Source organism: Anoplolepis gracilipes, chromosome 1, assembly GCF_047496725.1.
Source record: "Anoplolepis gracilipes chromosome 1, ASM4749672v1, whole genome shotgun sequence".
In the NCBI taxonomy this organism is placed as follows: Eukaryota; Metazoa; Arthropoda; class Insecta; order Hymenoptera; family Formicidae; genus Anoplolepis; species Anoplolepis gracilipes.
The window spans coordinates 22,485,327-22,629,505 of NC_132970.1; the positions used below are offsets into that span (position 1 = coordinate 22,485,327).

A 144,179-nucleotide genomic window follows, 5' to 3' on the forward strand; every position below is an offset into this window, starting at 1 on the left:
TATTTTTTGAATAGAATATAAAGATCAGAAAGTAGAATTCTTCGATATTTCAAATTAATTGGGACATATTATATCATATATATTTTAACAAATAATAATAATAAATAATATTCATTAAATATGAAAATTTAAATATAATTATCTATTCAAAATATATAAGTTGTAAGCATAAATTTCTTCTTTTTTTCGTTAAAAATTGGGCGACTCCCTCTCCTGCTTTCTTTAGCAACTTTATATAATCGTAATTTTGGATGCGCGTAGCAAGCAGAGCTGCCCGAAGCCCGAAGGCTTCGACGCGTTCATGCTCATCCTATGCTGAGCACACATCACAAAACAGAGTCAATTTACATAACGATAATTGAAACGTACATGAAAGGACTTTGTAGTCTCGGCAATATCATGTATGAACAAACTATAAAATTTGAAAAAGCATATCGTTTTTCGTATTTGTTGCACGTACGTATTTTGGACGAGAAAAAAATGTTTTATCATTCGAAAAATGTTTGCGACATTCGAGAATTGAAATAAATCACATATATTTTTTTAAAATATATCCCTAATCTTAAGAATATTTCCGTTGTTGAACTATGTATTGTATAAATTCGCGGGACACATTTAACTTCAACTTAATTAAATCTCTTTTTTCAAACTTGTAGACCGAAGTTAAGATCCTGGCAGCACATGTTTAAAAGAAGAAATTTATAAGAGATTAAAAACTTATTTTAACATCCTTTTTTAAATAATATTTACACTAAAAAAAGTGATAATATATTATCTTTAATAAGAACTTTATTTCGTGATTTTGAATGAGGAAATATTTCAAATGAATAATGACACCCTTATATACTCATTTTAAATAAATCATTTACACACAGGAAGCCTTTCAAAATAAAAGTTGATTTTTTTATTCTATTCTTGAATAGATTATCTTTCATGTTATTGACTATAAGATTTATAAGATTATGTAGTAATAATTATATATATGTATATATATATATATATATATATATATATATATATATTTAAAGAGATAGAATTAAATAATTTTTACACAAAAAGTATTAAATTTTATATTCTATACGATTATATAAAACATCCCTAACAGCACACATTCAAAACATGTTTATAAGAGATCCATAAGATATTAAAACTATATAAAAATGTTTTGTACCGTTAGGGATGTTCATTCATGAATAAATTTTAATTTGCTGTTAAAAGTTTTAACTATATTTTACATTATCATCTTAAATATATTTACTCCAAAAATATTATATGTATATATTTAACTAAATATATTTAAAATGACATGTAAAACTTTTATAGTTAAAATAGCAAATTAAAATTATATATATATATATATTAATAAAATATGATTTTAATATCACGTTCATTGATTTACCTTCAATGATAATATTATCGACGGTAGGTTTAAAAGGTAAGGAGTTTATCAATTGTCGGTCAGCTTCGTAAATTTAAACGTGTTTACCTTCTGTATGAATCTCTATATCACCGACGAAGGCTGCGTTCCACTAAACGATCACGACATTCACGAACATTATATCTGTCTTTATTTAACTTTCGGCCTAACCAAAGGTTAAATAAAGACAGACATAATGTTTGTGAGTATCGTTATCGTTTAGTGGAACGCAGCCAAAATACCTCGTCGGTGCTCTAGCCGACATAAATTATTAAATTTAATTATTTTTAATTTTTCTAAATATATTTTATTTGTAAATCATTTGTTATTGATTGCGAATCTGTTTTCAATATTTGTGATAACTTAGTTTTTTTTTTTTTTTTTTTTTTTTTTTTTTTTTTACCAAACTCGAAAATGTCCCACACGATGGATCCCTGGATCAGTCTGTTCGTTTTACTTCCTTAAATTTTCTGCACTTGAGCAAGCGAAGATAAATATACAAAGTGTAAATAAAACGAACAAACCTACTCCTACTGCCTACTGTCAAATCAGATCAGATTGAGTTAGGTAGTAACGCTATCGTGCGTCGTGCAATGTTTGTATGTATTTTTCTAATTTGTTGTAGAAAACGGGTTTTTATATAGTTCACGCTGATTGCATGAAAGACACTGCAATTAAAATTTTTTAAGAAGCGACAGAAATAATATATATTTAAGGGCGAAAACCTTTTAACATGACAAACACCATACAAAGGAAATAAAGGAGAATATATGTGAATTTTTCAATTCTGTTACCTACATTTTTCTCTTATTCTCTCATTACTTTGTAAAAGTATATTGAAATTATGGAAACGACACTGATAGAAACTGCAGAGGAGAGTGGTGAAAAAATTCAAACCAGTCCTCTGATACAGATAGTGCGAGTTCCAGTGAAACATGCTAATTTAGGCATACGAAGTCATGCCATGTAAGTTATAGAGAAATATTTGTTTTTCTTTTAAATTATATATATTTTTATTCACAAAAATTATAAAATTTTTCTTACTTTGCAGGGATATGAGTACAATGGTAGAACTGACATCATTTAGTACACTTGGGAAGATACAGCCTTTCCTGGTGACTATCACAACTACTGCAGCCTTATTAGTGGATTTACATTGTCATTTAACAGACAAGGAAATTTGTGGCTACCTTGGCGGACACTGGGATATCAATTCACACAGTACATTTCATTATTATTAAATTTAATTATATATGAAATTCATAATTATTATATTTCACATACAGAATTAGAATATTGATTGAATGTGTTTTGTCAGATCTTTCTATAACATGTGCATTTCCATGCCGATACTCTGGCAAAGAGAAGTCAGCTGCAGCAGCTGTGGAAGCTGAAATTGCAAGAGCCATGGAATGGAAACGTGTCACTCTGGTAGGATGGTATCATTCTCACCCACGCTCTCATGCATCACCTTCATTGAGAGATGTGGACTCTCAATTGGATTATCAGATAAAAATGAAGGGGCCTAGCGATAATGGATATATACCTTGTGTGGGATTAATATGCTGTGAGTATACTAAAAACTTTTAATGTTAAAAACTTTTTTTTACACATAGAGTATATTTTATAATTATCTTTTTAATTTATAGCTCCTTACAACATAGATGGTAATTGCTACGAGTCAAATTTTAATGTCTTTTGGTCTCTACCACCACCTGAAAATAGACCTCACGAATATCCTCGCCCAATGCTTCTTAGTTACACATTATCACAGGAGCATTTTCTCTCTCAAGATACTTTGGAAGAGATTGTAAGTATTTTTTATAAATAATTTATATATTTTAGTATCATTATTGTATGTTAGTAAACAAAATATGAATTTTTGAAATAATCAGATTAATTATCATTTATTTTATACAACATTTACTTTTGTAGAGGAGATGTATAGAATATTATAAGAGCGAAGGAGGCATCGATTTTACTGCCAATTTCAACAATAATACTACATACCTCGAACGTTTAAGAGTAAGTACGGTAAAATCAACGCGTGAATAATAAGCTTGTTAATCATTTTATATCATACTAATAATCTCTGGTGTTATAGTGTTCTCTAGCATCGAAATTGCCTGGTCGAAATAGATCAAACGGTTCGTACTGGGATGTGATTCGGGAAATGATTTGTCCAGGCTCTGAAGACTGCAACGCGCCCGAGTATTTGACCATGAAATTTCCCTTGGTACCTTCCTCGGAATCACTTGGACCGCCCGTTCCATCAGCCGTAGGTCTCACTGGTAACGCGGCTGTTTTCCTCGCACCGGTCAACTTCAAACCCGATGGTGGTGCTATAATCACTCCCACGTCCAAGCCATTCGTGTTGCAGCCATCGACCTCCCGGGATGGCATTAAAAAAGACAATATGGGTTCTAACGACGCCGCGTCCATTACACAGATAAAAGACAGTAACTCCATCGTAAGCTCCAAACACATATCGCCATCAGAGATGATACCGAGTTTCCAATCGGGCGAACTCACAGTATCGGTGAAGAATACAAAGTGTGATTACGATTTCGCACCGGCGGATTTTTCAAAATTGTCGAATCCACTGGCTGGCGATAGCACCAAGAGCCGAACATCGGCGAACTCCGACTTTCCGTTAGCAGATATCACGCAGCAGATCACTAAGTTTTCAGATTTGACGAAGCTGGCGAACTTCTCCACTGCTGATTTGGCGAAGCTGTCTGGTTTCTCCATCGCGGACTTTACGCGAACCTCGTCACCTTCCCCGTATATGCGTAACATCGCGAATCTATTCGGCCCTCTCGGCAAGATCTCGCCGGCGAAGGATATGGAAAGTAACGAACGCAAAGCAGGTGATTTCGTTACCGTCGATACGATTCCATCGCCCTTTAAAACTGCCGGATCGGATGCTTGCAGAAGCTTCTCGGCAAGCGCCGAGGATTATACAAGCGATCGTAAGAAATTAGAAGCACAGGTCGATTCCTCAAAGATTGGCAGACCAGGCGAATATCAAGGAACAGAAGATCTGACAATATCGAGTGTTAAATCTGATTTTGGAAGCATGTTGGACATGACGACGTTGCATAAGAAACAACAATCGTCGCAATCAATCGATATGGGAGATTCTTTAAATCTCTCTAAAGATCGTTAAATCTGTATAATAATATACTCGATAAAAATCGTAATAACGTATGGTAAAATCTAAAAACATAACTATATCTAAGGATCTTATATTTGTACATTATTTTAGCTTCTTTTGAAATAAGGAGTAATTATACTGAAATTAGAAATTTCCATGACAGAATCCTCTCTCATCATTTTTTAAAGCTATGCATATCGCGGCAATTTTGAAGTTCATTATAACTAATACAATCATATGTAAATAATAATGACTAAGTTGCAATACACAAAATATTATATAATTATAATATGAATATTATTATGTATAATTTAGATGAATTTGATTGTGTAATACAGGTTAAATATTTTTTTGTATTAATAAGTATCTTGATAACATTGGGATTCTTATGTAAGCTTTTTTATTGCTGTCACTATTAATTGTTTGTCTGCCAAATTATCGAAGTGATAGAGTTAATGAATAATATCAATAGATCTATTTTTGATGTCGAACTAATGTTTACCGGTAATTTGCTACTGCTGTTTTCAACACATTTCATAAATTCTATCATGGTTTTCTATTCTGCAATGGATAAACAAAAACTCTTCCCTAGTTGCAAAAGTTTTTGAATTATTTATTTTATATTGATGATTGCGTCGTAAGAGTCACTATTTATTTATATGTAATTGTATCTTTTATTGTAGTTTTTATTATAGATCTTAATGTTTTCTTATAACATATATTATTATAGAAATCATGTCGATATATATCATTGAACAAAGATTTATTCAAACCAATTTGGATTGCATTGAAGTTAATAATTATAATAAATTATATATAACGCAGAGACCTTTTAACCATCTCATAAAACATTCGCTATTTTATGTTAAAGTTTTTAATACAATGTATATTCGATTCCAATCACTTGATCAACAAATATAACACATGATGCATAGCAAAATTGAATTTTAATTATCCGTTTCATGAACTCATCTATCAATTGATAAAGGATATTGAAACTTCTCGTTCGTTCAAGAATCGTTGTCAAATGAAGATAATTAGTACATAATAGCAGTTACGTTGCAGGAATAAAAGATTCTCCCAGAGATACCGCGCGAATCCGCTCGCAAATTATATGAATTATCACAGTGATTACAACGAAACTTAACAAAAGTCATTAAGTTTAATATGTTTCCTTTTCTCTCATCTTTTACGAAATTCTATTCGCGCGTTGTACGAGTGCTTTACTTTTCAGATGACACTTCTTGTTATTTTTCACAGAATAATTGTTACCTGAAATTACAAATTCAGATCTGAAGATTCTCACGTTGGTTTTTGAACGAGTTACAAGCTTTAATTAAAGGAATAGTTTTGAATCTACAATTGCGTGTCAAAATTTTGAAAAAGATTAATTTATAATCACGCATGCCAGCGCTATATTCTTATATTGCATAGACAGATTCTTATGAAATGTAAAAAGGAGGAAGTTTCCTGTATATTTTTGTCTCAAATAACACAAATAATAATGAATAAATATTCATATATGTATACCTGCATATCTCGACATACACACCAGTTTGCAAAACGAAAAGAAGACGCCGAATAACTAGAATGCTATGTCATTCTTTTTTGTCACCATTCTCTATTGTCAATCACCTTGTAATTCCATCATTCTTATTCACTAAATCAATTTTTTTATTATAACTATATAGCTATCGAAGTTTTATATTTCTATTATTTCGTTCTTTTAAAATATATATTTTATAGAAAGATAGAAAGATTATACGATAAAGATTTTCAGCTTTTAAACAGATAATAAGTATATTATCTAATAATTAGATAGAACCAGTATAAGTATAAGGTTGTTCGGAAATTAAGAAAACAAGTAAAGTTATTGAAAATAATATTGGGAAAGCTAGAAATAAAATTAATTTATATTTACTTTTAGCACCGACGACATACTATTAAAGGCCGGTGTCTGTGAAATTGGCACGACATTTTATTAATTTAAAAAAAATAATAACAGTTTCAGTAGCACTTTTCATAGTTCTATAGTTCCTGATAAACATTAAAAAAAGTTCCGCATTTTTAATATCAAAAATATCGAAAATAAAAAATGACGTGCTAACTTCACGTTCCAGCATGGCACATCCTTCTTTAAAGTACAAGAAAACATCGAAAATCAAGATGTTTATTAAGAGTTCTTGTTAGTTCTGTACCAATTCTATAATTATATGTCATTTCAAGGCAAAATTTCAACAAATTATCAAAAAAATCAAAAATAAAGAATGACGCGCTAACTTCGCGAATTTAGCACGACACTTTCCTCTCTAAAGTACTAAAACGAATTGAAAATTCTTATTTTTTACAAGAGTTCCCGATAGTTCTAATTGAGAGTCGCATATATATATAATTTCAGATCGATATTCCACCAATTAACTTTTAAACAATTTTTGTTTTAATTGCGTATTACGACACTTAGACAAAAATGTGTCGTGCTGATGATTTTCGGCAGTTCTGACGATAGTTCTCGACAGTTCTGCAAGAGTTCTATGTATTAAAATCAGTTTTAAACAAAGTTCCGATCATTATTAATGAAAGGAAGACTGAATTTCTCCCCTAATTGTAAAAAAACATTAAATGTCATGGGGTATGGATATTTTTGAAAGATTGATGAACCATTTTTCTTTTATTATTTTAAGTTTGAATGTACGTTAGAATACGTTGTAGGTTCAATATGGACATTCGTTATCCTATTTATTAGAGTATTATTAAAGGAATAATTATTAGAAGAATGGTCATAATCTAGTTGAGTTATATGATATTTGTTGGAGACATAAGAATTATGAAAACAATAATAACGAATAGGTTTGATAATGTAACTTTTACGTTGTTTAGTCAACAAAAACTCCAATTTTTTATCAAACTTCTTTTTTTTCCTTTTAAAAATAGGAGAATAACGGACGACTTTGTTTATTAAAAAAGTCATTGTAAACAAACATTGGTAAAGTTATATTTCCATGGAAAGAAGGAAGATTTTTACAAAAGTCTTTCTGATAACAAAATACGTATCTCTAAGCTCGATGCGTATTAATCTATTAAAAAATGAAATTTTCGAACGGTTGTAGTTATGTAAAGATTTACGATTGTTAAGATTAAATTTTTATGTTTTTCGAAATTACACTAATTCATAACACATGCGTAGATTTCGTTAATTGTTAATAAACTATTTTTGTCACTATATAAAATATTCTACTATATCTACAGTTCTAATTTTTCTCACCTGCCATCTAATTCCATTTATACGATATATAATTTGCTCTCTACTGCCTGTATTGTTTTTAATTTTATTTCCATAGAGAGCCTTGATATTAGTTATTTAAAAATTTCAAATTTGCTAATAATACTCAGGCTTACAAGAAATCTGTTATACGATATGTACATGCGTAACATAATTTTACGATAAAAATCTTTTAAACGACAGTGACGGCAAATAAGAACCAAAACGCGGTTATTATAAGCATTATAAGCATTATGCATTACTTAAATTTTTCACAGAATTGAAATTATATTTGGTATGTTTTTGTAATACAAGTCATACTGATTTATCTTAAAACGTATTTTTTTCATTCTCAGTAATCTTACATAAATTAAGGAATATATATACATATATACACACACACATGTACTAATGTATTCAGAATGTTTATGAAAAACTACCGGAATTTTAGAAATTAACTTACTGAATTAAATCATATTGATTCAGTTGGATAATGTTAAGGATAAAACGAGATTTATTTCTTTTCCAACAAAATAAAGTTCCACTCGAATCGTGTTTGTATAAAGCTAGAGCTTCAAATTTTTTAACTTATTTTCACATAAAGTGATCAAGGGATGTAATGTTAGGACTTTGTAGTGGCTGTTCAATCAGCCTGCTTCTCTTTCAATCTACTTGTTGAGAAATTGAATGTCCAACGCTACACGCTTACTGTAAACCGATATAATTATTTGACTTGGATAACTTTTAGGAGAAACCGATATAATTGTTTGACTTGGATAACTTTTAGGAGAAAATAAAAAATATATTGGCCAATCTACTTGAGAAAATAAAATACGAAGAAGATCCTAAGGAACGTGATTTTACAAAATGTTTAAGGCAAGAAGCCATTAAATGGTTATGTATTCTCGGTGACTGGAATTGCCATATAGAAGCTTATAAAAAAATAATGCGTATTGTATACACCTCGGATACAAATAAGTAATTTTCCTTTTTACCATTATTTGCATATTCAATTATTGAATCAAGATGTAATATTATAGCGCTAAATATGTTTAATCAAACTTTTATTTTTAAATGTTGTAGACTTTTACCGTGGTGGAAAGAGTGGATATATTGTAATGGTTTGATGTCAACAACGAGTAAGGATTTGTTGCGCAATGTGAAGAAACATTTAACGAAAAAATATAATAATTATAAATTTTTAGAATTTTTAGCTTGCGCTTCAAATAGAATTATGGAAGAATATTTAGAATCAATAATGTTCAAACATAATGAAACATATAATGAAACACAAATCAAGAGAAATATGATTAGTTTTCTTTTTATTATTGCAAAACATGCAAAGCACGATAATGTGTTTTTGAATATATTGGAAAATTTTGATAAATAAAAACCAAGGTAATATCCAGAAATATTTTTTTCTTGTACGAATACTTTTTATAAATACGAAAATTAATTACTTATAATAATTATATGTATTATTTTATAGAGGTGTCAATGGAGTTGCCATATTTATTGGCATTATTAATCATGGGTATTCTGAAAAACAATTAAAAGAGGTAAATATTATAAATCTGGTTATTTTTTTATTATTAAGCTTATTTATATCTAATGTTTATATATATATATGTTGCATGCTTTTGTCAACTTTCTTTATAAAATAATTCAGCTTTTTTATAAAACGCCGAATCTTTATAAATTAGCGTTTAAAGATTTACAAAGTGTCTAAAACATATATTCTTTAAAAGATAATTCTTTGTTGAAAAATAATAATGATATTTCATATAACCATATATCCCTCCATCGCTCTTTTAAAAGTTATACTTTTCTAAAAAGAGAAATAAAGATTAAGTTTTTACTTATTTTTCCTAAATTTTGGACCAATTAAAAAAATGAAATTTGATGGTAATTTTCCATTAACAAAAAAAATATTTTTTTATTATATTTTTTAAATTTTCCCGTATCATTAAATAAAAAAATTAAATTGTGCATGATATTGTATTTATTTATTTACTTGAAAAATTTTTACTTGAATTATTGATTTTACAGAAATAATAAAACAAATAAAAAGTTTCTAAAGAAATTAAGCTTTCTAACGTATATTTTTAAATGATGACATTCTAGGCTGTTAAAAAGTTCTAATAAAAAATTGAATATGGATTGCTTAATAATAAAAAACATAAGTTTATTCTTTTATAACAATACGAGACAATTGAGAAAATATAAGTATTTTTTTAGTAATAAAAAATATCCATTAAATTTCATTTCTTTTATCTTGTCTAATATATACGCTTATATGTATAAAAACCCCTTTTAATTTTCGACGCATTATCTCTTAAAATTTATTGCTTTCATTTAAAATTATTATCTGTATATCTATATATCTATATGTATATATATAATATTTTATTATAGGTTTATTAAAAGTAAGAAATAATGATAATTATGCATATTAAGAGCATATAAAAAGCATATTCAGAGATTTGAATAACCTTGACATATGTTGTAAGGTTCATGACTTTGAATAACATCCAAAAAATTTTTTCGTAGCTCGTTGTTCATTAAAAAGTTATAAGCAAAAGAATAAGTAATTTTAACGAATTTCATGTAATTTTCGACACTAGGTACATTTTATAAAATGTGCTTTTAGTATATATAGTAGTATTTACTACACATGAATAAATGAACCATACTTAATTTTGTCATACTTTTCACTTTCTGAATTTCCAAAATTTTTAGCGGAGCAAATTCTATTGCGACGTCACCTCTCTTTTCAGTGCAAAACTAGATTTATTACTGCACGATTCCATATGGGTTTTGAACTTTTTACGCGAAGAGAGATCAAAATTATTAACGTATATAAGTATAACAGTTATGTACAGGTTGAGTTATGTTGCATATACTTTTATATAACACACATCATATATTTAATTCTCAAATTGTACATTCTACAAGGAGTCGAAAAATGATGGTCTCATACCTGAAAAAATTTAGATTATCGAGCTTAAATTTTAGGAAAAAATTTTTTGTTAAAAATTAAGAAGGGTTTTTCATATTATGCTTTTATTATGCTTAATTACCGAAATACTACAAGTATTCCGTTACACATTCTTGTTAAATTAAAAAAATTTTGTTAAATGAAATTATTATTTATTGACAATAAATATTGATAAAGTTATTCTACATAGATCAGGAACTTCTTGGAAAATATCATTGTGATTGAAGCATTTAAAAATTATTATAAACGTATGTGCAAGAAAAATGGAACTCTCACTGAAATGGTAAACTTTATTCAAAATTAGATTTATATTAAGTTTTCTATTAGTATTTATATCCGTAATATATGTCACAAGTATTTTGTCCTTTAATTATGTGAGTCTTTTAAGATGGCACAAAATTATTACATTAATTCAAAATAATCTGATTTAGGCAACTATTGAAGCTAATTTTTACAAGTATGATAATCTTGTGAAAGAATGGACGTCGTATGCTGACAAAAAACTGGACAGACGTATACATGAAATCGAAAAAATAAAGAAATATTTTAAGATATAGTTTTTCTTTCTTTAAAATATTAAGAACTTTTCAAAAGAAATTAATCGTGAATAATCATAATTACAACAAACAAGAATATGTATATATATAATATTATTTTTGTACCATTAAATTATCATATAAACAATATTCATCCTTACATATATAAGATACATATTTATATACACATATATGTATATATCTATATATATATGTGTATACACTTACACATGTAACAATAATAACAGTTTAATATTATTAAGCATAATATTTTGTTAATATTATTCTTAATATATTATTATATGAATTACTTTTAATTATTGTCTATGTGTATATATGTGGATATAATAAATGAAATTATAAATTTGTAGCATTGACAACTGTTCAATAATATTATATATAACATATTTTATTAATATTATTTTAAATATACATATATTATCACGTAATTTATATTTAATTAATTAGTTAATAGTTATAATACGAACATAAAAATTGTTTTAGAATTAATAATATTTATTTATATTTTTAATATTATTAGTTAAATTTCTTTATATGTATCCATGTGTGCATTTTTTCATTTATAACAAATTATATAATATTATTACTTTTGTTTAAAGATTCCCATAATCCTATAATCAATTCTATTCTTATAATATCAAAATATTTCTTATAATTTTTATAATATTAATATCTCTCCTATCTAGTTTATTATTTTTACTATACAAATAGTTTATTTATTTGTTATATAAATTCGGAAAAAAATATATACTCGAATAAATATTTTACAAAATTAATTTGTTTTAAAATAATTTTCAACACAAAATTATAAAATTTTAGTATACTTATATATCATGGATATAATATGGATATTGCAATTACATACACAGCTTTCGTAATTTTAATATTTTGAAGTTATAATTTTAATATTTTCAAGTTGTTGTGACTTGCCATAATTATTTCCTTATAGGTCACAATTATTTTTTTAATAATATTTAAACTTAAATATATTTTGTTCGATGTTGCATTGTTCGATGATTTAAGTTCAAGTCAGAGTGAGAACGCAAAACAGTTAATTAAATATAATAAATAATAATAAAATAAATTATTAAGTAATAATCAAGCAATTAAAATTAAGGTAACAAAAAGTGTCATAACATATTACGTTCAGCAAATAATTAATCTATACTTTAAAATACATATTTTAATATTATAATTTTATATTTCACGTATATACATGTATGTTATAGTAGGTACTTGAAACATTTTGACAATAAATTAATAATAACGTGGTGTATTTACGATATAGGGCGCTAATGTTCTTTTTGTCAGCTCTGTTATCGTACAAAGACAGGAGATTTTAACATGATTAAAATGACTTTAAGATATTATATTATCAGAATAATTATAATATATTATTTACGTATTACATAAAAAATAAATATATGAAAGTACGTTGATATGAAAATGCTTTAATTCTTAACATGTAAAGATTAAAAATTATTATTTATAGATATAGGAAAACATAAATACTTATTTTTCTATATTGCTTATTAAATCGTATATGAAATTAACAAAATATATAATACATAGATAAATATCAAAAATTAACGTAGTCAATGAATTTTAAAATGTCATATATATAATTTTAAATTTAAATTTTGTAGGATTTGATGACCTTAAATAACTTGTAAATATGTTTGTATTTATATATATATTTATTATGATGTCTCTTACATCGACATTGCCAGTTTTCGATTACCTCTTGAAACGTTAAGATTACGATAGTACAGATTAACGGTTCACGGTGATAAAGTATCAACTTTAACTAGTTCTGAGAAGAAAAAGAATTGTATTAGAATTAACATAGCATTTTTAGTATACAAGGTGAGTCCCTAGAAACAGAATATTATATAACTTTTTCTTTAAAGATAAAACGTAATTTAAATTGTATTAAAATATGAACAAATACGATAAGAGTATATTTTTTTTAAATTATTTTCAAAATTGTTAAACTGTTGAACATTTTATTAATTTTTTATTTGTTTTTCTTTCATTTTTTATATAAACCTATACATATTCTTAAGTTTTATGTACATATATTCTATATCTGACAAAAACATAAATCTTTCTTTATTATAATATTGTTATAGAACGTCTTTGAATTAGAAATTTAAGGATTAAAAGAAATATTTTAAAAATTTTTTAAATATTTAATCCAAATATTTGTAAATGAATAATAAAAATTAGATAACTACAATGTTAATATAATATCGTACATATGTTTGTTTTATATTTTTTTGTAATATTAATAATAATTTGAGAGGTTACTAAATCGATTACTGATTCGATATATTTATTTAAGCAAATAATGAACAAACGATAAATGTTTCTCTCGTTACTAAAAAAATATGTATAATATATAAGACATATAAAAACATTCAAATTGTTATTGACCTTTTGCGCGCACACACACATACACATACACACACGCGCGAGCCCCCGCTCTCATATATGTATGTGTGTATACATGCCTGAAGAGACATACCAACAAAGTCGAAAAAAATTTAATTTTCCGTTGACTATTCCGTTGATTATTTTTATTATTAGTTTTTTGAAAATATGATCATCTACGAAACAACAAATTTTAAAAATAACATATTTATATAAGTAGATCTGTCTGTTATTCATCACGGATGAAATTACGCAAGAAAACTAATTTTAGAAAATACTTTATAAATTTATTTGCTGTAACATTTATTATTTAAATTTTATTTTATATATATTTTTCTTTCAACAGGGACAGTTGTTACAGATACCTAAAAATTAACATGGCATTTCTAAGACTGTTATTTTATAGCGGTCTTATATTTAGCACTATAATAACATTTTCAATTGGTGAAAATACGGAAAACTCATCGATTGCGTTTAATGATAACTTTGATGATATAACACCAGTACATTACGACGTCAAGTTAATACCATATTTCAAAGAAGACGAGGAGCATGAAATATATAAATATAAAGACTATAAAACAAATATAGAAGAGTATCAAACAAAGGACAACTTTGTTTTCTACGGCGAATTAAGTGCCATTATCGATATTTCGCGTTCATTTACAAAAATAGCTTTAAATTCACCGAGATTAATACACTTTTTATTTGGAGATTTGGCAAAAAATTCAATCGTATATATAAAAGGTTTACAAAAGACTATATATAATGATATTAAATATTCAGTGTCAAAAATTACACATAATGCTGCAAAGCAAATTTACTTTTTTTATTTCGACCAAATTTTATCTAGTGGACGTTACAGACTAAATATAAAATTTGTCACTGCAATTAAAAACACAAAAAACATTATTACTTCTTTGAAGACTATAGTCGAAAGAGGAAAATCATTCGAAATGTGAGTAATATTAAGAGTACAATAAATATAAATTTTTATCATTGTTGCTCTCGCATCTTTCATCTTTTTTTTATAATATTTAATTAGATAATACTATACATCACTATCTCTATTTTACTTTATATTACTCAAAAATGTCATCATAACATTTTATACTATGTTTTAATTGTTAATTAATCTTATTTATTATTAAATACGTGAAATATATAAATATAAAAAATATATCATGGAAAGTTGAATAGTTTAGATGGGAATGCAATTATTTATACTTTATCTCGTTTTATTACGTATGTGCATGAAATAAAATATAAAATTTCTTTGTACCTTTATACGCGCGAGTGCTCCACATACATATATATATGTATATATATATAACAGGGTGAATCGTAACTAAATATTTTTTATGTGAGCCATAATTTTTTAATCATGTTAGAGATAATTTTCTTTTAGCGAAAATACTGAGACATCAGTTCAATAACTTGAGTTAAAATCGATTGAATAAGAAAGGTTATTCGTAAATATTGAAGCTTGATAATCGAAAAATAAATATTTTATAGTTTATGTATAATTAAAGTAAAAAAGTTTATATTGCGAATAATCCAATAATATAAAAAAATTAAAATCGCTAAACAAATGAAAATGACTTTTATAACTCAAAAAAGTTACGAGTAAAGAAAATATTTTTATGTGCACTTTGTAGCAGACTCAAACTCATGTAAATTTTTCTCATTCAACTTTCTTCTAACTTCAATCAATTGCGACATTTGTTGTTTGGGCATTTACGAACAGACACTCTGTATATATAATGCTACTGATTATTAAAAATCATCCTTATTTAAATCAATATTATTAAAATGTCGTAGGTCGGACAGAATACATTTTCAAGCGATTGGAGCCCAACGATTGTTTCCATGCTGGGAAAAACCGACAATCAAAGCCACTTTCAACATTTCCATAAAGCATCATCGTAAATACCAAGTTTTTTCAAATATGCCGGTACAAGAAGAGAAAACATGCGAACATAAAATGCATGAAAATGAAACATATATGAAATGGACATGCTTTAATACTACTCCTCCAATGTCCACTTATATCGTGACGGTTGTAATATCGTCAACAGATGTCATTAAATTTGAGTCGAAAAAATCTAGAATCATTATATGGCGTAGACCCGACTTAGATCATATGGAATTTGCTGAAATGATAGCAACCAAAACAATGACAAAATTTGAACATGAATGGAAAGAATTGAAAATACCAAAAGTGCAATTTGTTGCAATCCATAGTTTGCTATATGACAATGAGAACTGGGGTCTTCTGTTAAATAGGTAATTCAAAAATTAGAAAAAATATCAATTTATTTAAATACAATTTATATATGAAGCAAAATTAGAAATAATTAAATTAAATTAAAAATATAAAATTAGAATTTCGAAATTCATACATTAAAATATAATTGTTTTAATTTAAAATTTTTATACATAAACATTATTATACATATATTTTTATAACTAATTATAAGTTGATTTCAATCATATATACATATATATATCACGTATATGACAATAATTTATGTCACAATTTTTTTATATTCGGTACAAAACAATATTCAATTATACCACATCGGGTATATCATCCGTTTAGAATTTTTAATTTTAAATCAGATTATACATTAAAACTATTATTATTTGCTGAAATTTATGTAACTTCTAAACTCTAGCTTTTAATTTCTATATTTTTTAGAAAAACAGATATTATTTACGATGAAAATCTGGATTCTGTTGCGCATAAAATAGAAGTAGCGCGTTTGATAGGGCGCAAAATGGCATATCAATGGTTTGCTGATATTATTAATCCATTTTGGTCATCTGAGTTATGGTTAATCGATGGTCTTACTACATTGTTTGGACTTTATGCTATCGATTCCATCAAGGTAATTTTTTTATATTTTTTTAGTAATATTCTTAATGTATCAATTATATATAATATATATATTATATATTTTTATATGTTTCTTATGTTTTATGTTAAATACAATGTTATTTTATTTATGTAAGTAGATATAATGTTTGTTATTATAAGAAAATGAAAAACTTTTACACTATTTTTAACATTAAATATGTCGTATAAAAATTGTTAAAGCTATTTATAAATTTTTGTCATATTTGGAAAGACTAAATTGTATATTGGTTCTCGATATTTTCAAATCGTTATATAATTTGCAATGTAGAGAGAAATAATATCATAATTTTCAATTATTACAAATAGTTTTGAATGATATCACTATTTCACACATTACACATTACTTTATCAAAAAATTTTACTATATTTTGTAATGTTGATAAAAAATTTTCAAATTTCTGTTTAATAAAAATATTAAATGTGTACCGTTAATATTTCATTTGGCTAAATATTCATTTCATCATATTAAATCTTTCTGCTTTAGGTTTACAAAAATTCCGAAATGATGGATTTATTTGTAGTTCAGGTTTATTATGAATCACTTCGTTTGGAGACTCACAATCAGTCTCTTATAAAGGAAGCCAATTTTTTCGAAAATAATGCCTTTTCTTCTTTTTACCATTACGTTAAAGGTAAAAAAATCAATAAATTTATTTGAATGAATCAAATCAATCAATATATTTGAATATAAATATATATATATATATATATATATATATATATATATATATATATGTATACTATATACATATATATATATATATATATATATATGTATACTATATACATATATGTACATAATAGTATACTAAAATTTTAAAAATTTATGAAAAATGTAGTTGAAAGACTTGTAAACAAATTTATATATAAATCACATTGTATCATATGAATTGTAGCACCCTTAATATTACGCATGCTGAAGTATGTAATTTCCGATGAAATGTTTCAAAGGAAGGTTTATGAATATTTAAATTTGTGAGTATATTATGAAATATATTGTATTATACATACCATTTCAACATATTATTTACTTATATATAAATTATAGAATCTAGCATATAAAATATTAAATAATGCAATTATGTAAGCTGTAAAGTGTATAAATTTAATAACACTTTCATATTTTTTGATACGTAATTTACGATCAGTACCGATTTTACTGTGTCAATAATGCCAAATTTTAACTAATATAGTGAGTTTATATCGAAGAGTCTTCTTCAAAATTTATGGCTTACCATACAGGATATTTTAAACAAATTATATTTTGAGAAAGAAATAATGCCTCCTTCAACAATAATAAATGATTGGATGAAAACTATAAATTATCCTGTGTTGAAAATAACGAGAGATTTCTCGAATAATGAAAATGTATATAATGTAACAATAGAAAATTATGAAATACTTAAACAATACGCTTTCTGGGTACTTGTAACTTATGCCTCCCAGAATAATCCAAATTTTGAGGACCTTAGAATGCCGCTTTACGACGAAAGAGTAATGGTTTTGTCGTCGTCCCGGCCAGCTTACCAAGTTTCTGTAAAAGATAATGGTTGGGTAATATTCAATTTACGACAAGTTGGTAAATATTGATTAACTAATTTATTATATTTTTACATAATTAAAGTATTAAACCATTATATAATGTTAACTATATTCTTTTTTAATAACAATACGCAATGTATGAATAAATACATAATAACATTATATAATATTTCAAAAAATATTGTATGACGCATTCTCTGCATTTTACTATCGATTAACGTGAAATAAATTCAATTTTGCATCTATAATTATTTAAGCTAAAATAAATATAAATGGATTAATAATTTCTTACATAGTTTCATTCTATGCCATATTACCACAAATACTACTCTAAGTAATGTTTTTCTTAATTATTATAATTTGTCTTTCTTTTTTTAATATTTGGAATTACTCAAACATCTAAAATGCAGATAATTTTAAATATTTTTTAATATATTTAAAAAATCATTTATTTGAAAATCTAATAATATAAAAATTATTTACTACAGGATACTATCGCGTTAATTACGATCCTGAAAATTGGCAAAAAAATTGCAAAATATTTGAACTCTACAGAATATACAAAAATACATGTTCTTAATCGTGCTAAAATCATCGACGATGCATTTTATTTTCTGATAAATGGCCAACTCAATTCTTCCGTATTCTGGAACTTGACGAGCTATCTTGGACATGAGACAAATTATATAGCATGGTATCCTATGATAAAAGCTTTTGAACACATGTCGAGCATCATTCCATTTCCAGATGAAGGAATCCAAAATATTAAGGTAAATAATAATAGTATTAAACAGTAGAAGAATTTTTAAATTATTTTATGTCATATTTTCCAAGAAAATAAAATATATGTGGCTAAAAAGATTCAAATAGTTTTTCTGTACTCTTATTTAAGATATAGTAAAATCTTTTTTATTTAAGAAAAGTTTTTATTTCAGGTTTATATTATAATTGTTAGACATACATAAGATTTTTGAGTAATTATTTTTCTCATATTTAAAGTAATTTTCTATTAAAATTTTAATTTAAAATTATATGTACGTATAGTAATCAAACGTACGTATAGTAATATAAAAAAGATCGGTAATTTTGTATGAGTATCAAATGTTGTTAACAAATTAAAGTTTACTTTGTATATTTGCATGAGCATTATAATATGTAGGTTCTCCTGTATTTCTTTTTATTTTGGATTGTAGAAAAAGATGTTAAAAACAAAAGTTGTTTGACTTGGAAGGGTATATGTATATATATTGTATATATATATATGTATATATATATATATATATATGTATATATATAATGTGTATATATAATTTGGTGATATTAGTTTGACTTTAAGTGTACAAGCCAAGGTCAAACTAATTGCATTATCTCATGTTCTCTTTGAAGCCAAACAACTTGTTTGTGAAACATTGACTCTATAAATAAAAATAAAAAAATTTTTATGGTGGAGAGAATAAATTAAAATAAAATGTATGTATATATATATATATATATATATATATATATATATATATATGTGTGTGTCTAACAAAATAGTTTTCCACTCGAATGGTGTTCATTCAAAGCTAGACATTCAAATTTTTTAACTGTTTTTTACATGAAGAGATAAAGGGATGTAATGTTAGAACTTTGCAGTGGCTGTTCAATCAGACTGCTCCTCTTTCAATCTACTTGTTGAGAAATTGAATGTCCAACGCTACACGCTTACTGTAAACCGATATAATTATTTGACTTGGATAACTTTTAGGAGAAAATAAAAAATATATTGGCCAATCTACTTGAGAAAATAAAATACGAAGAAGATCCTGAGGAAAGTGATCTTACTAAATGTTTAAGGCAAGAAGCCATTAAATGGTTATGTATCCTCGGTGACCCGAATTGCCTCATAGAAGCTTATTTAAAATTACTGCGTATTGTATACAAATCGAATACAAATAAGTAATATTCCTTGTTACAGTTTTTTACCATTATTTGCATATTCAGTTATTGAATGAAGATGCAATATTATAACGCTAAATATGTTTAATCACACTTTTATTTTTGAATGTTGTAGACTTTTACCGTGGTGGAAAGAGTGGATATATTGTAATGGTTTGATGTCAACAATGAGTAAGGATTTGCGCAATGTGAAGGAACATTTAACGAAAACATATAATAATGATAGATTTTTAGAATTTTTAGCTTGCGCTTCAAATAGAATTATGGAAGAATATTTAGAATCAATAATGTTCAAACAAAATGAAACATATAATAAAACACAAATCAAGAGAAATATGATTAGTTTTCTTTCTATTATTGCAAAACATGCAAAGCACGATAATGTGTTTTTGTATATTTTGGAAAATTTTGATAAATTAAAACCAAGGTAATAACCAGAAATATTTTTTTCTTGAACGAATACTTTTTACAATTACGAAAATTAATTACTTATAATAACTATATGTGTTGTTTTATAGAGGTGTCAATGGAGTTGTTATATTTATTGTCATTATTAATCATGTGTATGCGGAAGAACAATTAAAAAAGGTAAATTTTATAGATCCGGTTATTTTTTTATTAAACTTATTTATATCTAATGTATACATGTATGCATATATATATTGCAGGCTTTCGTAAAATCATCTTTCTTTATAAAAAACTCAGCCTGTTTATGAAACGCCGAGTCTTTATAAGTTAGCATTTAAAGATTTACAAAGTGTCTGTAACACATATACTTTAAAAGATAATTTTTTGTTGAGAAATAATGATGATCATTTCATATAACCATATATTCCTCCATCGCTCTTTTAAGAGTTATATTCTTCTAAAAGGAGAAATAAAGATTAAGTTTTTACTTATTTTTTCTAAATTTTGGATAAATTAAAAAAATGAAATTTGATGGTAATTTTCCACGACAATAAGAATATTTTTTATTATATTTCTAAAATTTTTCCGTATCATTAAATAAAAGATTGAAATTGTGTATAATATTGTATTTATTTATTTACATGAAAAATTTTTACTTAAATTATTGATTTTACAAAAATAATAAATTGAATAAGAAATTTCTATAGAAATCAAGCTTTCTAATGTATATTTTTAAATGATGACATTCTAGGTTGTTTAAAAGTCTTAATAAAAAATTGAATAAGGATTGCTTAATAAGAAAAAAACATAAGTTTATTCTTTTATAACAATACAAGAGAATTAAAAAAATATAAGTATTTTTTTTTAGTAGTAAATAATGTCCATTAAATTTCATTTCTTTTAACTTGTCTAAAATTTGAAGAAAAAAATAAGAACCTAATTTTCACTTTTCTATTTAGAGGAATGTAACTGCTCAGAGAAAAATATATGCTTATATATATAAAAACCCCTTTTAATTTTTAACGCATTATCTTCTAAAATTTATTGCTTTCATTTAGAATTATTATCTATATATCTATATATCTATATGTATATTTATAATATATACATACATAGCTAGTATGTATATATACATAATATATACATACTAGCTTTTCGGACCGCGCAAAGCGCGGTCCTTAAAACCTTTTTATTTGGACCGCGCTTCGCACAGTCCTCATGAGCTACTTACATATTTATAAACCGATTTTCACTAAATTTATATCAAAATATTATAAATTTTTTGAAGATAACTACTATGTTATTTCTTTTTTCATTTTCTGATATTTTATTTCGCGCTACCTTTATATATATAGATATATCTATATATATTATATATTTTTTAAAACATTTTTCACTTCCTTCAATAAGATGTCCTTGATTATTAAATTCATCAATCTTAATTTTTATACTTTCCTTTTTAATCGCTCTAGAAAATGCCACATAAAGTTGACCATGAGCAAATACAGGATTTGGCAAATAAATCCCAACTTTTTCTAAACTTTGTCCTTGGGATTTATTGATTGTTATAGCAAATGACACTCGAATAGGAAACTGTCTTCGTTTAAACTTAAATGGCAGTTCCAAATCACTTGTAATTAAATCTATTTTTGGAATAATAACAATCTGTCCTCGTGCAGGACCAGTTAGAACATCCGCATAAATTAAATTATTTTTCATATTAGTAACAATGAATCTTGTGCCATTACAAAATCTTTTCTTAGTATTTAAATTCCTTAATAAGATAATTATAACACCGATTTTTATTTTAAGTCGATGATTTGGCATTCCAGAAGGTGTCAAAGAGTTTACAAATTCAGTTGGAAAATTTAATTGTTCCTGTGGATCATCACTTACAATGGAGTCAATTGAGAGATACTCTTTTTCTTTTCCTTCCATTAGACGAAGGATTTCGTCATTAATTATGAAAGTATCCTCATTTTTAGGACAAAGAATCGCTCGATCTGGATTTTCTCTATTCCGCTCTATGGTGATTCTATCATCAAAAATCTCAGTAATAAGAGATTCTTTTGATATAAAATCCTGGGGGATTTCAGTTCTATCGAGATGTAGTCCATCAGTATTTGATAATTTACCATCTCCTAGTTGCATTAGCCAATTTACAGATTCTTTTTCTTCTCCAGTTCTCATATTTTGCTGTAATTTAACCTGAGTTACATTCCTCCATATAGGATTGTATTTTACAGTCGATTTAATTAAAGCTGTTTTTTGTGCTTGTGGCACTACGGGAAGATTTTGTCTGAAATCTCCTGCAAATAAAATTACTTTTCCTCCAAATGGTCTTTCATTCTTCATCAGATCCTTGAAGATTTTATCAACTGCTGTTAAGGCATGTCCAACAGTCATGCTTACTTCATCCCATATGATGAGTTTTGCAGAGATCAGTTCTCGTGCAGCTTGAGAGTTTCCTCTGATATTTGATTTAGCTCCATCATCAATTGGAATTAAAAGCTTAAACAGAGAGTGATAAGTTCTTCCTCCTTTAAGAAGTGTTGCAGCAATGCCAGTTGAAGCACATGGAATAACTATTTTGTTTCTTCCTCGAATAACACTCCAAAATGTGTTAAATAGATAAGTTTTTCCACTTCCTGCAAATCCATCAATATAAAATAACCGCTGAGGTTCATTCTCATTGTCAATCGCTCTAATGACTATATTGTACACGTGTTTTTGTTCATCATTTAGTGTTGATAATAAATATTCACTACGTCTTTTTTCTTCATCCACATTATACTCTGTGACGTAAATATTCACTGGAATTGGATTTGGCAATTGAAAGTTTTCACAGCTACTTCCATTATTTCTTAGAATTTCTTGTATATGATTTAAAGCCATATTTTCAGGGTCGACAACATTGTTGTTTATAAAGTTTTCAATCATTTGATCTTTGTATTTATTCTAAAATGTTGGTACATCTGTTGGATTTACAAATATACAAATATAGGCAAATAGCTCTCGAATTTGTGAAGGCATTTTTGATTCTGTTGCTTCCTCTAACGTTTTTGACCATAGATCGTCAGCTTCTATTAAATTCTTCGCAATTGCTGCATCTTTAAATGTTTCATAAATAACTCCGTTTACAGTTTTTAAATCTTCAAAACATTTAGCTTTAGTCACATGTAGAAGAAAAAGACGTAGATAAAATCTTTCATTATCTTTTATGCTCACTGTGTATAGCCTTGAAATTATTTTCTCATCTTTTGATGGGCAAAACTTAATAAAAAACCACATAGCAGCCTTTTTCTATAACTTTGCGAAATTTTGGTACCAATTTCGTAAAAATCGGTCCATAAATATGCGCGAGCGTAGCTGGATGCGTGGATAGAATGAAAATTAAAAAAAGACACACAGCAAACTTCTCCGAAAAATTTGCGAAATTTCGTACAAATCGGTACCATAAATGCGCGCTCGCTCGGTCCATAAATGTGTACGAGCGTAGGTGGATGCATGGGTGGGATGAAACCAATTTCGCGAAAATCGGCCCATAAATGCGCATGCGCGTGGGTGGATGCGTGGGTGAGCGAAAATTAAAAAAAAAAAATCACACAGTAGCCATCCCCAAAAAATTTGCGACATTTTGATACTTATTTCACGAAAATCGGCCCACAAATGTGGAAGGAGTTCGCGGTCATACATACAGACGGACGCTACTTATATATATAGATATGTATATACATACATATATATATATATATATATATATATATATATAATATTTTATTATAAGTATATTGAAAATGAGAAATAATGATAATTATGCATATTAAAAGCATATTAAAAGCATATTCAGAGATTTGAATAACCTTGACATATGTTGTGTGGGTCATGATCTAGAATAACATCCAAAAAGTTTTATTCGTCGCTCGTTGTTCATTAAAAAGTTATAAGCAAAAGAACAAGTAATTTTAACGAATTTCATGTAATTTTATAAAATGTGTTCTTATTATATAGTAGTATTTACTACACATGAATAAATGAACCATACTTAATTTTATCACACTTTTCACTTTCTGGATTTCCAAAATTTTTAGCGGAGCGAATTCTATTGCGACGTCACCTCTCTTTTCATTGCAAAACTAGATTTATTACTGCACGATTCCATATGGGTTTTAAACTGTTTACGCGAAGCGAGATCAAAATTATTAACGTATATAAGTATAGTTATGTACAGGTTGAGTTATGTTGCATATATTTTTATATAACACACATCATATATTTAATTCTCAAATTGTACATTCTACAAGGAGTCGGAAAATGAAGGTCTCATACCTGAAAAAATTTAGATTATCGAGCTTAAATTTTAGGAAAAAATTTTTTCTTGAAAATTAAGAAGGGTTTTTCATATTATGCTTCTATTATGCTTAATTACCGAAATACTACAAGTATTCCGTTACACATTCTTGTTAAATTAAAAAAATTTTGTTAAATGAAATTATTATTTATTGACAATAAATATTGATGAAGTTATTCTACATAGATCAAGAACTTCTTGGAAAATATCATTGTGACTGAAGCATACAAAAATTATCATAAACATATGTGCAAGAAAAATGAAACTCTCACTGAAATGGTAAATTTTATTCAAAATTAGATTTATATTAAGTTTTCTGTTAGTATTTATATCCGTAATATATGTCACAAGTATTTTGTCCTTTAATTATGTGAGTCTTTTAAGATGGCACAAAATTATTACATTAATTCAAAATAATCTGATTTAGGCAACTGTTGAAGCTAATTTTTACAAGTATGATAATCTTGTGAAAGAATGGACGTCGTATGCTGACAAAAAACTAGACAGACGTATACATGAAATCGAAAAAATAAAGAAATATTTTAAGATATAGTTTTTCTTTCTTTAAAATATTAAAAACTTTTCAAAAAAAATTAATCGTGAATAATCATAATTACAACAAACAAAAATATGTATATATATAATATTATTTTTGTACCATTAAATTATCATATAAACAATATTCATCCTTAAATATATAAGATACATATTTATATACACATATATGTATATATCTATATATATATATATATATATACACTTACACATGTAACAATAATAACAGTTTAATATTATTAAGCATAATATTTTGTTAATATTATTCTTAATATATTATTATATGAATTACTTTTAATTATTTAAATTGTTTTAGAATTTATAATATTTATTTATATTTTTAATATTATTAGTTAAATTTCTTTATATGTATCCATGTGTGCATTTTCCCATTTATAATAAATTATTTAATAGTATTACTTTTGTTTAAAGATTCCCATAATCATATAATCAATTCTATTCTTATAATATCAATATATTTCTTATAATTTTTATAATATCAATATCTCTCCTAACTAGTTTATTATTTTTACTATACAAATAGTTTATTTATTTGTTATATAAATTCGGAAATAAATATATACTCGAATAAATATTTTACAAAATTAATTTGTTTTAAAATAATTTTCAACACACAATTATAAAATTTTAGTTTACTTATATAACAATTATAATATGGATATTGCAAGTACATTTACAGCTTTCGTAATTTTAATATTTTAAAGTTATAATTTTAATATTTTCAAGTTGTTGTGACTTGCCATAATTATTTCCTTATAGGCCACAAATGCTTCCTTAATAATATTTAAACTTAAATATATTTTGTTCCACGTTGTATTGTTCGATGATTTAAGTTCAAGTCAGAGTGAGAACGCAAAACAGTTAATTAAATATAATAAATAATAATAAAATAAATTATTAAGTAATAATCAAGCAATTAAAATTAAGGTAACAAAAAGTGTCATAACATATTACGTTCAGCAAATAATTAATCTATACTTTAAAATACATATTTTAATATTATAATTTTATATTTCACGTATATACATGTATGTTATAGTAGGTACTTGAAACATTTTGACAATAAATTAATAATAACGTGGTGTATTTACGATATAGGGCGCTAATGTTCTTTTTGTCAGCTCTGTTATCGTACAAAGACAGGAGATTTTAACATGATTAAAATGACTTTAAGATATTATATTATCAGAATAATTATAATATATTATTTACGTATTACATAAAAAATAAATATATGAAAGTACGTTGATATGAAAATGCTTTAATTCTTAACATGTAAAGATTAAAAATTATTATTTATAGATATAGGAAAACATAAATACTTATTTTTCTATATTGCTTATTAAATCGTATATGAAATTAACAAAATATATAATACATAGATAAATATCAAAAATTAACGTAGTCAATGAATTTTAAAATGTCATATATATAATTTTAAATTTAAATTTTGTAGGATTTGATGACCTTAAATAACTTGTAAATATGTTTGTATTTATATATATATTTATTATGATGTCTCTTACATCGACATTGCCAGTTTTCGATTACCTCTTGAAACGTTAAGATTACGATAGTACAGATTAACGGTTCACGGTGATAAAGTATCAACTTTAACTAGTTCTGAGAAGAAAAAGAATTGTATTAGAATTAACATAGCATTTTTAGTATACAAGGTGAGTTTTTAGAAACAGAATATTATATAACTTTCTCTTTAAAGTACGTAAAAGATAAAACGTAATTCAAATTGTGAACACACACGATAAGAATATATAATTTTTTTAAATTATTTTCAAAATTGTTGAATTGTTAAACATTTTATTAATTTTTTTATTTCTTTTTTTTTCATTTTTTAAAAAAACCTATACATATTCCTAAGTTTTATGTACGTATATTCTATATCTAACAAAACATAAATCTTTTTTTATTATAATATTGTTATAGAATGTCTTTGGATTATAGAAAATATTAAAAAAAGAAAGTATTTAAAAAAATTTTTTATATTTAATCCATATATTTTTAAATGAATAATAAAAATTGGATAATACAATTACAATGTTAAAAATTACCATGTTTATATAATACCGTTCACATGTTTATTCTATATTCTTTCATAATATCAATAATAATTTGAGAAATTACTTTAAAATCGATTACTGATTCGATATATTTTTTTAAGCGAATAATGAACAAACGATAAATGTTTCTCTCGTTACTAAAAAAAAATATGTATAATATATAAGACATATAAAAACATTCAAATTGTCTTTGATCTAGTGCGCGCGCTCATATATGTATGTGTGTATACACACCTGAAGAGACGTACCAACAAAGTCGAAAAAAATTTTATTTTGTTGACTATTCCGTTCATTATTTTTATTGCTAGTTTTTGAAAACATGATCATCTACGAAACAACAAATTTTAAAAATAACATGTTTATATATGTAGATTGGTCTGTTATTTATCACGGATGAAATTTCTAATTACTTAAGAAAACTAATTTTAAAAAATACTTTGTAAATTTATTTACAGTAAAGTTTATTATCTAAATTTTATTTTATATTTGTCTTTCCTTCATCAGGGACAGTTGTTACAGATACCTAAAAATTAACATGGCATTTCTAAGAATGTTATTCTATGGCGGTCTTATATTCATCACAACAACAGCTTTTTTAATTAATGAAAGTACGGAAAATTCATCGATTACATTTAATGATCACTTTGATGATATAATACCAGTGCATTACGACGTCAAGTTAATACCATATTTCAAAGAAGACGAAGAACATGAAATATTTAAATATATATGGTATAACAAATATATAGAAGAGTCTCAAGAAAAAGGCAACTTTGTTTTCTACGGCGAATTAAGTGCCATTATCGATATTTCTCGTGAAATTACAAAAATATATTTAAATTCAACGGCATTAATAATTCTTTTATCTGGAGCGTTGACAAATGATTTATCTATGTATACTGTAGATTTACTAAATAAGACCGTAGATACCAATGTTAAATATTTATTTCTGCAATATCCAGACTGTGATAATCAAAATTGCATTTTACATTTCAATGAAACTTTATCAAGTGGACGTTACAGATTAAATACAAAATTTGTCACTGCAATTGATAACACAGAAAACATTATTACTTCTTTGAAGACTATAGTCGAAAGGGGAGAATCATTCAAAATGTGAGTAATATTAAGAGTAAATAAATATAAATTTATGTCATTGTTGTTCTCGTATCTTTTATTATTTCTTTTTATAATATTTAATTTTATAATACTTTATATCACTATTTTTATTTAATTTTATATCGCTTAACGTTTTATACTATTTTTGAATTGTTAATCAATCCTATTTATTATTAAATATATGAAATATATAAATTTAAAAAATGTATTATCATAAAAAGTTGAATAGTTTAGATGGGTATGCAATAATTTATACTTTACGTTATTTTATTACATATGTGCATGAAATAAAAAATAAAATATTTCTGTACTTTTTTACGCTTTGCTCTATATATATATATTTATAAAACAGAGTGTATCGTAACCAAATTTTATGTGAAAGCGATGATTTTTTCAATCAATTTGAAGATAATTTCGCCTTAACAAAAATATTAAGACATCAATTTAATAATTTTCAAGTTATGGGATTGAACAAGGTTTCTCGCAAATTAAACTTTGTGACGTTAAGAGATTAACAATATAATTACATTCTTCAGTTAATTTGCCAGTTAACTTTTAAAACATTTTAATTTAAAGTTTATTAAGTAAACAGATATAATGACAAGAATTAGAGGCTTTAAAATAATGATGACCTCTTTCGACATTTTCGCTGAAAAAAAAATTATCTTCAAATTGGTCAAAGAATCCGTTTATTAAAAATATATCCGGTAATTATATCTGTACATGTGCATGTGTGAGTGTGTGTGTGTATATGTTTGTGTGTACGAAACGTTATGTCTAAAATAAACTATACAGTGTGAGTCATTTAAAATTTTACAAATTTACATCTCAAAAACAAAGCATTTTAGAAAAAAATGTCTCATATAAAAATTTTGCAATTTTAAGGAGAACGTCATTCACCCTGGAAGTCGTTTCAAAATCACATAAAAATCACTTTTAATTTTAAAAAATCACCTTTCTTAAAGAAAACTCCTATTCTATATTCTTATAGCTCATCTCAAGAGCTTTTTAAAATACTATAATTGTGTTTTTTATTAAGTACTTTTCAAGTTTGTAAGGTTCAAAAGATATAGTTTTTTTACATGAAATACAAAATACTTTAAAACATTCAGTTTTCGATAATTTTACCTTAATACTTTTATGTGCAGAATAATGAGATGAATCAATTGGTGTAAAAAACGCAGTTTTGTTAAAAAAAATATATGTAACTGCAAATTTATATATTTTTTTAAGACAACTGTGCGTCTTTGTATACGAATTGATTCGTTTTATTATTATTTTGTGCATATACATATTGAAACTAGATAATCAAAAAATCAATATTGCTTTAATTGTACGGTATAATTAAAGTATAAAATTTACTTCGTAAACAATTAAATTTTTGGCCATCGTAGTCTTCTAAATTTTTTCGCAGAATATTGTAAATAATCGACATATATAAAAAAATTAAGATAATTAAAAAAAATGAAAATGACCTTTAAAACTATAAAAAAGTCACGAGTAAACAAAAATTTATTTATATGCACTATGTAACGGAATCAAAATCATGTAAACTTTTCTTAACTTTTTTCTAACTTCAATCAATTGCGACATTTGTTTGGACATTTACGGACAGACACTCTGTATATATAATGCTATTGATTAATAAAAATCATCGTTATTTATATAAATCAATATTATTAAAATTTCGTAGGTTGGACGTAATACATTTTCAGGCGACTGGAGCCCGACGATTGTTTCCATGCTGGGACAAGCCAACAAGCAAGGCCACTTTCAACATTTCCATAAAGCATCATCGTAAATACCAAGTTTTTTCAAATATGCCGGGACAAGAAGAGGAAACATGCAAACATGAAATGCATGAAACCGAAACATATATGAAATGGACATGCTTTAATACTACTCCTCCAATGTCCACTTATATCGTGACGCTTGTAATCTCGTCAATAGATTTCTTTAAATTTGAGGCGGAACATTCTAGAATCATTATATGGCGTAGACCCGAACTAGATCATATGCAATTTGCTGAAATAATAGCAACCGGAGCAATGATAATATTAAGACATAAATGGACGGAATTGAAAATACCAAAAGTGCAATTTGTTGCAATCCAAAGTTTGCTATATGACAATGAGAACTGGGGCCTTCTGTTAAATAGGTAATTCAAAAATTAGAAAAAATATCAATTTATTCAAATATAATTTATATATGAAGCAAAATTATAAAAATAATTAAATTAAAAATATAAAATTAAAAATTAAAAATATATACGTTAAAATATAATTGTTTTAATGTAGAATTTTTATACGTGTACATTATTATACACATATATTTTTAAAACTAATTATAAGTTGATTTCAAGCATATATATATCACGTATATGACAATAATTTATGTTACAAATTTTATATAATCAGTATATATATAATTATAGGTTGATTTCAATACACCATATATGTATACATATGTATATACGTATATGACAATAAATTATGTCACAATTTTTATATAATCGGTACAAAACAATATACAATTATACCATATCGGTTATATTGTCCGTTTCGAAGATATTTTTAATTTTAATTCAGAAAATATATCAAAATTATTGTTTGGCCAAGTTTTGTAATTACTAAGCTCTTGCAAATTTAATTTTTATATTTTTTAGAGAAACAGATATTATTTATGATAAAAATCTGGATTCTGTTGCGCATAAAATAAAAGTAGCGCAATTGATAGGGCGCAAAATGGCATATCAATGGTTTGTTAATGTAATTAATCCATTTTCGTCATCAGAGTTGTGGTTAATCGATGGTCTTACTACATTGTATGGAATTGATGCTATCGATTCCATCGAGGTAATTTTTTTATATTTTTTTAGTAATATTTTTAATGTATCAATTATATATAAAGTATATATTATATATTTTTATATGTTTCTTATATATTTATGTTAAATAAAATATTGTTTTATTTGTATAAGTAAATATAATCTTTATTATAAGAAAATGAGAAGGTTTTAAACGATTTTTAACATTAAATGTATTGTATAAAAATTGCTAAAGCTATTTGTACATCTTTGTCGTATCTGGAAAGACTAAATTGTATATTGGTTCTCGATATTCTAAAATTATAAAATTTGCAATACGGAAAGAAATAATATCATAATTTTTAATTATTTCAAATAGTTTTAAATGACATGACCGTTTCACAAAGTACACATTACTTTATAGAAAAATTTTACTATATTTTGTAATGTTGATAACAAATTTCCAAATTTATCTTCAATAAAAGCATTAAATGTGTACCGTTAATATTTGATTCGATCATATTAAATCTTTCTGCTTTAGGTTTACAAAAATTCCGAAATGATGGATTTATTTGTAGTTCAGGTTTATTATGAATCACTTCGTTTGGAGACTCACAATCAGTCTCTTATAAAGGAAGCCAATTTTTCCGAAAATAATGCATTTTCTTCTTTTTACCGTTACGTTAAAGGTAAAAAAATCAATAAATTTATTTGAATGAATCAAGTCAATAAATATATTTGAATATAAGTACATATATATGTGTGTATATTAGTATACTAAAATTTTAAAAATTATGAAAAATCTAGTTTAAAGACTTCTAAACAAACTTATATATAAATAGTATGATTTGAATTGTAGCACCCTTAATATTACGCATGCTGCAGTATGTAATTACCGATAAAATGCTTCGACGGAAGGTTCATGAATATTTAAATATGTGAGTATATTATGAAATATATTGTATATACCATTTTAATATATTATTTACTTATACATTATAGAATCTAGCATATAAAATATTAAATACTGCAATTATGTAAGCTATATAAAGTGTATAAATTAAATAACACTTTGATATTTTTTTATACGTAATTTACGATCAGTACCGATTTTACTGTGTCAATAATGCCAAATTTTAACAAATATAGTGAGTTTAAGTCGCAGAGTCTTCTCCAAAGTTTATGGCTCACCATAGAGGCATTTTTAAGCAAATTATATACAGAGAAAGAACTAATGCTTCCTTCAACAATAGTAAATGATTGGATGAAATCTATAAATTATCCTGTGTTGAAAATAACGCGAGATTTTTCGAATAGAGAAAATGTATATAATGTAATAATAGAAAATTATGAAATACTTAAAAAGTACGCTTTCTGGGTACCTGTAACTTATGTCTCCCAAAATAATCCTAATTTTGGAAAGCTTAGAATGCCGCTTTACGACGAAAGATTAATAGTTTTGTCGTCGTCCATGCCAACTTGCCAAGTTTCTGTAAAAGATAATGGTTGGATAATATTCAATTTACGACAATCTGGTGAATATTGATTAACAAATTTATTATATTTCTACATAATTAAATTATTAAACTATTATACAATGTTAACTATATTCTTTTTAATATCAATACGAAATATATGAATAAATACATAGCAACATTATATAATATTTCAAAAAATATTGTATGACGTATTCTCTGCATTTTATTATCGATTAAAATGAAATAAATTCAACTTTGCATATATTATCATTTAAGCTAAAATAAATATAAATAGATTTATATTTTCTTATACAGTTTCATTCTACGCAATATTACCCCAAATATCACTGAAAAATATTGTTTTTCTGTATTATTATAATTGGTTTTTATTTAATACTTGGAATTATTCAATTATTTCAAATGCAGATAATTGTAAATATTTTTTATTAAATATAATAAATCAATTAAGTAAACATCTAATAATATAAAAATTATTTACTACAGGATACTATCGCGTTAATTACGATCCTGAAAACTGGCAAAAAATTGCAAAATATTTGAACTCTGCAGAATATACAAAAATACATGTTCTTAATCGTGCTAAAATCATCGACGATGCATTTTATTTTATGATAAATGGCCAACTCAATTCTTTTCTATTCTGGAACTTGACGAGCTATCTTGGACAAGAGACAAATTATATAGCATGGTATCCCATGATAAAAACTTTTGAGTACATGTCGAGCATCTTTCCATTTGCAGATGAAAAAGTCAAAAATATCAAGGTAAATAATAATAGAATTAATTAGTTGAAAAGTTTTTAATTTATTTTATGTCATATTTTCCAAGAAAATAAAATATATATAGCTAAAAAGATGCAAATAGTTTTTCTGTATTCTTATTTAAGATATAGTAAAATCTTTTTTATTTAAGAAAAGTTTTTATTTCAGGTTTATATTATAATTGTTAAACATGCTTAATATTTTTGAGTAATTATTTTTTTCATATTTTAAAGTAATTTTCTATTAAAATTTCAATTTAAAATTATATGTACGTATAGTAATCAAACGTACGTATAGTAATATAAAAAAGATCGGTAATTTTGTATGAGTATCAAATGTTGTTAACAAATTAAAGTTTACTTTGTATATTTGCATGAGCATTATAATATGTAGGTTCTCCTGTATTTCTTTTTATTTTGGATTGTAGAAAAAGATGTTAAAAACAAAAGTTGTTTGACTTGGAAGGGTATATGTATATATATTGTATATATATATATGTATATATATATATATATATATATGTATATATATAATGTGTATATATATAATGTGTATATATAATTTGGTGACATTAGTTTGACTTTAAGTGTACAAGCCAAGGTCAAACTAATTGCATTATCTCATGTTCTCTTTGAAGCCAAACAACTTGTTTGTGAAACATTGACTCTATAAATAAAAATAAAAAAATTTTTATGGTGGAGAGAATAAATTAAAATAAAATGTATGTATATATATATATATATATATATATATATATATATATATGTGTGTGTCTAACAAAATAGTTTTCCACTCGAATGGTGTTCATTCAAAGCTAGACATTCAAATTTTTTAACTGTTTTTTACATGAAGAGATAAAGGGATGTAATGTTAGAACTTTGCAGTGGCTGTTCAATCAGACTGCTCCTCTTTCAATCTACTTGTTGAGAAATTGAATGTCCAACGCTACACGCTTACTGTAAACCGATATAATTATTTGACTTGGATAACTTTTAGGAGAAAATAAAAAATATATTGGCCAATCTACTTGAGAAAATAAAATACGAAGAAGATCCTGAGGAAAGTGATCTTACTAAATGTTTAAGGCAAGAAGCCATTAAATGGTTATGTATCCTCGGTGACCCGAATTGCCTCATAGAAGCTTATTTAAAATTACTGCGTATTGTATACAAATCGAATACAAATAAGTAATATTCCTTGTTACAGTTTTTTACCATTATTTGCATATTCAGTTATTGAATGAAGATGCAATATTATAACGCTAAATATGTTTAATCACACTTTTATTTTTGAATGTTGTAGACTTTTACCGTGGTGGAAAGAGTGGATATATTGTAATGGTTTGAAGTCAATGAGTAAGGATTTGCGCAATGTGAAGGAACATTTAACGAAAACATATAATAATGATAGATTTTTAGAATTTTTAGCTTGCGCTTCAAATAGAATTATGGAAAAATATTTAGAATCAATAATGTTCAAACAAAATGAAACATATAATAAAACACAAATCAAGAGAAATATGATTAGTTTTCTTTCTATTATTGCAAAACATGCAAAGCACGATAATGTGTTTTTGTATATTTTGGAAAATTTTGATAAATTAAAACCAAGGTAATAACCAGAAATATTTTTTTCTTGAACGAATACTTTTTACAATTACGAAAATTAATTACTTATAATAACTATATGTGTTGTTTTATAGAGGTGTCAATGGAGTTGTTATATTTATTGTCATTATTAATCATGTGTATGCGGAAGAACAATTAAAAAAGGTAAATTTTATAGATCCGGTTATTTTTTTATTAAACTTATTTATATCTAATGTATACATGTATGCATATATATATATATATATATATATATATATATATATATATATTGCAGGCTTTCGTAAAATCATCTTTCTTTATAAAAAACTCAGCCTGTTTATGAAACGCCGAGTCTTTATAAGTTAGCATTTAAAGATTTACAAAGTGTCTGTAACACATATACTTTAAAAGATAATTTTTTGTTGAGAAATAATGATGATCATTTCATATAACCATATATTCCTCCATCGCTCTTTTAAGAGTTATATTCTTTTAAAAGGAGAAATAAAGATTAAGTTTTTACTTATTTTTTCTAAATTTTGGATAAATTAAAAAAATGAAATTTGATGGTAATTTTCCACGACAATAAGAATATTTTTTATTATATTTCTAAAATTTTTCCGTATCATTAAATAAAAGATTGAAATTGTGTATAATATTGTATTTATTTATTTACATGAAAAATTTTTACTTAAATTATTGATTTTACAAAAATAATAAATTGAATAAGAAATTTCTATAGAAATCAAGCTTTCTAATGTATATTTTTAAATGATGACATTCTAGGTTGTTTAAAAGTCTTAATAAAAAATTGAATAAGGATTGCTTAATAAGAAAAAAACATAAGTTTATTCTTTTATAACAATACAAGAGAATTAAAAAAATATAAGTATTTTTTTTTAGTAGTAAATAATGTCCATTAAATTTCATTTCTTTTAACTTGTCTAAAATTTGAAGAAAAAAATAAGAACCTAATTTTCACTTTTCTATTTAGAGGAATGTAACTGCTCAGAGAAAAATATATGCTTATATATATAAAAACCCCTTTTAATTTTTAACGCATTATCTTCTAAAATTTATTGCTTTCATTTAGAATTATTATCTATATATCTATATATCTATATGTATATTTATAATATATACATACATAGCTAGTATGTATATATACATAATATATACATACTAGCTTTTCGGACCGCGCAAAGCGCGGTCCTTAAAACCTTTTTATTTGGACCGCGCTTCGCACAGTCCTCATGAGCTACTTACATATTTATAAACCGATTTTCACTAAATTTATATCAAAATATTATAAATTTTTTGAAGATAACTACTATGTTATTTCTTTTTTCATTTTCTGATATTTTATTTCGCGCTACCTTTATATATATAGATATATCTATATATATTATATATTTTTTAAAACATTTTTCACTTCCTTCAATAAAATGTCCTTGATTATTAAATTCATCAATCTTAATTTTTATACTTTCCTTTTTAATCGCTCTAGAAAATGCCACATAAAGTTGACCATGAGCAAATACAGGATTTGGCAAATAAATCCCAACTTTTTCTAAACTTTGTCCTTGGGATTTATTGATTGTTATAGCAAATGACACTCGAATAGGAAACTGTCTTCGTTTAAACTTAAATGGCAGTTCCAAATCACTTGTAATTAAATCTATTTTTGGAATAATAACAATCTGTCCTCGTGCAGGACCAGTTAGAACATCCGCATAAATTAAATTATTTTTCATATTAGTAACAATGAATCTTGTGCCATTACAAAATCTTTTCTTAGTATTTAAATTCCTTAATAAGATAATTATAACACCGATTTTTATTTTAAGTCGATGATTTGGCATTCCAGAAAGGTGTCAAAGAGTTTACAAATTCAGTTGGAAAATTTAATTGTTCCTGTGGATCATCACTTACAATGGAGTCAATTGAGAGATACTCTTTTTCTTTTCCTTCCATTAGACGAAGGATTTCGTCATTAATTATGAAAGTATCCTCATTTTTAGGACAAAGAATCGCTCGATCTGGATTTTCTCTATTCCGCTCTATGGTGATTCTATCATCAAAAATCTCAGTAATAAGAGATTCTTTTGATATAAAATCCTGGGGGATTTCAGTTCTATCGAGATGTAGTCCATCAGTATTTGATAATTTACCATCTCCTAGTTGCATTAGCCAATTTACAGATTCTTTTTCTTCTCCAGTTCTCATATTTTGCTGTAATTTAACCTGAGTTACATTCCTCCATATAGGATTGTATTTTACAGTCGATTTAATTAAAGCTGTTTTTTGTGCTTGTGGCACTACGGGAAGATTTTGTCTGAAATCTCCTGCAAATAAAATTACTTTTCCTCCAAATGGTCTTTCATTCTTCATCAGATCCTTGAAGATTTTATCAACTGCTGTTAAGGCATGTCCAACAGTCATGCTTACTTCATCCCATATGATGAGTTTTGCAGAGATCAGTTCTCGTGCAGCTTGAGAGTTTCCTCTGATATTTGATTTAGCTCCATCATCAATTGGAATTAAAAGCTTAAACAGAGAGTGATAAGTTCTTCCTCCTTTAAGAAGTGTTGCAGCAATGCCAGTTGAAGCACATGGAATAACTATTTTGTTTCTTCCTCGAATAACACTCCAAAATGTGTTAAATAAATAAGTTTTTCCACTTCCTGCAAATCCATCAATATAAAATAACCGCTGAGGTTCATTCTCATTGTCAATCGCTCTAATGACTATATTGTACACGTGTTTTTGTTCATCATTTAGTGTTGATAATAAATATTCACTACGTCTTTTTTCTTCATCCACATTATACTCTGTGACGTAAATATTCACTGGAATTGGATTTGGCAATTGAAAGTTTTCACAGCTACTTCCATTATTTCTTAGAATTTCTTGTATATGATTTAAAGCCATATTTTCAGGGTCGACAACATTGTTGTTTATAAAGTTTTCAATCATTTGATCTTTGTATTTATTCTAAAATGTTGGTACATCTGTTGAATTTACAAATATACAAATATAGGCAAATAGCTCTCGAATTTGTGCAGGCATTTTTGATTCTGTTGCTTCCTCTAACGTTTTTGACCATAGATCGTCAGCTTCTATTAAATTCTTCGCAATTACTGCATCTTTAAATGTTTCATAAATAACTCCGTTTACAGTTTTTAAATCTTCAAAACATTTAGCTCCAGTCACATGTAGAAGAAAAAGACGTAGATAAAATCTTTCATTATCTTTTATGCTCACTGTGTATAGCCTTGAAATTATTTTCTCACCTTTTGATGGGCAAAACTTAATAAAAAACCACATAGCAGCCTTTTTCTATAACTTTGCGAAATTTTGGTACCAATTTCGTAAAAATCGGTCCATAAATATGCGCGAGCGTAGCTGGATGCGTGGATAGAATGAAAATTAAAAAAAGACACACAGCAAACTTCTCCGAAAAATTTGCGAAATTTCGTACAAATCGGTACCATAAATGCGCGCTCGCTCGGTCCATAAATGTGTACGAGCGTAGGTGGATGCATGGGTGGGATGAAACCAATTTCGCGAAAATCGGCCCATAAATGCGCATGCGCGTGGGTGGATGCGTGGGTGAGCGAAAATTAAAAAAAAAAAATCACACAGTAGCCATCCCCAAAAAATTTGCGACATTTTGATACTTATTTCACGAAAATCGGCCCACAAATGTGGAAGGAGTTCGCGGTCATACATACAGACGGACGCTACTTATATATATAGATATGTATATACATACATATATATATATATATATATATATATATATATATAATATTTTATTATAAGTATATTGAAAATGAGAAATAATGATAATTATGCATATTAAAAGCATATTAAAAGCATATTCAGAGATTTGAATAACCTTGACATATGTTGTGTGGGTCATGATCTAGAATAACATCCAAAAAGTTTTATTCGTCGCTCGTTGTTCATTAAAAAGTTATAAGCAAAAGAACAAGTAATTTTAACGAATTTCATGTAATTTTATAAAATGTGTTCTTATTATATAGTAGTATTTACTACACATGAATAAATGAACCATACTTAATTTTATCACACTTTTCACTTTCTGGATTTCCAAAATTTTTAGCGGAGCGAATTCTATTGCGACGTCACCTCTCTTTTCATTGCAAAACTAGATTTATTACTGCACGATTCCATATGGGTTTTAAACTGTTTACGCGAAGCGAGATCAAAATTATTAACGTATATAAGTATAGTTATGTACAGGTTGAGTTATGTTGCATATATTTTTATATAACACACATCATATATTTAATTCTCAAATTGTACATTCTACAAGGAGTCGGAAAATGAAGGTCTCATACCTGAAAAAATTTAGATTATCGAGCTTAAATTTTAGGAAAAAATTTTTTCTTGAAAATTAAGAAGGGTTTTTCATATTATGCTTCTATTATGCTTAATTACCGAAATACTACAAGTATTCCGTTACACATTCTTGTTAAATTAAAAAAATTTTGTTAAATGAAATTATTATTTATTGACAATAAATATTGATGAAGTTATTCTACATAGATCAAGAACTTCTTGGAAAATATCATTGTGACTGAAGCATACAAAAATTATCATAAACATATGTGCAAGAAAAATGAAACTCTCACTGAAATGGTAAATTTTATTCAAAATTAGATTTATATTAAGTTTTCTGTTAGTATTTATATCCGTAATATATGTCACAAGTATTTTGTTTTTTAATTATGTGAGTCTTTTAAGATGGCACAAAATTATTACATTAATTCAAAATAATCTGATTTAGGCAACTGTTGAAGCTAATTTTTACAAGTATGATAATCTTGTGAAAGAATGGACGTCGTATGCTGACAAAAAACTGGACAGACGTATACATGAAATCGAAAAAATAAAGAAATATTTTAAGATATAGTTTTTCTTTCTTTAAAATATTAAAAACTTTTCAAAAAAAATTAATCGTGAATAATCATAATTACAACAAACAAGAATATGTATATATATAATATTATTTTTGTACCATTAAATTATCATATAAACAATATTCATCCTTAAATATATAAGATACATATTTATATACACATATATGTATATATCTATATATATATGTATACACTTACACATGTAACAATAATAACAGTTTAATATTATTAAGCATAATATTGTGTTAATATTATTCTTAATATATTATTATATGAATTACTTTTAATTATTGTCTATGTGTATATATGTGGATATAATAAATGAAATTATAAATTTGTAGCATTGACAACTGTTCAATAATATTATATATAATATATTTTATTAATATTATTTTAAATATACATATATTATCACGTAATTTATATTTAATTAATTAGTTAATAGTTATAATACAAACATAAAAATTGTTTTAGAATTTATAATATTTATTTATATTTTTAATATTATTAGTTAAATTTCTTTATATGTATCCATGTGTGCATTTTCCCATTTATAATAAATTATTTAATAATATTACTTTTGTTTAAAGATTCCCATAATCATATAATCAATTCTATTCTTATAATATCAATATATTTCTTATAATTTTTATAATATCAATATCTCTCCTAACTAGTTTATTATTTTTACTATACAAATAGTTTATTTATTTGTTATATAAATTCGGAAATAAATATATACTCGAATAAATATTTTACAAAATTAATTTGTTTTAAAATAATTTTCAACGCACAATTATAAAATTTTAGTTTACTTATATAACAATTATAATATGGATATTGCAAGTACATTTACAGCTTTCGTAATTTTAATATTTTAAAGTTATAATTTTAATATTTTCAAGTTGTTGTGACTTGCCATAATTATTTCCTTATAGGCCACAAATGCTTCCTTAATAATATTTAAACTTAAATATATTTTGTTTGATGTTGTATTGTTCGATGATTTAAATTTAAGTCAGAGAGAGAACGCAAAACAATTAAATAATAAATAATATCTACAAAAAAACCTTATAAAGGTAAAAAAAATATGCCAAAACAAAAAGATATTGAAATTAATAGAAATTATCAGATCGCAGACAATTTTCAATTTTCAATTATTTTCCTGGCGTTCTTGTTTCAATTAATCGAGCCGTGACACCAAAAGAGCAAACCAATTGCGGTTTCTTAAAAGTCGTCGTAAAAATTTTAATAACATAATCATTGTCGCGCTTACTGGATGCATTATGATCATTCGAGAGTTAAAAGACAGGCGGATCGAAAAAGAGAACTGCCATAACATGTTGAACGGCTTCGCCCAAACTGCGGTTTCTGGACCTTGCAGGCTTCTTTTCTTTCTTCTTCTTCTCTTCCACACGTTAATCAAATTATACATATAATCAGTCTGCGACCTGGTCACGCCAAAATCTGTTTTTTTATTATTTTAATTTTAATTCTTTTAGTATCAAGTTCTTTTAATAATAAAAATTAAATACGTTTTAATTTTATAAGGAGAATACTTATAATATTTCTGTAATTGTAAGATTAATTTTATGATGAGTACTATTTCAACAAATCCTCACAAACTGAATTACTTTGATGTATTTGGCGATTAGTTGACTATTGATTTCAATAGCTTTTTGTTTTGGCGTATTTCTTTACCTTTGTAAGGTTTTTTTGTGGAGATCTTAATTTCTAATAAATCTTAATCTTTATCTTAATTCCCCTTTTAAGTTATTATTTTCAAAATTGTTGATATTTTATTAATGTCTTCTATTTCTTTTGGTTTTTTTTCTTTTATAAACCTATATAATTCTCTAAATTTTCATACATACAGTATGCATCTGACCAGAACATTAATGTCATTTATTACATTATTGCATATTATTATAAAATGTCTTTGAAATAAAAATTTAAAGATTAGAGAACGGAAACTTTTTTATTACTTTTTATATTTAATTCATATATTTTTAAATAAATAACAGAAGTAAAAAATTGCAATTTTTAATATTGTGCACACATTTATTCTATATACTTTTTCGTAATGGCATATAATCAATGATTTGCAAGATTAATTCGAATATTGGTTTAATGTACCTATTCAAAACAAGTAAAGAAGAAACAATACATGTTTATTTTCTCTCGTTGTTAAAAAATGTTTGTATGATTAATGAATACTTAACTTTTATAATTAATATAGACGATAGAAAGAAATTGTGAATACTCAATGTTATTGCAAATATACATAAATGTATATACATACGACAGGATATTATCATAATAAATATACTTATTGATATTTAATCTCTTTATTGGAATATTGCATTTAATGAGTACACTAAAAATAATTCTTTGTTCATACAACCTATATACTTATGTTATGATTAATTAATATGTTTATAAATACATGAATATATCGATCTATATATTCACTTACATATATACAGATACGATAATTATTATCTTATATTATTATTAATATTATAATTATTATTTTATTATTATAATACATGTACATATATATATATATATATATATATATATATACATATACAGCATGTGCAGTCGCGACCGCCCCATAGCTCAAGGGCAGATAGAGCAGGTCAAACTGAACATAAAAGTCCTCTACCATTTTGCGATTTGCGCAATAATTATTAAACTATTAGTTAAAAACGCTCAGCGAATGATATTACATATACATATATACAAAGTGTCCTGAGGGAATGAACGGTAATCCATTGTCAGGTTGTCACGGTAAGCTCTGAGAAAATTTTTATAATTATACCACCTTACGTATTTGTTATATTTCTAGTTTCCATATATCTCATAGCTTTGTAATATTTCCTACGTGGAATTGTTTCGCGTATTCTCTTCGCTATTGCAGACCCCTGCGAATAATCCTTGCAGTCATGATGCGTATTGCATCAACACGATAGGAGGACACGTGCGTGTGTCCCAAAGATATGACTGATGATCCTTACGGTGCTGGTTGTACGGGAGTTTCAACTGACAAAAGCGAGTGTTCGTCCAACGACGATTGTGAAATTCAAACGTGTATTGCGAGCCCGATAAGCATGTCGCATGATGTAGATGCTTAATCGGTTTCACGAAGGACAAGAACAACAAATGTGTCTCACGTGAGTACAAATTTTCGAATAAAATTGCACGATTTATTGACAGTAAAATTATATCTTGTATATTTATATTAAATATATATAAGAAATTTTTTTAATTAAAAAAGATATATATTATTATGAACGATTGATATAAATTGTTTTTGTTAAAATGTGGTAGTAATTTATATTATAATTTTTATTTTTATGTGTATATTTATTTTATCAATTATCAATGTATGTATCAATATGTTATGTTATGTTATTAATTAGGTGAGAGATATCAATTGTAATTTTATCGCACATTGCAAATTTTTCTTGATACAGAATACGATGATTTTGTTTGTGGCACGGATGCACAATGTATTGTCAGTTACGATGGGCCGATCTATAAATGTATCGAAGGTTTTAAGGGTAATCCTTTCCCTGGTGGACAATGCGTGCCGGATATTTGCTCAACTGAAATCCCATGCACCGAGCAAAGCGTTTGCTCAAACGACCTTGAGTGCGAGCCCCAGGAGATTTGCTTCCAGATCGGTGAAGGCGTTCGCAAGTGCGTGGATGCCTGCAGCAAGTTGCAGTGCGGACCTAATGCAGTTTGTATTACGCAGAACCATGTGTCGACCTGCTTGTGCATCGATGATTATCAAGGCAATCCGAGTAACTTGATCGAGGGTTGTCAGCCATCCAATGGCTCCGTGATACAAATATGCAAATTCGAATTGGGCTGTCCACCAAGTTTCGAGTGCGGTTTATTACATAGCGAGTGTCCAGTGGACACTCTGACATGTCGTGACAACAGCGAATGTCCGCTGACAGAAACGTGTATTGGGCATACTTGCCAGGATCCCTGTTTAATTCGAAATCCTTGTGTAGAAAATGCTATTTGCATTAACAGAAATCATGAAGCAGACTGCGGTTGTGAAAAAGGCTATATAGGAAATGGATTTTCGTATTGTGAGTTATGCATAAGTTTTGACGATATAAAAAAATGAATATATATATATATATATATATACTACGCAAAAAAATTAAAGGGCCACTTTCTTCCACATCTGAAAAAAGGCCAATTTTCAAGTAAGGTAAACTCGGGTAGAATGGCCATAGTTTTTTAAAATGCAAAAAACATACTTTTATTTTTGTTATTTTTTAATAGTGTTTGGCATATTTATCTTCACTGAAGCTTAAATTACGTAATATTATCAAAATTAAAAAGAAAATATTTAATAGAAATTTTATATTATCAAAATAGTACAAAATAAGCATTGGTCATCTTACCAAACTTTTAAGGAAAAGATGACCATAGTGACGGAAAGACGGCCATAATATTTATAAAAAAATAGTGAAAACGAAAATGAAAATTATAGGTCATATAACAATTTACATATATTTATAATATGTCTAACGTCGATTATGATAGCTTAACTGTAATTTATTCGACGTTACAACAGTTTCTAGTGGACAAATGAAAAACTTTGCAGATAGTCAAAAGTAAAAATGTGATATAAGATTCACAATATCGTTATTTCGAATAATACATGCACATCAACTACTGTAAATATCGATTATCTTTAATAATGACTAAAAAAGCGCACTATGTAGCGATTATTGAAAAAATTATAGTCTAAGGCCATCTTTTCCGTATGGCCATCATACCTTAGTTTACTCTAATAGTTGCAACTTCCTTAAAAATAATTGGAATAAGATTAATAAAAAAGCGGTTTAAAGCTTAAAGTTTCTAGTTTTAGAATCTTTAAATGAATTTTAATTCTTTCTATTTGTTACAAAATTACATTGTAAGAAAGCGACGTCCGTCGATTAAACAAATTTTTCAAATGTTTGTCCAAGAATATTGAATTAAAAAAAATCCTAGCATGATTTTATTAATTGGATATTAAAGAGCAGAATTTTAGCTTTAATTTTTTTTTAACGAATGCTCCAAAACTAGAAACTTCAAGCTTTGAAACGCTTTTTTATTGATCTTATTCCGATTATTTTTAAGGAAGTTGCAACTATTTGAAAATTATGGCCTATTTCATATGGAATAAAGTGGCTTTTTAATTTTAGTGTATATAATTTAAAGTTATATTACATTTTCATTAATTTCTATACATATTATAAAATTATATAAGTCAGTATTATTTTCTCAGTTATTTAAAGTAGATAAAGATTGATGCAAGAATCTCTAATAAAGATAATACACATATAAATATATTATAAAATCATAGAATAATTCAATGAATGGTGAATTAATCAAATTTATATATAGGTACATTGATTCCGGCTGAATCCTGTGATTTGTGTTCTACTCCTGTAACCACGGTTGTCTACAACGCAAGTAAATGCGCCTACAGAAATCATCAGAACGAGTGCATCGCATGTGATCTAGGATATCAAGGAGATCCTCATATTGGTTGTCAGCATGTATCTGTGACCCAGAAGGATCTTTGCGATTCAAATCCTTGTGGTTTGAATGCAATTTGTGAAAATGGTAATGGATATCCCATGTGTTTCTGTCCAAAAGGCCTAACAGGAAATCCGTTTGAGCAATGCAGTATGTATACAGTTTTATGGAATATTATAACAATTTTATTTACGTGTGTTCCAGTCTATAAATATATAGATAATTTATCTTGCATAGAAATATTATTGCAAATGTAAAAATAAATATTTCTGTAATAAATCGATTCTTTAATGTGTCTATAGTTCATGAAGATGATCAATGCAACGACATTGATGTGCTAACTCATTGCGGTGCTAACTCGGGCTGCCGAATGGTTTATGGGCACATGAGATGCTTCTGTCTGCCAGGATACAAAGGAAATCCGCCACACTCTCCCTGTGTATTTCCCCCATTTACTTCCTGCGAGCCTTCCCCATGTGGTCCCTATACCCGCTGTTCCGTGTCGGAGAATGGCTTCGCGTGTACCTGTCTACCTGGATATATCGAAAACCCAAACACTCGAGGCTGCGTACCAAAAGCTGATCAATGCGAATTTAATCCATGTGGTTTTGGAGCGAAATGCAACAGCACGAGAGTACCACCTTGTTACTGTTCGGATCTCACGATTGGAAATCCATACAAGAGTTGCGAAGGTAATTATTACCAACGACTCAATTACATCGATCAAAGAGAGATTTTACATAACGAATATTGAAAATATTTAATGCAGTTTTTTAAATGTAAACAAGCTGTTAATTATTTATAAAATACAAATTCTTGAAAAGTTTCGTTATTTTATTTTTTTGCTAGATTCTCTGTTAAATTTTTCTTAAGGGGACACCCGCAGTTGCGGGTCAGAAAAAAGCTTTTTTTGGGGGAATTTTTTCTGTCGAAACTATTGTGTCGCTTATTTTAAAATTTCTACACTGTATCAAACAACTTTAAAACTATATTTCAGAATTTTTTTGTGAAAGAATATCTCATAATGTCCAAGTAACGGGCAATCTCCGAGAGACACTTCTAAAAAAAAGTTTGTTTGCGGTGACCACTCTAGCTTCGTGTAGGATTATCTGATATAAACAAATCAAAGAAATTTAGTTAGTATATTAGTTTATCTACTGCTTAATCGAAGCTTTTTTAAAAATTCATATTTTTCACAAAATGGCGGAGGTTCAAAGTCAAAGTTCTTTTGATCCCCAAAAAAAATCGTTCTATCAATGTCTATAAAATGGAGAGTTTTTTGAATATTTAAAAAACTGCGGGTGCCTCCTTAAGTATATTTTACTTTTGAATTTTTTCAAATATATAGTATTATAAAAAATTATCTGATTCTCTTAAATGATAATCAAGAATGCTAATTAATCAATAAAATGACTTATTATGTGTAGCACGGCCAGTGGAACCATATGATCCTTGTCAATTGTCACTCTGTGGCAAAAACGCCATGTGCATAGCGATCGACGGCATAGCTAAATGTACATGCATATCGCCGTTCATTGGCAATCCTTATATAGGTTGCGAAGCCGAGTGTATTGTTGATCAAGATTGCGGGAGTCACTTAACTTGCATTGATAAACATTGTGAAGATCCATGTTTAAAGCATTGTGGTAAAAATGCACACTGCGAGGTCGTCAATCACTTTCCGGTATGCTTTTGCTTTCCAGGATATATTGGCAATCCATTCATCGCCTGCGAAAAAGAGGAAGCTTGTACGTAGACATTTCTCAGTTTATATACTTTGTTATATCAGTTTCGTTTTTTATTAACTATATGTAATACTACGTCAATACGCTTTTATATGACAGAAAAAAGCGTCAGATTTATTAGTTATATGATATTTTAAACATTTTCTACATCTTTATGTTGTCACACATATTCCATTTCAAGATATACAGCCATTAACAAAATTATTAGGCACCCTTAAATATAAATTTTTCCTATTTCTTATTTTGTTAATAGTATATAAATACGAAAAAGATTAAAAAATTTAAAAAAAAACTATCGGTAGCACTTTAAAGCTGAAATTTCAAGCTTTAAAATGTTTTTTTAATTTTTCGTTTGCAATAATTTTTCGCCTAGTATCGACAATTTTTTTTGACCGAGATACATAATTTTGAAACTAAATCTATATTTTTCAGACATGTTGTCGATACTAAGCGAAAAATTATCGCAAACGAAAAATTAAAAAAACATTTTATAACTTGAAACTTCAGCTTTGAAGTGCTATCGATAGTTTTTTAAAATTTTTTAATCTTTTTAGTATTTATATACTATTAACAAAATAAGAAATAGGAAAAATTTAAGGGTGCCTAATAATTTTGATCATGGCTGTATATACGATTAAAATTATACGGTTAATTTATATTGACCGTAAGAGCAATAATAACAATATAAGAAGAAGTCTGATTTGACTGTTTTTTTTTTGCAGTAATACTAGATCTGAATCCGTGCATGCCATCACCATGTGGTCCGTATAGTATTTGTGGTATGATGAACGATCATGCAGTTTGTGTTTGCAGTCCGGGTTATGTGGGTAGTCCACCGCATTGCCGTTCAGAGTGTCTTGTCAACACGGATTGCCCAATTCATTTAGCTTGCATTAAACAAAAGTGTAATGATCCTTGTTTGGGATTGTGCGGCTTGAATGCCTATTGCCAAGTCATCAATCACAATCCTATGTGCAGTTGTGTTCATCAATACGTTGGTGATCCATTAACGAGTTGTGTTAAAGGTAATAATATGTAAATCATGTTAGCAAACTTTAATTGATCTATTAAATAAAAAAACATATGGATTTTGTTTATATATCCTGGTAATCAATAACGATATACGTTGCTAATCAGTAACGGCAAATAAGCAAGTAAAACTCAATTAAAAACTAAAAGATATTTAATTTTCAAATATATGGCGCAAGGAGAGAGGATCTCCATATTATTGTATAATTATATAAAATTTTTGTGGAATTTAATTTTTTTACAAATTAAATAAATAATATATTTATTACGTTAAATACATTTTTATGTAAAAAAAAAAAAATTTTAAACATATTTAAACGCATCATATCATTTTATGATTAAAATTACCAGGACGTAACATAAGAAAAACAATACTTTTCTGAAACAAAACATAAAGTTAGTAATTTTGTAATATAAATAAAATTTGGCTCTTTTGTAATATCGATAAGATTTAATAGCTGTCAAAACTCATTTATTTCTTCGATCTTCATTATTAAGATCATATTTCAACAGCTGTGCTTGCAATAGTTCTTGATGAAGAAAACAATACAAACTGCTGTACTGACATTTCAGTTCAATCGATCAGCCTACCTATAGGCTCTATAGATCCTTGCATTCCTTCACCATGCGGACCAAACGCGCTCTGTCAGAATGTAAATGATCAACTATCGTGTTCGTGTCTGCCTACATACATCGGCGTTCCACCATCATGTCGGCCGGAGTGTTTGATCAACTCTGACTGTCTGCCAGAAACGTCTTGTATAAATATGAAATGTAAAGCTACCTGCCCAGGATCCTGCGGAAACAACACTGAGTGCAAAGTAGTGAATCACGCAGTGATCTGTTCATGTAAGATTGGATATACTGGCGATCCGTTTGTGCAATGTGTTTTACAAGGTATGTTATTAGTTTATTCTGAATTTTATATCGTTTAAAGAAGCAAGCATTTTTTAAACGTCTTTTATCAATGCTTCACAAATTAAAATATTAATTTTTTTCTGCACAAAATTATTCTCGTATTGTTATCTTTTACTTTAAAGAATTGAATTTTATTAACACAAAACACTTCAATACATTAGAATTGTTGCATTGTTTAGAATTGTTTTATTAGCTAAAGGAACTTTATATTTTTTAATTAATATTAGCAATGCAAAATATATTAGAAAAGAAAAACAAACAATAAAAATATAAAAACATTCTTATTGTTTTCAAATTTTTATTTTTTAACATATACACAATGTAGACAATTATTCTTTTGGATAATTATTAAATTTCGGCTGTTAATACTAAATGCAAAATCATTTTTTTCATTTAAATACTTACTTGCAGAAGTACAAGATATACTTCTGGATATTAATCCATGTCATCCATCGCCCTGCGGTCCAAGTGCGTCGTGTCAAGTGAAGGATGAGAATCCCATATGCTCTTGTATCGAAAATTATGTCGGTTTGCCACCGAATTGCAGGCCGGAATGTCTTGATAGTTCTGAATGTCCGCTAACGCGAGCGTGCGTAAACAATAAGTGTATAGACCCATGTCCGGCTTTCTGCGATTTGAACCAGAAATGTGAAGTGATCAATCACTCGCCAACATGTAATATTATGCTTGGAATGCAGGCGGGAGCTTTATCCATGAGTCATATTAAGAATAAGCCTAAAACAAAGTCTCATCGAGTCCGACTCCCAGACCCTGGAATTAAATTTCTTAATGTCCGACAGACTATACTCAATTAGAATATTATTATTGCTATATTTAAATATAAAAATAAAAATAGAAAAAACTCGCTTGTATAAATATAAATATAGAGAATTACCATAGCTTATCACGAGCTGATTAGGTGAATAAACAGTTTATTACAAAATAAAAGATAACAAGATATGTAGGTCGTATGTCATAAATTGAATGCAAGAGACACGTTTCGACGCTCGAAATTTCAATATTGCTTAAAAATATTTTTCTCATTTTATGATATTATGATATTAATGTGAAATATTATTATATTTACCAGAAAGAGCGGAGCGGATATTAAATATTATATATGTGTCTTTATTTCATATTAATTTTTATACAAAAATAGATTAATTCTACATATTCAAAAATATTATATAATTATAATATGCAAGATTAATAATTATTATTATAATTAAATGCAAAATTAATAATTATATCTCAAAATAGCTCCATTTTTATTATAATGTAAAATAAATTATTAATAAATTTTTTCAATCATTTTGCTAGAACAAAATACAATTTATAATTGTTTTCATAGCTATGATTTTTTCATAAAAATGTGTATATACACATCTTTTACATTACGATTCTCATATTAATGATAAAGGAATTATTAAAAACTGTAATATTATATATTTGTAATATATACATATATATCACTACTTCACTTTCTTCCGCTAGTTTCGCTTGTGTGCTCATTTTTTTGTTGCGACAGTACGACGTACGACGTACGACGTACAGCACGAGGATAGTGCGTTGCTTGTATGCTTCCGTGAGGTTAGAACATGTGAGTTTGTGGAATGCGTGATTCGTTTTCATGAGAATAATTTCAGACAACTGTGAGGATGTTCCGATCGACGAGGTGTTTCTTATCCGCGTTAAATCGCGTGAAAAATCGTCGTTGTCTGCACACGTGTGGTCAGCACTTGTCAGACGTCGTCGAGTATGAATGTAAGTATCATTGAAGTACTAAAAATCAACAGAATATTAATTTAATCCTAAATACATCTCAAGTGTAAAATTTAATTAATGATTTTTTTTTATACATTATAGCTCCTATCACGGACGAATATAAAAAGGGCCCAACAGAGGGTAGAGCTCTTTATTTGGACGCCCAAGCTACTACCCCACTGGTAAGTTCAAAACATGATGCAATGTCATGCAATTTATATACGTGTAAAAAACTAAGATGTCACACTATTATGCAGGACCCTCGGGTGTTGGATAAAATGATGCCGTATCTGACAGTGTACCATGGCAATCCACATTCCAGAACTCACATGTATGGTTGGGAATCGGAAGCAGCAGTTGAGCATGCTCGCCAAGTTAGTATCCTAACTTGCAAAATTTGTTTTTATATTTTTTGATATATATATATATATATATATATAATTTATAATATATAAAAATTATTTGTGTATTTTTTCTATTTTTAACAGCAAATTGCAGATCTCATAGGAGCAGACAAGAAGGAAGTAATATTTACATCTGGCGCAACAGAATGTAATAATATAGCTGTGAAAGGTGTAGCAAGGTTCTATAAATCGAGGAAAAATCATGTTGTGACGACCCAAACAGTAAGAAAGTTGCATCTTTATAATAGGTCCTGTCATTTAATAGATATAATGAACTTGTTTCACTTATCTAGGAGCACAAATGTGTATTGGATTCGTGTAGAGCCTTGGAAGCAGAAGGATTTGATGTAACGTACATCTCTGTTAATTCAAATGGTCTTATTGATCTCAACGAATTAGAAGCAGTCATTAGACCATCTACATCAATCGTTTCTGTAATGATGGTAAATAATGAGATTGGTGTTAAACAGCCTATTGCAGAAATTGGTGCCATTTGTAGGTGAGTATTATGACTTCAATACATAATGATTATTTTGTTACAATTCTCTCTTAATTCTACTTATTTTTCTAAATGTTACAGAAAGAAGAAAGTTTTTTTTCACACAGATGCTGCGCAAGCTATTGGCAAACTACCTATCGATGTTAACACCATGAATATTGATCTAATGTCTATTAGCGGTCATAAGTTATATGGTCCTAAAGGTAATTATGTAATTATTGTAATTTATTATTATAAAAAGAACTTTCTTGCAAATATGAGAATACATTAGAGAGGTATATAATTTTTTTTAACTGTATATTGGTTTTTAATAGTAAACTTTTTATTAAAAAAAGAAAGAATATAGTTTCCATTTATGATAAATGTAAAAAAGAGTTAGTTACATCTTTATCTTAATCCATTTTATTAATTACTTATTAAGGGATCGGAGCCCTATACGTTAGAAGAAGGCCACGAGTGCGTGTGGAACCATTACAGAGTGGAGGTGGACAAGAAAGAGGAATGAGAAGCGGCACTGTACCTGCACCCTTAGCTGTAGGACTAGGTGCCGCTTGTGAGCTAGCGAAGACCGAGATGGAAGTAAGTAAAACGAAAAAGTTATTACGATGCGTTTTAAAATATTAAAGTCCACACTGTGTATATTTTCCAGTACGATCACAAATATATCAATACGCTGTCGAATTACCTCATTAAGAAAATAATGTCAAACTTACCGCACGTTGTGCGAAACGGCGATCCCGTGGCTTGGTATCCTGGCTGTGTGAATCTATCGTTTGCGTGTGTCGAAGGTGAATCGTTATTGATGGCTCTAAAGGATGTAGCGCTTAGCAGCGGTTCGGCTTGCACCAGCGCGAGCTTGGAACCCAGTTATGTGCTGAGAGCGATTGGTGCTTCAGAAGATCTAGCGCATTCCAGTATTAGGTAAAATCTACATTGTATATGTTTCAAAATAAAGGAAATTTTGCTAAGTTATCTGGTTAGTAGCTTTATACATTATGAATGTAACTTTGCGATTTTGTTAATTAGGTTTGGCATTGGACGATTTACAACATTCGAAGAAGTAGATTTCACCGCGGAAAATACGATAAAGCAAGTGAATCGACTTCGGGCCATGAGGTAACGCATTCATTAATTACCATATAAACGTTTATTTATTTTTTTTTTTTTCAAGTATAAGTGGTGAAGGGTTTATAATTTAGACTTATATGTTACTTTAACAATTTAACGCGTTTGTAATCTCGTTGCACGGAGGGAACAACTTTATTGTTGGACGTTTCCTGAAATGTGATTATTTCTATCTCTAAGTATATCTATTAGCTGTGACAACGTTATACCAAGAACAAGTGTCAAAAAACTTTAATCTTCATTTACTTGTTCTTTTACAGCCCATTATGGGAAATGATGGAAGATGGTATCGACTTGAAAACTATCAATTGGACTCAGCACTAGTGCCTCGTTATCGTGTAGTCCTTACAATCTTAAGTATATATAGTATGTATATTGATTAAATATATAATAATATCGATCGTTTTTAAATTACATTAATAGATTAAATCTTTAGTTAATTAAGAAATATAATTTCTCATACCGTAAGTGATAATTTTTTATTTAAGTCATTATCATCAAGTATGTTAAACTCGATCTGTGATCGCGATACGTCATTTATATATGTGCATTACATTCGTACATTCTTCCCATCCTCTCTTTTCGCGACCTTCCCTCATAGAAAAGTCGCATGTGATAGATGTTTGATATAAAAGATTTCTCTTGTAATATTATAATCCGTATTAATTGAACCTTAAAAGTTCTTAAAGATTACACATGTTATGTTTGTGATCACAGATTAACATAAACATGACGGGTCAGCTGCTTCGTCGATGTAGGAAATTTTAAATCGATCCTTATCCATCTCATGAAGTTCCATTCGCGATCGATTAGCTTCCACTAGATGTTGCGCTATATCTTCAAACATCTCATTTATTCCCTCGCCAGTTTTACACGATGTTTTGTATATTCCCGAAATCAAATTATGGCATTGTTCACTGAAAAAGATTTATTTTTCTTGCAATTCATATAAAAAATTAATTTGAGCCAATTGCCAAAGAAAACTATTAAAAATTATTACCAAAATTGTTCCATCTCTGCATCTGTGACTTGTGGTGCAATGCTCTCCAAGTCACTTTTGTTCCCGCAAAGGAATATCTTTGCATTTTCTGCATATGTAACTATATCGAGCAAGTGTTGGGACAATAGATGAAACGATGTTGAGTTATCCAGGGCAAATACCAGAATAGCAGCTTCTGCAAACTTGTAATAACTCGAGGTAACGGATGCTACTCTTTCCATACCACCAGTGTCCCATAGTTGTAGCTAAAAAAATATGAAGACAGAAATAATCATTGACCTAAATTTCAAGGAATAACTGCAAAATATATTGTACTACTTAAGTGTATGTCTTTTGGCTACATACAAATATCAATATACTTATGCAACATATAAAAAACCTATACAAAACATTGCAATATGTATATTAATTCAATTTGTTACATATTCCATGTACATAATTTAATTTAATTTAGCAGAACAAAAGCTAATATAAAAATAAATTCTACATGATGACAAAATTCACGCAGAGGCAACTTGACACAATCAATAAGAAAAGGAGAGAGAGAAACTGAAAATTTTTTTCAAAGTATAATTGCCTATTATAATTGAATGTTTTGAATTTTACAAAACAAAAACTGAACACTCACGCGGATTCGCCTGTCCTCAACAACGTATTCCTTATCGATATTGTCGAGGCCCAAGGTCGACTTACGATCGCTACTGGCAACGAACGTATTGTTAGCAAAGCGTCGGAATATAGACGTCTTGCCGACGCCGTATTCGCCGCACAGTATAACCTTCTGCTCCGTTACTTTGACAGTCGCCATGTCGTCGTCGTCGTCGTCGACGTCAACGTCGCGCGCACAAATCGCGCGGCACCGGCTGCGATCACTATTGACAGTGCATCGTCGTACACGTGCACGTCTCTCATTTAGCAAGTTAATCAAAGTCGACGAAGAGTCACCGTACGATGTGACACAAACCGATATTTCTCAAATGCAATAATTATTATTCATCCCTGCTCGTCCCTCCCAGTTCTGACAGTCGTGACAATACGACGCTCAACGAAACCCACGCGTTCTATAGGGTGTATCAAAGAAGCGGGGAAAATAGACAACTCAGTGTACTCAAAATTGATCTTTTTATTATGTGAGATATATAATAAAATATTAGGTTGTTATAAAATATAATAAAATTATATTTTAAAATATATAATAAAGTTATATTAAGATATAATAAGATATATAGGATATGTAGAGTATTTTTTATGGTTCAATAATTTTAATTCCAAAGACTGATTTTTAATGATTATTTCTCTTTAAAGGTATTAATTTTTCATCGTATAATATACCCAAGAAAAAAAGGCCGTGATTGAAACTACGTAATATACAATTTTTGTAAATATAAATAATATATATTATTATATTTTTTTAACTTAAAATATAAATTCCAAAATTTCGCGCCTTTATACAGTTCTCCTATTTCTCATCTTCTTCTAATTTGAGAGACACTGTTGTCATTTTATATTAGATTTATTTTTTCTTCCTGAACTAGCTGCACTTTTTGCATGACTTTTGTTTCTCCTCTCTTTCTGTCTAACTTCTAAAGTATATATTTATCTCATTTTTAGTGCAATTTAATACAGAAAGGTAAAGAACAAAAAACCAACCTGTTTTTAAAAAGGAGTGAAAGAAAGCATTATATTTTTACGTATTTCATTAAGAAATGTTTTGATTATTGGCAATACATAATCTCATTCAAAAAATACATCGATTATACAACTGTTGAGTTGCCTCTGATTGGTGTATATTTTTAATTCTACCAATCACAATCTACCATTTTCTCGAAAAGATTCTGTTTTCTGAACGTAACCAATCTAACGTCAAACGTCAATCGCGCGTGTAGTGGCAAGTTGACATCTTTGACACTTCAAAGCAAAGTACAAGAATATAAATATGTAATATAAATATATTATATTACTATGGAATTTGCTTCCGTTTTGTCTTGTTTGATTTTATTGCGAACGCATTAAGGAGTTTATGACGTGCCGAATACAATGCGAATACAAATTTTAAAAAATTACGTGCATTATTTAAAAACAAGTGGTACTTGTGTTGTGATACTGGGGTAAGTTGGAAGAAAGAATTTATCGAATTGAAAATTATAATTGTATTAAAGAACGTATCCACATTTAAAGAAAAATTGCTTATATTATGTAGAAGTTGCTGGTTCCTCTATCAACTGCGACAAATATCACAGATCGTACGGTCCACTGTCAACATAAATGTTCTAAACTTAGAACAAACACATGCACAATATATTTATATCGATGATCCTCGATTTAAAGGTAATTTTGCAATATGATTATGTTTTTGATAAATACATAAATAATATACAAATATTACTTAATTTTCTGGCCTCTGTTTTCAGATGTATTTATGTTCAAAAAAGATGAGGACCTACGTAGATCTTCATTGGAGAAGCCACAAAGTTTTAGTGATATATTTAAAAACTGGTGGAAGATAAAAAATCATAAAATAGCATATAAATTATTGTATATGGCACAACATGGGAATAAAACTGAACGATTCAAAGCGGTGACTGCTCTTAGTTCCCTATCAAATTTGAAAGGTAAGTTTATTGATTGTTATATATTCTAATATCAATTATAGTTTTTTTTTTAATGTAGCAAGATAACTTTTCTTACACAGATATTAGAGATTTATATGTATGTAATATAGAATACCTAACTTTTAGATTGGCAATATCGTCATTTGGCACAGATGTTGGATGCTAGAACAGCAGTAGCCCTCGCAAGAATGTCAAATGTTAATTTACAGTTCTTTCTGCAACCACCATATTATCATGTAAAATATAACTTACATGTATGTAACATACTCATTTAAAATTTTTAAACATTTTATGAAAGATATGTATATATATTATACATATTTGACAATTATATTAATAAGTAAAATCATTTTTGCAGGATGTATTAGAACAAGTACACTCACTGCTATTACATTTAAATACTTTATGTGATAATGCACATCTCTGTCTTACACAATTCCTTGGTAAAAAGTTCAAAGATTCACATCGAGTAAGTATATGAACATATATTAAAGTATTAATTATAATTATATTAAAGTACAAATATAGTATTATAATTATAGTAATATAATTAAAGTATTAATCATAAAATATGATAAAAGAAGTTAAAAATATATATAAGTATGTAATTAATTGCATGGTATTAGAAGAGACAGACAGTTATAAATATTTACAAAAATTAATTATTATTCAGTAAATATATTGCAAGAGAAAATGACTTTTTTCTAACATGTACAATGTTACAGTATTGTGATTATAACTTAATAATATCATTGTATAACCATATATTCAATTTGATGTACAGTATCTTGTAGAATGGTTTGATCATGATTTGACAAGCGTAGGCCTTTTGACGGACTCAACAATTGTCTGGGATGAGGAATTGCTTAAAAATTGTGTTCAAGCAATCTGCCACCATTCATCTGTGGAACAGTACAGTAAACGTGAGATATAAAAAATATCATACGTTATATATTAATTTAATTTTACAAATTGGTTACTCTATGTATCTTATTTTTTGGATTTTAGATTTGATCAATGCCGGAGCCTTGCCGATATTAACAGCGATACAGAAAATTTGCAACGATGACATTGAAGTTTGCATACTACTCGCAAAAATATTATCTAATCTATCTCTTCACTCCGAGTATTTAAACAGTATTTATGAATCCGGTAAGATAGATTTATCGAGCTTTCTGTGATGTTATTGCGTTTGTATACATGACATGAATTGCCTTTGATAAGGGTGGATTGGCATATTGTCACGTTGGTCCCGCAGCGACGATATTCGTCTGTCGGCACAGGCGATCAGTGCATTAGCGAATTTAGATACAGATGGAAATGAGGGAGCGAAATACTCGCAACGTGTTTATCTTCTTCATCCCCTGCACAGAGTTCACGCGGCCACGAAGATGGATGTTGTATTTCTACATGGATTGCTTGGTGGAGTCTTCGTTACTTGGAGACAACGCGATATAGATACCTCTGCACTTGAAGTTGCAGGTTCGTCAATATCTATGACCATATAATTCTTTGAATTTTATTATTTTATGTGTCAAAATAAAGATTATCTCTATATTTTTTAACAAATTGCACATTTAATTGTAGATACCAATACATTAAATGAGACTACGGATTATTTATCTACTATGATCGACGATGATCGTCCTCAGGAATTTTTTAAAGATTTAGCCCGCGACCTGCAGTTACGTGAATGGAGAAAAATAGGCGAAAACTTTGAAGTGGTACTGGACGATTGTCCGCAAAACACAAATGCTGACGCATGTGGACCTTACTTTTGCAAAGGGTAAATTTTTACATATCTATAGAATGATACAAGTGAATTAAAAATCTTAATGTGAATTTTCACACATATTTTCAGAGATAATCCCTGCATGAATGAGTGCTATTCTACATCTAGATCACTATGTTGGCCCAAAGACTGGTTGCCCATAGATATACCTTCCTTACGACTCATAGGTATTAATTATGGCACGAGTTTGTCTATGTGGACTCCTTTTTGCCCAATAGAAAGTGAGAAGTGAGTGTTATATACATTTCATTGTCGCGCGGAAATATTAATTTCAACCAGATTTTTTTTATAAAAATAAATAATAAATATATCGATAATATTATACTTTATACATTATATATATATTTGATTAGGAATACTATTAAAGAGAGGAGCGAAGAATTTGTTAGCAAATTAACAATGGCAAATGTGGGACAGCGGCCACTTATATGGGTCGGTCATTCAATGGGTGGATTATTAGTTAAAAAGATGCTTGTAGAAGGTAAGTCATATATTTTTTACATGTTTTAACGTATATATCAAGAAGCTATTATTATATTGCTATCGTTATATTGTTAAAACTATTACAAGTCGTTATTACATATTGCTTATAGAGTGGAAAACTGGAGATAAGCATGGTATTTGCAAGAATACCAAAGCTATTCTATTTTATGGTACTCCTCACCGAGGTTCTCATGTGGCAGCTCTGAAGCAAATGACGCAAATGTTGGTATGGCCAACAATCGAGGTTCAAGAACTACGCGAAGGTAATCTTCTTGATTTATCTAGTTTTCTAATTAATAAATAACTAATGTATTCTAACGTTTCAGAATCGCCACAATTGCTAAGATTGCATGAGGAATTCTTAGAAATGTTGAAAGAATATCACATAGAGATTGTGAGTTTTGCCGAGACCAAACCTACACTTGTAACCACGCTAAAGTTTCCCTTCCAATTCGTCAGTCTTAATTCGGCAGGTAATGGATTAAGATGGATTAAGATCGTGTATTAGATTTTTCATACTTAATTTACATATGATTAAATTTCAATCTAATTTAATGGCGGTAAAGCTAAATTCTCTTCATCACAAGATAATATGCTATACTACAATTCGTATTACATGTCTTCAGATCCTGGCATAGGGGAATTCTTCGAGATTCCACAGGATCATTTATCGATATGCAAGCCAGCTAGCAGGTAATTCAGCGCGTTTAAAAACATTATTAGTAGAATAGATAAAGATATGCCAAGTCCTCTTGAATTATATTTTAAAAATAGAAAATTTGGCACGCGCCTCATTTTTATTTAATTGTCAATAATGTTTCAAAACTATCTAATTAATTCTGTCAAATATATGTGGTTATATCCACATATTTTAACGGAATTAATTACAACACAAAAGAAAAAATAGTAATGTCATACTATTTCATATTTTTTGTGGATAGGCAATCGTTCTTATACCAAAAACTTCTGAGTGTGCTCAAAAACCATGTTAATCATCAGGAAGAAACGACCATCTCATCGATTGGGAACTTATTTTCACTGGATAAATTATTTTAGGTCTGTATATAAGAGTTTTATATTTTTTATATAGATTTGAATATGTGAAGACAATGTATATATGAATAATTGTACAAAAAGATCTGTACAACACGTTACATGATTTGGTCTTAATATCTCGTTATTTATAAATTCATTGTCAATATAATCTTTCTTACTTTCTTATCGCCTAATTTTTTATGCCCACAATTTTAAATACATCACGATAACATATATTGGCGTCATCTATCGCTGGGTGGAGTGCGACCAATTATAAAAGTATTATCGATTATTTATTATTCTGACTAGATTAAATAAATTCATTAAAGTGAATAAAAGATAAAGAACAAATGAATGAATTCTCGATGACAATTTTCGCGAAGTGTATGAACACAAAGTATTAATATACATATGTATGAGAATACAAAATAACAGATTGATATGATTTAAAATGTTTTACACGAAGATGTAGTGTTGAATTTTGTATCAAGATATAGCGATATACACATTATTAGAATAGAATAGGTATATATATTTCAGGATCTCGTAACTACTTACTTGAGACGCCGAATAAATTAAACGAAATCTGTATTGATAGAAAAAAATAACAATTTTTATTGCTGTTAAATTTAAAAGTTCGTGTCATAATCGGGATGGTGACGGCTCGATAAGTTCGTGGTACTATCATAACCATATTTGCTACTCGTATGTGAGGGATTATAATAATAACCGTTCCATTCGGATCGCCAACTGTCGTATAGATTGTACTTTTTGTTATCCTGGAAAGATTTATCAACTAGGATCTGAAAAGTAACAGGCTCTCGGTAATAAACATATTACACGGCTGTATACAAAATTAATCTATAACGTGTATCTAAATGCATGTTTACCTTGTTAGAAGTTGACTCGAAAGACTTATCGTTCCAAGAGACGTCAGGATCGGTCCATATCGTGTGTACCGGTTTCGAGTAATCACTCCTGTGACTCGACGTGTGTTTAATTATCTCTTCATCGTAAATAGTGGACATGGTCGGTTTCAACTTGGATCCGTTTTGTCTATTGACGAGCTGGAAATCATTTTCGTTCATTAGTTTTATTTCTGATTTACATATAAAGCTTTAAACAATTTTAATCAACTTACCACAGATACACCAAATACGATAATGAATAATAAACCTCCGACGCCTATCACTATCACCGCGATGGCCCACTGAGGTATCAATTTATCGTCCTTCTCCATATATTGTGGTGTAATCGCCTTGGGTATCACTGAGGAAATATAATAATGCATGTGTAAGAAAAACATTCGGGAAACGAGAATATTAAAAAAAAAAACTTTTGCACATGATGCGTACCTACAAAATCGGTGTACCTAGGATCGATAGTAAACATGCCCATTCTTAATGAACCCTTCGTACTTGTTTCATTCCATCGATTGGCGTTATATGTCCTGAGCGAGTCGTGAAAAATCACTTTCAACTCCTGCGTGTTCACTTTTTGATGTACATCGGCTAGTTCGACAAAATAGTCTACCAGAATGCTACCTTGACTGAAAACGATCATTATATATTTTTATGCCTCATATGATATTGTTTCATTTATAACAATAATGCTCAAGATGTAATACGTCAAAAGTTTTAATACAAAAACCCCACTAGTTATGTAATCAAAATATTATATACATATTAGATTTATTTTAATCATTTTTTTATCTATTTCAACACTTCAAACTACATCTACAAAAATTAATTACCTGAAGGAATCGATTCTTATACTTTTATACCAGTTCATTAAAACACTGGACTTTGAGAATATAAAATCCACCTGAAAACAAAATGTGATTTAATAAATTAAAAACTTAACGAATATTTCATGAGATTAATAGAAAAAGCTTAAAGATACCTCTCGTTCCACCTGATTCGCAAGCTCCTGCCACTCACGAGTGTTCCTATCGAACAATTCTGGCACCCACGTTGCGTTTCCGATGATGCGTATCGTGCCGGCGACCTCGCATTCATCGTCGCATACACCGGGAGTTGTTGGTCTCGGGGTCGTCGTCGTCGTTGTCGACGTCGACGATGTGCTCGAGATCTCGTTTGTACTGGGAATAAGCGACATATTCACCGACGCTACCGTAGCTGTGCGCGCAGCTTCCAGCAGCTTTTCGATGGAGATCGGTGTAGTAGACGGAGTTGGCCATCCAGTAAACTCCGTAGTTGCTCTGAAATTTATCAACAATGATTATATGATTTTATGATTATCCAAGATGTTAACAATATATGCAATATACGCATTGGATGTGTCATTTTATAATAATTTTCTATATTTTATTTGAATTATTTTAATATGTTGAATTATTAATTAATTTTAATTTATTTTATTATTTAATTATTAAAAATTTTAATTTATTATTTAATATTTTGATATGAATTATTATAAAAAAGAATATAGAACGTAAATGAAATTATAGCTTGCAATAAATAGACAAGTAAAAAATTAAGATCACTTTGAGAATAGTTTAATGTACTGAACATAACAGAGATAATTATTTTACCTAGTCGGCCATCCCTTTTGTATTTTTGGCGTCACCGCGCCTGGACCATCTCCACGTGGAGTGTGTGGAGTAGTTATTTTATGGATAGGCTTGCGACCGCCTGGTCTGCTAGGGAACACAATCTTTAAACTGTCAGCTTTCTTCGTAGTAGACGACTCAGAATTGGTTCGTTCTGTGACCGTTGCATTCTGTTTGCTATTTGCGACGGTTTCGCTAACTGGCATAAGCTTCTTTTGTTCATAATCTTTAGGTAATAAGGCCGAAATGTCAACCTTGGAAGACGCGAAGAGATCTTGAATAGAAGAAGCGATCTTTTCCGAGGGAATGTTTGTATTCTTCACTGTTGTCGACGACGTTGTTGTCGTTATCGTAGTACTCTTGGATTCTTCTTCGATCTTCTTCTTATTATAATCACGTGGTAAGAGAGATGAAATGTCAACCATGGATTTAGCGAGAATGTCACTTAAAAGCGATCTTTCTGTAACAGCTGTGTCTTCTTTTTTCAATTTGTATCCTGATGGTAAGAATGCGCTAATATCTTGAACGACAACACTAGTTTTAGGTTTTATTCGTGGTGTGATCGACGCGGCCTTCGTTTCTATCACTTCCGTAGACGTTGCCGATTTTGAGGAAGGCCACCTGAAAGAAAAGCACAATTACCATCGATAAAACTTTCAATTATAAGCTTGTGATTCATTAATATAATCTATTGATATACTTTCTCTTTCTCGTGTGTAATTAATATAATTTATATAAATTTATGTTTCAGAAAACTTATTGTCAACTGTCTAGCTATTTAATATGTCTGATAAAAATGAATGCAACATGTCCAACCTGAAATTGATCTTGGAAAGCCCTATACTCGGTGTAGTTCCTCTCAACACGTAATTCCGAGGTAGCAAACCTTCCAGATTATCGATCGCTGTCTCAATTCGCGGTTTCGTCGTGCTGGTAGCGCCAACGTCTAATCTTCTATCATTATAACGTCGAGGTACGAACTTGCTAATAACTGGTGTTTTGATTGTAGTGGTAAAACTCCTGCGAGTCGTCGTGCGATCCCTTTCGGCCAGCACATCCAGTTGTAACGTATTGCCGGCGTTCCGGAAACCACCGGTGCCAAGTATGGCGGCCGGCAAGAGATCACTCGACAGCTTAGACTGCGCCCAGTCGAGTTTGTCGATGATGCTCTCCGTAGACTCGGACGAAGGCTGAGACGTCTTCTTGCTCTCGAGCGATCCGCCGTGGGTCTCTACCTGCTCCACGCGATCTATCACCGGAAATGGCAAGAAGCGCGCACCCGATATGCTTCGGCTGGTCTGCACGGAGGCGAGAATCCTCGAGGAATCCTCCGTAGTTATCTCTACGTATTGTTCCGTTGTTTCGGTCAATGAAGAGGTCGATGGCGGCGGCGCGACTTGCTCCGTGGTGGTCGGTGAAACCGTCGTCGGCACTGATATCGTACCGTTCACCACACTTTTTGTGGTCACCACGGATACCACGGAGCCGCCTATCAGGATGGAACTCGGCTCGACGGAGACGCTGTCATCAGACTTTTCTTCAGACGCGTCAAGAACGGCGAACGTTTTATCGCTGCCTTCCATGGACGAGCCTTGTTCCGCATCCATTAGCGATACCGTATCGTTGACTTCTTTCTCGTTCGATGATGAGTTGTAGGTGATTGTAGATGATTCGTGCGAGAAATCTTCGTCTTTCTTCTCTAGTGCTGATTCTGACTGATTCTCTGGCGTGATATCTTCTTCTTCGGAATTCGTGTCTGGATAATCGAGGTTTTCTCCGTCTAAAGAGAAGAAATAAATAAAAATAGAGTTACATTACGTTTTAAAATATAAAGAGCTTATCATATATATATAGGGTGAGTCAAAGGACAAAAATAATTTAAAAGTTGTATTTGTGAAAATGGTTTTTGCATAAAAAATATTTCTATTTTGCAGGGTAAATATAACTATTACAATTATTATTATTACTATTATAATTACTACTATAATTATTACAAGAAAAATAAATAATTTTCCATCTTATAAAAAAATAATAAAAAAAGGATTTTTATTTTTTTTTTTTTTTTACTATGTTGCACTAACTCGAAAAAAATATGAAAAAATTTAAGAGTATTGAGACATAAAAAGAATATTCTCTAAAAGTGTGATGATTGAATCTCGAAAGGAACATGTTAAAAGAGCCATTTCTTAATTTTAGTCTTTTTTAAACAATCAAGTTTTTATTCGAAATTAATAAAAAAATATTTTTTGTGTCTTTCGTTAATAAGTATTCAGAAAAAAATCGATATGGGATTATCTCAAATATTTACAGAAAAGAAAAATAAAAACTGAAGATGAAATTTTTCTCGATAACTCAGGAAATAATAAAATTAAGGAGTTGAAATTTTGAGGAAAATTTTTTTACACTGAGGAAATGACAGGCCAAGTATTATTTGAAAACTTGTCGGGGGCACTTTTTGTATGCTCATCTGGCTATAGCCTTAAAAAAATGAATAAAGTAAAGTAATATACTTAAATGGCATTTTATATCCTATTGTTGTCTGATAAGAAATAAATTTTTAAGTTATACTTCATTTTTTTATTTCGTTTTAAAAATAGTCAAGTTGCTTTAACTCACCCTATATAATAAATTAAATATATATATTTCAATTTAAAAGATGTCAAATTTGTCTACAGCAAGAAAAGAGTTATTGGAATTTTTTTCTATTAATATTTTAATAGAACTAGTCAATTTTTCTCTTTTTTGTTAGTTATTTAAACTCACCTGTGGATTCGTAATGATGAGAATGATTTCCGTTTTCGTATTCATCATAGTAATAATATGTATTGTCGTACTGATTCATGGGGGGATCTTCGATGTAATCTTCATCCCTGGAATTGTCCTTTGTTTCAATATTCGACACGTTGGTTTCCGCCGGAGATCTCTCCTTTTTCGTTGCGTTATTGTCGATATCAGAGGAATCTTTTTCCTCCTCGACCTCTTCCTCTTCGTGCTTTTCATTTTCATCTTCGTATTCTTCATACGCTAGTTTAGGTTCCTTCTCCTCCTCTTCCTCCTCTACGTGATCGCCTTCCCCCTTCAATTTCGACGTGTCCATCACGTTGTTGTTTAGCGAATGTGCCAATGATACATCGGCCTCATTCCTGGACGGCGATGCATTTCGATCTTGCTTCTCATAGACCGAATTTGTTGGTATCAACTGTGAGAGTTTATCCCATGATCGAACCGTTTCTGAAAATCAACAATAATTGAATCACGTAAATAATATTGTTACCAGTAAGAGATATATGATTTTTTTACATACATATATTTTTCTACTCAAGTTTCTGTAATATTTTCTGATATAACAAGATATTTTTACAGATTTAAGATATCACAAACTGATATACTTATATGCGTACGTAATTTTCCATAAAATCAAGCTATAAGTAATATCGAAAATCTTGAAGCAAGCGAAATTATTGTTTGCCACTCCTTAAAAGTATCCGAAAAAAAATGAGATTTATTTTAATTTCTTCTTCTCTTAGATATTTCTTTATGACTAACAATAAAATGTTAATAAATAATTTATTCAGGCATTGCTCGAACCGCTTGTATACTGCGATATAAATCTTACTCCTATCATGGTATATAAAAGCTTTATTGTCTATTTAATTACATATTATATAATTTTATATTCTTCCAGCTCGCAAGTATTTTTCTAGTGATATAAAAACGCTGCATAATGCTGCGACTTTTACTCGCTCTTCATTAATCGCGGGAAGTCTTGACGGTTTTCAGCGACCGATTTTCGATGGTTGTTTCCGTATAATTGTGGCCCAAGGTATGGCAGTTATCCCAACCGAGTACAATGCATCAGAACAGAATGCATTATCGTAGCAAGGTGAAAGGCGAAATATCATGCATTTCGCCGCAGTACCGTGCATTTAAACGAGTCGCACAGGCATAATTTATTAGCGGGGTTTGCGCAATATAAATCGGATAATAATCTCCGGGATGAATATAACTGTGGTGCACGAGTCGGAGGAGGCAGCTCTCGGATACGCCTAGATGAGATAGAGAGCAACGAGGAATACCGTAACGAGTACCTGCGATGTTATGTGCGCTATAATAAAGCCACGTGAGATATACATCAATTTACGACGTGTGAGAGAAAGGAAAACGAGGTAAATTGCATAATATATTTGTTTAGGAAAATAATTAAACAAAGACAATGATGTTTTTCATAATTGCATCTTGAGCAAAAGTTTCTCTCTTTTCCTTTTCTAATCTTATTTTAATTTTTTACTTATTCATATAATTTGCAATTAATATTATATGACGTATAAATAATTTTTATTGATAATGAAAGCACAAAAAATCTAGACCGAGATATCACATATTTTTATTGCAAATAAAATATAATTTTGATATGTAATATAAATTCACGATTACTATATAATGGATAATTATAAAGAAAATATAAAATATCATTAAATATAAAATATATAATATAAAATATGGATATTTTAAGCGTTCCAAAAAACGTTAAAAAATTTCATTTTAACAGGAAACTTTAATATCCAATTTACTTTTTCTATTACTGCAATTATTTTCCGTCATTATTACATAATTTCTGATCAATTATAGACCTTTGCGCAGCGGTTGAGATAAAATCACTCTCTCTTTCTCTTGTCTATCTGTTACTGAGCACTGAAATTCTGAGCAGAGCCTCAGGATATGCAATTTAATCCGAAAGTCTCTTTGTTGTCCACACGGTAATGTTCGCCGTTATGTCGTACTTGTATTTCAGTGTCGTAACTAGAATAGTTCCGTAGGCGTGAACGGCGATCAGATCGACGACGAGACCTCGAAAACTCAACGCGAATATAAATTAAGGCGGGGTTATATGTATATGCTACTCTCTCGACCGCGCGAGATGTTAATCTCGCGAGGTGTTTCAACTCGCTCGACCGCATGTCGTCGTATTTCTTTAATGCGCGATTTTGTTGGAAATTTATCTCTCGCCTATTTTATTTGTAAACCTATTGAAAAAAAATTTAGAAATCTTGATTAATTAATATAATACAAAATAAACATAAAAAGGCAATGAAGAGCCGACGAGGGTGTAGGGCGTGAAAAGAAATTTCTTTCTCAAATAGTATTCGATTCATTGCCTTTTTATGTTTATTTTATATTATTTATCAATATTAAGAGCCTTAAAATTGTTAAACTTGATTAATTAAATACTGTTAAAATTTCTATCAATTATTCTGAAGGTAGAAAAAAAAAAAGATTTACAAAGTAAAAATTAGAGAACAGGAATCATTTTTCTTCGTGCTAATTATGTGCGTAAAGAAACTCGACGGAGGAAGGAATCGACGCTGTTTTAGCGAATTTCTATTTCCTCTAATTTTAAAACTCGCAGAGAAAATCACGCGATTTCTACTACTCGCCCGCGGCTTTCTCTCGCGAATACAGCCACCGTATAATCCGCAGTAAAATTGAAAAAAAAACGTGTTATAAACCAATGCCTCCGTTTTATCGCACTCGTGTGTGCATTAATCACGGCAGTGACGCCTCACATGTAAAAAGGACGACCACCAGAATGATGTACGAGCGTCGCGTCGTCCGCGGAACGATCGCGCCGCGTTTTTACCGCGCCTCCCCGTGAGTTATGCGGCTGCAAATAGCCAGGATAATTATAATTACGCGTTCCGCGCGCGCCGTCGACCGGCCGATCGCATTCACTACGCTTTTACAATCGGCCGGGATTAATAGATCGGCATTGGAATGGTTATAAATTAAGGCGAGGTACGACGGCGCTACTCTCTCGCAGCGTTGATCTTACAAGGTGTTTAAGCACATCTCTCGCCTCTCGCTTCGTTGATACATCGTCATGAGACCGACCCAAGGCTCCGCTTAAGATATATAAATATGCACATCAAGAAGAAAACTATTATTCTATATTTTATTTTTTTTTTTTTATTGTATATCTGATGCTTGTTACAGTTATTATCCTATTGGATTATTATCTTGCATTTTAGTAAATAGTTCAATTATTAAGTTATTGATATACGATAAAATAGTAATAGTAAAAGATGATATTCTCTCACAAAAAAAAAAACGAATGATTAAAAGATTGTTAATTGAACTATTTACTAAGCTATTAAATTAGATTAGTAGTTCCATATCCATCAGAATATAAGGCGACACAACGAAATAAAAAAATATAAAATGCAACATTACTAAGATAGTAATTATATACACTAAGATAGTAATTATAACAAGCATCAGATTTGACTATAAAAATAAAAGATAAAATAAATAGCTTTACGAATAAGATGAAATATTGAAGAAATCTTTTTGCTGCAAAAACTGCAAGTGTCCTAGTTTTGTTGCCTATTCTTAATGTCTTATTCTTTCACTACATCGTAGGCTTTAAGGTCACGACGTGAAGATGCCTTGGCTGAAGAAAAATCCACCTCTGTAAAACGCCAATTACATATTTGCAACGATGATTGCTACCTCGCGCGCACGGTTAATTGACAATCGTCGATGATTGCTATCGAACCGATCCGATCAACGCTGCGAAATTTCTGTGTGAATACAATAAAAGCAACACACGGACTAACAAGCCAGTGTAGATTAAACCGCGTTCGTGTTTTATTCTTTTTAATCAGCTGTTGGCGCAATAATTTATTCGCCAATTTAATCGTATATATGTACTTTAATTATTGGTCGCACTGTATGAGAAAAAGGTTTTTCTTACATCGAGACGTCCCTCTAAGGGACGTTTGCACACATCTTTGCAATCATGACAACGACCAGGATCAGCTCATGCGAGCTGAGCTTCCAGGGACTCGAAGCCGGCTATATTTTATACTTAACGGCAGATATTATCGGCTACTACGGACGATACGCGCGAATAATGAAATCGCGGTAATAGATAATCAGTTCGCATTACTCGGGAATGGGATTAATGACTTGGCGTGGTAAAGATCCTTGTTCAACTTACTTTCAGCGACTAAACGGAGCACGACCATATAAACATTTGTGCATTCATTTTGCGTAAAAAAGATATAGTAATTAAGAATGGAAATATTTTTTTTATCATATTTTTTTTTAATTTATCAGTTTTACTTTTTTTTTAAATAAAAATTAAATGAAAATTTAATAGTGTATATTAATTTACCTTTTCCAATCAGTTTTTTTTATATTACTAGAACATTTTAAGCGCGCGCTATTTATCTTATGTATGTTTTATATTGTGTTGTACGGTTATTATTGTGTATGTTAAAGTTTCTTTTTCGCAATGCTAATTGATTGTGGAATATTTAATTTTAATATTTACGGTTGGCTTTAAGAAACCATTCTTTTTTCTTTTTCTTTCTTTCTCTCTCTTTCTCTTTCTTTATTTAATAGTATATCTCTTCTCCTTTTTTCTTTCATCTCTTCTTTTTTCTATTTAATTACACAAATATAAATTAGATATTAAATATACATATAAAATCATGGGAAAAGTTTATACATAGGTTCATCATATACAATACATGCATATATAATATATGTATTTTTTTGTCTCTTTTTCTCTTCTTCGTTTTCTTTAATATTTTTTTTAACTTTTCTTTAATTTAATTTTTTGACAAGTTGTCACATAAACTGTCAAAATTTGACAGCTACAGACGACACGCGCGAAGCAAGTCGCAATAACTTGACAACTTGAAAAAAGGCAACAATATGTAAATAACATGCCTTTTTCAGAAGAGGAATTATTATATCTCTTAATATAAAATATATCTTTCTATCAAATTGCTAAACAAGCTTGAAGAATACATTAGTATCACAATTTGAAAATTACTAAGATTCTTTTATTAATAATACATAAATATCGAAAAGAGAACAGGACATTTTGAAATAAATTTAATTTTCTGCACTGATAACGATGCTAGAGACAATACTATGAGAGTGTTACGAGATTATTATGCATATCTTATGTAATTCCGCTAACTTCTCAAAATGTCTCGCGCAATTCCGCGCATTGTGAGCAGACCGTAAAAGAGAGACGGGGTTTGATTTTTTAGCGCGTGTTGGAGATAATTTTAATCTCGCGGCTATAAAGAGAAAACGTAAGATTCGCAGCGTGTTAGCACGATTATTCAAGCGGATCCTTTGCTTTTTACCAGGTTAGTTCGCAAATATTTTTTATTCCATGTCGAACATTAAATATATGTATCGTTGGTGTAATTCGAAAACTCTTACATGGTCAGTTTAGCGCATACTTCCCGTACCCGAGCGTTACTTTCACGATCGGGACACGGTAAGGAAGTGTTTATTCGACCGAAGTGTAACGCGCGGAAAAGGCACAAGAAGCTTAGGCAACGAAATTGCAGCCGTTCTCCTTTCGATCGTCCTTCGATTCGAGCTCCTGCTCATGGTTACCTACTTGTGTGACTTCTTTGGTAGGTACGATTGTAACTATTCGCAATGATTGCTAAATATTATTTTATTTTAAATTTAAATATACAGTATGCATTTTATATCTTATTTTTATATAAAAAGTAAAAATAAAAAAAACAACCTTCATATAATATTTATTAATCTTATTATAAACACTTTCTATATTTTTAAAGTCTTTTTCTTTCGATACATTGCTCAATCAAATAGTCGAAAAAAGTGCCCATACACGATAAAATCTCGATAAAATAAATTGAATAGCTTTCACTTTTATGAATCTTTTAAACTTTAATTATATACATTCTTATATTAATACGAGAAAGTAAATCTACTAATATAATTTAACACATGATATATCTCTGATAATACAAGTGTTTTATAGTTCGTTAAAGTATCAAAAAATTAGCGAAAAGATGATGAGATATCAGTTAAATAACACGACAAGGGAATGATTTCGCACGTTCTATATATATCATACCCGAACGATGAATGATTCTTATCGATACGACGCGCTTTGATTACTTCAGGTATATGTTAATAACAACGCAAAGTGCCGCGCGTAAAACTCGTTCTCAGAAAAGAGGACATTGCACAACTATGAAATCATAGACACTTCCCACTGATATATAAAAGATACATACAACAACCCAGATCCGCTTAAACTTTGTCACTGACATTTGCGCGAGGTCACGTGTACCCTGTTAACGTGCAAACTTATCGCATGCCTCTCGTCGAGAAATCTCGCCCCATTTCGCCGCCGGAAAACGAACAATGAAGAAATGAATAGTAATGAGTGTGCATTACGGCAATACTTTGAAAACTTTGATTCGTGCGTTTATTTTACCGTGAAGAGTCTTTTATCTAACCCATTCGTGACGCACGCGAGCACGAATAAGAGTTGTATAGCAGAGATGCGTGTTTTGCCTACGCACATCGCCGACCTGCTCTACAATCCTAGTGAAAACGGAACCTAAATACGGTAACACGTGTATGTCATACGAAACGCTTGCACGAGGTGCACGCACGAAGAGGTATGTACTTTCTAACACGGTCGCAGCGAAGAGTGTTTCGTTGTTTGAATGAAAAACAACTTTTTAGCGACTGATTTTATCGACGATTACAACTCGCGTACAGTACTTGGTGAAAATAATATATATATATATATGAATAAAATATTACTATGTGGGAAAGAGAGAGAAACAAATATTAATCTCCTTGAACCGAAATATCATTTTAAAAATCTAATAAAAGATATGTAATATCTATAAGAGTATATTTTTCATATTTTTTTTAGAGTTTTAGGAAATATGCGTTTCATCATTTTTTCTTATACAATGTGTTCGCTAAGAATTAATGCAGAAAAGAAACGTAATAAAATTTGCATTCAAATAATAAATAAATATAAATATTAATTAACATTGCGTTATTTGCTTCATTCCATATTAATTACTCTATTAACAATTACAAAGGTTTGTGAGAGAGTTATTGCACAAGCAGTATTCAAAGGGAAAATATATTTATATGTATATATATATATATATATATATATAAGAAAGCATATTATACATCTACATCCATACTCGCTCATTAAGTTAATGCAATCTGAAAATTTAAGCAGCAGCAAAGAAGTAAGTGAAATAGAGTGTAACGGATAGACAGGTAGTAAATAAGTATCTAGTTGTAGCGAGTATAAACGAGCAATAAGTATAGATATATAATAAACGTATTTCTTTTACATTTTATTCCTAGTTAGTTATGTACTTGTATGATTTTATAAACTTTCTCTAAAATGAAGATCTCTTTGAAGGCTACCGTTACTCTCGAGAAAAGGTCGAATTGTTGCTATTACGTAGTGAAATTTACTATGCACGTATTATTATTACACTTTCTCAAAAAAAAAAAAAAAATCGCAATTTCATTTCCGCGAAACTATATGTTAACATATAATCTTAAAAAAAATTAAGCTTACAACGACATACAACTGTATATTGCGATTAAATGAGTATAAATAGAAATAGTCAACATTCTAATTCAAATTAACTAATTGTTTTCAAAGGAGAATATTTTCATAACACGTGACTTTGAACAAACTACTGCTATACGAATAATTTTCTTGTAAATTTGATCCTAAAAAAACCTAAAAAATGTGTCTGAACAATAATATAAACATGAGATTATTTGTTAATAAATCTCTATTAGCTTAATTTTAATTCATTAAATATTATCAAATATTTAAAATAAAGTATGCCATTTAAAAGAAATAGTTGTAATTTAAAAAAATAAATTCTAGGTTCTTAGGAATATTTCTTTTAACATTAATTAGTTCAGTAATATATAATTCGTGGTGATTTCGCGCCATACAAGTACAAATATGTGTGCAAGGGATTCTAACTATATAATAACGCATGTACATTATTGTTTAGCAATCAGCGTTTCCTTCAGGGAGCACAAGCTAATACATTCTTGGCCTCTGAATGATGTGTTAGACTTTCCCAATCTCGCAATTTCGCTCGCGATGTTGCGAGATGTTTCTGATGACTACCATCCGTGGAGGATCATAAGAGCAGGGCGTCGTGAATCAGATTGCATTGAGAAAAGGCGTCACTTCTCTGGGAAATAAGCCGCGCGGGGAAGGTCATTATAGTGTTCTGAGTGCATGTAATTTCTCAACTCAACATCGATGCTCCGAATTCCTTGATCACTGTTCCGTATCGCATGCACGAGAAACGAAAGAAAAAAAAGGTACTAGTATATACGTTATACCGTTAGACATAAAGCGCGTGAAATGGAAAGCGCGGAGGATCTGATATTTCTTTCGAAACAGATCGGTTGTGGATTAATATCTGATATAAATCATGTATAATATATCTTGAACTATTACAAAAGTATGTATCGTGGACAGATTAGTATTTATTTTTCCCGTTCATAGACTATAGCTTTCTATTTAAGAAATATTTCTATATCTCTTTTTTCTTTCTCTCTTGAAAAATTTATTATTTATTATTTTTTAGATTATATTTCTTCTGAAATTTTTTAATAATTGAGTCGTAGTTTATTTTATCGTGATTTATATTTATAATTAACACATTTATTTATTTTTTTTATTTCTTTTTATGTTCAATTTTTATTACAGTCCTCTTTTACAACGTACATTGGTTGTGTATTATATGTGTCATATTGCATTTGGCATTTCAAGGTATGTGAGAATTATTTCTTCATTTAGTTATGAAAAGGCAACAGCACATAGTTCATGAAATATTATTGCGATATTTCACCAAGTGAAAAAAATCATAAAAGATCAAATGAGACGCCAAATGCGTTTGACATTTTTATGTCGTCCAGTGATTCATCCAACTCGAATCACAAATTCCTCCCGGTTCATGTATCTATCTGCCGTTTTATGAGTTAACTCATTAAAACGATCTAAACGCGTGGAAGGTCGTTCGTTGCTACCAAGGCAAGGTAAAAGGTTGCTCTTAAAATCGTCCAAATTTCTCTGTAACATTTAATGTCATTCGAAATGCACTCGAGATAAGCAAAGACACGAGGAAAAAGGTCCAACTATATTTCACCGGACAACATTCACTCCCATGACGTAGGAACTATTTTTGGGATTGCAGGTTCTCGAATAACAGCGGATTAGGAAGAAGACTGTTTCACTTTCTACCGTATTGGAATTTTTGTGCGAGTCTTCGAACAAGCAAAAGAGTTGTTTCGACCTTTTCGAGAAGCCTCGCGCGTCGCCACGCGCGCGAGATTTCATTAGAGTCACGTGCGATTGCAAGAAACTTTCACGAATTGATATTTCATTGCAGCTACTAATTTTCAATTCTGATTCAATTCTATAAAAAAAATTGCAATACCTGGTTTTATTCGTGGATATAATTATATAATTTTTTTCGTCCTTTCACCATAAAGAGATATCATTTTCTATTCACTGAAAAAAATGATCTTGCAACTTCAATAAAAATTTTCTAGGTGCAAAAAATTAACTGAAACAGATAAATTATTAGTAAATACTGTGATACTGCATATATTTTGCACTTAATCAATTTAAATGACAGAGACAGATTTTATATCGACACTATTAGAATAATTCAGACAGAAAATTTTTCTGTGATGCCTATCTTAAAGGCCTATTGTCAAGGACAATTATATTTGTGATTAATATTTGTCAATAGGATCTAAATTTCCTAGAGGTATTGCTAGAATATTGCTGCTATAAATTCTATACGTGACAAACAATATTGTAACAGATACGAAAAGTAGCGATAAAATTTTAATTGAGATCTAGAAATTTATTTACATTAGCAAAATTTTAAGTGTTGACAACACATAATCAGACATTAATAAAAGGCTGAATATATTTGAATTATTTTTAATATGTTGTAGTAAATTATACATCTAGTAATTTTTTTAGCTGCACATTAGGAATATGTATGTTACATCTCAGTGCTTGTTAATAAAATAAATCTTTTTTTCACACTTCTAAATCGTCCTCTTGAAACATATATGTTTTATTTTAATAGATTTTTTATTTGAAGCGAGAAAGAGAGAGAGCACGAGATATTTAATCTCGAAGCAAAAAGAGTTATGGCATATGGTAATTTCTTAACAAAAGAATAATCAGCTTGGTACGCATCAATTGTCCTGAAAATAATGCGATAATTCTGAGATAATCCACATATATATAATTCTATATAACTGTAAAAATCTACAAATTGTGCAAGAATTCGCGAGTCCTTAAAGCATAATAACACCGTATATTCTCATTCATTCCCCAGAACGCGTTTATAATGACGTGTTCCGCGCATATCCATGCATAACGTGGTACAATTGTTTTGACAATCATACATTTGCGAATCCGCGATGTTCGCGTGCGTCGACGATCAGCATAACAATGGTGAACAAAGGCAAGATTGCGAAGGATTGTACATACGCTACTCGGTATTACAAATCGAGAGAGTGCGATACACGGAGAAAACACGACAGAGCTCGCCTCTGTGGCCATTAGACCTGACAATAATAAGGCCCGACTGGACCACCGCTATTGGCAACTATATCGCAATTCTATTGTATTGCGTATCGCGTATTGCTACTTTTAGAATTAGCGCGGGCAAACATGAGGGTCCGTTCGTGACCACCGGCCATTATTTACGCGAAAACCACGTTTCGTTTGATGATGTATTCGCGGTCGCAAATGAGACTATCTTCTTGAGTGCTAGTATAGTTACGATTGCATTAGCGCGCAGACAATGATCGAAGAAACAAATAAGGTTGCTCCAATATAGGCGCGTATTTCGCAAGATACTCGGTTCTCTCAATTCCACCGCATCATTTCCTAATGATAGTTTCTTCTAATGTGGAGTCGAGTTTGCCTTATTAATGATAATGTATGTTCGAATTTTTCAAATTTTTTTAATAATTAACGGTGGAAAACGAGAAAGTTATTAGCGAAGGCGAACTAAGTTTTATATATTGAAATAGATTATTTTTATTATATTATTATATTATTATATTATAAGTATATATATAGTAGATAGATTTCTAGATGTCTCAATTAAAATTTATCGCTACTTTTCGTATCTGTTAGAATATTGTTTGTCACGTATAGAATTTATAGCAGCAATATTCTAGCAATACCTCTAGAAAATTTAAAACCCATTGCCAAATATTAATCACAAATATAATTGTTCTTGACAATAGGCCTTAAAGATAGGCATCACAAAAAAATTTTCTGTCTAAATTACACTAATAGTACAGATATAAATTCTGTCTCTGTCATTTAAATTGATTAAGTGCAAAATATATGCAGTATCACAGTATTTGCTAATAATTTATGTTTCCGTTAATTTTTTACACCTAGAAAATTTGTTTTGAAGTTGCAAGATCATTTTTTTCAGTGTATATATTTTTTTTTCCTTCAAAACATATTCCTCAATTAATTTCAAAAGTAGGCTCTATGTTATAACAGAATTTTTATTTAAAACTTTCTTATGAAAAAAAGTCAGCGCCAAACTATCTTAAGAATCGTCATTTAAATACGAGATAGAAAGTAGGACTTGCATAAGTACGAGCAATACGTAAGCATCTGCTGTGCAAATCGAATTTTAAGATGTTCCATTTTTAATTCCGTTTATTCCTTGATAATAATTAAGATTCAATTTTAAATCTATTAGATTTTTTTTTAATGTACTAACTATGTTCATATATTGTTAAATATATATTTACAGCTCAACAAATGAAAATATTCACATATATTCTCGGATTTAAAGTTCTGCCATTCATTAGCAAATTAATAACTATGAATTGTAAAAAAATGAATTTGTAAAAAAAAATCCATGAATTTAAATAGTCTAGCATTCTTTTCTAAAAATATCCAAGCTTTACGAGCATTTATAAAAAAAAAATCTTAATCTAACGATTAACGCGAGAAATATAAATATTCAAATTTCCCGTGCAAAGACTTGAAACTTCTACCGACTGTCGCGATTGCGTCGTCAGACTCACATCACTCGTACCCTCTCCGAGTAACATATCTTTCACGAGAAGCATACCCATGGAAGACTCACGAGAAGAGAGCATCGTTAATGTCAGCGCGCTCTGACAAGCAAAACGCGAAGTAACAAAACGGTGTTTTAAACACCATCGTGCTTAAAGCACCGCTAAACTCCCTTGAAGGAGACCTGGAGTATCATCTAATAAATTTACCCTCTTGGCGACTGCTGACGATGAGCATGCAAGCCAACATCAAGCGTAGAAGTAAGATGTGGCCGCGCAAAGTCGCTCCTGCTCCTCCTCTTCGTTTCCTCGACATGTCTCTCCTGGCTTTAGGTCACCGCTGATGGTGTTCCCGATGAAGTTGCACGCGCCGGAGGTCCTTACCCGGGGTCCTCAGCTCATCGCGCGACCGACCGACCGGTCCCCATTCGACGCGGCGTCGCGTTGGCGGATCGCGGCTTCAGCAGATGCGAACTGTCAACCGTGCGCGACAAGTATCATCGCCGCGAAAAACGGCGCGTTCGTCCGCGATCACGGCGCGCTTGTCACTGGCGAAGGCGAACGGATAGAAAGCAAAATCTCCCACTTTCACTCGAGGCGGAGCTGGCACGTCGAGGCCGCCAGGATCCACCGTCCCTTCCACAACGACGCTATGCCATGGATCTCTTCTCCTCTTCTTCCTCCACCTCCTTTCGCGATCGACGGATCTTACCTGCTGCGTGCGTTTTGGCGCTCGTGAAAATGATCGGGGACAAGGGGGAGCCCTGAAGAGGGTAGGGGGACGACGATGAATCCCGATGACAATAGCTGCGGTTCTCGTCGGCAACGTCCTCATGAGAATCATGCAAGTCTTGTATCCTATTTCGCAGTAATGATGTATGAAATATTTTTGGAGTCAGAGTATCTAAAAGTATTATTTAAAAATAATACACGTTAAGCGAGAGAGTTTCTTTTGATGTTGGAGGAGTTTCTGAATTTTATAACGAAAACAATTAGCGTTTGTTAATAAATTATTGATCTGACACGTCATATAAGTTTTAAGCACAGCTGTAAAATATCATCTTTATTCTATGAATGCTATGACAATAACGTAGATATAATTTAGAAGTTAGATATAATTTCAGAAAAAGAAGAGATATGACATTTTACAATACGTTGAAGAAGACTGTTAAAAAAAATCTATAATGATATTATACACACAGATTATATTGATAATAGGAAATATTCTCCTACAATAATCTGCATATCGATTGTATTACTAGAATGGCAAGAGATACGACTCACCCATACCAGAGAATCGGATTTCAGGATCTCTCACGGCACTTCCTCGACCTCCAGGCAGGCCTTCGCAAAAATTTGCTCTCCCAAGTCCATCCTGTTATCCTACCCGTTCGTTAACCCATACCGGTCACCGGTGACCTTTACCGGTCCGCCCATAGCATTGAATATAGATTGATTCACATCCGGAGAGATGTAAAAAAAAAGACGAGATTGCAAGGTCGGGAGAACCAGAGAAAGCGATGTCGCGTGATGTAATCTGATCGATGATCGCTCCAATACTTCACTGATAACGATCTAAAATAGTATTTTTATTTTGTTGCAAATTTGTCGAAAATTATTACTCTGTTTCTGAAATTGTTTCCCTAACAATAAGTTATAATTTCGTATTAATTATCGTTATTAATTATGCAATTATTCAATGAGACTTGAAATATTAGACTGAAAATTAATGTTTCTTGTCTTTTACTGCAAAGAAGATAGTATCTATGATCGTAAGTAAAATTAAACAAATTTTTTAAGCAACACACAAATGTTCTATTTAATTTTTCAATTTCCTAAAAAAAAAATAAAGAAATCATTACCTTTTTTTAATAAAGAATATATGTGACGTTATTTTTTAGTATCCTAAAAATATCTTATAAGGGAACTTTATATTAGGTGATAAAAAGGAGAAGAGTGCTCTATATATCTACATACATATCTAACATCTCTGTGAAGATGTAGCTGGATGTTACAATTTCGTAAGCATTTCATGAGAATTCTAGAGTGAGATTGTGCTCTCGATTGTTTCGTACGTACACTGACGTAACGAGTTCGCTAGCTTCGCGACTACGGAGTCCACCGGCTGTTTACTTACCAATTTATATTCTTATCAAAGTAGCAGGAAGTACAATGCGCCGTTGTGTATTGTAACGGTATAACGGAAGATATAAAAGTATTTGCATGACACTTTATTAGGCAGCGGCGCGCTTATTGATAGCTGTCCTAATAAATTTTCGTAAACGTATCAAAATTTTGCATTATTTAAAAATTTTTTTTGGTTTGCAGGAGATATATGATCGAATCTAACGTGATTGAGATTAACAAAAAATAGTATATAAGAAGTAAAATGGCCTACATTATATAAAATTTATTTAAAACATTATTTAAAAAACATTTTAAAAATTTTCTAAAATATCTATACTATATATATATATATATATATATATATATATGTGTGTTATCTAAATATATCAATATATGAATATCTTTTTTGTGGAAATATATTGTTTAAACATCATATTTCGACTGTAAAAATATGTATATTATTCTTACTTTCTCAATTATACACGTTCTATTAATTTCTCGTGATTAAAATATCACAATAATCGTATAATTTTTATGATTAAAATCACTATTTCATGTTACTAGCATTAAATTCTTCGATATTACAATTTAACATTCAATCCAGCATTGAAATCACTAAGATTTATCATTGCGATCGTCGGAGAACACATATATCAGAAGCATGTATTTTCAACTGGTAATTTCAGTCTACATCTAGGACACATTGCAAGAACTAAGATGGACGGAGTTTATCATCTCATGGTCAATATGCATGTTATTTCCTACAAATTTTAAATAATAATATATTAGTAAATTTTTCTAAATGTTATAAAAATATTAGTAAATTATAAAACTATATTTAACAAAAACCAGTTATTGTTACATATATAATGCAAGTTTTTCGAATAAATTAAATTAAAATCCTTATTATCGACTGATCGCGCGAGCTAACAAAAGAACAGAATAAAATTTGACTCACTGATTCTCTTCTTCTTTTAACTATATGTATATATTACAAACTTTAAATTTATTAATATTTTATCAAAAAATTAAACAAAAAACAATACATTGACGAACATTTTATGGTTATATATGACAATTTAAAAATTGAAGGATAATCGAGAAAACCACACAGGATTACTGGAATGATACAATAATTTGTTTAATGATAAAATAGTAATTTTTTTAATAATTTTACAATAACTGTTATTTTTGTTACTAGAAAATCAGTGTGTTCTTTTATCCAATGTTCTCAATTTTTTGTTGTTGCTTGAACTTACGTTATTTTAAACATAAGACACGTTAGACAAGCCTATAGAGAATTCACTCTATGCATTGTTATGCAAAATAATTATGTTACATATCACCGATATTCATTTTCAGTGAAGTCTTATTTAATATTGTTCAACAATAATATATATGTGCTTACATCATAGTATCTCACAATGTAATACAGTTTTAATTATGTAGAATTGGCATTCATTAATTTTATTGAATCCTATACAGGCAATAAAATCTTGTGTAAAGTAGCTCAATTTAACTACACCTATAAATTCATTCATTTTTGTGTTACTGTAACATCATACTTCGATGTAGATCATTCTTTAACTGAAACAAAGATAAATATTTAGATCAAGGAAAACATTTACATTTTATCAAGAGAATTTGCATTATCTTTCTTCTTATACATTAATACTTACTTTGTAGTTGGTCTTCTTGATGGCTCTGAAGCGGTGGGAGGTGGTGGAGGACCTCTGCGTGCTAACTCTTCTAGATAACCCATTAATAATCGAGTCCGTTCAGCGGCGGCAGCTTCGAGTACGAGAAATCTTCTATCTTTTCTAAGAATTTCTTCGATTTCTGCTAGATGCGAACTGTTTTCTTGAACTTTTTTGTACGTTTTATCAGTAATTAGCTTCGTTTCCTGAAAAATCACATTTTTTTAGTAAAAACTATATCGAAATATTATGTGTGTGTATATATATGGGTGTGTGTGTGTGTGTGTGTGTGTGTGTGTATAAACGCACCTGTAGAAGCTCTCTAAAATCAGCCTTGGCAGCGACAAGTTTATCCTTAATGTACTCTTTAAACTCCTTCTCGCATTTCTAAAAAATTTCAAAAAAATGTATGCATACAAAATATAAGTAATAATGAATGACAATAACAAAAATTCTGAATCAATATTTACTTTTCAGTTATATTAACGATTATTACATACCCGATCACTGGAAGAAAATTTCAAGTATCTAGGATCATCCTTCAACGATTTCTTAATGTCCTTCCAGCACGTTGTTAATTCAGTCGATGCGCCTACTTCATCAAGTAACTCTCGAAATTTGTCACGTTTCTTACGACCTAATTGCTCGATGTGTTCGTTAAACAGTCGTTCCTTCTCCTCGCGATCTAAACTTTCAGCAAGCTCCCATCTATGGTCCTTTCTAAGTTGTCGCTTTGCTTCTCTCCATGCCAGGTCACCATTTCTTACCTAATTTAGATAAATATTCAAAATGTTATGATCAAAAATATTAATAATGATTTTATTAAAAATATTATGCAATTTAAAATAATACCAAGTCAGCGAGAAGAGCACTGAAGTGTTGAACTGCCTCTGTGTGCCGATGATGCTGTCTCTCTTTATCTCTATCACGAAGATGCGTAGCAAGAGTCCTTTGCACTTCTCTTTCTCTTTCTCGAAGACTGGCTTCTGCTCGTCTTTCACGATCTCTTTTCTGTTTCTCACGATCTTCTTCTGAATCGGAATGATCATCTCCCTCTTCCCTCTGAATTAAAAAAAAATTGTTTTATAAACAGATGAGAAAATTGCGAAATGTTAAAAAAATTTTAAAAATTAATTATAAAAAAAAAGATAATTTAGTAAGTGTTCTTACATCGTTCTCTTTTTTTACACTTTTGTCGTCGCTTTCTTCGATTTCTCCGCTTTCTTTCTCTATCACCGTCTCCTTCTTCTCCTTTCCATTTTCTTCCGCAGGCGCTTCGCTCTTTCGTTGCTTCTTTTCCTTTGTATTTTCTTTATCAGTTCTATCTTTACTAGATTTCATCTCTTTATTTTTGTCAGAATCCTTACGATCTCTATCCTTCTTCTCCGTCTTGTGATCTTTTTCTCTGTGTCGATGGTCTTTGTCTTTCTCCTTTTCCTTTTTCCGCTCATCCTTCAGTACGCGAACATAATCTCTAAACCAATCTTCCCGCGTGCTCGCCGACTCTACGACTCTGTATCTCCAATCCGATTCCAATTTTTTCTTACAATCGCTCCAATGCGAATGCCTGTCGATGTCTTTGTGCTCACGTAGCATCGCAAAGAATTCCTTTTTCACCTGAAACGGATTTAACATAAGAGTTTTCATCGCTGAAAAATAATTACTGCTTGCTTATGTACTATTATATACAATTCTTTTGGTTTTAAGATCAGATTTTCTTGGCTCTCTTATATCATGCACGCTTTAATAATATTTCCAATCAATTATTACACGTTCAGCCACATTACAATCATTTTTATAAACATTTATAATATAATGATTTGTAATGTGGATCAAACTATTTCAACTTGCAAACCTTTTTTAATTGGTTTTCAAATTATATTTCGTTAGGGGTAGAGAAGTAATAGTCATTCATGTTCATTTGTATCAGGAAGTATCACAACGTTAAGGACTCTATTTTTTTTTGTCGAATTTTTTTTTTATTTTAATGTACTAAGCTGGTTCATTGTGGCTGAAAAAAATTATTGACTTATTATTCCTGTAAAAATGATTATCATGTATTATGTAACCAGTCATCATTAAATGTATAATATTACGTCTATGTTTTTACATTAAATAATTCAAAATTGATTTAAATTTTAATTCTAAAAAAAAATCATGTCCATTATCTACATAATATATATATAATCGCATTTAATGATGACTAGAAGTGTAAAGTAAGTAAATGTTTGACTGCTGTCCTTGCTGAAACGAAAAACTGTGGTTAGTACATTATTATATTATTATATTAACTCCGAAAACATTAGAAGCTCGCAGCCGTCCAAATTACGAAACGAGTTTCCATCTAATTTCTTTTTGTCTCCTATTTGCTATACTCTAAATCTCTAAAATATGTTTCGAACCCATAATTTTATTTAAACAGTGTTTCATATAACACGTCGCATCGTTTACAAAAATTGTAACGCAATTTTCTTTCTTAAATCATATGTTTTTTTTATAAAAATTATAGAAATTCTTTTATTAAATTAATGCTATTAAAAAAACGTTATCTTATTAAAATAAAACATTACTACACTTCTCCCTCCTAAGCCTTGATACTTATAAATTATAATACTAAAAATATTATAATCGAACAAAATTCAATATAACAGACAGATTTGTGAATTGTCTGATCTATGCAACGTAAAAATCCAAGAAATATTCCAACATTCTTTCCGATTCCCATTGCGTAATTTGTAAACGACCAAAACGAAATATTTTGTGCAATAACTATAATCTTTTGTTGCATTAGAAAGAAATGTTTTTAGATAATATTCAATAAATAGTCAAAAAATAATTATAGCTTAGACGATGGCACGTTTTCGTCTTCAGAGTGCCATAACACTCGTTACTCGGATCCTGATCCTATGAGCAATTTCAAGATACTGAAAAACTTGTGCCATAATTGTTTAAACTTGCTTCTTTATTCAATTGAAATTATTGTAAAAATCCACTTGTATTACTTTTAGAACAAAAATAGTCAAAATCCTCATAAAAAGAGTATAAGCCAAATGCTTTATAGAAATGCACACTCATTTTAGCTATGCCAAATCTAATTTAAACTTTTATAATTATAATTTTATATTACAACTTATTGCAATCCTCTAAGATATATATCATAATAAAATTATTTTCTTTTTATATATCACTGATAACACAAATCTTTGAGAAAATCTTAAAATTGACTTAATAATATATATATATATACATATATATATCTTTTTTTTAAAGCTGTATATAAAAGTGTTGAAACGTATATAAAATTTTAAACGTATTTTTGTATATAAAATTTAGTGTACCATGTATTGACATAAGAACAATAGAAAAATATAATTTTAACACGAAAATACGCGTTTGTATATAAATGTATATTTAATCTAATCATCTATCTATATATATATATATATATATATATATATATATATATATATATATATATATATATAAAATTTTTAATTTAATAGTACTAATATGCAAAAGAAGTAATGTTATATAAATAGTATATATAATTGAAAAATAAAATAGTAAGTTATAGATATATAATTTTTTGCATTGATAAATTTGTTTTTATGTCCATACATTTAATATATAATAATATATAAATTCTGTGGTAGCATTAGAGAATCGATATTTTGCAAATCGGAGTAACTGAGCTCTGAGAAATTGTTCTTTGTGGAAATACTAATGCTACCTCGGGCGTTTGCCCTTTTTTTCATCTTCCATATTAAATGATGAATTGACGTGAAATTTCTCAAATTGGTTTTGACTCTGGGGAAAAGTTAATCTTTTGAAGAAACGAGGATTACGAGTAATATACAAATACCGAGTTCGTTCATTCTCATGACTCTGCTTTGGAGTAAAGAATGCGGCGCGCGAGGGTGTGCCAACAGTGACCCGCAGTGTAGGTGGGAATGGTAGATGACATCATCCATGCCACCAACCAGCTTCAGAACCAAGCCACTCCACATACGGAACCTGTCCTGCCTGCCTCCTGACTGAAGTGGAGAGTTCAGAACACATAAGTATATAAAGGAACCGTGACATACTAAGATTTTATTCTCTACATCTCCCATCTTAGAGCTACAAAAACTTTTCGATTTCTATCGAGCAAATCTACTGGAGTAGAGAATTATTATTAGAGAAATATATATATCTCCTGGTATATGTGTTCTTCAGCCATTATAATTTTAGGTATTCGTATTATCTTACAAGTGGAACAAAATAATAACATACCTATGAAACCTGAAAGAAATTAATCAATTATTGCTGTAAACATAAACTTTATTAAACGTTATCAAATATATCCTCTCCTATCTAAAGTTAAAAACGCTTTGTATCTATTCTTAATTTGATTTTTATGCCATCGCGCATTGTAAAGCTTCGCTTAATAAGGGAAGATAAAATTCTTGGATTTAATTTATCAAAATAATATAAATTATTTTTAAACATAGAAGCAGATACTGAATAAATATATATTTAGCCCATGCGTAACTTATCATGTAGTATGTACTACATTTACATGCTGCTTCAAGTATTCGTCGAAAAGCATTTATGGAGCAATTTATTATAAGTGAACGACATCGGCCTGGAATGGAAGGAGAAGGGTTTATTGGACATGATTTAAAATTAGGGAATGTGGTTTGTGTGTGATGATGTTCTCTTCTTAAAATATAAAGAATTTAGGTACACTTTAGTAAAAATATATGTTTATAAAACGTTATAACTCTTTCATTTAAGAAGATAATTTTAATTGTATAATTTATATATATCAGAGTGAAAAAATATTCTTAATAATCTTGCAACTCACGTAAGCAATACATATAAAAATTAATATTCATAATATTATCTAAAATCTAATACAAAATAAAAAAATAGAAAACATGAGAAAAACTCTAATAATAAAAGCTTGCTGAATTAAGCACATTACTAAAAATTATTTGAAGCACAATTAAAAGGTTATTTCTTTATATTATAGTATAAAATTATTTATAACTTTATTTGTAAAAGATTTTAAAATGTACCTAAATCCTCTCTCCATACTTGTTAAATATACACATACTTTTGACGAAATCTTAGAAAGAAATAATATGTTACTAAAATGTTTGTCTTACTTATTATATTGATTATTGATTATTGAAAATTTTATTAAGTTAATTATAATCTCCTGAAAAATATCTTTTGCATTGCCACACAATACGCGCGATTTTTAATGGTGTTAATAAAATAAAAATACCTGTTCTCGTTTGGCTGTTTTTTCCTCTTTCTCCTTCTTTCGCACTTCCAGAAGATATTCGTTGAAAAGGCTTTCTCGTTCACGCATCTTTTCTACATTCTTAAATCGTTCATCCCTTCCGTGCTTTTGAGCAAAATCACTAAATGACGATCTATAAAACAATACCAAGAATTAATAAGATAAACATAAAATACGCTTTCTGCATACGTACTTTCCGTGAAGTCCGGCCTCTTCTAGAAGTTTCTGAAATTGTTCTTTTCGTTCTTTCATCTTATTCCTCTTCTCTCGCCTTTCTTCTTCTGCTCTCTCCTTCACATATTTTTCGAAGACCTGTTTTCTCTCCTTTGATGTTAGAAGTAAGTATCGTGGATCAAATACTATTTTATGAAGTTCTTTTTCCCAAGTACTGAACGCAGATACCTAGAAACACAATAGATGCAGTTATACAGTATAATGTTGTAGAAGTGATGGGATTAACTTGCACATTTCGGCAAAATTTTTTTGATTCATATCTATTTCCCTCAATTTTGAGAACTTTTGTGGTGTTATTAAAGAAATATTATCTTATGTGTGTATTATTACATACGGCCATTACACGAGCGATGAGAGAGAAACAATGAGTGTGAATCACAAAATCTGGCCGAAATTTACATTTTCAAGTAAATCCCAACACTGTGTTAAAATAATAAAATGAATAAAGATATATGATAATTTACATCTTTCTCTGCAAGCATATCTCTGAACGATTTGATCCTGGTCTCCAACGGAACTATCGCTCTCTCCCTTGCTGCTCTCACCTCGGCCTCTATCGCAGCTTCCTTACCGATGTCGATGGTCTTCTTCTCTTCCTTCTCTTCCTCTTCTTTTATAGGTGTAGCTAAAAATAATTAAACAAAATATATTAAAAAATCAATTTAATATTATGCGCATTATGTTTATTTTAGAACAACAATTATACTTTTGGTATCGTCGTGCTTCATTTTTTTAGCTGGTGTGGGCTGATCATCGTCGCTGCTTTCACTAGTATCTGATTGACGCGTTGGTTTAGTAGTACTGACCGCATCTGGTGGACTTGATATCATCTTGTCGACATCCTGACGGCCAATAAGATCGTCCGGCCTTTCCCAGACTGATATCCGCGAAGAAGGATTGTAGAAAAATACCCGTCCGTCTCCCGTCCAAACGACGCACCTTCGCACACACACAATATAAATGTTTTTTTTTTCTATTTTATATAAACATATATTACAAATATGGATATGTACCATGGAGTTCCAGGCACTGGTGTACTAGAAATAGGTCTAGATTTGTCTTGAGGTTTCGCAGGTTCTTTTACAGTGTTTTCCTCTTTCTTAGGCTTAGGCTCCGCGTCTTTTGCATTATCTTTGGTTTCATGAGCATTCTCTTGCGGCTTTTCTTGTTTGTTAGGCTCAGCCACAGCACTGTTATTAGTAACAGTAGTGGTTGTAACGACAGTACTCGTAGGAATAGTATTTGGTTCCTCATTTTTCTGTCGTAATGCCAATTTTGCACCTAATGAAATATACATCAGAATTTAAGATTTGTTACAAAATTATGTCAAATTATATTATAAAGATTCTTGATGCAAAAGATGGTCACTGCATCCAAGTATTATGAATTCTTATTAAAATCCTTGTAATAATCCATTTGTAAACATATACATTTATTAATTGCAAATAACTTATTTGAACACATACATTTACATACAATATACAGATTTGATACAAAAAAAACTCTACATACTTTCCAAATCCTTTAATGGCTGTGGCTTCTCCCATACTGACTCTCCTGCTTTACTGTTATAGTAATACAATCTGCCATCAGGTGCACGATGCTCGGTCCAAACCATAGCAGCTGCTACTAATTCAGCATCAAGCTGTGCAAGTATAGCAGGATCTTCAGCAGACACTTGAGGCGCCATTACACCGTGAGGCATTTGTGGCATACCTAAAATATGTAAGAGCGTCACTTTAAACTATAAGAATATTTTTCCTTTACATAATACTTGTCAAATATATTCCTCTTTGTGTATTACCCCAATTCGCTTGTGGTGGCCCATAACCACCAAAGGGTTGGAAACCCGGCGGTGGCATTCCAAAGGGTGCTGCTCCAAACTGCGTGGCAATCGGACCACCAAACTGATTTGGCATTCTGTGTTGCATAGGTATCATATTTGGTGGCGGCTGCATCATGTTTGTGGTTACAGTCGGTGTATTTATTGGCGGCGTGTTCGTAACGGTCGCAGGTACTGTACCTGATATATATTTAAATTTTAAATAAAAACATTTTAATATATTTTGCATAAATTTGAAAAATCTCATTACTATAAATATACAGCCTCACAAGAACGTTTTAAAATTCTGAGACTCATTAATTACCATTAGATTGATTTGTTTCAGTTGCTTGATTACTGACTTCTGATGTATCGTTCAATGTAGGAGGTGGTCCAGTACCAGGAGGTGCTGTACTTAATTGATTGATAGCATCTGCATTAGAAGACGATTGTTCGCCTTGAGAAAGTCTATTTTCACTAATCTGAGTCGATGTACTACTTGAAGAAGTAGGCGTGGTAGAACGTGCTGTCGTTTGTTTCGATGCACCATGCACTAACTGTTCTAACTGCAAAATCATGATATCCTTTTTTTAACTAAGTTAAATTAAAAATTTATAAAATATTAAATCTCATATAAGAAAATAACACAAAATGTTTTATTTTTTAATATTCATACATTTTTTTCTATAGTTCTTATATAAAGCAAAGTTAACTCATAAATATTAACATTTACAGTTTAATAAAATAATATTTATTTTCTTTATATATAGGATGGTCTCATTTTATTTTACAGTCAAATATCTGGAACTCATAAAATTTAAAACAAAAATATTCAGACAAAAGTTGTTTAGCTTGAAGGAAGACAGATAAGATAATGCTGGCAGTACTATAACTTTCAAGCCTTATAACTCAAAAAATACTTAATGAAAAATATTACATTATATATTTTGAAAAGTTCTTGAGGTAAACTATAAGAATCTGCAATTAAAAATGTAGGTTTCCATTTAAGAAATTGAAGAGGATTTTCACGTGATCTTCAAATGATCAAATCCAAGATCAATAACACCACCTTACATCTCTCTTTGAGCCAATTTTTTAAAACAATTTTTGTTTGAAATATTTTTTTTTTAAATCCCGTGTTTTCCAAATATTTGACTGTATAAAATAAAATGAGACACTCTGTATACATACATATTTATATATAATTATGTTTATATATTTTAAAATTGACATAACACAGCTTGCTATTACATCATTATTATTGATAATCATCAGTTTTTTGATAAAAGACTTGATCTCATAAATATATGCTTACCTGATCTTGCACCATGACCTTCACATTTGGTCCCTCCGGTTTAGTCCATGTAGTATCTCTTGTACGAATATTGTAGTAATATGACTTGCCATCAGCTGCTTTTGTCTCTACCCACACTTCCCCATTGAGATCTAGACCTGGAATGTTTGCTTGTTGCTGTGATTGTTGTTGAGGTGGCTGTTGCTGTCCTGGAATCTATAATATATTTTATTCAAAAACATATTCCTAAACTTTGTGTTGAATATTTTGACTTGAAATATCCTCATGTTGAATATTTATTTCTTTTATTTAACTTTATTTTTTTTAAAAAGTGTATTTTAAGATTTATTATCTATTTTGTGAAATATTATAAAACTGCTATAAGATGATTCTATCTTTTGGAAAAAGTTACAAAAATATATAAGTGTGAATCCATATAAAAATGTATATTTTACAAATTAAAATATGTTACAAAAAGATTGGTACTTTAATATTTTAATACAAGTAACAAGAATAATAAGAGTAACTTATATAAATAAAATTGTTTTTATTGCACATAACTTACGCTATTCATGTTAGGTGGTCCCATTCCAGGAGGTGGCCCATATGGACCCGGTCCTGTACCAATAGGCCCATTCATCATGTGTGGTGGTGGCTAAATCCAAATAATTTTCTTTTAAAAATCATCTTTATATTTATATAAGTTGATTTAAATAAAAATTCAACTTAAAATTCTCCAATGAATTAAGTGACATATACCATTCCTGGAGGTCCCATCAAGTTTGGAGGTCCCATGAGATTTGGTGGTCCCATAGGTCCCCAACTAGGATCAAACGGCGGAGGTCCTCGAAACCTTGGGCCTGCTGGACCAGGAGGGCAATTTGGCCTTGGTGGGCCCTCAAAAGGAAATCCATTATTCGCTCCACGAAACATTGGTCCACGCGGTCCAAATCCTCTTCCTCGAAACCTTGGAGGCCCACCACCCCTCATAGGGAAATCAAACCCACCTCTGCCACGACCCCTTAAATTATTTTTATATGTTGTGACTAGGATTTCTTATCATTATATCATGCCACAGAGAGGGAGATCAGACGTGTCTCTCGTATATTCCGAATCTTTCTTGAAAAAGCTCCATTCAACAATATACGAATCTGATCTGCTCACTTCGAGTACTACTACGTTCCCCATAATGTTTCTACAAGGTACTGCAATAATATTATAGTATATCTCTTATAAATAAATCGCGATATAAATTTCACTTGAAAACCCGACTATGAAATTGCGTTAAACGCAAATTGAATTAAAAATAAAATCCGACATCCCGTTTATCGGGGAAACTCGCGGAAAAATACGATATTGATAAACAGATATTATGATCAGAGAAAGAGAGAGAGAGAGAAAGAGAAAGAAAATGAAAGAGAGAGAGAGAGAAAGAAAAATGAAAGAGAGAGAGAGAGAGAAAGAAAATGAAAGAGAGAGAAAGAGAATCCTAAATCGAGCAGAAACATTACGATGGGGAGGCATCGGGAGAGAAGTGCGAAGGGAGGAAGTATGATGTGACCAGAGGGGTGGAGTGATGGCGGCGGAGGGCGGATGGAGAAGGGGGAGGAGGGGGGAGGTGGGTGGTGATCGCAGAAAGAGAGCACACAAATCTCGGCGGTGGGCGCAGGCTGGGCGATGCGGGTGATTCCGAATCAACCGGCGCGACCAGCCATATGAGCTCATCATACGCACCGAAAGCCGCCACGGCCGCGCGGCATAAAATGCCTGTAATCGTCCCCCTCGTAACTGTACTCCTCCGTCTCCTCCATGGCCTCGTCGTTGTGCTCCTGCTCGTTGCTAGAGACGACGGGCTCGGCCGCAATCGCGGCCGGCTGTTCGTTGCTCGCGTCCATTCTACGTTCCAACGCGCTCTCTTCTCGCCGACGCGGAAAGGATTATAACTCCCAACCGTTCACAACGCCCATTTACTGCTATCGCCGTCGATCACCCTTCTCGCGACGATCGTTCTCGTCTTCCCCGCAGAAAAAACGCGCCGCAAACAAATTATTACTATCTTACGATGCGATGCGAGCTGTAAACATATTGCTGCCAACTGCGCGACTAGCGACTAGCGACTAAGCAAATCCCTCCCCTATGATGCGCCTGCGTGGCACTCTTGATAGCTCGGAGCATTCGGAGCGTCACCCCGAAACGTCAAACCGACCGCGCCATGCGGTCGCGTCACGCGCATTTCGATTTCGATTTCGAATTTAAATATTAAATATTATAGTACACTCTCATCTGTTTAACGCTATGATAGTTTTATCATTTTGATTGATTCCTCAAAGCGAAAAAGGCTGTAGATTTATTTGCTCTTTAATGATCAATTAAACGCTTCGAAACTTTCGTATCGTCAAACTGAACGCGTTTATAGCAGGTTACCAATTTATAAAAATAAAAAAAGCGCGAAAGGAGAGAACGTGATATAGCATGCAACTGATGTAGAATGTGTGATATCGGTAATAAATATTAGAAAGGTAAGTATCATGGATAAGAATGAACAATATAAATTACAAATTTCAATTGAGAAAGTAAAAGAAGGTAAAAGTTTTTTTTTACATCTCTTTAACATAAACAAAGAGAATAAAATAAAAACAGAAGGTTAGAATGTTACATACACACACTATATATATATAATTAAATAATTAATATTATAAAATAAATTGTAAAAATATAAAATAATTGAATGATAGTCCAATGTAATCAGTATCGATATAATTTGGTGAAAAAAAACAATTTCTGAATATTATTTATGTATCTATATTAATACACTGAAAACAATGATATATCGATCAATTTTTTATTTTATTTTTCAATATATAATTATTTTTTTTCTTTGTGAATATTTTTAATATTATATATATATATATATATATATATATATAAACACACAATAATGTAAAGCTTTTGAGAATAAATTATTATATTAAAACGATCAATGAATCTATCAATGAATGATTTATCAAGTAATTAAATATTCAAAATCAATTAAATATTTAAAATGAATATTTTTGTTACTATATTTTTTATTTTATAGAATATTATTAATATAATGGGACCACTTTCCAATGAATTGGGCAGAAACCTACTTTCAAGTCCAGATAACAAGGAACCTCAGGAATTTAAAAGACAGCAAGTACAATGTGAAGACTTGACTACTGATTTTAATGATAAATTAATCGATTTTTCTAAACAATTTTGTCACATATATTCAGTAAGACTGGCAGAATTGAGAGCAGTATTGATACCACGAGTTATTGCAAAATGGGGTAAATTTTATGTTATAATTGTTTTGTGCAAAAATTAATTCTATCTCTATAAGAACAGTATTAAAATCTTTGTTCACAAGTATTTTGCCACAGTAACTAAGACTCAAGTAAATAAACGACAATTATTTATCTTGTTCTCAGGAAAAGTTCAGATACTAAAGTTGGCAGAATTAGAAGATTTTGAAGAAAAAGAATGTGTAATAATTGGTACGCTCTATAAACATCAAAAATGGAAGCCATCAATATTACAAGAGCTAAGTGAAGATCATCAACTCACATTACCTGAGCCAAGATCAAATTATTGCTCAGAAAAGGATCAACTTTTCTTAGAAGATGAAATGTTACGCATCAGATTATTAGTTGAAGATGCAGAGCTAAAGAACTATGTTACAGGTGTCGTATGTGCCATATTAGGGTATAAAGAGAAAGATGGCAATTTTGTGGTAAGTGTACATTTCTAAAATCTTTTGTATACATATACATGTATTACAACACATGCAAAGCTATCTTTTCATGTCTTATTCAGATCAAGGATTGGTGTTTTCCTGGTTGCGTGCCTAAAAGTTCATTGGCACAACCAAAATCAAAAGGAAAACTGTTGTTTCTATCTGGACTCGACTTGGCAAATAACTCAAACAGTTTGTCATTAAATCTTTTAAGCGAATGGATATGTGGTATGGTGGGAGATTCAGCAGTGCAGGAAAATGCCGCTTCTGTCGTTCAAATTATTATTGCTGGTATATATTCATTCTTATATGTCTCTATATAATTATAAACCAATTTTATTTTCACATTTCACTATTATATGTTAGGTAATTCTGTCAAGACTGTTACCAAAACAAATACTTTAATGGGACATGCTGAAGGGAAGGCGCAAGGTGCCGCGATAGCAAAAGAAGTAGCTGTAGCAACGACACTCCTAGACAGATTTCTCGCCGAAATAGCAACATGTTGTTGCATCACCTTAATACCAGGTCAGCATGATCCTGTCAATGCAATGCTGCCTCAGAGACCACTGCATCCGTGTATACTACCACTAACGTCTAGGTATTGTGCAAACATACATATTAGTGTATTATGATGTAAATTACATTTGACTGAACAAATGAACAAAAGATGAGACTATATACTTTTAAAACTAGTTTAAAATGGATTTTATTTCTATTATTGTACAAAAAATATAATTTAAAAAACAATTTTTATCAACTTATATTTAATTATACACATACACATTTTTTATATATTTAAATTTTACATTTTTTCAATTTTTCCAAATTCAATTTTTATGAATAAGTAGATCAAATTTAAATAATGTTTAACAATACAAATAACATGTACTAAAAAAAGAGAATTGATATATAAAAATAGAGATTTATAATTTTCTACATATTTAATATATGTAAATCTTACTCATTCATAAAAGGGCTTTCATTCTAAGCCATAATCGAAATTTAATCTATGTGCAAGTACAGCTTGAATTGAAATAATGTTACATGTTTTCTAGATTTGCAAGTTTCAAAGGTGCGACTAATCCATGGATCGGTAAGGTCGACGAACGTATTATAATGGGTACCAGTGGTCAACCAATTGAGGATATCGTGAAAGTAACTAGTGCGACAGATATTTCTCCTTTAGATTGGTTGGAAAGAACACTGCTTTGGAGACACATGTGTCCAACTGCTCCAGATACATTACCGGTACATCCTTACTCTGTAAAAGATCCATTTATCATAAATTATTGTCCAGATATATACTTTGTGGGTAACACTGATAACGTTGAAACGAAACTGTGGAAAGGTAAATATTATATTATATAGTAAAATTTGATAAGTTATGCTGTAATTATATCAAGGGATATTAGTTCAATTAAATGCATTATAAATTATGATTTCTTCACTTTTGACATTACAATACTATTATTATTGTCTATATTTTATTTGTAGGTGAAGAAAATCAGGTGATCAGACTAATTTGTATTCCAAAGTTTTCTTCTACAAATCTTGCAATTATGGTGGATATAGAAACTTTGGATACTGAAATCATTAAATTTGGTACAAATATCTGAATAAAAAACTTTTGAGTTTTTTGAATACGAATAGATAAAAATAATTAATATAATCTATTTTTTTACTCACTATCAAACTATATTTTTGTACTATTATTATATTTTTAAAATTTATTAAACAAAATAAAAACAATTTTATATTTTAATAAGAGTAAATATATTTTGACACACACATGCAAGCAATCACATTGCATAATAAATAATCTTCACAATAGATTATTAAATATTTTGATTCAGATTTGTTTTTTTTATAATCATAAGAGTGTATGTGCACATAAATATATACATAGATATATACATATAAATGAATGCAATGCATCTGTATGCAATTGCAAAATTATAATGAAGAATGAAGAACAATCTTTGTTGTCACCTATTTTTATTTGCATCTCATAAAAGTGATATACAAAATTGAAACACATGCGATTTTTAAGAATTCGTAGACATTTGCCTGGTTATAAAACTTTTAATACGAAAGAAAATACATGTAGTATCACAGACTATTAGAAAATCGCGCGAAATCACAGTGACACAAGACTTTCAGTATGAACTTAAATTAACAAGTGAATTTATATTTCATAAATTATACCAATGATAAGAACATAACAGTCAAAATACAGGGCATTCGGTAATTAACTGATAATACATTTTTAATATTAGCACATACTTGATCTATATACTTTAAATTTTCACACACTATGTCAAGAATATTTTGTATGATACATAAATTTATACAACTTTTTTATAATTTTAATTTTTTATAGCATTGTCCTCTCTTACCTGTACCTATACGATGTACCAGTAATATCTTAAGACACAACTTGGTCATATATGAAAAATAAAACAGAATTCTTAATGCTAAAAAAAAAAGAAAATTCATACTCAAACTGATTTTGACTGTTACATAAATTACGACATTTGCGAAATTAGGTGCAAGAGTCATATAATGATGGACAAAATATACAAGGATTTAAATACAAGTTTTCACATAACGATAAAATCGTAATTTATATACATTTAAGAGCATCTGTAGTATATTAACATTCGTAGAATGTCATTTCGTAGAATGTCACACAAACTAGTGTATTCTTTCTTACAAAATAGAAAAAGCACGCGATATTGGAAGGTACACAGTGCTACAGAACATTTCAATTGGCACTTTTATTTAAAGAAGAGCTGTGAAGAGCTTGTGATTGTAACAAATACAGTTTTATACAAAACTGCGCTCAACCACTGTCATGAGATTCCACTTTTCAGAGAATTAATACTATCTACTATGTGTATTTATATAACAGAGAAGGGGAAAAGATCAGTAATGCAAGTATATTATCCTAAATATACTATGACGCTCGTACAGTTCTAATGCTTTGGCCAAAATAGCAATACTTAAAAAAAGAGCAATAATATAATTAATTAAGGTTCTTTCCATTAATTTAAGCAGAATGAAGTTATAAAATTTATATTTATAATACACTTTACAGATTCGTAATACCATTAACTTAAGGTGCAATGTTACATGACCGACAGGTATATATAACAATTGACAGGTAGCTTCTGCATATAGTAACGACGACGTAGACATACTGTACTTATTAAGAGTTTTATATCCTATCTCTTAGCCGTCGGACGTATTCTCTCCTTTTCAGTATCCCTATCGTCACCTACTGTCCACTCGGGATCATTGGGATCCTCACCGTCTATGTCGCAACAAGCAGATTCGGTCGAATCCGATTCGGGAGAATCCACTTCCCCATCCTAGAATTGTAGAAACGTCACTGGTTATACAAGCGACGGTCACTAGAATCACCTACATTCACAATTGATCGCTTTGCAAAAAATTCTATTTAAAGTTGCAAGCTCTCATATGGCAGCTGCGCGAAACAATGATACTAGAGAATCGTGTAAGATTCTATAAATATGTGAAAAATGTATAACGTTTACGTTGATTTATATAAAACACGATTTTTTGTCGTGTAAAAATTTGTTAATTCTGTGTGTGGTGTGTTTGTGTATGAGAAATACATGAAAAATAAAATTAGAGAATTACGTTACAAAAGTATAGGAAGCGTCAAGTGGCACTGCTTACCGGAAATAGCCTCGAGAGGAGCCATGAAAGTTGGCTCAAAGTGTATATTAATAGTCAGTACTATAGCATCCATATACATTTTATATAATTCAAATTTCTCAGACTTAGATACTTAATGTGGAGGTATATGTCAGTACAAAAGCAATGTACGTACATCATCACCCTTGTCTTCATCACGGGAACATAGAGACGTCGAGGAAGCTTGCCAGTGTCCATCCGGCATCACTTCCAACATTTTGTCGTAAACTTCTTCGGATAACGGGAATACTCTTGGCTCATACGGTAAAATCTGTATTAAAAAAAGTTGAGCTATAAAATACTACGTTTATATTAATTTTTATTTAAATGCGATATATATAACATAATAATAAATATATTTATTGTACAATATATTGTTTATATGTTACCTCATTTTCATCTTCGGTAAATGCGGCCACTACATCGTCCTTTCCCAGTCTTAAAGCGGGCATAGTACGACGTCGAAGAGAATTTTGTAAAGCAGACGGTCGGTGCGAATCTAAACCCGATGGCTGTTCTGTGTCCTGCACCTGAGATGGAGTGGCAGGTGGAGACGTAAACGGAGATACCGCGTCTCCACCAAAGTCACTACTCGCGTGCGGTGACATAGGATCTAAAACAACACTTGCTTTCATACGAGAAAATATAATTTCATTGGAATGATGTTAAAAACTACTATTCCAATATATATTTTTTTTAATACAGAATAATATTAAAATAGTAGCAAGTTTTTAGTTATTTATAATTGTCGTTTAATAATAAAAATTCACGATTAAATCACGGAGCGACATACCTGGCGTGTTCGCACCACTGTCTGCTCTGCTGTCAATACGACGATTGTGGCGAATGCGCGTTTGATGCGGCATACTAAGGTATGTCATGAAACGCTTATATTCCTCGCGTTCGCTACGCTCGTGTCTGAGAGCGATCGTTTCATCCGACAAGTCTTCAAACTGATGAAATCATATACAATCATTAAATTAATACAATTATGAAAGAGAAAATATCATGTTATTTTATTTTATTGAATTGCGTTTTTTATTGTTTATTAACTTATTATTCACTTACATCACTGTCCTGACCAGGCCTATGCATTACACCATTTTTCACATCCATTTTCGAAGGCTCCTCGCATAGTCTCCACCTTTATAATAGTACAACAAATATATATTAATATAACACAATAATATATATAATTACGATATATTAACATAAGTTTATAATAATTTATATAAAAATCAAAGTAACAGCTCGGTAAAATTATAAATATCTTACTTTGGTGTTAAAATCTCCTTGTATTGCAATTTTTCAGGCCTCGTTGAAGCAGCAACACTGTAGGGGATGACTATATTGTCAATATCGTATGAGTTTTGTCGCAAACGCCTGAAATATCAGTTGTTATAAAATATAATATTTGACCTATTTTTCGAAACAAGTGATATATATATATATATATATATATAGTATATATATATATATATATATACTATATATATAAACATTTTTTTCTAAAACACCGTAACTTGCAGGTATTTGACTGTTTCATTTTATTCAAAACAGTCAAATCAATAATATTGGCCTATATATATATATATATATATATATATATATATATATATATATATATATATATACACATGTATATACACATATGTACAAGGTGTTTCACTTTATTCAAAACAGTCAAATACCTGGAAGTTACGGTGTTTTAGAAAAAAATGTTTCAGACAAAAATTATTTGGCTCGAAAGGAGATATATAATACAATATTATTGATTTGACCTTAGATAGTAGTCATTTGAAGATCATGTCAAAAGTTTCCGTTAATTTCTTAAATGGAAGTCTTTTTTATTGCACATTCTTGTAACTTATTTAGAGAACTTTTTAACACGCTATAATGAAAAATTTTATCTTTTTATGTAAGTACTTTTCGAGTTATAACACCTGAAAGTTTTAGTAACGCTGGCATTAGCATTACTCGAATTGTAGCGCGTGGAAGTTACACGATCAAATTTACATTCTATTATATTTGTGCACATATACACTTACACGAGAACACAACAAAAATGTAAATTTAACCGTGCAACCTACACATAGCTTGTGTAATGCTAATGTCAGCAATACTGTAATTTTCAAGTCTTACAATTCGAAAAGTACTTTATAAAAAAATACTTCATTAGTGAAAAAGCTCTCAAAGTAAGCTACAAGAATATGCAAAAAATGGAAGTTTCTATTTAAGAAATTAAAGATGGCCTTTACGTGATATCTTCAAACTATTCAAGGTCAAATCAATAGCACTGTTATGTCCTCCTTCAAGCCAAACACTTTTTGCCTGAAACATTTTTTTCTAAAACCTTGATTTCTGATATATATACCCACTAGTTATTAACTTTATAGATAGAAAATTAATTAATAAAATATAGATTATTAAAATAAAGTATAATTAATTAATTAGATAAAAAATTAATTAATTAACTTATTTACTCTATTTTATATTTTCAAGTGTTTGCTTTTCAAAGTATAGAAAACTTTAACATATGAACAATTAATATAGCAATGTTGCTAACGAAAGAGAAAATCTAAATTGATGTAAAAATATTATATAATATTGCTTACCCATGCTGATTAGAACTTTTTTCTTTAACAGTATTTTTCTCCGAAGAGGCAGTAACATGTTGCAATGGAGAAGGCACTGGGGATGAGTGTTTACTGGAACTTGAAAGCGCGCTAATGTCGTCATCATCCTCAGTTGGCAATTTTGATATTTTTTTCTTATTTAATCCAGACACGCTCCTCTCCGAATGGCCGAGCCTGTTTCTTTTACCATTTTTCAACATTTTTCTCTTGATCCCTACATAAGAAGAAAATACGTTATTTCATACCGCGAAGAAATAACAACTTGATAAAACGTCTCATTCTTTTACTAGACAAGAATGAAAAACTGGACAAAATAACATTTGGTGATATGTACTTGCTGTAAGAATAGTCGAGGATGATTTCTTTAATCGCGCGGTGTATTTTGTTCTGTTAGGAAGTTTCTTATTTCTTCTTTCATTGCTATCTTTATCTTTCACACGGGTAACTCGCAAATTACCTCTCAACATTTTCTGCTGCCATTCCACTGATTTCATAATAGCTTCTAAATGGGTTCCATGTACAATTTCTACAATAAACAGATATGTGATATATATATATATATATATATATATATGTATATATAGCTGCAAAATTTTTCGTCACTACTTGACAAAAATAATGTTTTTAAAAATTGAATTATAGGAAAAGCAGACCAGAGTTATGTATACAAGATATAACAAACTTTACTAGATCACTATAATTTGGTCAGAGCAATTTTTATATTGTAATAATGAATAAATATATGTGTAAACGTACCATCAGGGAATGACAACACTGGATGAAAATTAGGATCAACAAGTGCTACACGTTCCTGTATAGAAAGTTGTTCAATTGGTTCTTGGGGCTGCATTGGATCTAGCCTTCCTGTACATAAAGCACACGCAGGCAACACATGATCACAATTGCATCTCACTGTTGACGCTTTAGCTGCACGTTTTGAAACTTCGTGTAGCCTATCCACTTGCAAAAGCTTTCGCTTTCTATAAAAACTCCATACAAATGGACGCGTTCTACTAGCTGGTAATTCACCCTCGGGCGAATTGTATCGTCCAGTAGAACCTGGTAGAGCGCCACTGTATCCGTTAACAGTTTCCGCATTTTCGAGAACAACCAGGCCCTTTGCGGCCCTGATCTGCCGTTGCAGATCGTTATGCTGTCTAATTCTGTACTCTAAATCTGATATTTGTGCTTGCAGCCAGGTCCACCGTGATGCTACACCTGCACGATCCTGTGCATATCTCCATGCTGCTCTTTTGGATCTGTGCAAATAATGTAACAATACGATTGGCCTACTCGTTCGCAAAAGATTATACGTTGTGTAACAAATCAGTGTAGTCTATTATTGAAATAACAATTATATACTATTAGGAGATCTTGAGAAGCATAAATCCAATAGAATCTAAATTAAAATTAAATTTCAACTTTATTGTATACTGCTCCCTTTTCTTTCATCTTACAGAATCATTAAATTTAAACATAATGTACAATATCATTGCAATTACATATAGAAATACAAGATGCAACGTTAAATTAAATCTGAATCTACTAAATCTACTAAATCTACTAAACATCAAACAAACCTTAAACACATTTTCAATATAAATATTTTTGTTTTGTAAATAAACGGTAAAAAATCCAGAACCGAGCCATGAAACATATTCGGTCTGTTTTCTCCAATAATAATAATATATATTACTTATTTGTTCAAGCACTCCAAAGATTTCTCTTTCATTACAGCTAAATGAAGATAAGGGCACAGTTTACTACTTTTTTATATATCAAGGCACAAATAAGTTGTAAACAATCAAAAATTCAAAGATTTTGGCGAATTATATATATATATATATATATATATATATATATAAAAGACCTAAAATTACATATAAAAATTTTCTCAATTTTCTGCTGTAAGTTAACGTTAAAAATTAAGTTGGTCAAATTTTATGAAGCCAAATTTTAGAAAAATAATTAAAATCACAAATTTGTGTTGTAAAATTTTAAATACTTAAATTATTGATTTAATTATTTATAATACAAAGAATAATGTAATTTTGATAATAATAAAATTAAATTGGTGTATGTTATTAGAATATCTTATAATTACTCATAATACTTGAATATTTTTAAAAATTTATGTAATCCTTTTCAAAATATTATTTCAAAGATATTTTTAATACTTTTATCACATTTAAATTAAATAAAACATCACTATATGTTATATATATCTCTTTTTCTTTTTGTTAATAAATTCTATTTCATTCAAAAATATACTTTTTCAACAAATAAAAAATAAAAATAATCAATGAATTGCATATATCTAATAAAGACAGAATATGTGCAATACATTTGTATACTTATATATAATACTAATATTAAATTTGTTTACAGGTAACTTACATGAGTAGACTCTGTTGATGTGGATTGTTAAATGTCTGCATTTCGTCACAACTTTCTCCACCACTACTGGATGCTGTACAATCCGAATCCAAGTTAGATTCAATAATGTGTAACTGTGTGGACAAAGCTCCGGACACACTTTCCACTTCTTCACCGTTTAGTTTAACCTGAGGGGTACCGAATACCGGCTGACGATTGCCATTATTGCCGGACGTACTACTGCTCGCATTATCACGCGACCCTCCACCGAAATATCGACAACACACTCTCTGACGATTCACACTGTTACTCTGAGCAACGCACATTTTCTCAATTTTTTGTAAGAACGAATGTAAACTACTGCTAATCTCAGGAAAATTTCTCACATTAGATTTCGAACCAATATTGACCAATTCTTGCAGAAGATATTTCTTTACTCCGTGATGGGCCAACTCGAGAACCCCGGTATTTTCTTCCGCCACGTGTCTGCCCACTATTCTTCCTTGAAGTTTTCTCAGTCTTCTCAATAAAAACGCGCATCGTCTCTCACTCTCGAATTGCTTCTGCGCGACAATATCTTGTTGTAATTTCAAATTGTTAGACTTCTGTTGGTCCACCGTGTCCACAGATATATTCATATTCTCATTGCAGAGACTCATTACGTCTACGCCATTAAGCAATTCCCGCTCGAAGGACGAGAATCCCTCCTCGGGCATGGCAAACATCTCTACGCCATCGACAGAGCTTTGCACCGGCTCGCCGCCACCGGCGGAAATGCTCTCGGCATTTTCTGCGCCCTCTATCGAATTAATGACCTGCAAGATATCATCAACATTGTGCCCGATATCAGCAACATTCCCTATGTTGCATTGCTCGGCGGTGATATCGGTACCAAAGGCCATGATCTGATCGACGTCCAGATTCTTATTGTCTCCCGTTTCAGTCTCAGTAGCCGCTAGGGGCAAGTCCACGCTCGATTTCAAGAAACCCATGTTGTTCGTTTGATCACCCATAGATGGGTCGCTCATTATAATGTCGATCACCTTCCCTACGGCGTGACCGGCGTCCGGCAACGTGACCGGCCGCTCAAAGTCCTCCTGTTCCGCCTGCTGTTGCAGACACGTTGCCGCACCGTTTCTCGATCCGATCAAGTCGGACGCGTTTGCGAACGCGGATAGCGAGTCGAGGTCGTTAGCGTACTTGGAATTAATGACATCGCGTATGAGGTCCTTCGAGATACCGCGCAAGCACTGCTCGTCGATCTTCGACGGTTGCACGTTCGCCGGCACCACAAACTTGGTCAAGATCTCACGGTTCTGGCACACCTGCGTGGCCTGCTCGGCGGACAGAAAACCGCTGGCGGCTGCTGGTAGGGTAGGGAGCAAGTTTTCAGGCTTTTGAGGACCGCCTTCCGTCAGAGCAGGGGCCATCACTGCCACTGACGTTGCCAGTGCCGCGGCCTCCACATCCAGAGGCTCCCACGACGTGCCACAACGTGCGCGCCCGCCACTCCTGCGCTCCCCGTGCACCGCGCTCACTCCCATTCATCCATTACTACGCGGCTCTGTCCTGCCTCCCTTACCGTCCACCACCCTAGATTGACTATTTGATTTGTCTCTTTCTTTGTCCTCGTTGCGTTTCCCTTTTATTTTTAATATACAGTCTGATTTACTGGCCTGCCATCCCTATGGCCACGATAATTACGTCGTTTCCACAGTTTCTCTCATGTTATCGATCATTTACTGCCATTGTTTATCACAAGATGATACTGCTCTCCTGAAAAAAAAAAAATCAAAATATTACATCATGCTTTTGTATATCTATTACTTTATATTTATTTCAAAAAATAAAGCAGTGTGTAACTATCAAGTTGGTGCAATCAAGAAAAAAATTCCAGGTGAGAAATAAAAAGATTTTATCTAAATTGAAATAAATATAAATTATTTTCGGAAATAAATCACATATATTTTCTACAACAGAAAAACTCTAAAATACTTAATAGTTTTATCAAGCCCTTTAATCATCGCATGCTAAAACGGGGTTATCTATATGTTACGCAAAATTACATAACATTTTTAAAGCTATGCAGATAAGTATAAGTAGCCGAGGAGCACTGTTGAAAGTGTAAGTTCGCTAAGTAGACTTCGTTCTAAAGAATCAAAATTGCGTAGTCATAAACATGAATATAACTCACTTCGTTTCCACGTTTGAAGAAGCGTAGCATACTTGACGTCTTGTTTAAATGTATTCCAACGTGTTCTCGTGGAATATATACGAAAACATTCCGGTATCAAACCGACGGTGATCCGCTTGCAATCGTTGCAAAGGCGTCGTTCAGTTTTCAGGATGATTATTTTCCAGAGTTGAACTTTGTAATAACAATAATAATTCACAACAGCAATCTCTCAATCCGCTCGTTACAATGATGACGTAAACAACAGTGATGCTATTAAAATATTTCCGTCGAGATCAGAGTTATCGGGTGCTCCACTTTTCTCCTGTGTGTCCTGAAAAAGAAAAGAATAGGTAATGCCAAATGTTACAATGCTCTGGCTCGCATTTACAAAAGAATGCGCGCTTCTATAGCAAAAGCTGTAAATTACGATCATTAGCTTCATTTCAGGAAAGTATTTTACAGCCGAGTACTCGCGTCTGACGTGAGTACTATTCGGATCAGTGCAGATCCGATGTACATATCTCGATGCAAAGAGTATTGCAACTTTTGTTTTTTACACGAATACACGCTCTTGTTTATCCCCTTCTTTCTACAGATTTTTTTAAATAATTTTTCTTTTGTTGCTTTCTTAACGCTCGCGAAACTTTTTGAAAAGGTAATTTTTTAAAAATTACCTCCTAACTCGAAAAATTTCTCCCAAGTTATATATTGCAACACATCGTAAAAACTGAATAATACGTTAAATGCAAATTAAGTTTTAAATATTTTCTTCCAAGCTCTCTGTCTCTCTCTGCAATAATCGAGTCATATTTTACAATTCAATTTTACAATTATATTACAATTTACGTATATTTTAGTATATCATAATTATATTATAATTTAATTTTCAGTTTAATTTTATCTGTTTATTATGAATCTTATATGTATTATTAATTAAGAAATTCTCAAGTTTCATATATACATTTACATTTATAATATGCTTGATATTCATTGCATATTATTCAAAACATATTTTTAAATAACAAATTTTATATAAGTGTATTGTGGCAAATTAATTTAAAGTGACTAATCTTTGTTAACACGTTGCAAAATTGTGCGCTTCTTTCGTTTCTTACAGCTTTCCATTTAAAATAATTTTAATTGTAGTGCTATATAATACGATTCAAACTTACAAAGTATATTTCAGCATATTACGTTACTATAGTTACAATGTTTACGACTATTTCAGCATAAATAATATTGCGCAATAAACGTAATCGGATCGTGGTAATCAAGCAAATAAGCAAAATTTAAGCGACTCGGCTGAGAAATAAAATAAAATCGACAGGAAAGATGTGTCGAGAATAATTAGCGATAATACGGGCTTCGATATATACCCGATATGTACAAATGACTCATAATTATTCGTGATGACACAACAACGAAATTTCAATCAATACGATAAAAAAGTGTAAAAGATCGCTATTTTTTTTACATTAAGAAACATATATTCCGGACCACAAAAATCAGCTGATCTAGGATTGTATCAGATTTCTCTCTTGCCTTTTCAAATGGCCTTCTTATCAAGCTCAGTTATCGATAACGTGAAGCTGACTAAATATGAGCAAGCTAAATATTATTAAAGAGTTAAATAACAATTATTTTATTATTGTTAAAAAAAAATGAAACATTGTTTCAATATTGATTTTTCCAAAATTCAACGAGATTAAATATATCCCGAACAAAGTTTCTCGCTTTAGAGAAAAAAAAACTACAAATCATTTTACAATAAATGGTGGCGAGAAAAATCGTAATACAAACTGTGGCGTATGCAATCGCGCCGGAAGCAGACCGATATTTCTCAGCGGCGGGGCCAATCATGCGTATTGTTGACCGAGACAGAGAGCGACAGCGAGACAAAGAGAGAAGACATTTTTAACGGAAAAAACCACAATCGAGATACGAGTACCGAGTCCGATGATGCCCCCCCCCCAAAAAAAAAAAAAAAAAAAAAGAAAGAAAAAAAAGTCCAGAGGGAGAGGAATTTCGCCGAAAAAATACCGACGAAAGGAGGTTGAAACCGGACGGGAGGAGGCGCCAAAGAAACGAGAGAGAGAAATCAATTGAATATAGGAGAAAAAGGGAGAGAGAGAAAAGGGCGTAGAGAGTAGGACTCCCGAGGGTGCGAATTCTCCTCCGTTTATAGGGACACACACGCTTCCGGTCGGCGCGTACGTGTGTGTATAATTACATGCGACACAAACACAATATACCTACATACATACATACATACATACATACAGATGCGCTTGTGTGTAATACACACAAGGCAAATTAAAGCAGCGGCACACGGTCTGACGCATCACCACGTGATACGCTCGCTACGACGACGACGACTACGACGACGATAACGACGGCGGCAGCGGTGGCAGCGGATACGTGGACGATTAATAAAAACAGACGGCGACGAAGCCGCGAGAAAGAACGAGAAGAGCCGCGCGGTTCCTCCTCCTCGACGTCGATCGCGCGCGCGGCGTCTGTTGCATAACGCGCCGCACGGATTTCGAACACAGAGCCAAGAGGAGTTGCACGTACACGCGATCGCAATATGTACAGAAAGCCGGCTCTCGTTAATCTACTCTAAATACCATTATCATAATATCTGTAATGAGATAATAGCTATCGCGTAAAGACGAAAGATCAAGAACCTACGTGATCGATGGCCAGGGCAGCTAAATAGAGACCGGTTTCGATTTTTTTTCGAGCGAGATTAGAAGCAAGCACGAAACATCGAACGATAAGAGGACGATAAATACGACAACGAGAATCTCTGTCTTCGTGGAAAGCACACGAAAGACTCCTCGCCCTCGCGTACGAACGAGCGTGTCCCCGCGGAAAGGACGCACTCTGCTCGTGCGCTCTCTCTCTCTCTCTCTCTCTCTCTCTCTCTCTCTCTCTCTCTCTCTCTCTCTCTCTCTCTCTCTCTCTCTCTCTACCAGAAATCGACCACTATTCTCGCGCACCGACTCGAGTCCGTCGTCGCACTCCCGCACTTGGTTCTACGGCGGCGAGTATCGAGCGCGATACCGCCGCCTCGAGGAACACCCCGCAAAGCCGCATACACGCACGTAGAAACGCGGACACGACACGCAGGCAACCACACGACACGACACGATACAATACGAGGGCCGCGACGACGATATCCTCCTCCTCCTCCTCCTCCACCTCCTTCTTTGCCTGCGCCTCCTTCACCTCCTCCTCGTCGCCGTCGCCGTCGTCGTCGTCGTCGATGCAACGCGAAGACGCCCGCCGTACGGAAACACGCCCGCCGATCGTATGTAACACCAGAAACGGGAGGAAAACGCGAACGGTTTCCTTCGCGATGCTACCACCGCGACTTTCGGTCGTTCTGTTTCTCGCGACGTACAATGGCGGAGCAAAAAACAGCCTCGAAGAGAGGTAGTCGCTTCCCTCGGATCCACGGGTTACAACGCACGCTCTCCTTCCTTTCTTGCTCGCTCGCTCGCTCGCTCGCGCCGTCTCTGTCTGTCTGTCTGTCTCTCACTCTCTCTTTCTTTCTTTTTCTCCCTCTCACTCGGTCTCACTAGCACGCTCGCGCTTGCTCTCGCTCTCTCTCTCTCTCTCTCGCTCGGTCGCTCGCTCCCTCCCTATTTCTATCTCTCTCTCTCGTTCTCGTTCTCGTTCTCGTTCTCTCTCTCTCTCTCTCTCACCTCTTCGTGGCCGGGCTCGACATGCTCTCGTGGGATAGTGCCGCAGGCTCTCGCGAGAAACGCTGCCTGGGCCTGCCCTTTGGAGGCCCCACGTACACGACACTATCCGTGCAATTCGCCGGTCCGAAACGTCCACACCGAGCCGAGCCGCGACACGTCCCGTCACACCCAACGTACGATAATCCCGTCGTCCGCGCTCGGCTGCTCTCGTCCACCACCGATCTCCGTTTGCGAAGCGACGCGCGCGCGTTCTCTCTCCCTCCGTCTCTCTCTATCTATCCCTTTCTTTCTTCTTCTCTCTCTCTCTCTCTCTCTTCTCACGTAACTGTCGTCACGGTACGTCGTACGTGTAGTCGCTCGTCCACGGAACACCACCACACTTCTTTCTTCTGCGCGAGGAGAGCACGCTCGAACGCTCCTGCGCGAAAACGCCTCTCTCCCGACGACGAGGTCACGCACATTCACGCACGATGCGAAGTTGGCTGTCGCAGCCGTCGCGGAAAGTCACACGAGCAACGACGCGAGCTATTTATCAATAATATATATAGGAAATTCGACCAACTTCGCTATTACCACTGCTACCGTTGCTGATGCCGTCGCGCGCGATCGACCAATACTGCGGCGGTCGCGGCCGGATGTGGCCTTCGTGGCCACGCTGTCCAATCGGATTCGTTTGCCGCGCTGTAACGTCGGAGCTAAAGTCCAATTCGCAAGCCCGCCGCGCCGCCGCGGCGGCGCGGACGCGCGCCGCTTGCCCGCGCATGCGCGGCGACGCGCGATTGGCTCGTGCTACGCGCCATCCGCGTACCCGCCATATTCGAAGTGAAACTTTGCTCGCGTCGCGGTCCTCGACACCGCGCTCCCTCCTATTCTCGCGTATCCCGTATTTTCAAAATTCAGATCGCTTACTCCTCTGCTTTCGACGTTATTGCGAATTTTGTCTTTACAGTTTTTCCAAAGTGCTCGCCAAATATGGTAACGTGCCACGTAACACCAACTGCGCAACGTAGGCGTCGGACTTTTTCCTTTCGCGGACAGGTGATGCATGGATGGATCGCAGGTATTTTGTAAGATGTAATATTATAATATTCCGTCTGTTTATAAAGAGAAAGTTTGCTTTGCATCGATATTGTTAATCGATTAATATCAATATTACTTACTGTAATGCACGGATTTTCTTTTATATCTTGCAGAATGACGCAACGTGGAGCACAATCGATGCAATTACATCCATATTGCAATTTTTATGAAAATTGAACGATTCGATGGTACACGTATCAGCACATATATTACACCTGATGTCTGACCCCTGCATCAGGTATGCAAAATTTTCTGATTAATTGACAAATATCGCAATTTGTGAAATATCATCACCCGATGTCGTACAAAGCGCAAAGCGCACTAAACTCTCGATCGATATACTAACGAGACGCTATTGAAAATATACTACTGTCGGTACATACATTTTCGTCATTACCGACTAAACTCGGTGGACTCGAAAGAATGCAGATCTTTATCAATCGAGTTTCATTGATATATTTTGTTATTAGTTATGTAACCATAGATGGCAGAGCAAGTTAAATTTAAGCAAAAAGACATTATATCTCGGCTAGCACAAATCTCTCTCTCTCTCTCTCTCTCTCTCTCTCTCTCTCTCTCTCTCTCTCTCTCTCTCTCTCTCTTCTATAAATATTTTAGAAATATCTTTTGGTGAATATTTAAATATTCTAATAAAATAAAAAAAATAATCTATGAATCTCAAATCATAGAATATCACAAATGAGATCGACCAAATATTCCGAATAAGTCCAGAGAATGTGCAAAAAATATTTAAAAAAAAATTCATTCAAATGGAATATTCTAATTTGATTATAATAATTATATATACAATGTATGTATATACATATTTTTAGACTCTTTTTTATATTTTAAATAGATAATAATTAAACGATAATAACGATTTTTTCATTTATTCGGCACATTTATCTATGCTATTTTTTCAAAAATCAGTTTAATATATTTAACAATAATATAATAATATAATATAATATGTATTTAACATAAATCTCCTGTATGGGGATTATATCATAGATATATCGAACTGATAGAAAAGTAGTTTTTACAATCTTATTATTAATAGTATTTTGCAGGCTTTATATATTTTCAGAATAAAACTTGAATACGAATTAGATGTAACAGATATATACTGCAAATAAACTATGATTTATAAAAAAAATTCATAGGACGTTATAGGAATATTTTCGTATAACATAAACGTTCCAGTCACAAATTAAATATATAAAATATTACAAGAATATTTTATTAAAATATTATTGGAATATTATTCTGAAAACTTAACAAATAGTATTCCAATAACATTTAGAACATTCTTAGAACCATATAAGAATATTCTTTCTGAATATTATCAAAATGTATGGAAATCATCTTGTTTGAATATTCTCCGAATATTCTGTGCTGTGTGGGATGCATAGTCGAAAGAGATGCGAAATGTGTGAGATTATGTAAACGTATAAAAAATATCATTTTTTTTATTTTTACTATGTCAGAAAAAAGCCAAACATACATCAAATGTATACTATACTCTACTGTGTAAAAATGCCGAAATTCTATTCTATACTAATATCAAGTTCGTGTAATATTAACGTAGAAATTTTCTCTCTTTTCATTTTTTTTTAATTTCTCTTTCTTATATATCTGACACACAATTTACTAATGATCTCAAGTAACAATTCAATTTTGATTATATCAATTATAAATTATGAATTTTTTATACAAATTTTACATTACATTATAAACTTCGCTATTTTAGCAATTTAATTATTATAATAGAAGTTTTTATACCGGAGATATATTATTTCGAATGAAGATTAAAAAGGGTGACATTATAATCTCAGTTCTCATATACAATATATAAAATCGAGATTCCTAATTATATTAGAGAAAAGAAGAACTACACGAGACTCTTAAAATACATTTTATTTATTTTAACAATGATCGTAAGGATAATTCTTATATAAATAAAACACTTTTTTTCGTAAGTAATAATCAATGCGTTGGAAGATAAATTAAAATTACTTTGTGAGGACGCGCAAACACAAGTGCGGACTCTGTTTTTACGAACGTATCGATTAATCGATGCCATCGCGCGAATGATACGGACGTTTGTGAATTTTCGGAATACCAGTCTGAAAAACGCGCAGGAATAAGCAAGGATGGTGCAAAGAGAGAAAGAGAAAGAGAGAGAGGGAGAGAGAGAAAGAGAGAGAGAGAGATGTAGACGCGGTTAAATTGAGAGGGAGGTGCGGGATGGAGGGCGGGAGCGCGAGAGGGAGATATGGAAGCTAGCGTGAATATTTTTACCCAAGCCTGTTAACTACACTCTGTTATTTTATCTCACGTACGCGGCTTTCCTACTACCACCGTCGCGCGAGCGCTGGAATATAAGTTTTAAGGCGTGTTTTGATAGCGTCAGGGCGTGTCAGCCGGGGCTTCCTACCTAATGGATCGCTTCTTCGCTCGTTCGTTCATACTTTTTGAAGAGTGCATAGCTCATGATACCGCGAAACTTTCCTCCCCCTCCCCCTCTTCGTCCCGATGTACCTTGCATCCGCGAAATTTCGCGCTCTCCTTCTACAATCAAGATTTGTACGTCAACTCCAGAATACTGTCTTTTATATTTGAGCAATTTTCCAAAGGAAGCGTTTTGTGACGATCTTTTCAGAGGATTTTATAACAATATATATGTAATTAGTTTTTCCTATTCGATTAATTAATTGACGCAATAAACTATAATTATGCAAGATCAAATTAAGATACGCAACATTATTGTAAAACGAGAAAGAATTTAAATCACTCAAAAAAAAAAAAAAAAAAAAAAAAATGATCTTGCAACTTTAACAAAAATTTTCTAGGTGTAAGAAATTAATTGAAACAGATAAATTATTAGCAAATACTGTGATATACTGCATATATTTTGCACTTAATCAATTTAAATAACAGAGACAGAATTTATATCTGTACTATTAGTGTAATTTAGGCAGAAAATTTGTCTATGATACCTATCTTTAAGGCCTATTGTCAAGAACAATTACATTTGTGATTTCTAGAGATATTGCTAGAATATTGCTGCTACAAATTCTATACGTGACAAACAATATTCTAACAGATACAAAAAGTAGCGATAAATTTTAATTGAGACATCTAGAAATCTATCTACATTAGCAAAATATTTTTTTGAGTGACGCTTATAAATTTATAAAAAAATAACACACAGATATAATAATTATAAATGTATATGTGTGTATATATTTACTTTTTATAAATTTATAAGCATTTAAACATTTTTTGCTTCGTTTTACAATGTTGATTGTTGCTTATCTTACTTTGATCTTGCATAATTATAGTTTATTGCATCAATTAATTAATCGAACAGGAAGAACACTAATAGGTAGTGTATGTTATGTCAAATTCACGGAATATCTCATATCATAACTTGTCAAATCAAAGAAATGAAGTGATGTAAAATCGAATATTCTTTTTTATACATCCTAAGAAATTTGAAGAAAATAATAACAATTCCGATATACTTTTGACTTAAATTATCTAGCTTACCGTTAAAAGAAAAATATTTACGGAAAAGGTAATTGACTTTCTCGAAAAATTTATGATATTGACGTTCCATTTTTTTGCATCGTTATATAAACGAAATATTTCCCCTCACACATACGGGATACGCATTCGATTCGATATATTGAAAAAGTCGGATATATCGCGGCAAAACGTTTTTCCCCTGAGGAGATATCGGAATTGAAAATTAATTACACTCCCCGCGATATTACGTTTGCCGCTGCCACCGACTCCAATAATGCATATAAACTCATATTGCGCCCGTATATATACGATATAATGCGTATAACAATAATAATGAATAATATCTATATATACGAGACGAGATATCCGCCCACGTTCCGCCTGCGGAGCGGAAAAACCGCTTTGCGGCCGATTATCGCGATAATTTCTCGTAGCGAAAGGATGAATGGAAATGGTTGGGCGCGGATGAATGAACCGGCGCGGCGTATCACGAAACGCGCGCGCGGCGTGCACGAACCGCGCGCGGCACCGTTGTTTTGGTTATTTTGGCAAACCTAACATAACACGGCTTGTTGTTTAACAAAATAATTGATTTTGTCGCCTCGTCTCCGTGCTGCTTTGCCGCTGCTTTTCCCTATCCCCCTCCTCTTCCCCCTCCCGGCCCTCGTTGTCGTCTCGTCGCGCTTCCTCTCTTTCTTCCTTGTGTATATGTATATCTTGCCAGTTTTCGTAGCACTTATATTTCTATATATTCTCTCTCTCTTTCACTCTCCTAACTTTCCCTCAGCACCGACACTGTCCTTGTTCTTCCCGAATCTAAGACACGCGCGCCAGATAGTGGCCGCTACTTGGCCGCCGTATGAAAACAAATTGTTCGATTCCGTTTGTTTGCCGTCGCGCGATGAAGATCTCCTGTGGATTAGTCCCTGCGAACGTGCGGTACGTCTTGGCGCCGGCGTCAGTATCGAATATCGTCAATGGAAAGGGACGTCGTGTCATCCCTTCCGATTGTTTAATTATTCTATTTTTAAATCTCGCGTTTGACACTTTCGTTAGTTTCGAATGTTAATGAAAGTTTAAAAGAGAAAGAATATAAAAGCTTAAAGAAATTATATGTATAAGAGGTAATTTATAATCACATCTGGAAATTTGAGGAAAAATGTGAAAGGATTTTGGATACTGCTGAGAAAAATGTAAGAGGACCGTCGTATAGTGACTATTTAAGTGAGAACTGTCGTCGGCGCGGCATCGACGCTCGGTTTTTGTCGCGAATGTTTGCTTTAGTAAAAGCGAACGAAAGAGTCGCGACGTTAATACTAATTCGAGATTCAACCCCCTGTCGAAGACTCTGGGGATACCGGTGTCGACGACTGATGATGTCCTCGCCGCGAGCTTACTTTTCACGCTTGTCCCCAGCGGACGCAAGAGTGAGAGGAAAAAAAGAAGGAAGAATACCTACTCGCTTTCTGGAGCAGGAAAAATATTATTTCAGATATTTGTATAGTCAATAGACGGGTTTAGAGAAAGGCTATGTACATATACTTTGCCGTTATTTTAACGTAATTATGAATTGTGTGACAATTGCGGCTACTAACGGTGGCTAATATGACTATAAAAGTTATATTAACCACCCTATTCAAATCCTCTCCCTCTCTATCTTTCTCTCTCTCTCTCTCTCTCTCTCTCTCTCTCTCTCTCTCTCTCTCTTTGGACATTTCTAAATTTGTTTTTATTATATTTTATGATTTTATTTTATTAATATATTTTATTAAATATTAATATATTGTAGTTTTCTTTATAAGAATATATTAATTACACAAACATGTATATATATATATATATATATAGTATTTTTGTACGAAATATTTGTCACAAACCTATTTGTATTATTTATATAAGTGATGTAGAATCACAGGTACGATTAGAAACTATACAAGAAAGCCTGGAGAGCTAGATTTCAGCAATAATGCTTCCGTTATATAATTCCTTTATATGCTTAATAATAAATTTTATATAAAAAAATATACTCATATAAGTGACTTACATCATTATATAAAAAAATTAATATACTTTATTAAATATTAATATATTAATTTATTTAATATATTGTATTTTTATTTATAAGAATATATATATATATATATATACATATGTAGTATTTTTATACGAAATGTTTTTCGCAAACCTATTTGTATTATTATACATATACATAAGTGATGTAGAATCACAGGTACGATTAGACGTACTAGAAACTATATACAAGAAAGCCTGGAGAGCTAGATTTCAGCAATAATGCTTTCCGTTAACATACACACTCGTCGATGAGGTTGGCTAATCGAACTCTCGAAACCCATCACCGCGCCGCGCGGCCACGTCCACGTCCACGTCCACGTCCACGTCCACGTCCACGTATTCGCCGCGTACACGAGGCGGGAGAGACCGTAAGAACGGTCCTTGTTATTACAGATGCCACTCGTTCGGGGATCCCGGGGTGTATTTCAGGCACAAAGAAACCTCCTTCCAATCCGGAAGAGCGACGCCTAATTTTCGTGATCGCGTGTACGCGCATTTCTGAAAACACACGCGCCTGCATCGCGAAAGTATCGATTTCGTTCACGATCGTCCAAATTGATCCTAAATCCATATTTCGGCTTTGATATCTGGACTATTCTACATATAGTTTCCAACATAAACACCAGCTTTACAAATGATATTTGCTCAAGGTGCTTTGAGATTTGAATGAGACTGATGTTATGTTTTATCAAGTTAATTTGTTATAGCAAGTGTTAATTATCGCTATATTTAAAAACGGATGATGAAAACCTAACAGTAATTAAATTCCTAATTTCAATATTAATTAAAGAATATTTAATGATATATACATATACATATAGATCGAAGAAAAAATGTCACCGAATCCATGCGTGACGGAGCTGAGGGAACTAATTGAGGGACGTTACGTTTTGCAACAACTGCGGGTACCTACGAGGCTTTTTACGGGGCTAGAGGGACATAAAAACACGGCGCGGAAAATAGGAAAATAAATTTCCTCCCGTGGCTGCCAGAGTACATTCCCTTTGCTTAATTCGATTCCGCGGGGCGAGCGCGAATGTGCCGTCTGTGCGCGCAGTGTCTGTCATACATGCGCATGGAAAGTGCGCGAGTACTTAGCACCGACGCGACGCGACGCGACGCGACGCCGCCGCCGTAGCCGCGGCGGCTGCTCCGCGCTCCGCTGCTGCGGCCCCACGGCACGGTCGATATGTGGTCACAATGAAGGGTGTGGCATTTGAGGACCAGAAGCTCCTCGCTCTACCGTCCGCTTTATCCTACGATTGGCTGTTGCCAGGTGTCGAGAATGGCGGATCTTGCGGCGGCCTGTCAAACCCCTTTTCGCGCCCCGTATATCCGGTCTATCCGTCCCGTCAAACTGGCAGCTTCCTTTCCGGACGCGTCTCTCTTATTTCCGGAAGATTCGCGGGAGGAACGAAACGCACACGGGTCGTTTCCCTCACCATTTAAGTACCCCGCGTATAGTTTAATATGTCGTTCTTCATCATACGTATCAACTCTTATTAACGTCTTTTTTTATCAAATTCCAAGCAATATATTTCAGAAGATATAAACTTTTCTTGAATAATTAAATCGATAATTTCAAGACTTAATTAAATTGCAAATATTGTTGCAGTATTAAAAGTTTACTTAAATCTGACTAACAATAAATAAGAAAAAGTAAGTTATGTCAAATAAAGGATTCAATCTTATTTTGTAACCTTGTTACGTAAATCTACATTTTTAATTAGCAACATTTTAATAACAATAGGAAAGCAAATCATTTTTAGACATATATATGATGATGTCGAATATCAAATTTGATATGCACAATATAATGTTAATTTTTAAATAATTTAAAGACTTAATTAAATATCAAATGTTGTTGCAGTATTAATAATTTACTTAAAACTGACTAAATAAGAGAAAGTAAATTATGTCGAATAGAGATAAAGGATTAAATCTTATTTTATAGTTAAGTGAATTTACATTTTTAATTAGCAACATTTCAATAACAATAAGAAAGCAAAACATCATTTTTAGACATAATATGACGATTTGGAATATGGAATTCGATATGTATAATGTGTTAAACTATTCATTTGCTGTCATATCTGTCTCATTAATTACTTTCCTGCGCATAAATCGATTTAATTATGTTATTGTTGTAATTACGTATTTATTATGAAAAATTTTTACAAAATTATCAAAATTATTACATTATGCTCTCTAATCTTTCTGCTTCAATATTATCTAATATATATAAATAAGAAAATATAATTAATAATATAAAAGCTATATAAAATTATATCTCTCTTCAGATTCAAGGTTTGAAAGGTACATTCAAGTTCGCAGGTGAGTAAGATATTATAGATTAAGATTCTTTTAATTTTTTTAAGCTTTCTTCCATACTTTCTCGACGAAATAGGTGATGTAGGTACTTCCGCGGTGCTACCACTATTTTAATGGATACACGTGTCGCGAGTATTTTGGATCCGCGTACATCACGCGGGCCGACGTTCGAGGAAGATTGATGAGATGCGCTTACCGCTAACTAACGCGCTCATGTATGTGGTTACCGTCTGGCTAACTTTCTCCGGTGGACCACGTTTTCTGCCATCGTCGACAAATAGTTAGAATTCCAAAATGACGAATGTAAATTCCACGACGAACGTTAGTTACATTTAACTATGTAATTCTAATTGAGTCTTTCTCCAAAGAAGGCTCTTTTGATTTCACATGTATCATAAAACTATTAATCAAAAAAGTCTTTGCTTTATAGTTCTATATGTGAATTCAAAAATCTTTAAATCATACGTTTTGATCTTTATAGATCATTAAATTCTTAATTATAGTATGTAAGAATAATTGAAAATAATTGAAGAATAGAATTTTAATACTGTCTAAAAATTCACATATTCAGATATTTGTAAATTTACTTTCTTATAGATCATTAAATTAGGAATTTAATGATCTATAAAAAAGCAAATTTAGACAGTTTTCTATTCAATTATTATAATGAAAATAAAATTACAGATACTGAAATGTCAGACAATGCAATCTGTATCGAGCTTACTTCTTTCTTAACTTCTTCTTCACTCAAAAAAATATTTTGCTAATGTAGATAGATTTCTAGGTGTCACAATTAAAATTTACTGCTATTTTTTGTATCTGCTAGAATATTGTTTGTCACATACAGAATTTATAGTAGCAATATTCTAACAATACTACCTCTAGAAAATTTAGATTCCCTTGCCAAATATTAATCACAAATATAATTGTCCTTAACAAGATAGACATCACAGAAAAATTTTCCATCTCTGTCATTTAAATTAATTAAGTACAAAACGTATTACAGTATTTGCTAATCATTTATCTACCTCGGTTAATTTTTACACCGAGAACATTTTTGCTGTAATTGCAAGACTATTTTTCTGAGTGTTTATTTTATATTATATAATTCCTTAATCTATTAATATCTTTAGACAAAATATGTAACACTGTCATTTTTATTACAAAGATTGAAACCTACTTATATTATATTTTGCAGCACTTATATTGCTCAATTTTTGGCGATCAAAAGCTACACACAAAAAAATATTTTATTAATATAAATAGATTGCTAGATGTCTCGATTAAAATTTATCGCTATTTTTTGTATCTGTTAGAATATTGTTTCTTACGTATAGAATTTATAGCAGCAATACCTCTAAAAAATTTAGATCCTATTGCTAAATATTAATCACAAATATAATATATAATTAATCACAATATGTTCTTGTGGGCACAATAGGCCTTAAAGATTAATTTTTTACACCTAGAAAATTTTTGTTGAAGTTGCAAGATCATTTTTTTGAGTGTAGTCTTCTCATATATTCGCATCTCATTCGTGGAATTGTCGTCTCGTAGGAGAATACGATGCAATATTTTCCATTCGCTTTCAACAGACGCATTAATCAATTCACCTTGATTTTTGACAAGAAAGTTATATGACGCGTAAATCAAATTGTCCAAAGTTGAATTGGCCGGAGATAGTAGTTAATGAAGCACCATCCCCTGAGATTAGGCCTGCGTCAAGCCACAAAACCAGTCTCTTCTCCGGGGTTCCGCGCGCGATGAAGAAACGCGGAGGTTATTCCTGGTTGAACAAACACTGGAATGGGTCGCGTGCGCTTCCCACATATTTATAGATTTTATCTCTCTTTGACTGCTTTGCCATGCCGGTCCAGGCGTTTGCATACATGCTCGCGCGCGTTATGAAGAGAAAAGAGAGAGAGAGTAAAAACGAAAAAAAAAGAAAGAAAGAAAAAGCGAGACACAGAGTTAGATATACCGCGATGACCCCGTAATGGGACAGTTACGAGCGGTTGCGGAACAAGCGTCGACGCGTCATTTCATTTCACGTCACCTTTTGCGAATATTATATGGTGTCGTTCGAGGATTCGCTCATCCGTTCGATTACGTTGATTCTACTCTGTGTATACTTTTCTAAGAAATTCGAGAGTTCCTCGCAAGCATAAATTTAAGTGAAAATGAAGAGATTTTAACGAGTAAAAATTAAAAAATCTATTATTATTCGTGTATGTAAATCGTGTGTATAATATATACGTTTAAAACGGAGTAGAAATTAAAAGCTTCGTATATTTGAAAGTTAAATAATTTCTTAAATTTTTATCATTATTCACAGATAGCGAAGGCTAGAAGTTAATCTTTGATAAAGCAAACATTTGTTCTCTTTCTTTCTCTTCATATATTTTATCATGATATATATATATATATATATATATATATATATGTATATATATAATGATAATTTGAAACTTGTAAAACGTCTGCGATAAATTCCTATAACGAGTGAAAAAAAATGAGATTAAATTATTCCACATTAATGGGGCAGGAGGTTTTAATTCCGATCAGCTCGGTAACACGCGGAACAAAAACGAAAGCGGTTATCGGAAGAGCTATCCGGAACGTGGTTTATGTAAGTGAATACTCGCAAAAGAAAAATACGGTCGTCGTGCAATTTAAAGAAAAATAAGAACGCACAGCTTCCAATTAAGTGTACGTGTCACGATGCGTTGTTGCTTCTATGTTCGAACGACCGTGGTTCCGAGAGAAATCTGGATGGCGAGCGGGAGAAAGAATGAAAAAAAAAATGAGGACGGAGAAAAAGAAGGAGAAAAGAAAAGCGCGAGGTGGTTTTGAACTTTTCACAGCTCCAAATGACAAAACGTCGTCGACGTCAGCATCAACGGGCGCGCGAGAGATCCAGCGATTGTTCGATCGGTTGGCAGTGTTATTTTTATAATTCGCCGCAACCCCCGTATATCCCCTCGCCTCGTCGAGTGTTGTTTTTATTAGCCGCGTTTAGGGAACGGATAAAGGAGAAGGAGCGAGGCAGAGAAAGGGAGAGAGAGAGAGAGAAAGAAAGGGAGAAAGAGAGACGGTGAAAGAGTATGCGAGAGGAAAAGGGAGAAATAGAGTCGGGAGGGGTAGAACGCTGGGAACGGGGTGTTGTTTCATCCCTCCCGATTCCCGTCTATTCTCTCACTGCTCTCCTATATTCCAGCGTCTAACTAAGCCATAGCTAGGATAGGTAGAACTTAGAGAAAGAGAGAGAAAGAGAAAGAGAAGAGTAGGGAACAGAAGGGCGATGAAGGCAACGGAAAGGGTGGGCGGCCGTGAAGAGGGTGGGTGGAAGAGAGAGAAAGACAGTCGGGGAAAGAAATAAGAGGAACACGAGAGCAACGCGCGACAGGGGTTGACAATACCATAGTCACCCAATGTTATTCCAGCACGAATTCCCTTCTCTCTGTCTCCTTCCTTTCCACCCTCTCTTTCTCTCTCTCTCTCTCTCTCTCTCTCTCTCTCTCTCTCTCTCCTCACCTATATAGATATCCGAGAGCGTTTTTCCCCCTCCGTGCATTTCGCCCTCCCGGCCGCAAAAGAAAACATTCCCCGTCTTTCGTCGCAATTATTGCTTTTTGGATTTTCCATAGACGCGCGACGAGGGAAAACGGTCCGAATAGAGAAGAGAGTTATCATTTTGATTGTCATTGATGTGCGCCTGAAAGTCCAGTCGACAGCTCGTGCCGGGAATGTCAAGCGTTGCCTATACAAAAATGTTCGGAAATATGTATGTCAAAAATCTGTCTTTCAAAAATTTCGATTGCGATCAATACATTGCACCTGCTTTTAGACTTTATATATAATAAATGTGTTTAATAAAAATCACTTTAATGTTAATATTCGATAAAATAAATCAGATAGTAATTGTGTTGCAGAGCACTATTTAAAAAAAAAAAAAAAAAAAACAAAATTTTTTTTTAAATTATTTAAGATTGAAATAAGATATAATCAATCTTTATCGATCTAACAAATTGCGCAATATATATTAGTAATTAATGACAACGTTAATTGATGACAGAAAAGAACAGCATTCGTGAGTTTCGTATTTTTTCACGACTACAACGAAGGTATAAGATACCGTATGTCGCACGAGAGATACGCGAGGTGTTCGTATATCGAGGCTAAGAGCAATAACTGACCACTTTGGATCCCATGCGGCTTCTATATGGCACGAGGAGAATCCGAAGGTACCGACGGGAAAGCCTCGAATAATATTTTGATATCTCCCAGGGAGAGAGGCCGAACTTTTCTCCCCGTTCTTGATACACCGCATATCAGCAGCAGGAAATTATTTTTCGCACTACCACTATCCTTTCGTTTACTTCCTACCTTCCCCGCCTTTCCCCTCTCGTCTGGCTTTTTCCTTTGATTAATCCTTTAGGGGATCAATAGAATTTTATTTCCTTGTAATCTAATGTTGTCTAAGAAAAACAAGATTTATCATAACAATCATAATAAGCGAGATTTATTATAGAAAAATATATGTATAAAGAAAATAAAGTATGATAATAGAGACATATACATATATACAAAAATGTTAAATTATCGATAGATATACATGTATACGAAGAGCAAGAGGATTAATCAATCTAATGATCTTTAATTAACTTTTTTAGTTTATCAAAATTTTCTAAATAAATTGTACATTATTAACAAAAAATGTGGATAGTTGTGAAAATATTAAAAGTACATATTCTCATTCTCCCTTGCGTCAAGTGACACTTTGAGGTGACACCTGCAGGATATTGAGAAAGGTTTGACTAAGCAGGATGCATTTTTTTTATGACATCAAACATGGCGCTACAAAACCTTTAATAGGTTAATAATGGTCCTGACCTGACTCATGAGACAAAAGTTGACACCCTCAGTGCAAAGTGTAGATATAGGCAGGTAGCCAACCAGGCGAGCGGGCAGGTAGCAATGGACAACGCGCAATCGCCTAAATATTATCTCACTCGAACCGGCGAGATCGGTACTTCTCTTCGAGGCGTATCCTACTGCTGGGTCCCAGGAAGGAACGAGTTCGTCAAATATGTATGCGGATAAACACGCGGATGGTTGACAGAGATAATATTCTCGAGGTACGCGAGGTACACCTGCCAACCCCAAAAAGACGACCGCCCCGTTGCGTCACGTGAAAAAAAAAAGAACGCGACATGCACACCGATCGTATCGCAAAGAAATCGGCGAGAACGCTGGGAATCACATGCAAAGTATTTTTTTTTTCTTTTTTTTTAATACATTTTATGAAAAAAATGTATATATATATATATATATATTTATGTATATGTATTTTAAATTTTACAGACATGTAATAAAAAAGTACATCAAATTTAAAGTCAGTATATCGTAATATGGATAATTTTTGGTCGATTAGATTTTTTTAATACCGAGCTTAATGTGTAACAAAGTAATGCGTTCTGCTTTCAACGCAGATCACCCAATTCGAAACGCGATAATCCACCGCACGTCTCTTATTGACATGAATCTTTGTTGACGATACTGCACGCACATCCAAGGAGATTTCCTTTTACGCGTGGCCCACAACGTGAAACAGGTGCATAGATCGGTGAAGGATCCTTTGTGTCGAAACGATCGAAAGACGATCGGGAAATCCTTCTCGCCGTAAATTCGAACATAATACGGCGATAGAGCGAGAATTGTGTGTCCCATTCGTGATCGGACAAGAGCTGCGTTCCTGTCGAAAATTTTATATTATGACTGGATCGCCGATTCCGCGAGCTAATTCGATCTCGGATCCGAGAACTATTTGGAAACATTTTTACGGTTAGAAACGTAAGAAGATACGCATGACGCGTATTTCCACAAACTTCGATCACGGTGGTCTATCATCATTCTTCATCCTTAATACGGAGATAATCTCCTCGGTTATATCCGAAAGAAATGTATCTCTAAATATCTTTTTTATTTAGTCAGTTACAAATGCATTTTTTTACAACTTGTTTATAACAGCAATCTTTAATGAATAAATGCAATTATTTTTATTGTTATAATTATTGCTATTTAAAAAAGTATAACGAAACAAAACACCCATGCGATATATTTTTTGATGCAATTTTTTATTTCTAAATATATTTTTCATATACATATACTTCTAAATATATTTCTTATATACATATATTATATTTCTATACTATATTATAAAGTAAATAATATAAGAAATATAAAAAATATAATTTAGATAATATCTAAATATATTTCTTACATATTTTGTATATTCTAATATATTACTGAATATATTTTTTGATATTAATAAATATATAAATTAATTTTACTTTTTACTTAATAAATTGCTGGAACATTATCTATCTGATTCTCTGTTTTTTTCTTTCTATATAGAGATTTTATATATTTCCCCGTATATTCAACGTGTCGTTATAAGATAATTTACTTTAACGATAAAAATAAAATGCTGTGAGATCGCAAAAACACCGCGTAATCCCTCGAACTGCCGGCCAAAATCCCCCGACTGTAAAATAGCTCGTCAATTACCGAAAATTTGTGGCTAAATTAACCGCGTGCGCGTGATTGCAGCGTGCATGCCGAACTCGTAAAGAAGTCATCGCTGCGTGCGTCGGACGCATGGAAAAGAATTCGGCGCCTAATTCGAGATGTTTATCCAAGCGCTGTTTCGGCCCTCCTTAATTCATATCCCCTGTTTTTGCAGCTTACCCAGCGCCAAATTTATTAAAATCGTTACGGCGTCTCTCTCGATGTGCCTTGTTATTACATTGTCGACGAGAACGACGGCTTTCGTTCTCTCTATTTCATCGCGTTTCATACGCGGCTTTTCATTCGTACAAGTGAAACATTTGAATATTTTTCATTTCGGTAATATTACTTGTACATCGCAAGAATTTTTTGCTGACAAATAACGATGATGTAATTAATAACGTCACACTCAACAAAATATTTTGCTAATGTAAATAGATTTCTAGATGTCGCAATTCAAATTTATTGCAACTTTTTTGTATCTGTTCGAATATTGTTTGTCACATATAGAATTTACAGCAGCAATATTCTAGCAATACCTCTAAAAAATTTAGATCCCATTGTCAAATATAATTGTCCTTAACAAGACACCACAGAAAAATTTTCTTTCTCAATTATACTAATAGTAGCAGATATAAATTCTGTCTCTGTCATTTAAATTGATTAAGTACAAAACATATGCGCAGCATCATAGTATTTGATCATTTATTTATTTTTCAGTTAATTTTTTACAGCTAGAAAATTTTTGTTCAAGTTGCAAGATCATTTTTTTGAGTGCAAGGAAATTAATTTTCTCGTTAAAATAGAATTAGAAAAGTAATCGAGAATAAAAGCGACCTAGCAATGACATAAATTTTTAAGCCTGAGATCTTTTTCTATGAAAATATTTTACATTATTTTTTTCCTACACTTCCCCATGTTAAAAAATGTAATTTTTGTTTTTCTTGTCAGATTAATCGTCAAACGTCAGATGGAGCATTAAGAAATTTCAATGTCACATCGTACATTCAACAGTCGAAGTTTTTTCGCTCCATTATTCGATCTGGAGGTCTGGCTGATGTTTCGAATGTTTCCGATTTCTTTTTCATCGCACGGACGACCACCACGATGTATGTAAGTACGTAACGAACGAACGTGAATGAGATTTACTGGTCGACGACCGACGGGACTTGTCTTCCGTTGGCGATGCGACGGATGCAAGCTGCAACTCGTCATCAGCGTGAAACCCTTGGAGGATGGGTTTCTTCCAGCTTTCCGTTTGCATTAGGAACGGTATGCCGTTGGCGATAGAATAGTTTTTGATCATCGAATATAATTTGAGAGGCCGACTAATGATAACGATAAACAATTAAAAATTTTTATATTTTAGATACTTATATCGTATATATCGTAAGCACGAAATTATTACATTGACACATGACGTTTTATCCTCATTTGAAATCCATAAATAATTATACAATAAATATCGATATAGGATATTTTCTACTTGATTATATTGTGTTTAAAGGTCGTAATATAATCTCATAGATTAATCGTATCTTCGAAAAAGGGCGATAAATAGGAGAAATAATATCGCTACATGCAACAAAAGAATGAACGGGATCCAGCCTGTGAAATTGTCCGCTGTTCGAGGAATCGGGAGTGCATCCGATGTGCAAATCGGTTTAACGTGAGCATCCGTCCACGCCGCTCTCCGCGTTACCCTCTTTCTCTCCTCTTCCCGTAAAACAACAACAGGCATCGTTTCCGCATGTCACATTTTCAGCTCGACGCCATTATCCGCAGTCTACCTCCGTAGGTTGAAGGCTTCATTCTGCATCGAATTATTGTCGAATATCACCATCGAATAGAGATATTTCATTAATCTCTTCTTTTGTCGAAATTATTTTCGCATCGATAATGCATTTTATAATTTGCAATAAACGACAATTTAAAATTTTAGACCTGTCTTCAATTTTTTACACATATTATGTATTCTTCAGTATACACATTTTATCTTTATAAAGTATAAATAAAATTTTCTTGAAAAAAATAGAAACCGAGATACGTGACAGTTAGCGCGTGACATGCGATAATTAACATAATTATTATCGTGATTTTGATTTTAACGTTTGTGGAAGAAAAGGATGCGTACGAAATATAGCCCAGAAATGTTTCAACCGCATTCTGACGTCGATCAGAATACGTACCTGAGCGATCACACGAGGTAGCTGCTACTCGGAAACGCATGTAACCGCGTGTGCACGCGAGTTTGCCGCGCGCTCCGTACAAAAGATTTAGAGAAGTTGCGGCTGAACAAACACCGCCGGCACAAGAGCACGTTCCTCCCTCCGGCTTTTCCTGGTCCTGACGACCGCCGCCGTCGCGTCGCACCCCGTAAACGCGCCCCGTAAATGCCCGCGTCCCTCCGCGACGCGACGTGACGTCTCGGCACGTCTCCGACGGCGCGGCGTCGTTCACATTCATCCGTGAGTTATCGAGTTATTGCGCGAGTTTTATCGGGGTCTCTGCGGATTTATCGGTTAATGGAACGATTATGTTTTGATTCCCGCAAAACAGCAAAATCTCGGGATTTTTAGACTTAAATTATGAGAGGACTCGGAATCCGTTCACGGATTTGTTCCCGAAATAATTGAACCACTCATCATGTGTTCTTTTCGATTCTTTTACAAGACAATGACGTCTTAAATTTCGAAATATTTTTCTCTTTTAATGTAGCTACGCGCTAAAAAAAAAAATCAAACAGAATTGATATTCTCGCGAAACTGAATTATTCTCCGAAATAATGCACATGAATTAAGCAAAATTTCAATTGCAAAATGCGCGTAAAAAAATCTTTAGCAACAAAATCACATGAAAAAACGTGCCAATGGGCAAAAAATGAAGAATAAAAATAGAGATATGTATTGATGATAAATATAGTAACATTACGCGCCATCGAATCGGATGGACGATTCAACATGTCGTTCGGCAAAATATATATATTGTGTACTATCATTTCCTACCTAATTTGCGATACAAACAATTTTTTTACGCGCGTTTAGCTGCAACTAACAATAATACGCGCGAATGGTCATTTTGCAGGCTCAAGCTGCTCTCGACATTTTAACACATGGCGCGAATGGCAACGTATGGATTGTTTTGTTAACTTTTACTTGTTTACGCGCCACTACGTTTTTCGCACCATCGTCCAGGACGCGGATGAATTCATTGTACGAGATGTATTTTACACTATTTATTTACTATTTAAATTCTGACTGCTTAAAAAAATATATCACCGCAGATTTTTAATATTAATCATTCGCGCGGTCGTTTCTAAAATAATATACATAGGAGAATGTTTATGAGAATGAATATTTTCATGTAAAACTCCATCAAAACTTGATGGATAAATCTCTTGCACCGATTTCATAGCTCGGCCCATAGCGTTGGATAAAAAAGCGAGCGGCAAATATTTTAAACCCTCCTCTCCTCTTTCTCCTTTAAAATCTCAATCCTGGCTAAATGATATTTTATGATATGCTCACAATAATGCTAATAATGCGTTTCGCCCAACCGATCACACTTTGCGTTATCGTATCGGTCAGAGATCTTTCGTCGTGCGTGGCACGCTAATCGCGCGGATGCGGATGCACGCGACCGAGTCACCTCGTCAGCTCATCACCTCGTCACACCGCCGTTTAGCTTCCGTTTCATTTGGTCGGAACACAGATCGGCTGTCTAAAAGACACGAAGCAACAGCCAAGACAAACCTTAAATGCTTGCTAACCAAACAGTCGGAATTAGCCGCGTTACGCCGCCCACGAGAGAGAGAGAGAGAGAGAGAGAGAGAGAGAGAAAAAGAGAGAGAAAGAGAGAGAACTGGTGCTTCTCTCCACCGTTTACTACTCTCTATGACTATTATCTTCGCTGCTTCACCGCCGACCCTGCCTACCACTTTTCGACCCCGCGCTGTCAACCATAACGGAAGTCCGGAGCGCGTTACATGTAGCCCATCTGTGATAGTACTTGTGCATAAACGCGCATTTGGAGTGAGTACCATTCCAAGCCCTTTCTGATGAATTATATTTTCGCAAGCTGCACTCTCACGCCACGTGTAAATTTATTCTAACGTTAGAAATATATTATTTCGTCCGTAGAAAGGTTTAAATACATTTTCATACATAAAGGATGCAACAATTAGAAATCTTGTGATTGATTAAGGGAATGAATGATTTTTATTATTAGTTTACTCAAAAAAAAAAAAAAAAAAAAAAAAGAAAAAAATAAATAATCTTGCAAGTTGAACAAAAATTTTCTAGCTGTAAAGAATTAACTGAAACAGATAAATTATTAGCAAATACTGTGATACTGCATATATTTTGCACTTAATCAATTTAAACGACAGAGACAATTTATATCTGTACTATTAGTGTAATTTAGATAGAAAATTTTTCTCTGATGTCTATCTTGTTATGGACAATTATATTTGTGATTAATATTTGGCAATGGAATCAAAATTTTCTAGAATATTGCTGCTATAAATTTTGTATGTGACAAACAATATTCCAACAGATACAAAAAGTAGCGATAAATTTTAATTGAGATATCTAGAAATCTATTTACACTAGCAAAATATTTTTGTGAGCGTTTTTTTTTTTTACAAAGTCAAGCGGATTAATTCAAATTCGTAAAAGTTTGACACACATTTGATGGTAATCGAATGTTGTAGCAAAACGCACTATAGAGGAAATGAGATTTAAGCCGCGCCGGTAGATTTATTTCTTTAAGCCAGACAATGAGGAAGGAAATGCGGCTGATACGTTTTCAAGAAAAATAAACGACTTGTGGTCGCTCGTCGAGTGAAGAGGGGGTTGGATTGTGCGCCTCCGTTTGTTTTCGTCCTGAACGAGTCGGTCGCGTTGTAACGTTACTAAGCTCGAATCAAAATATTAGTGACATTTCGTCTAACGTAGATAGAGCACGCGACGTAACTTTAAGTAAGACAGCCCAATACTATTATTATTACCATTTTCAATGTATAATACCTCATTAACAGTCGCAGTAATATGTCGTGAAAGATAGGAAAACGCGATAATTGTGCTAATTTTACAGGTAACATTTTATTATTATTGTTAACCAAATACTCTCGTATCATCTTCAAGTTAGACAATGATAATTATAATAATAATAATATAGGAATTATAATTATAATATTAATGTTATTAATATAATATATAATAGATATTTGCATATCTAAATATAAATTCTTGATTTATAAATTGAATAAATTTTTACAAATCTAATTAATCCTAAAATTTACATATACATGAATATATTAATTCCCGGTACTTTATAAACCGACTTAAAAATTTTATAATTTCCTGATTTTTCGAACAAGTCATTTGTCACGTGTGTGAGATAAGGGCTGCTAAATCCATTATTAATCGCAAGACCAACCTGAAATAGAAAACCGAGTAGATTAGCGAAAAAGTAAGAAAACGATCAATATACACTATGTGTGTTTAAGCAATTAGGTGTGCAAATATCGCAAATGTACGATACTTGTCGCAAAACGTAATATCAGCTAGATCAATATCGTCGGCACGATGACAACTGTATGGAATCGATATCCTCGCTCAGAAAATAATAGACCTCGGTCTCCTCATCGCGCACCATAATGTGTCTATTTAATCCCGCACGTGTGCATACGGTCGTTCTTTGGATGCGCGCCGCGGATTGATTTACCGTATTATACGTATGCGAGAGAGGCAAAACTGCGCAACCCTATCTGTCGGAGCCAACCGCAGGATATCACTGCGCGGTGGCACATCCAGATAATCCCGCCCGGGCCGGGCCCATTGATATGCTGATGGCGGGACTTGTCGCGTGAAATTGCCACCCGGTATGCATTGTTCGCTCGAATTCCGCCTCTCTCCGGTTCCGCTCTCTTCACGGCTCGCTTCCCTCGTCGTCGTCATCGGCCGACTCAATCCTATCGACAGTCGCGCAGGTTTCCTCGCTTTTTAACGGTGAAATTCCCGATTTTTCCAGCCGCGAAAACCGCGATAGAGAAATCCATTGACGATAGAATTCTTCCCAATCCGCAATCACGAATACGATGTATCGTGGAAAAATTTATGATTATCAATTTAATTATTCATTACAAGCTTATTATAAATAAAAATGTTGCAAACACGAAAACAGACCAAGTTTTGAAGAAGGTTCTTTTTTTATTTCGTCGTAGGGTAAACTAGAGTATGACAGCCATACGGAAAAGATGGTTACAGGCTGTAATTTTTTCAATAATCGCTACATAGTGCGCTTTTTTAGTCATTATCAAAGATAATCGATATTTACAGTAGTTTATGCGCATACATTATTCGAAATGACGATATCGTGAATCTTATATCATATTTTTACTTTTGATTACCTGCAAAGTTTTTCATTTGTCCACTAAAAACTGTGTGTAACGTCGAATAAATGACAGTTAAGCTATCGTAATCGACGTTAAACATATTATAAAGATATGTAATTGTTACATGACTTATAATTTTTATTTTCGTTTTCACTATTTTTTTATAAATATTATGGTCATCTTTTCCTTAAAAGAGTTGGGTAAGATGGCCAATGCTTACGTTGTACTATTTTGATAATAAAAAATTTCTATTAAATTTTTTCCTTTAAATTTCGATAATATTACGTAATTTAAGCTTCAGGGAAGATAATATGCCAAACGCTATTAAAAAATAACAAAAATAAAAGTATGTTTTTTACATTTTAAAAAACTATGGCCACCTTAGCCGAGTTTACCCTATACCATTGCGAGATGGGAAACAAAATCGCGAGCAATATTTCCGGCGGAAAATCAATTGCGTCGATCGCGGATTAACTTTTCTTTTAGAAACGGATTTGAGAAACAGCAGACCCCACAACGCCGCTGTTTGTTATCTTTATGCGCGATCGCATCGCGGGGCGTGCGGAAATTCGCGAAGCGTAAACCAACGAATTGCATCGCGGGACACGGTGCAGAAATTCAGCGATGAGGCGCGAATAAACAAGCGAGAGCCTCGCGGGAGGCCGCGGAATCGCAAAACCCGCGAAAGAATTCTGAAAGACGCGGCTAGTAAACTGCGGCCGTTTCGTTTACAAAATTCCGCTTCGCAATATTCTTTAACCCTTGAGCACCGCACTATTTTGGCCACCCTATTTCACACATACACACACACACACACACACACACACACACACACACACACACACACACACACACACACACTAGGGTTAGCGTATAACCTAGAGTTTCTTTTTGCTCTGCTATCATCCGAATTTCTAGTGGGATATATTTAAGTTTCTTCCCCTCAAGAGCTCCGAGCCCATAACTCTTTGCGTTTAGAAATGATGCACATTTAATCGTGTGTGCATCAACCTTATATAAAGTTTATAAAGCGTATTGGATCTATTTTTTTACATTAAATTTTTTTACATTTTTACATTATTTTAATAAAATCGCTTATACGCCTACGTTAATAAAGAACAATGGATAATGGAATTGAAGACCACACAGAGGAAACGTATCCCTTAAAAAAATTGTAACCATTGGATCTAATTAGCGTCAAGTCCCCTTTGGACACGCTGATCCGTCAAGTGGATTTCCGTCGCGAATCGGTTCTTTCTGGAAATTAAAGCGGAAATGGTTGCGCTTTTCAGAGCGACGCGTCTTCTTTCGTCCCTTGTTCCACGACGGCGCCATTTTCTACCGTCGGATATCGCCAGAGAGTGAACACGAGTATTGGTTTACATTCGGGTTCGTGTAGGTTCGAAGGTCTCGGGAATTAAATTTCATCGCACTATGTAAACATCGCCATCGTTGACCGAGACGAGAAACATACGGAATCCGAACGTACGAGTGTTCTTCTCGAGTTAATCGGATCGCGCGAGATGTGCTTCTTCAGAGGGAATCGCGTGAACAAGGGTAAGTGTGTCCGAAAAGAGACGATGTAATCTATTATATAGCAAATTTATTCAGAATCTATTCAGAAATTTTACAAAAGACCGTGATTCCTTACGAAAGATATTCCCAACGCGTAGATTAGAATAATTTTTTAATTATTAAGAATATTGAAGGATTATTTTATGGGAAAAATGAAAAGTTTCTACATTGCATATTCGTCAATATAAATGTAACAATAAAAAAAGGACTGCTCTTATTAAAATTAAAATCTTTGATGTCTTTGTACAAATTCACCTTTCCATAGAGATATATGCAGAAAAAGTTACAGATAAAAATAAAACGCAAATAAGAACTGTGGAAAATTTAAAAAAAAAAAATAACTTTCAAGCAACGGTGCGGTTGCGGCAAACAAAATATGCAAGACAATAAAATAATACAATCCGTTCAATTCGCAGACGCGAATTATTTGCGCAAAATACCGATAACGTTACTCAATGCTATTTATAGCGTCGCGTATGCGTCATAATGTACTTTCTTTCGCGGAAATTGTAACCAATGACTGATATGACGACGACGTCATACCGAAATAAGAAGTTTATTGTTTTTGGATGAGAAAGAAGAGATAGTTTAGAGGGTTACGGATGTTCATATCGCTCAGAATCCGATCATATGGGATAGGTCAAGAGGCATAGTTTATTTTGAAAAGTTTCGAAATTTTCCAAACACATCTGCGGTGCACTTTAAGAAAAATATTTGCAACGGCGGTACGAGTCAAAATATAAAACGTCATTCTTTAAAAATCTCAGGGTACTTTAAGTTGAATGAAACAAATGGTATTTACGACATGTTTAAAGAAAGTACCTGTACAATAAGTCTTTTTCGTAAATTCGTATGTTTTTTTAATTGATATTTTTACTATTTCGTTTCATCGATGTTTATTATTTTATGATTAGTTTAGATATGTTTCATTTTATATTATCTTAAGAAATTTTTTTAGAGAGAAAGAGAGTGAGATGATCAAATAATCATATATTACTATCTATTTAAATATCAGCAAATGTAAGTTTAAAAAATTATATTATAAAAATTTAAAAATTACTGTGATAATAGTAAAATATCAAGAAATGATAAATATCTTACGCACACATCTAGTAGTTTAAAAGATTAAGATTATTCTTTTATGAACGTTTGAATTTTAAAATTGAATAAATTTTACTATATCTTACACAATTACTTTTTTTTTTCTAGAAAAAGTTTAGGACTAAAGTCGTGGAAAACTAGCACGTAACATGAGAGATTATATATTTAATAAATTTAATGATACTTCGAACGTCAATCTAGCTTTGATGGTGTGATGGTGCGACGGCTGGAAGCCGATAATTATTTCAATAATTAATTTTAGTTCCGCCCGTTTAATCGATTTCGTCCCCGGGGCGATAACAAATATGCAAATCGCCCGTGTACGCCCTACGTCGAATCGGCGCTGATCCCGATTATGAACAAACTTCGCTTCATGAAGCGATCTTATTAAGTTTAACTTTGACTAGATAAATCCGGTCTTTGCGAAAATGGCAGACACATCTTGGTCCTCGAATGATTACTTACACATGATAGTCACGAGGATTGAGTAAAGTGATGGATTGAATATTCACAGATGTGTGAATCTATAAATCTGCGAATTTACGCTCAAATTGATAAATTTGTCAATCAGTAAACGATCTTGATATGTTTATTCAATACTTCATTTCTTTACATACACAACACTATTCCTATAATATTTTTGATCAAATATTATTCTTTTTATATTTCCTAAGAGATAACAAGAGAGATTTATTATATTATATGTATATAATTTTATAAATTGAAAAAAAATTTGTAATTTATTTTGAAAAAATCAAGGTTAAAGGTGTAAAAAAAATTAATGATTTTCTTAATTTCCAAGTAATTATATATCTAGATAACTTGATGTGATAGAAAGTTTACCACGGTTCAAATTAAATATTAAACATTTCACTTTACGAAGATGTACAGAGTTCCTGAAAAAATTATAATTTAGAAAAAATGGCGTTAAACTGATAAAAAGTGCTACTTTTGCTATATTAACTTACTAAAGCTTATATGTAATGCAGCTGAGAGAGATAGCACAAAAATGTATTACTAGATCTCTGGTAGTATCGTAAAATAAGATTTTTTTACAAATAATAGTTGAAAATAATTATTTATAAATAATTTTTTTTAAATTAATTGATTATCACTGTGTGTATGTGTGTATCTATATATTAAACAAAAAAAAAAATATATACATATATAATATAAATATAATTTTTACTATCTCAGGTGAGTTACATATAGACTTTGATAAATTAATATAATTGATGAAAAGAGCATTTTTTATCAATTTAATTTAACGCAATTTTTTTGAAAATTACAATTTTTTCAAGAATTCTACGTATTATATTCGTAAGGGGGAATATTTAACCTTTAATTTAAATTATGATAAATCCTTATATTACATCAAGTTAGCTAGATCAGTTACTCAAAGCTACATTATTGCGAAAATCATGGCTTTTTTACACTTTTAATCTTAATTTTCTTAAAATCCTGATGAGAAAGGATACTTTGGCAGATTTGGATTCAGCACAAATTTACTAAAAAAAACATGAGCACAAAAAAATGCTTTTTTTTGTCGAACAATGTTATTTTACATTTAACATAAAAAATTAATTATGATAAAATGAGCGGAATCGATTTGAAATATTTGAACTTTTATGGATATTAACGGATTACTCTCTTTATTTTCATCAAAGTTTTCTCATTAGCACAAAATATCGAGAAGAAGAAGAAATTTCGAATAAAATATTACGCGAGAAAAATATAAAATATATAGTTACATATATAGTTATATTTTGAATATATTGTATATTCTATTATAAAACAATGAATTTTTTTATCGGAGGGCAGATTATAGATTGCATTGTAGAAGCCATCGTTTCGGTGATGCGGAGAGCGAGGGATCTCGATAGAACACAAGCAAAAGACAATTAAACTTTCGCCAGAACTTCCATAGAGCGTTTTGCATCTTGGTTTTGCGGTAGTTAGCCCGAGGCGAGAGAAAGAGCTCACGGATCTGGATAGCAGGACTGTCTACAGCGTTCGCTTGTCGTTCCATTTAAATGAAAATTAACCGGCTGGTCGACTGGTAGGGGCAATGATCAATTTGACAGTGCGCAGCTCGAGAAAATACACTAGGGTTCGCATCGAAAAGACGTCGCGTAATCTACCTTTTCGCAAATTGTAATGACAGAATAATTTATTAAACTGTAATATAAAATATATAAGTATCTATTTCTGTTTCTATCTATTTCTATTTATTTCTGTATTTGTATAATAAAACTGACTATTTATATTATACATATAATTCATGTCGCATTTATTTTATTGTGAATTTCTATTCTAATTCGTGCGCTCGTATTATGTTTTTCTAATGATGTATTATTAAAATTATACACATCAGTTTTAAACGAAGATGGAAAATCTAACACTAAGTTGTTCAATCTGCTTCTTGTAACGTCACGTGAATTTATCCTTAGCTCTTAGAGAACTTGATTTCAATAACACGCGGCGTATACGCGTTAGATCAAATTAAATGGTGAAAAATGGTGCGTCGGGATGATCGAAGATATTTTGAGAACCTGGATAGCACGATTCAACGGTTTCGGAGGCGGCAACTCGGTAGCGAGGAATAGGAGGGGTGGCGACGTGTCCTGTCGAGTGTTTTCGCAAGGCGGGAGTCGAACCCTTGGAAAAACAGACGCTAAATTGAAAGTGTCGTGCTATAAGAACGTGGGGCAACCTCTTTTCCGTCTATCCATGTGACGTTACCGTTTGACATTTCTCGTGAGTTTCTTAGTTGCATAAATTTGCAAATCATATGTGACGTCGAGGAACATTATTCTAGATAAATGAATATGCATGTAAGTGATTGATATCCACGAAAAAGAGAAACTACAAGTGTAAATTAGTTATTTGAATTGGGTTAGAAAGAACGTACACAATTGACATGAAATATTCTGTAAAAGAAAGAAAAATGTGTATTATTAATTTAATTAAATTTTAATATATTAACGTTACAAATAGATATAATTTTTTAGACTCCACAATTAAATCATTTTTTTCCATATGTTTATCATATATGCTGTTCAAACAAGAAAAGAAACTTTCTCAATAAAATTTTAAAAAGAAAAAGAGATTGATTATATCGCAATCTTAATCGCGTAATTTTTATTTAATTTCAATGTGTTCAACAATGTATTCAAACTTGGCTTATGCGTAGAAATAAATAAATTAATTAATTAAAATATTCAAAGAGTTAATTAGAGATAAACTGTTAAATTGATATTTCACATTTAGATAAATTACCGTTTGATTTCGAGTTTTATTTTAACAAGAATATATAAAAAAATATGGATTATTAAATCTGAGATTTAAAAAATTTATTTTCTTAATATTCAAGAAACACACTCCCGTAAAATTATAAACAGGAAAAAATGCGATGGCTTATAAAAACGACAGAAATATTTCACAATCGATTAATTTCACGAGTAACGCCAATACATTCTTCGAATTCAGCCTGATTTCATCTTATGATTAACGTCTAAAAATGCTTAAGAATACGAAGATGCATTATGAGACATAAAGATTTTTGAAATGCAATGACATTTTATGTCGGATATATTAAGATATCTGAATATACGGATATATGATTATTTCGAATATTCACGAATTTGGGAACCGAGTAACCAGGGGGTTTACAGATAGCACTAATTTCTAGAACGTGCGCCGTAAAATTTGAATCACATGGCCGTCTGAGATGATGATTCGTTCTCTTGTCACTGTCACCCTAAACATTCTCGACACTTGCTCGATCCCCGGCTGAGACACCGCGCGCATGCAACTATCACTCGCTTCCGTCGTTTCCGCTTCCTCCGGAACGAGGTCCACCGTGATCACCACCTTAATCCTCGAGCTCGTTATTCCGCTTGGTATCCGTGAAAAGTATCCGACGGCCGATCGGGCCGCGGAAAAATTCCGCGTCGCGGCGTGCACCTCGGTTAACTCACAGAAGCCCTCCTCGAGCCCTGCGCGAGTTGTCGAGGGCGTGACTGCGTGAGCGACTGGGACGCGATCATTGGCAAGGTCGTGACCGGGGCGGACGTACATCAAAGCGGTCCCGGCGACGCGCTCGGATTGGCGCCGCGGCGCGGGCGGGGCCGTGAGCGGCCAAGCGGCCAATAGCGCGGCGCGACGTGCGGAAACCTCGTGATTTTTTGAAAGCGGCCACGAACAGCGCGCAGCCGTCCTCGGGCAACACCGAGCACTCCGGACCGCGCGCGACGCCGAGCTCGCAGTGTGTTTTTACTCGGGGTTGAGTAAACTCGGGCCTGTTGTGTATCATAATACCGCGGCGTGCACACTGCACACGCGGGTACTAACGGGGTTAGCGTGCGTCTCGCGTTAGCGGCACCGAGTCGCGCCGATCAACTGAATGCATCTTCGCCTCTCCTACCTTCACCGCGGCACCCGGCACCTCGCGCCCATACACCCGTCCGTCTTTCGTATGTCTGGGAAGATCCCCGGGATACACGGTCAACAAAATACTACTGCGGAGCAGCAGGCGCGCGGGGCGCGTCGCCGATTCCGTGAACGTGAACGCGCTGTTTTTCGGGCTACCAGTCCACCGTGATTGCACATAGGGATTTATCGATCTGTCCTCGAATAACATCCTTCAATCGCGGCAGTGCAGTGCTCAAAGTGCTCAAAGTGACGGATACGTGGCGTGAATTTTTCCGTTCGCCAATCGAATGTGACATTCGATTCTTAAGAAAGAAGATGATTATTCATTCAAAATAACATTGAGCGAAAAGGAAAGGTTAATAAGATTCGAGAGACAAGTTATAATTAAAAACAATAGTTGATTCTATCGCTGAATAATAGTTTAGGATTGTTAAAAAAAATTTCAAACGAGAGAGAAGAAAGCAATATCTATATAACGAAATAAAATTTTAAAAACTATTTAAATAAAAATCATCTCTCGACTAAAGAGAAAAGCAATTTTTAATACAAGCATCATTCTCTAACATAAATAAATCCGTTACTGAAGAAACGATCCAACGTTCACAAGCATTAATAATAACCGTCCTGTTCGAAAGATATATCTTTCCACAATCAGTCGAAAAACATGTGTATCGTATAATTATCGCTCGACAGAAATAAAAAAAAAATAAACAAAAATAACGGGCACATATCACGTAGAGTCGAGAAGACAACTACAACTCTTTTCTTGCTCTAGTCAGGAGGAAAGAAACTTTTTCAAGGCGTTTTAATCCGTGATTCGCGATTGTCCGCTCACTGTAATCCGTTGATCGAGGAAGAAGACGAAAATGCATACGCTCTTTGGCGAGCAGAATGCATACTATCGGCATGCGACGGCGGTGCCGGTGGGCATGGGTACGCCGTCGTATCCGGGGGTGGCTGCCACCCCAGGTTACTATGAACAATATCGTTACGGTGGCTACGCGACGGCCGCCGGTTATCCGGTATCGGGTATCGGCCAGCAGCACATTCACCATGCCGGCAAAGACATGGTGAAGCCACCGTACTCGTACATCGCGTTGATCGCCATGGCCATACAAAACGCGCCCGACAAGAAGATCACGTTAAACGGCATTTATCAGTTTATCATGGAACGGTTTCCGTATTATCGCGAGAACAAGCAGGGCTGGCAAAACTCCATACGGCATAATCTGAGCCTGAACGAGTGCTTCATCAAGGTGCCGCGCGATGACAAGAAACCGGGCAAGGGAAGCTACTGGTCCCTCGATCCTGATAGCTATAACATGTTTGATAACGGTTCCTACTTGAGACGTCGCAGACGCTTCAAGAAGAAGGACGCGCTTAAGGAAAAAGAGGAAGCGCTGAAACGGCAGGGTCTAGTGTCGGAGAAACGGGTGCATCAGGAGGACACCAAGTCCGGCGGCAGCCAGGTCGCGTTGCCGCCGCCGGACACGCCGGCGAAGAAGCTCGGCGCTCTGGAGAGCAACAGCAGCAGCCTGTGCAAGCCTAAACGGGAGCCGGTAAACGATCACAACACCGGCAATCATTGCATGGCAGCGGCAGTGCAGGCGAGCAAATACGGCTTGCACAGCCCGATACAGGATACCAAGACAACGACGGCGGTTGCGGCACCTGGGCAGAGCGTCATCCAGTCGGCTTTAAGCCATCAGGTGCATCAGCCGCATCAAGTACACCAGGAGCCGATTCAGGACGTGTCCATGGCCGGCCTAGATCCGACCAGCTTCAGCGTGGACGCACTGATGACCACGCGGGAGAACACCGGTGGTCTGATGACGCGGGACAATCAACACCACTCGCACCATCCGCACAGTCTTCAGCATCCTCACTCCATCATGAGCAGCAGGGAGTCCATGGGCAGCGGTAGCAGAGATCTGTCATCCGCATGCACCACCACGACCACCACGACCGCCGCGGTAGCTGCGATGATGGCCACCACCGGCTATGGGCATACCAGCACGGTTTCCCGGGGCAACGCCTCGCCACCTGGTACTATGTATACGCCGTACTGCGCGCCGGCGGCCGCCGGATACGCCATCATGGACCATAGCGAATACAATTCGGCGAGGAACCATGCGACCAACGCTGTGGGACACTCGCAGTGGTACCAGGACGCCGCGAGTCCCGACGCAGCGATCTACCAGGACACCCAGTCCCCGAGCTGTCAGCTTTACAAGTAAGCCGAATGATAGCTTAAGCTCTTTGATCTTTGTGTTCTTTCCCTTCCAAATTATGGTCATTTAATAAAAATGGCAAAGTTTGTCTTATGAAGATTACCAAAGGAAATACCTTAGTTTCTAACATGATATCTACATATATTACTTAACATAATTATAAAGATTGTTATTTTATAACATATCAAATAATATAATCAGTTGTTAAATTCAATGTGTATTTCAATTCTAAACTTTATAAATATTGATGCAACATGGTTATAAATTGACATTATTGGTAAAATTTATCTTAAACTGACGAGGCGTTTTTAAACTAAAAGTACTAAATATTAAAAACTAAAATCCAATAAATTTTTCCTAGTCGATAAAAAAAGGAAGAAAAAAAATATTGTTTATGTAAATGTAAGTATGAAAATATATAAATTGTCACATCTTTTTCCATACATTTTCCACTCACATTGCACATTGTTAAATAAATTGTCATTGTGTCGATAAAAACAATGAGTGATAGAAATAATTTATGTACGGACTAAATAATATAGTTTTCGTTATAAAATTATTAGATTTTAATTGATGTTAGGAATATTTAAATTATAACTTAATATATTTATTATATATTTACTACATATCTTTATTAATTGATTATAACGTATTATATTATCTGTTTTTTGAAAAGAGTTAGAAATATATAAAATTCTTCTTTAAACAACATTTTAAGAGATTGACCAAAAGCTTGTAATATCATTGAAATGGTAATATGGTTTCTTCAGATATATAAGTGCAATTTTGAAGAATAACTTTCTCCTATAATTTCTCCATTGTAAATAAATCGTGGCGAAAGTTTAATACACACACACACACACACACACACACACACACACACACACACACACACACACACACACACACACACACACACACACACACACAGTGGTAGACTCTTGTATGAAAGTTTGACAAGTCACATCGCCAACTTAAAAGAAATTATGATATTTCGATATAATTTTAACACTTTATCTTCCACTAATTACTCACATAAAAATACACAGTTTCACACACACACATATATATATATATATATATATATATATATATATATATATATATATATGTGTGTGTACATATAATAAACTTTCAATCTTTTCCAATATTTAATAATTCTTGTATAAAAATAAAAATTGATATAATTTTTATAATACAGCATTTTTATAACATTGTATATGTCCAAGTTAAAAATTAATATGGAGATTATTTTTTGCTTGCGAAAATTTCGCGTTTTAACGGCAGATTGATTGCATCAGAATTATGAACTTATCACATGGATTTAGAATTTATAAATGAAAATATTTCTTACATCGAATCTTTTCAGAGTTGTGTGCCACGGTTGTTGATAAAAAAATTATAACTGATAATTACAGTATATTTGTTGAAAAATATAAATATTTTATAAATTGTAGATAATAAGTAAGACAATAATTGAAATTGCGAATCTTCAAAATGTAATTTCATCTGTTGCAGATCCAGTCCGCCGACGCCACTTTCGTCGGGTGCTGCGCCGTCTCCTCCGCTGTATCACCACAGATATTATCAAGACTGTAACGCTGTTAACACTAGCGGCAATCTACCGATAACGTTACATAAATACTGAGAATATCGGAATTCAAGGGCCCATCAACGGGACCTTGAAGAACACCATGGTGATCATTACGATCCGGGTTTGGTTTACGTGAAACAAGAATGGATCCCCTCGACGGATGAACTTGTCAAGGAGTGGAACTAGAAAAAGGTCCGACAGGAATCTGGTAAAAAAAAAAATGTAACGTAATTCTAGTTTCCTGCCTGTATCGAATCGTATCTTCGTATCGCGGAAAATTTCATTGTCGATAATATGTAGGCAATTAGCTAATGCAACGATTAGCGTAATGAAGCGTGAATGTCGTTGAGAATATTTAAGTGGCGAGCAGTGGTTAAGCTAAAATCTTCTATCAAGATTTCTTGGTAAACACGTCGGAGAATCCGCAATATGTTACTTTTCTCATTTTTCTACATCGTTGTAATATATTACAACAATCTTTAATTGATTCGAAATATATTAGTTAATAGCAGTTTTTTTTTATAATAAACCAATTATTAGAAAATTGAAATATTTTTTTTTTTTTTTTTTTTTTTTTGAGAATATGAGACTTAGAAAAAGATCTCTAGTAGACAATTACCTTGAAAATTTGATAATATTCCGATTCAAAGAATTCTGTAAAACCTGAATGATTAACATCCATAGCTCCCAGAATAATATATATACGTATAAAAGAATGCATATACATATATATATATATATATAAAAAGGACCATAATTTAAATCGCTGAATTTCCTCTTCCCTATTAACACACTGAGAGATGATTCATCGTTTTTAATCAACAGCCTCGTAAATTCGATAGTCGTACGAGTCGATTTTCCTTATTTCACTCAGTAGTCTCGATTTAATGAATGGGACACGAGTGAACGTCCGGGAAGAGGAAATAAACCGCGAATTTCGACTTAATCGTTCTCACCTGCGTAAACATCGCGAAATCCGTCACTGACCTACCTATCTGAATTTTTTTCGGCCGTCGCTGTTTTCGCGCGCATCTGTGCAAACCGCCGTAAATCGCGCGAAGCGCGTGGAAATATCGCTCGGCGCGTCTCTGTTTGCCAATTGTCTGCTTCCGATAGGTATAGCGACAAGGACGAATCAAAGTCATCGGCCCGGATCGTGCGGTGCGAATTTTTCTGTCGAGCAGGCGATTTTTCACGGAATTCGCATTACCTACGTCCCGAACACGCTATCCCGATATTTCGAAAATATGACTGCATGATTTGCTCACGTTTTTTTTTTTTTTTTTTTTTTCGTTCTTTCCGCCAGGATATCCTTGCAACGGGTTAAAAAAGTCATTGTTTGCTTTGCGCGACGCGTTTTGCATCGAGTATTTTCCGATCCCGAAAAGTCCGCTTTTTTAGCCGTGATTATTTCGCAACGAGTGGTTCCAGAATTTTCGCATTTAATAATGCGACGCCGTGTGTCAGATGCGTAAGCGAGTTTACAAGCAGCTCGAACAAACGGGTATATATCGTCAGATTATTTTATCACAAGTAGAAATGATATAACTTAATATTTTAATATCTCACAACGGGAAACAACGGGAAGCCCCGGAAGAATGCATGTCATCTCTCATCAAATAATGTTTAATAACGGTATGATTCTCTTGCAATCGTTTTTTATAGCAAACAAGAAGATTTATTTAAAAGTTGTTTTACGATGACACATTCGCGTGTGTTATATATATTTAAATATATGTAGATTAAAATTTATGGCGACGCGAAATATTTTAATCGATAAATCGGGAAACGATAATCTCGTCACGATTCGAAGCGTTCCGGTAGCATGCGGGGTGCAAGAAATAGCAAAGTTACATAATAATGTATATAGTATATATTGAAACAACTAATCGTGATCTTATGTTTTCGATGTGGATGATGAAAATTTATTCAGCTTTAGTCTTTGCCTCCGGAAAAGTGTGCAAAGTTGGAAGACGACGGTAGAGGCAATGAAAAGAATTGTAAAAAAAAAAGAATAGCTTTAGCGATTAGTGGAATATTATACTTTCTTCGTAACAGATTGCACCTCGTTCTTGTGCATTTAATCATGTGATGAACTTCCTTGGTGCCGGAGATTCGTGTGGTATTCGACGAAAAAGAGCTGAGATAATATATATACATATATATTTATTAATCGCGCGTTATACATTAAATACGAATCCTGTGAATAATAATTAGCGTTTAATGCTCGAATCGATCTATAATTAAATAGGCGGTCAGATTTCTGCGTGTACATTATTATGAGCATCAAATATACATACATATAGATAGAAATAGATTGTATATATAGAATGAAACATATATATGTATAGATAGATCTATACATACATATATATACATATATATTATAAAAAATATGTTATATATATATATATGTATATATATTATATATTATACACACACACACACACACATATATATATATATATATATTATAAATATATAATATATTATATATACACATATATATATATATAAATTAATATATATTATTATATATTGATATTAATATAATATAATATTGACATTAATATATATAATATATTATAAATG

The 144,179-nt window shown here is 31.8% G+C and overlaps 11 protein-coding genes across 25 annotated transcripts; 7 read left to right on the plus strand and 4 right to left on the minus strand.

Moving 5' to 3' along the window:
- The first annotated feature begins 1,956 nt into the window (after positions 1 to 1,956).
- On the plus strand, positions 1,957 to 5,514 carry LOC140666853 (uncharacterized). Its single transcript, XM_072894399.1, has 6 exons — positions 1,957 to 2,383; positions 2,469 to 2,638; positions 2,736 to 2,984; positions 3,067 to 3,227; positions 3,353 to 3,442; positions 3,522 to 5,514. The coding sequence occupies exons 1-6, from the start codon at positions 2,262 to 2,264 to the stop codon at positions 4,584 to 4,586; spliced, it is 1,857 nt and encodes a 618-aa protein (XP_072750500.1). The 5' UTR covers positions 1,957 to 2,261; the 3' UTR covers positions 4,587 to 5,514.
- A 7,589-nt stretch (positions 5,515 to 13,103) lies between these two features.
- On the plus strand, positions 13,104 to 25,594 carry LOC140666754 (aminopeptidase N-like). Its single transcript, XM_072894277.1, has 13 exons — positions 13,104 to 13,254; positions 14,168 to 14,779; positions 15,643 to 16,107; positions 16,523 to 16,712; positions 17,226 to 17,373; positions 17,638 to 17,716; positions 17,935 to 18,290; positions 18,839 to 19,053; positions 20,031 to 20,221; positions 20,337 to 20,648; positions 20,740 to 20,809; positions 25,167 to 25,259; positions 25,408 to 25,594. The coding sequence occupies exons 2-13, from the start codon at positions 14,199 to 14,201 to the stop codon at positions 25,531 to 25,533; spliced, it is 2,826 nt and encodes a 941-aa protein (XP_072750378.1). The 5' UTR covers positions 13,104 to 13,254; positions 14,168 to 14,198; the 3' UTR covers positions 25,534 to 25,594.
- Positions 25,595 to 27,074: 1,480 nt separating this feature from the next.
- Positions 27,075 to 40,554, plus strand: LOC140666746 (aminopeptidase N-like). The gene is made up of 13 exons (XM_072894266.1): positions 27,075 to 27,232; positions 28,139 to 28,750; positions 30,447 to 30,911; positions 31,419 to 31,608; positions 32,101 to 32,248; positions 32,419 to 32,497; positions 32,709 to 33,094; positions 33,542 to 33,822; positions 34,816 to 35,006; positions 35,122 to 35,430; positions 35,522 to 35,591; positions 39,984 to 40,076; positions 40,225 to 40,554. Exons 2-13 carry the CDS (start codon positions 28,170 to 28,172, stop codon positions 40,348 to 40,350), a joined length of 2,919 nt encoding a protein of 972 aa, XP_072750367.1. The 5' UTR covers positions 27,075 to 27,232; positions 28,139 to 28,169; the 3' UTR covers positions 40,351 to 40,554.
- A 10,570-nt stretch (positions 40,555 to 51,124) lies between these two features.
- Positions 51,125 to 54,315, plus strand: Nfs1 (Nfs1 cysteine desulfurase). Its single transcript, XM_072892690.1, has 11 exons — positions 51,125 to 51,195; positions 51,252 to 51,369; positions 51,472 to 51,551; positions 51,627 to 51,743; positions 51,858 to 51,995; positions 52,067 to 52,272; positions 52,354 to 52,475; positions 52,694 to 52,851; positions 52,922 to 53,193; positions 53,299 to 53,388; positions 53,658 to 54,315. Exons 2-11 carry the CDS (start codon positions 51,264 to 51,266, stop codon positions 53,719 to 53,721), a joined length of 1,353 nt encoding a protein of 450 aa, XP_072748791.1. The 5' UTR covers positions 51,125 to 51,195; positions 51,252 to 51,263; the 3' UTR covers positions 53,722 to 54,315.
- Rabx6 (RAS oncogene family member RabX6) lies at positions 53,405 to 55,447 on the minus strand. Its single transcript, XM_072892703.1, has 3 exons — positions 55,026 to 55,447; positions 54,398 to 54,642; positions 53,405 to 54,314 (listed from the first exon to the last, which is right to left on the minus strand). The coding sequence occupies exons 1-3, from the start codon at positions 55,203 to 55,205 to the stop codon at positions 54,116 to 54,118; spliced, it is 624 nt and encodes a 207-aa protein (XP_072748804.1). The 5' UTR covers positions 55,206 to 55,447; the 3' UTR covers positions 53,405 to 54,115.
- A 799-nt stretch (positions 55,448 to 56,246) lies between these two features.
- Positions 56,247 to 63,763, plus strand: LOC140664797 (protein SERAC1). Of its 2 annotated transcripts, XM_072890287.1 has the most exons (16): positions 56,247 to 56,505; positions 56,598 to 56,725; positions 56,809 to 57,009; positions 57,136 to 57,263; positions 57,368 to 57,478; positions 57,794 to 57,932; positions 58,018 to 58,161; positions 58,234 to 58,491; positions 58,597 to 58,795; positions 58,871 to 59,029; positions 59,155 to 59,282; positions 59,395 to 59,547; positions 59,611 to 59,757; positions 59,911 to 59,977; positions 60,226 to 60,340; positions 63,643 to 63,763. In XM_072890287.1, exons 1-15 carry the CDS (start codon positions 56,435 to 56,437, stop codon positions 60,338 to 60,340), a joined length of 2,148 nt encoding a protein of 715 aa, XP_072746388.1. In that variant the 5' UTR covers positions 56,247 to 56,434; the 3' UTR covers positions 63,643 to 63,763. The 2 variants fall into 2 exon arrangements, with proteins under 2 accessions (XP_072746388.1, XP_072746379.1); XM_072890278.1 differs by lacking the exon at positions 63,643 to 63,763 and having other exon boundaries at positions 60,226 to 60,501.
- Positions 60,911 to 78,383, minus strand: LOC140664789 (uncharacterized). The gene is made up of 10 exons (XM_072890265.1): positions 78,039 to 78,383; positions 65,655 to 66,122; positions 63,708 to 64,671; positions 62,874 to 63,512; positions 62,222 to 62,540; positions 62,073 to 62,143; positions 61,675 to 61,868; positions 61,461 to 61,588; positions 61,210 to 61,386; positions 60,911 to 61,122 (listed from the first exon to the last, which is right to left on the minus strand). Exons 1-10 carry the CDS (start codon positions 78,142 to 78,144, stop codon positions 60,949 to 60,951), a joined length of 3,240 nt encoding a protein of 1,079 aa, XP_072746366.1. The 5' UTR covers positions 78,145 to 78,383; the 3' UTR covers positions 60,911 to 60,948.
- A 2,169-nt stretch (positions 78,384 to 80,552) lies between these two features.
- Positions 80,553 to 92,399, minus strand: LOC140672043 (transcription elongation regulator 1). Of its 3 annotated transcripts, XR_012047820.1 has the most exons (19): positions 92,027 to 92,399; positions 91,052 to 91,313; positions 90,858 to 90,947; positions 90,314 to 90,508; positions 89,324 to 89,564; positions 88,981 to 89,199; positions 88,689 to 88,892; positions 88,190 to 88,457; positions 87,883 to 88,115; positions 87,641 to 87,801; positions 87,136 to 87,344; positions 86,925 to 87,075; positions 82,823 to 83,269; positions 82,505 to 82,714; positions 82,153 to 82,419; positions 81,962 to 82,039; positions 81,635 to 81,858; positions 81,364 to 81,542; positions 80,553 to 80,716 (listed from the first exon to the last, which is right to left on the minus strand). XR_012047820.1 is itself a non-coding variant. In XM_072903840.1 (18 exons), exons 1-18 carry the CDS (start codon positions 92,185 to 92,187, stop codon positions 81,539 to 81,541), a joined length of 3,624 nt encoding a protein of 1,207 aa, XP_072759941.1. In that variant the 5' UTR covers positions 92,188 to 92,399; the 3' UTR covers positions 81,181 to 81,538. The 3 variants fall into 3 exon arrangements, 2 of the variants coding, with proteins under 2 accessions (XP_072759941.1, XP_072759955.1); XM_072903840.1 differs by lacking the exon at positions 80,553 to 80,716 and having other exon boundaries at positions 81,181 to 81,542; XM_072903854.1 differs by lacking the exon at positions 80,553 to 80,716 and having other exon boundaries at positions 81,181 to 81,542; positions 91,052 to 91,301; positions 92,027 to 92,398.
- Positions 92,400 to 92,615: 216 nt separating this feature from the next.
- On the plus strand, positions 92,616 to 96,260 carry LOC140672111 (DNA polymerase delta subunit 2). Its single transcript, XM_072903974.1, has 7 exons — positions 92,616 to 92,811; positions 93,372 to 93,603; positions 93,745 to 94,046; positions 94,130 to 94,340; positions 94,416 to 94,650; positions 95,108 to 95,400; positions 95,547 to 96,260. Exons 2-7 carry the CDS (start codon positions 93,387 to 93,389, stop codon positions 95,666 to 95,668), a joined length of 1,380 nt encoding a protein of 459 aa, XP_072760075.1. The 5' UTR covers positions 92,616 to 92,811; positions 93,372 to 93,386; the 3' UTR covers positions 95,669 to 96,260.
- An 851-nt stretch (positions 96,261 to 97,111) lies between these two features.
- Nsl1 (non-specific lethal 1) lies at positions 97,112 to 109,967 on the minus strand. 10 transcript variants are annotated; one of them, XM_072903928.1, is made up of 12 exons: positions 109,831 to 109,967; positions 104,979 to 105,291; positions 102,806 to 104,560; positions 101,165 to 101,667; positions 100,743 to 100,934; positions 100,388 to 100,622; positions 99,048 to 99,155; positions 98,841 to 98,916; positions 98,566 to 98,725; positions 98,162 to 98,385; positions 97,909 to 98,043; positions 97,112 to 97,423 (listed from the first exon to the last, which is right to left on the minus strand). In XM_072903928.1, the coding sequence occupies exons 3-12, from the start codon at positions 104,326 to 104,328 to the stop codon at positions 97,277 to 97,279; spliced, it is 3,303 nt and encodes a 1,100-aa protein (XP_072760029.1). In that variant the 5' UTR covers positions 104,329 to 104,560; positions 104,979 to 105,291; positions 109,831 to 109,967; the 3' UTR covers positions 97,112 to 97,276. The 10 variants fall into 10 exon arrangements, 9 of the variants coding, with proteins under 9 accessions (XP_072760029.1, XP_072760036.1, XP_072759969.1 ...); XM_072903935.1 differs by lacking the exon at positions 109,831 to 109,967 and adding an exon at positions 108,671 to 109,256 and having other exon boundaries at positions 99,048 to 99,104; XM_072903868.1 differs by lacking the exon at positions 109,831 to 109,967 and adding an exon at positions 108,671 to 109,256.
- Positions 109,359 to 144,021, plus strand: Croc (forkhead box protein crocodile). Of its 3 annotated transcripts, XR_012047828.1 has the most exons (6): positions 109,364 to 109,730; positions 109,864 to 109,988; positions 117,655 to 117,688; positions 117,762 to 118,006; positions 125,207 to 125,368; positions 141,512 to 141,596. XR_012047828.1 is itself a non-coding variant. In XM_072903953.1 (2 exons), exons 1-2 carry the CDS (start codon positions 138,629 to 138,631, stop codon positions 141,639 to 141,641), a joined length of 1,497 nt encoding a protein of 498 aa, XP_072760054.1. In that variant the 5' UTR covers positions 137,398 to 138,628; the 3' UTR covers positions 141,642 to 144,021. The 3 variants fall into 3 exon arrangements, 1 of the variants encoding a protein (XP_072760054.1); XR_012047826.1 differs by lacking the exons at positions 117,655 to 117,688; positions 117,762 to 118,006; positions 141,512 to 141,596 and having other exon boundaries at positions 109,359 to 109,730; positions 125,207 to 128,453; XM_072903953.1 differs by lacking the exons at positions 109,364 to 109,730; positions 109,864 to 109,988; positions 117,655 to 117,688; positions 117,762 to 118,006; positions 125,207 to 125,368 and adding an exon at positions 137,398 to 139,995 and having other exon boundaries at positions 141,512 to 144,021.
- Positions 144,022 to 144,179: the final 158 nt, after the last annotated feature.

Excerpts from the sequence above, each read along its gene's own strand:
- LOC140666853 (XM_072894399.1), top strand. The coding sequence starts at position 2,262 with ATGGAAACGACACTGATAGAAACTGCAGAGGAGAGTGGTGAAAAAATT. Across the intron at positions 3,228-3,352 it reads AAGATACTTTGGAAGAGATT|AGGAGATGTATAGAATATTA; the intron begins GTAAGTATTTTT and ends TTACTTTTGTAG. Across the intron at positions 3,443-3,521 it reads CATACCTCGAACGTTTAAGA|TGTTCTCTAGCATCGAAATT; the intron begins GTAAGTACGGTA and ends CTGGTGTTATAG.
- Nsl1 (XM_072903928.1), bottom strand. The coding sequence starts at position 104,328 with ATGGGAGTGAGCGCGGTGCACGGGGAGCGCAGGAGTGGCGGGCGCGCA. Across the intron at positions 98,726-98,840 it reads GGCCTGGTCAGGACAGTGAT|TTTGAAGACTTGTCGGATGA; the intron begins GTAAGTGAATAA and ends TGATTTCATCAG. Across the intron at positions 98,386-98,565 it reads CAGTGGTGCGAACACGCCAG|ATCCTATGTCACCGCACGCG; the intron begins GTATGTCGCTCC and ends GTGTTGTTTTAG.
- Rabx6 (XM_072892703.1), bottom strand. The coding sequence starts at position 55,205 with ATGGCGACTGTCAAAGTAACGGAGCAGAAGGTTATACTGTGCGGCGAA. Across the intron at positions 54,643-55,025 it reads TTGAGGACAGGCGAATCCGC|CTACAACTATGGGACACTGG; the intron begins GTGAGTGTTCAG and ends ATATTTTTTTAG. Across the intron at positions 54,315-54,397 it reads GCAGAGATGGAACAATTTTG|TGAACAATGCCATAATTTGA; the intron begins GTAATAATTTTT and ends AATCTTTTTCAG.
- Croc (XM_072903953.1), top strand. The coding sequence starts at position 138,629 with ATGCATACGCTCTTTGGCGAGCAGAATGCATACTATCGGCATGCGACG. Across the intron at positions 139,996-141,511 it reads CCGAGCTGTCAGCTTTACAA|ATCCAGTCCGCCGACGCCAC; the intron begins GTAAGCCGAATG and ends CATCTGTTGCAG.
- LOC140666746 (XM_072894266.1), top strand. The coding sequence starts at position 28,170 with ATGGCATTTCTAAGAATGTTATTCTATGGCGGTCTTATATTCATCACA. Across the intron at positions 31,609-32,100 it reads ATGCTATCGATTCCATCGAG|GTTTACAAAAATTCCGAAAT; the intron begins GTAATTTTTTTA and ends TTTCTGCTTTAG. Across the intron at positions 32,498-32,708 it reads GTTCATGAATATTTAAATAT|TGAGTTTAAGTCGCAGAGTC; the intron begins GTGAGTATATTA and ends TAACAAATATAG.
- Nfs1 (XM_072892690.1), top strand. The coding sequence starts at position 51,264 with ATGTTCCGATCGACGAGGTGTTTCTTATCCGCGTTAAATCGCGTGAAA. Across the intron at positions 51,370-51,471 it reads AGACGTCGTCGAGTATGAAT|CTCCTATCACGGACGAATAT; the intron begins GTAAGTATCATT and ends TATACATTATAG. Across the intron at positions 52,273-52,353 it reads GAAATTGGTGCCATTTGTAG|AAAGAAGAAAGTTTTTTTTC; the intron begins GTGAGTATTATG and ends TAAATGTTACAG.
- LOC140666754 (XM_072894277.1), top strand. The coding sequence starts at position 14,199 with ATGGCATTTCTAAGACTGTTATTTTATAGCGGTCTTATATTTAGCACT. Across the intron at positions 17,717-17,934 it reads GTTTATGAATATTTAAATTT|TGAGTTTATATCGAAGAGTC; the intron begins GTGAGTATATTA and ends TAACTAATATAG. Across the intron at positions 20,222-20,336 it reads TACAAATCGAATACAAATAA|ACTTTTACCGTGGTGGAAAG; the intron begins GTAATATTCCTT and ends TGAATGTTGTAG.
- LOC140664797 (XM_072890287.1), top strand. The coding sequence starts at position 56,435 with ATGCGAATACAAATTTTAAAAAATTACGTGCATTATTTAAAAACAAGT. Across the intron at positions 57,010-57,135 it reads TTCCCTATCAAATTTGAAAG|ATTGGCAATATCGTCATTTG; the intron begins GTAAGTTTATTG and ends CCTAACTTTTAG. Across the intron at positions 59,978-60,225 it reads ATATGCAAGCCAGCTAGCAG|GCAATCGTTCTTATACCAAA; the intron begins GTAATTCAGCGC and ends TTTTGTGGATAG.
- LOC140672043 (XM_072903840.1), bottom strand. The coding sequence starts at position 92,187 with ATGGACGCGAGCAACGAACAGCCGGCCGCGATTGCGGCCGAGCCCGTC. Across the intron at positions 83,270-86,924 it reads AAACAGCCAAACGAGAACAG|GTGAAAAAGGAATTCTTTGC; the intron begins GTATTTTTATTT and ends AATCCGTTTCAG. Across the intron at positions 82,715-82,822 it reads GTGTAAAAAAAGAGAACGAT|AGGGAAGAGGGAGATGATCA; the intron begins GTAAGAACACTT and ends TTTTTAATTCAG.
- LOC140664789 (XM_072890265.1), bottom strand. The coding sequence starts at position 78,144 with ATGTCGAGGAAACGAAGAGGAGGAGCAGGAGCGACTTTGCGCGGCCAC. Across the intron at positions 62,144-62,221 it reads CGAATCAGGTGGAACGAGAG|GTGGATTTTATATTCTCAAA; the intron begins GTATCTTTAAGC and ends TTTTGTTTTCAG. Across the intron at positions 61,387-61,460 it reads TCGTATTTGGTGTATCTGTG|CTCGTCAATAGACAAAACGG; the intron begins GTAAGTTGATTA and ends AATGATTTCCAG.
- LOC140672111 (XM_072903974.1), top strand. The coding sequence starts at position 93,387 with ATGGGACCACTTTCCAATGAATTGGGCAGAAACCTACTTTCAAGTCCA. Across the intron at positions 94,341-94,415 it reads CGTTCAAATTATTATTGCTG|GTAATTCTGTCAAGACTGTT; the intron begins GTATATATTCAT and ends ATTATATGTTAG. Across the intron at positions 94,651-95,107 it reads ATACTACCACTAACGTCTAG|ATTTGCAAGTTTCAAAGGTG; the intron begins GTATTGTGCAAA and ends CATGTTTTCTAG.